This window comes from Perognathus longimembris, chromosome 6, assembly GCF_023159225.1.
Source record: "Perognathus longimembris pacificus isolate PPM17 chromosome 6, ASM2315922v1, whole genome shotgun sequence".
NCBI lineage: Eukaryota > Metazoa > Chordata > Mammalia > Rodentia > Heteromyidae > Perognathus > Perognathus longimembris.
The window spans coordinates 67,792,978-67,895,847 of record NC_063166.1 but is presented as its reverse complement, the minus strand read 5'-3'; the positions used below and the strand labels follow the sequence as shown (position 1 = coordinate 67,895,847).

Here is a 102,870-nt window from a genome sequence, read left to right as displayed (position 1 = left end):
TGCTGGAGTGTGATGACTCTAATTGTAACAAGACCTCTCATGACCCATTTCCAGACCACAGAACACAACTGGGACTATTTACTAATTATGCATCCCTCTCCCTCTATCCCTAGTTCTTCCTCTAATTTAAACCTGAAGCGAATGTCTGGGGAAGTGGGTTAAAATGCTCCCCACTTTCTCTTCCACTGGTACAGGCCACATAATAAACCCCTTTTCTCTGCCCTTCCCACCTCTTGACTTTTTATTTGATTGTATCGGGGTAACTGGCCAGATTTGACCTAGGAAACCCAGGAGCCAGAGCTGAGGAGCTAAAATCTCCTGTAATAGAGTTAATGACCACATAAAAATGCACCCTTTCTATGCATTAGCTACTCATAGCTAGCTGAGGCTGGATGGAGAGAAAAGATGGAATTGGTTCCCACAGTGCATGGAATTCCTGTTATGCCAGCGACTTGTTATCTTTCCACTTGGGCTGCTTTTGGCCATTGTTTGGTGAGAGAAATGAACATTTGGATTTTATGGACCCTGACCCTTGGGAGGTCCCCCCACTCAGGCCTGGTTCTTCTTTTTCCTCTGTGCTGCACCATTTGGGATCCAAGGGAACTATCTGAGCTTCTGTTGTTTGTCTGGCAGGGGAGCCTTTGGGTTCCTTATGGCTTGAAGGCTCTCCGGAGCCCCTTTGGGGTTCAGCAATTGGGCTGGCAGGGAACCGGGACTGTGCAATTGTCTTGGCAATTAGCAGGGAAGGGACAGAGAGCACCCAGAGAACCAGTGTGTTAGTAATCTCTGTTACATCAGTCTTTCAGAGGAGCAGCTTATCACTGGTGAAACAAACGTCTATTATTTTTAAGTGATTCAAACACATCTAGAGCTCCATACATCTATGCCAAAAAAGGTATGTAGATATATGTCTGAACTTTATTTAAAGGTTGTGCAAATGTTGACAGAGTTAAAAATGCATTCATGCACATAAAATGGCCAGAGAAGATTCTCTTTTATCTGAAGATATATTACATCTAAACTTCCTCCATATAAAAATGGACTGTGGGACTGGGAATGTGGCTTAGTGATAGAGTGCGTGCACGAAGCCCTGGGTTCAGTTCCTCAGTACCACATAACCAGAAGAAGCTGGAAGTGGTGCTATGGCTCAAGTGATAGAGTGCTAACCTTGAGCAAAAAAAAAAAAAAAAAAAAAAAGCTCAGGGACAGTGCCCAGGCTCTGATTTCAAGCCACAGGACCAACAGAAAAAAAAAAAAAAGAACTTTGAGGCATTTGGCATTTCTACTATTTGTGACCAGTCTTATTCAGATGCCAATAAAATCTTCCATTGGGGCATCTGAGCAATTTAAAACCTGACCTGTATCTGTTTGTCTTAAGTAATGAGTGTTGTGGTATATGCAAGATTCTCTTGAACATTAGGAAGTAGGCCTACTTGGGGGTCACTGGCACTGTCCCCCTAATTTGTAAAGAATAGAACCCTGCTTAGTCTTTGAGATTCTCCAGGGCTAGAAACATCTCACCTTGCACTTCCTTGCCTTTACCCACTATCTGGTAAATGAACAAATGAATGAATGAATGAATGAATGGCCAAGCTCTCTGAGTTTCTCTCCACTTCTCTGCGACCCAGGCTGCCACCTCCCTGCCTGCTTCTCATTCATGGGGCTCAGGGGACTCCTCAGAGGAAACCACAGCTCTGATGGGACAAAGTAGCAGCTATGTGATCACCAGTTCCCTCCATCCTCACCCTGCTGTCTCTGTCTTCCATTGAAGTGCCAGACTTTGAAGTCAGGTCCCACTTTACCACGTGAACCCCACTTTACCATGTGAACCTGAGATAAGCAGGCCCTGTGAGCAGACCCAGGATAAGTCCATTAGGGCCCAGTCGGTCTAGAACTCTAACTGCTGGGAATGCTTAACTCTGACCACCCCTGGGGTGCCTCGAACCCTGAGCCAATCAGATTTGTACCTGTGTCCTAATCTTGCTTGCTTGAACACCTGATGGTTGTAACTTTGTTTTTTGCCTTTATAAGCCCTGTGTAATCATAGCTTGAGGCTGCCTCCTAACCTCCGCTGTGTCAGTGGGTAGGACAAGGCCCGGGCCGTGGCACCACTTGAATAAAGTCTTGCCTTGCTATTGCATTTCGGAATGTCTGAGTCTCGGTGGTCTTCTTGGTGGTGGTCTTGCGACTTGGCACAACATTTGGGGGCTCGTCCGGGATAGCCCCAGAGACCCCTGAGACCCCAGACTCCGAAGGTAAAAAAACAGCCTCATTTGTCTTGTAATGTGTCTGTTTGTCTGTTTTGCTTTTGCTTATTTCTTGAAGGGGTTGTCGAAGCAGACATGCTTACTCTGCAATCCTGGGGAGACTGAGGGGTGCCCCAGACTCCCCATCTTTGAAGGGGGACCTCTGGAGCCCCGCTTTCAACTTGAGTTCACTCTTTCTGCACCCTTGCAGGAGGATGTGTGGGCCAACTTGGGAAATCTCCAGTTTTTCTTGTTCTTGTTCTTGCCTACGTGTTTTTCCTTTTGTATTAATTGTTTTGGTTTCTTTTATTTTGTAGCCTTTTGGACTAAACATCTGATCAAAGCTATGGGTAACATTCTATCTTGGGGACCTCCATCTAGCCCCCTAGATTTGACTCTAGCTCACTGGAGGGAGATCAAGGAGATAGCTCAAAACCGAGGTGTGGCCCTTAAGGAGGAAAAATGGATTACCCTGTGTAAGTCAGAATGGCCCACCCTTGAGAGAGCTAATTGGCTACCTGAGGGGAGCTTTGACATAATTAAGATCAGTACTTTACAAAGCCTAATCGAAGCCCCTCGTTCAGGCTATATAGACCAGATTCCTTATATAGACACCTGGAGGGAACTAGTTGACAGGAACACTCCAGCTTGGGTTCGGCCTTTCTTACCGACTCCCTCCTCCACTCCTTCCCCTACCCCAATATTCACTCAAAAGACACGAGGTGACAAGAGAGAAACTAAGAGGGGAGAGAAGAAATTATATCCACCTGTCCTTCAGGGAGGAAGCACGGAGGAGGAAATGCTTCCCCCTCCATACTCCCCACACCAGTTAACTCTCCAAGAGGAGGACTCTGAGGAAGATGTTTCAGCTGTGCCCTCTGCCCCGGAGGGCCCCGCTCAATCAACTCGCCGGCGCCAAAGAATTACATCTCTTCATAATTCTGTTGCCCTTCCCCTACGCCCTATAAGTCCTGTGGATGCAGATGGTCGGCAACAATTCCAATACTGGCCATTTGCTACTGGTGATCTTTACAATTGGCATGCCCAAAATGCTCCCTTTTCTGAGAAACCTCGGGACTTAATTCGTTTGTTTGAAACTATACTTTTCACTCACCAGCCCACTTGGGATGATTGTAGCCAGCTTTTACAGGTCCTTTTCACCACTGAGGAGAGAGGTCGTATCCAAGAAGCGGCCCGGAGACTTATCCTCGGCCCCAACGGAACACCCATCACGAATCCTGCCTTGATTGACACCTATTTTCCCGAGACCCGGCCAGCATGGGACTACAATACGGCTGAAGGTAGGGAGCGACTCCTTGTCTATCGCCAGGCTCTGCTGGCAGGTCTCAAGGCGGCGGCTTGCCGACCTACTAATATGGCCAAAGTTTATGATATTAGGCAGGGAAAAAGTGAAAGTCCAGCAGCATACTTTGAGCGGCTTGTGGAAGCTTTTAGTCAATACACCCCGTATGATCTTGAGACCCAGGAATCTGCTCAGATAATTATGTTTGCCTACGTAAATCAAGCCACACCGGACATAAAGCAAAAGTTGCAGGCTCTAGACAGGCTCGGTGAAAAATCTATTAGGGATCTAGTAGCAGTGGCGGAAAAGGTTTATAATAAGAGAGAAATAGGAGAACAAAGACAGGAAAGGAAGGACAAAGAATGTGGAATCGAGGAAGAAAAGAGGAACAGAGTTGAGGAAAGGAGTTTGGCTAGAATTTTGGAGCAACAATGCAAGGACCTCAGGGAAATCCTGACCTCTATGCAGGCAGGAAACTTTAGACAGTCCCCCTCTCCAAGTAAGGAGCAGGAGCCCAAACCCCAATCAAGAGTGGGGAAGAATCAGTGTGCCTATTGCAAGGAAGAGGGGCATTGGATAAAAACTGCCCAGAGCTAGCCAAGAAAAAGAAGGAAAAACAGAAAGTAGGATCAAGAGTGTTGGCAGCCTTAAAGTTGGCTGAGGACAGTGACTGAGGGAGTTGGGGCTCAGACCCCCTCCCTGAGCCCAGGATAACATTGAAAGTGGAGGGGAATCCAGTCATGTTCATGGTAGATATGGGAGCAGAAAATTCAGTATTACTAGCCCCGAGAGGGCCGATGTCCACTAAAACAACATGGGTTCAAGGTGTGACGGGCACTAAACCCTATAAATGGACTACTCGAAGAACAGTGGACTTGGGAGTCATCCCTGACTGCCCCTATCCATTGCTTGGACGTGATCTCTTAACAAAAATGAAAGCTCAGATACAGTTCACAGGCTGTGGGGCTTCTGTGATGAACTCAAGAGAAAAGCCTGTTAGTATACTAATAACTAGCAAGTTAGAAGAGGAGTTTAGGCTATACCAGCATCTCAAGCCTGAGTCTCCAGAAAATGAGTGGCTACGAGTGTTTCCCCAAGCATGGGAAGAAACTGGGGGAATGGGACTGGCAAAACATCATCCTCCAATCTTTGTGGAACTCAAAACCGGGGCCGACCCAGTAAGAGTTTGCCAGTACCCTATGTCACTAGAAGCAAAGAAGGGGATCACTCCTCACATCAGAAAATTGTTAGATTTAGGAGTTCTGAAGCCCATCCAGTCAGCCTGGAATACTCCTCCACTGTTGCCTGTAAAAAAGCCTAATTCTAATGATTACATACCAGTGCAAGACTTGAGAGAAATTAACAAGAGAGTAATGGACATTCATCCAACAGTCCCAAACCCATATACCCTGCTGAGCTCCCTGTCACCGAGCCATGTGTGGTATACTGTGTTGGATCTAAAGGATGCTTTCTTTAGCCTGCCCTTAGCCCCACAGAGCCAAAGCTACTTTGCATTTACTTGGCATGATCCTGAAATCGGGATAAGCGGTCAATTGACCTGGACCAGGCTGCCTCAAGGATTCAAGAATTCGCCTACCATCTTTGATGAGGCGTTACATGAAGACCTGAGTGAGTAACGCTCCCAAAATACTGGAATACGTCTATTGCAATATGTAGATGATTTGTTAATAGCTGCTCCAGACAAAAATAGCTGTCTAAAGGGAACAGCTAGGCTCTTAAAGACTTGGCAATTTGGGCTATAGGGCCTCCACTAGAAAGGCACAAATTTGTAAACCTGAAGTCACCTATCTGGGCTTCATATTAAAAGAGGGCATGTGTTGGCTGTCAGATGCACGTAAAGAGACTGTGCTGAAAATCCCTGTGCCTAAGTCAGCCAGACAAGTCAGAGAGTTCCTGGGAACAGCGGGCTTTTGCTGGCTGTGGATACCTGGGTTCGCTGAGATGGCCAAGCCTCTATATGAAGCCACCAAAAACCTCCCAGAATTTCACTGGACTGAGCAGATGCAAAAAGCCTTTGAGGCAATCAAGAAAAGCCTTCTAGAAGCCCCAGCCTTAGGCCTATCTGACGTGAATAAACCATTCACATTGTTCGTGGCTGAAAAGAAAGGAATAGCAAAAGGGGTGCTCACCCAGCCAATTGGGCCCTGGAGATAGATGGCCGGTCGCCTACTTGTCAAAGAAATTGGATCGTGTCGCTGCTGGGTGGCCTCCATGCTTAAGAATAATAGCTGCAGTAGCCCTCTTGGTAAAAGATGCAGATAAGTTGACTCTGGGACAGAACCTGACTGTGGCCACTATGCACTGTCCGGGCCATCAAAAGGGAGTTGATTCAGTGACTAGAGGGAATAATCTGGCTGACCAGGCAGCTAAGGAAGCAGCCCTCCAGCCCAGAGCAGAAGTATTGACTCTAGTAGACCCAGGACCATGAGCTTTGCCTCCTGTACCCCAGTATTCCCAAGAAGACTTGGAGTGGATAAAGAAAATTCCCATGGCCCACAAAACCCCGGACACAGAAGGAAACAATAACTGGTAGAAAACTGGTAAAGGGAAACTTATCTTGCCACAAGGGCTGGGTAAGGGGATCCTTAAGAGAATCTACTGAGCATCTCACATGGGAACCCGAAAAATGCAAGACTTGCTCCGACACTCCAAAGTGAAAATTAGACAAGGAGATCAACTTATTGACGATATTGTTAAAAATTGCAAGGCCTGTCAGCTTACCAATGCCCCCAATCAACAGATTACTAAAGGAGCTCGCCTCTGTGGGGATAGGCCAGGCGTGTATTGGGAAGTAGATTTAAACCTGGAAAATTTGGATACAAATATTTGCTAGTTTTTGTAGACACCTTTTCAGGATGGGTTGAAGCCTATCCAACAAAGCATGAGATCGCGAAGGTAGTGGCTAAGAAGATCCTGGAAGGAATCCTACCCATGTATGGCTTCCCATCCACCATTGGGTCGGACAACGGACTGGCCTTCATCTCAAAAGTAAGTCAGGGAATAGCCACTGCACTGGGGACGGATTGGAAATTGCATTGTGCTTATAGACACCAGAGTTCAGGACAGGTAGAGAGAATGAATCGAACTGTAAAAGAGACCCTAACTAAATTGGCCTTAGAGACTGGCGCAGACTGGGTGTCACTCCTTCCTTTTGCTCTGCTTAGAGGAAGAAATTCTCCCTATCAGCTTGGCTTTTACTCCTTTTGAAATAATGTACAGGTACCCCCCGCCCATTATCCCTAGCCTTCAGACTGAATTGCTTGCTGATTTGGATGATGCTGAATTTTTGTGTGAACTTGATTATTTGCAGCTCGTGCACAAGAATATGTGACCCCAACTTAAGGCATTATATGATTCTGCTTCTGTCCCTACCCCCCATTTATTCAGACTAGGGGACTGGGTGTTCGTCCGAAGGCATAACCCCAATCCTTAGAACCACAGTGGAAGGGACCCTAGACGGCATCGCCACTTGGGTTCATTGCTTCCACGCCAGGCCAGCTGACCCCTTTGCCCTGGACGACGACTACCGTGGTGGAACATGGGAGGTCTCCAAGCACCCGACTCAGCCGCTTTGCCTTCGCCTCAAGAAAAGAAAGTTAGACTGAATATTGTTATAATTTTCTTTTTGCCTTCTTTCCTTGCTACCCTGGCTAATGTTGACGCTAACCCTCACTAGCCTTTCCAATTATTTTGGCAGCTCACTCCAAAGTGGGGTGACCCCCTTATTTTAGCAACTAAGGAAGCCCCCTTAAGAACCTGGTGGCCAGACTTACTTAGGTGATCTGGCCACAAGCAACTGGGATGTGCCAGATCACTTGGACCTGAACCTGAATAAGCGACTTCCCGAATGTGATGAGCAGGAGTCCTGTCCAGTTTGATGTGTGCAGTCCCTTGGTAAAGTAGACTAAGGTTATAGGTTTCTGGCTAGGTAAGGTCAACGTCCCTCAGTCAGCCTGAAGAAGCTACAGAAGATGGATGATCTTCACCCATCAGCCCCCCTTTAAAACCGAGGGACCAGAGTTATTTTCGGATACTACTTTGGGCCCTACTGGCCCATCCCTTACCTCTATATCATCCCCTAGACATGCAAGCCATTGAAATGGACAGAATGGAGCCATGATTGGCTCCCAAGGTACCAAAAAGAAAAAGGGGGAAATGAAGTGCCAGACTTTGAAGTCAGGTCCCACTTTACCACGTGAACCCCACTTTACCACGTGAACCTGAGATAAGCAGGCCTTGTGAGCAGACCCAGGATAAGCCCATTAGGGCCCAGTTGGTCTAGAACTCTAACCGCTGGGAATGCTTAACTCTGACCACCCCTGGGGTACCTCGAACCCTGAGCCAATCAGATTTGTACCTGTGTCCTAATCTTGCTTGCTTGAACACCTGATTGTTGTAACTTTGTTTTTTGCCTTTATAAGCCCTGTGTAATCGTAGCTTGAGGCTGCCTCCTAACCTCCGCTGTGTCGGTGGGTAGGACAAGGCCCGGGCCGTGGCACCGCTTGAATAAAGTCTTGCCTTGCTATTGCATTTCAGAATGTCTGAGTCTCGGTGGTCTTCTTGGTGGTGGTCTTGCGACTTGGCACAACACCATCTTCCTTCAGAACAGCACTGGGCAGCTGCTTGGGTTTCCTCAGTGTCCAGTTTGAACAGTTTAGGGGGTGAATTCGGGCTGTCTCACACACACTCAGGAAAAAAAATGGGTGCAGCTGTCCCTACTTTGAGAGTTCATCTTCTTAGAACAATGGCTCACCACTGAAAACAATATGTGTATTTTGACCCTGACTCTGTGGGGTTTTTGTTCTTTTTACTGTTTGTTTGTTTGTTTGTTTTTTGTGGTACTGGAGATTGGCTTTAGGGCCTTACACTTTCTGGGCCAGGGCTTAATGACACAAGCCACACCCTCAGTCTTTTTGCTTTTTGTTTGTGCTTCACATAGGATCTTTTGTTCAGACTGGCCTTGGATCTCTCTCTCAATCCCTTACTTCTATTTCCTGAGAAGCTGGGATTATAGGCATGTGCCATCAGGCCCAGTTTCCCCCGTGTGGTGTGAGCCATGTCTCTTGAACCTAATTCTCCTTCACTTGTGAAATATACGTGTTTGCACTGTCTTCCCTTTAGTTTCTCACACAAAACAGAGCTTGTTCCTACCTCAGGATCTTTGTACATACTGTCACCTGTCACCTCATCCTGCAGGTCTTGGCTCTACTATCTTCTCTTTTGAGTCCTTCTAAATCAGATGGTCCCACCATCCATTCACTTAGTCATCTGGGCTCTGACAACCCTGTCACCACCACACTTATAACACAACACCTCTGGTGTTCATCTTTGTCTGCACACCACCCAGTTGTGTCTGGACTATGTGGGCTAGTCAGGATGGGGAAATGCGGACAAGGGCATTTGGGACCCTCCCCTACCATGGCATGGGTGTGTAGCCCTGCATCTGGAGGCCTGGAGCTCTGAGGGGTGGCTGTTCCACTGCCACCTGCCTTCACCCCTTCCCTCTGTACCTCCTGAACAGCTAGGGTTAGAGGCACGAACCACACTGGTGCCAGGCTCATTAAACTTATGGGCCAAACAATAAAAGCACACGTGCGTAGTATGTTCTTTGCTTTCAGCATCATATTCCTTCACTGATCTGTGACACTGATCTGTGACACAGGAGAGCAGCCTTCTCCCTGTCCTTGCTGGGCTGACATGTACCCTTGTCCCTGGAACTAGCAAGCTTGTCTGAGGAGGAAAGTACCTGTACAGTTCCTCCTTTGATCTGCACACTGACTGCCCATCAAAAATTATAGAAAGCCACCAGGTGTGGTGGCTCATGCAGTTATCCTAGCTAGTTGAGAGGCTGGGATTGGGAGGATTGTAGTTTGAAGCCAGCCTGAGCAGGAAAGTTCATAAGACTCTTTCTCAATGGAGAGTTGGGCTTGAGGCATGAGCTTGTTATCCTAGCTATGATGGCTCAAATGAGCACCCAGGCAGAAAGAGAGACCCTATCAAAAAATAACCAGGATTTCTGGGCAATGGTGGCTCATACCTATAATCCTAGCTGCTTGTGAGGCTGGAATCTGAGGATCCAGCCCAGGCTGGAAAGGCTGTGAGACCTATCTCCAATGAACCAGCAAAAAGCTGAAAATGGAGCTGTGGCTCAAGTGGTAGAGCTCTAACCTTGAGCAAAAGAAGCTCAAGGACAGCACCCAGGTGCTGAGTTCAAGCCCTAGGACTGGCACACACACGCACCAATAACCAGGGCTGGAAATATAGCTCAGTGGTAGAGTACCTGCTTTGCAAGCACAGGCCCTGAGTTTAATCCCCAGTACTGAAAAAAAAACACAATACGCACATATATGTTGCCTGGACTCTGATACAGAAAAACTGACCAAGATACTATCTCCAGCCCAAGTCAGTAATGTTAAAACATTGCAACATCAAGACTGACTGAAACATAGTCACTTAGTGATGGTTTAAGCTAACTTCTCTGCCCTACCTTCCCAGCATAAATACCCGGATATTACTGTGCTTGGCATGCCTCTTTGCAGCTGTGCCCACACCCAGCTGTGGCTGTGGTATGTCCTCTCCCTTGCTTTACTAAAATGCACCAGGCTTTTCCCTCAGCAGGTCCTGTCATTCTTTTTCTATGACAGTGTCATGAACCTGGTACCCGAGTGGCGTCTTCTTCCTCTGGGGACTTTCTCAGCTCATCTTGGGCCTAGTGACAAGAGCACCTTGCTGTGAGTCCCAGGGTAAACCAGAACTATGCAGAGGACGTCTTGTATTTCAACCCTTCAAGATAGAACCCTAGTGTGGTGGCTCAGTTACTCTCGAGGTGGAGATCAGGAGAATCACTGTTCAAGGGGGTGAGACCCTATCTCAACCAATAAACCAGATCTGGAATATGGCTCTGTCATCCAGGCTGTACAGGAGGCACGGGTAGGAGAATTGTGGTATGAGGCTGGGCCTGGGCAAACTGACTGGAAACATAACTAAAGCAAAAAAAGCCTGGGAACATAACCCAGTGGTAGAGCACCTGCCTACCCAGTGTGAGATCCTGAGTTCAAGTTCCAATATCACCAAAAAAAAAAGAAGTTCTGCAAGACAACTGACCACCCCACAAGGCCCCTTTACAAACTCAGAGCCAGATGCCATCTTGAGCAGGGAACGTGTTTATTATAGCTGAGGATTCCACCAGGACTGCAGCCATTCTTGGACTCGGGGCTCTGAGCATGTGTGGCTGAGGCCAGGCATCGGGCCATTGGTTGGAACCAGCTACTCAGGAACAGTCAGCAACATGTACTTCTGAGGACAGAGACAGAGGCGGCACCCCACTCCCCACCTGTCCTCCTTGTCCACAGAGCCTGCTCTCCCAGGACTACCCTTGACAGGCCTGTGCCCCCAAGAAGGAAGAGTCCAGAGCAGAGGGGAATGTATGTGAGCAGGACCAGACCCATCTTTGGGGGCTCTTCCTGAGACAGAGTGGCTGAGTGACTGAATGACAGGGAATGGATGATCTATAGTAAGGACTCAGCTCCCGCAGTGTTATTCTGGTTAAGGACAGTGGCAGTGGTGCCCTGTGGTTGTCTAGTGAGTTACCTTCACAACAGTGCAAGGCACCCTGGGGGTGGAGCTAGTGACCCGTGCAGCTTGCAGGTCTGGTTATGAGATGGTGCTGCGGTTTGGTTCAGGGCTCTCACTCTGCCTTGGCTCTGCTTCTTTTTGTCTTTCAGAGCTATTAGAGGCCCCTGCCTGAATTGGGCAGCACCTGAGCTGCCAGGACCTGTGGCCTCCGTTTTAGGGTGGCCTCAGCCCCTGTACTACCTATAGGGGTGCCCCAAGCCCCACCCATATCTGAGTCTTCCCTTTTCTCCATCCCCTGGGGCTGGATCTATAGGAGTCCACAGGGTGGGTATATAGCAGTGGGGGGCACTGATGCCAGAAGTGGGTTCAATGTGCAACCTGTGCTGTACCTCCCTTCTTCTGTTCTAGAAATCAGGCTTCTCATGTCACCTGAGGCTAGGATTGGAGAAGGCGAGGGTGTCGACGGTGTACATTTGGGGTCCTGAAGCCCTTCTTTCCTTCTTCCCTCTCTTCTTTCCTTCATTCCTCCTCCCTCCTGTTCTCCCTTCATTTTTTCCTCCCCTTCCTTCCTCCTTCCCTTCCTCCCTTCTTTCCTTTCCTCCTTTCCTTACTCCCTCTCTCCTTTTCTTCTTTCCTCCCTCCGTTTCTTTCTTTTTTTTCTTCAAATTTTGATTATCAAACTGATGTACAGAGAGGTTACAGTTTCATCTCCCTCCGTTTCTTCCTCTATCCCTCTTCCCTTGCTTCCTGCCTCCCTTCCCCCCTCCTTTCCTTTCCATCTTTCTCTTCTTCCCTCCCTCTCTCTCTTTCCTTTTTTCAAAAGGGCCTTACTATGTGGCCAGGCCATCTTTCAGCTTGTCATCCTCCAGCCTCAACCTCTAAGCGCTGGCCTTACAGCTGGTTAGATGATTCTAGATGGGGCTAAGCCCTGCTCCTTCCCTGAGGGCCATCACCCCTAGGAAAGGAGGGGAGGGGAGAGGCGAGGCAGCTGTACAGGTGGAAGGGCCAGCTAGCTACCGGGCAGCTCCTGGGTGGTTCTTTCACCTATGGTGATGGCTGCCCCTCCGTCCCAGAGGTTCACCAAGGACCCAGGACTAGCCCTGGCTCCTCCATTCTGGCTGCTTGCAGATCGCAGGCAGCAGAGGCAACAGCTCTGTTTGGGGGATCAGAACATCTGAGTTCTTGGGCTCTGAGGTCAGAGGGCTCTGGCTCTGCGGCCCTGGGCAGGTTTCTTTGCCTCTCTGAGCCTTAGCTCCCTCTGCTATGGGAGAGGGGACAGCAGCATTGGCGTCATGTGTGTAAGGCCGGGATGCTTTCCGTGAGCCCTGAGGTCTGGTTCCCTGAGAGATCCTTGTTGGCCTTTGGAGCCCCGGTCTCCTCATGTGGAAGGGGGGCGCCCACCCAGAACGGCTGCGAGGAGGAGGTAAGATGGGGGAGCAAAGGGCTTGCCTGGGGGAGGTCTCTCCCTCCCTCCACAAACATAGGAGCCGCTGTTCCCATCTCCAGGCACCTACCTGGGAGAACTCCATCTGGGCTTGATTAAAGGAGACACCCTTGATGTGCGGCAGGGGGAGGCCGCACTCCCTGAGCCATTCTGCGGGAAGGAGGTGGGGGAGAGGCGCTCAGAGCCCTGGTGGGCAGGGCCGTCTGCCAGGGCCACACCCATGGAGTCCTGGCTGTCCCACTGCCTTAAACAGGATGGGCCTGAGTGGGCTCCTCTCTCCCCCAGGCAGTCCTGGCCAAAAAGCAGTTTCTAACTACAGCCTTCCCCCACTTCCCTGAAGCCCCATCTGAGGACTGTTCTCCATTGCATCCAAGAGCTGTGAACACACTCTTAGCAGAGTGGAGAGACTTCCATTGGTTGAATCTCATTGCTGAACTACATCCTTCTTAAGAGAAGTGCCTGCAAAGTGCTCCTGAACCGAGGTACAGTGGCCAGGTGCTGGTAGCCTTTGCCAATCATCCTCGGCTGAGATCTGAAGACTGTGGTTCCAAGCCAGCCCAGGAATATAAATCTGAGAGGTGCTTATCTCCTAGTAATTAGAGAAAAAATCTGGAACTGGAGGAATGGCTCAAGTGGTGGAGTGCTGGCCTTGAGTAGAAAAGTGGAGGACGGCTGGTGCTGGTGGCTCATGCCTGGAATCCTAGAGCTACTCGGGAGGCTGAGATCTGAGGATCACAGTTCAAAGCCAGCCCAGGTGGGAAAGTCTGTGAGACTCCTCTTTCCAATGAACCACCAAAAAGCTAGAAGTGGAGCTGTGGCTCAAGTGGCTAAGTACCAGCCTTGGGCAAAAGAGAGCCCCCATGCCCTGAGTTCAAGCCCCAGTACTGGCACATACATTTGTTACCAAAATCTTGCTTTAAAGGACTAATTTTCATGTATTTGGTAAATAAGTGTTTTGTGAATATTTTTTCTTTGATCTAGTCATGGATAGAGGAAATTTCCTAATGTTTTAAGGTTATTTTCAGTCTCTCTCTCTCTCTCTCTCTCTCTTTCTCTTTGTCAGTCCTGGGGCTTGTTAAGTTCAGGGCCTGGGCATGGTCCCTGAGCTTCTTTTGCTCAAGGGTGGTTGGCACTCTACCTCTTGAGCCACAGCGCCACTTCCCGCTTTTTCTGTTTATGTGGTATTGAGGAATCGAACCCAGGGATTTATGCATATGAGGCAAGCACTCTACCACTAAGCCACATTCCTATCCCTCTAGTCCTTTTTTTTGAGATACTTTGTTTCCACCAACATTTTAGCACTCTTTCTTTATATATATGCATGCATGCACATGCACACGTGTGTGTGTGCAAGAGTGCGTGTGTGATTACTGGGGCTGGACTCCAGGTTCAAGGCCTCAGTTTCATTCCCTTCCCTTCCCTTTTCTTTCCTTTCCTTTCTTGCAGGTCATGGGGCTTGAACTCAGGGCCTGGGCACTGTCCCTTAGCTCTTTTGCTCAAGGATGGTGCTCTACCACTTGAGCCATACCTTCACTTCCAGCTGTGTGTGTGTGTGTGTGTGTCCCTTCATTTTCCTGAGATCACTTCCCAAACTGTTGTGGCTCCCTCCTCTCCTGGGCAGCCCCCCGGGAAGCCCAGAGTAAGTGGCAGGTGCCAAGGAGGAGGGGGCTTGCTATCTAGAGATGGGGTGATATTTCTCAATATTCAGCCTTCCAACATCTCTCAACCCCACACACAGCTGCCCTGCTGGTGACGTCCACTGAGCTGAGTATGAGCTGCTCATGTTAGGTTGTCATGTTTGCCACAGGCCCACTGGGACTGCATCCTGACCTGCAGGGGGTGCAAGGTGGTAGGGAGCCCCTCATCTGAGGCCCTTTCCCTTATATCTCTGAACATTGCTAACCAGAACCCTTTCCCACCCCCTGGGGGGGGGTCATGCTCCAGGCTTCCTGCTGGGAGCCTTCCTCAACCCTGGCAGAGGGCAGCTGCACATGGAGACCAGCAGGCCTGGTGGGCACTGCTCTGTGCTAGGGACCATGTGGCCAGGGTGAGGGGAGGTGGCTCACTGTTGTGCTGGGGCAGGAATCTCCTCTTCAGCAAGGCCAACAGCAAGCCCTTCAGGCCTTCTTCCTGCATGGGAGGGAGAAAGAAGGTCACTTCCGCTGAGCGGGCAGAGTCAGCCTGAGGGATGGAGGATCACAGGGCCCGCAGGGGCCAACCCAAGGGAAGACCACTTTGAAAGGCTTTTGGAACCAAGTGGTCAGACTAGCAAAGGGACTGGGGAAAACTAGGGGGGATGGGGTAGAGATACTGTGGCCCAGGTGGCTCCTCTATAGGGCTGGGTCTAGGGCTGAGAGCTGCCAATCATAGGGCAGACACATGACGGTAGCGAGCCTGCCATTACCGGGAGTAATCAAGGTGGGGGTATTCGGAGGGGTCTTGATTGGGATTGTTCCTTCCTCCTGATTTAAACAGAATGCTGTCCTTGCCCATCTTTTGGGGACTGTCCCCCAAGGTGGGTGGCTTGTATGGCTGAGGTGGAGGATGGTCTCAGGTGATAGGGAAGGTGGTTTGATAGTGCTGGGCTAGGGGTGTGGCTCGCTGGCGGAGCGCTTGCTCAGCACGCCTGATGCCCTGGGTTCCACACCCTCCCCCGCCAGCACTTCTTGGTTCATAGTCTGCTTTACCGTAACACTTGTTTCTGCTTTGACCAGTGCCACCTAGTACCTACTCTACGGCCTGCTTTCTTTTGCTTTTCCTATGTCTGACCTCATCTGTGAACACAGAAGGTCCCCAAAGGCAGGAACTTTTTGCATTGTGTGCCCTGCCCCACCTCAAGGCGCAAAGTACATGCTCAGTTAAGCTTTGGCTGCACCAGTGGCTTAGGCCTTCAGGACACATTGGAGATCATGGCTGAGGAACTCACCTGTTCCTTGAGGCCAGCTGGGTAAGGGCCCAGGGTAACCTTGGCCCTGCCAGAGGAGAAAGGCCAGATATAAGTCAGGACATCAGTTTGGGGGTGCAGGGCTCAGGGAGCTGCAGTTCAGAGCCCCCTACCCTCCCTCCCACCTAACAGCTTCCCATCCTGAGGGCAGCCGGCATGGAGCCTGTCCTCCCTCCCTCTCCCCTTACGTCTTCTGAACATTCCAAATCAAAAGCCATTGTTACCTGTGGGCAGTGAACTGGAGCTCTAGTTTCTGATTTTTTGAGAAAAATACAGCTTTCGAGAGGAGTTGCTGTGAGGGGTTGAAGTGAAGTCAGAACCAAGCTAGAGACACCCTGACGGTCAGTCCTCAGGAGCAGGTGCTCAGGGCTGGGCCCTCTACCCGGGCCAGGGGCTGCTGCTTTACCTACTGTGTGCAGACCAGGCCTTGCCACAGGAGGGGGCACTGGGGCTCCCAGTGGCCGAGGAAGCTCAGCCTGGAGGACTCAGAGCCTTTGGCAAGACACTTGGTGCTGGGATCACAGCTACTGGCCACAGAACCCTTGTTCTCTCTCTCTCTCTCTCTCTCTCTCTCTCTCTCTCTCTCTCTCTCTCTCTCTCTCTGTGTGTGTGTGTGTGTGTGTGTGTGTGTGTGTGTGTGTGTGTGTATACTGGGGCTTGACCTCAGGGCCTGGGTACTGTTTCTTAGCTTACTGTTTCTTAACTCTTTAGTTGTCACTCTATCTACCACTTGAGCCACAGCTCTATTTCTAGGGGCGGGGGGTGGTGGTGGTGACTAATTGGAGAGAAGAGTCTCTTGGATTTTCCTGCCTGGGCTGGCTTCCAATTGTGATGCTCAGATCTCAGCCTCCTGAGTGAGTAGCTAGGACAATGGGTGTGAGCCACTGGCACCCAGCTATAAATATTATTTGGATTATTATTAGTATTGTTAGTGATGGGGCTTGAACTCAGGGCCTGGGCGCTGTCTCTGAGCTCTTTTGTTCAAGGCTAGTGCTCTGCCACTTTGAGCCATGGCTTCACTTCCTGAATTGGGAGATATCCCAGCATACAGCGCACAGCCCTCCGCACCAGCAGCAACAGCATGAGGGGTGCTGGTGAGGCCCTGTGGGTGCTGAGTAGTCTTTGGGGGAGCCCCAGGGGTTTTTGGTGGTGTCAACAGAGGTTAGCAGAGGGCACGGAGGTGACACTGTCCCCCCTGACCCAGAGGGACCCTCCCTGCAGGAGGGCCCTTTGACCCCTGTGGAACAAAAGCCTCCCTGTGCCACTTACCCAGGAAATGGAGCTGGAGGAGGTGGCGTTGGGCCCCAGCAGAAGCAGCGAGCCTTGCTGGGTCACGGTGGCTCTGCTGCCATCCAGGTGGACTATGGGAGGATCCTGGGTGCGGATGGCCAGGCCCAAGCTCTGCACGGACTGGTTAGAAGCCTGGTGTGGTGGAAGCAGAGGAGGAGGGAGTGGGGATGGAGGAGGGGGGCTGGTCTTCTTCCAGCTCTGCGGCCTGCTGGCTGTGTGACTTTGGGGTGGTCGCTTACCCTCCCTGAACTGCTTTAAGGCGAGACCCCAGGCTCCTTCTCCTGGGCACGTAGGTGTTTGGAACTAGAGTCCCAGTTCTACCACTTGGAAGTTGTATGGCTTGCAAAAGGTTCTTATCCTCTCTGTGCCTTAATTTCCCCTGGTTTACAGGGATAAGCGGTGTGTCTATCCCTGGAAGGTCAGAGGATAAACTGAGCCAGCAGCACTTAGGAATGAATCCAGCACCCAGCGACACTACATACAGATTAGCTGGAGTGCTATTGTTCTCCTGCAGCGGTGCTGTATATTAAAAGCCTTTGGAGCAGGTATGGAGCTCCAACTTTAGAGTCAGGTCCTGGGTTCAAATCCTTACTCACTCTATCACTTCATATGAGATTGGGCAAACCATGTCATCTGATTGAGTCTTAGTTGGCTCACCCTATACAAGGGGTGGCAGGGTAGGTTACCAGGAGAGAGGCTGGCCCACCTGCCCAGCCCTGCCCTGCCCTGCCCTGTGGGCTACGTGTGCCTTGGCAGGTGGGGAGTCTTGTTCAATGGTGAACCATGGTCTCGGTGAGTCGGGCTGCGTGCTGTGTCAGCCTTAGGTGCTTTCCCACACTGCCACTCAGATGCAGTGGGAGGAAAGCAGAGCACAGCCATGGGACTCCCCCATGCCCCCAGGCTGATCCAGTGGCCTAGGGGGTTGGGAGGGACTGGCCGCACACCCACCTTGAGCCCAGGCTCTTTCAGGGTCAGCAGCTTCATGAGGTCAGCGTCCTGGAAGAAGGCAAGGTGTGTGTTGGCCTTGAGAGGCTCAGGTCTGTTCTGGGCAGGTGGGGTGAGCCACAGTGGTGGAACTGTCTCCCTTGTCATGATTTGTGTGCAAAGGTTAATGTAATGATGAGGATGGTGGTCAGTATCATCATTAAATTAAATTAACATCATTATTGAATAATGATAATGATGATCGCCTGATGATCACCTCCCAATATTTCAGTGCAAAAATGGAAAAAAAAGTCTATAGAGAACGTTTATATACTCATCACCTAGAGTCTTCTATGAACAATTGTCCCTACTTATTTAATTGAATGTCTTTTGTTGGTCCTGGGGTTTGAACTCAGAGTCTGGGCACTGTCCCTAAGTTTCTTTTGCTCAAGGTTAGTGCTCTATCATTTGAGACACAGCACCACTTCCAGCTTTTTCTGAGTGGTTTTATTGGAAATAAGAGTCTCACAGGCTTTCCTGCCTTGAGGTTGGCTTCGAACCATGACCCTCAGATCTCAGCCTCCTGAGATTGTAGCTAGGATTGCAGGTATTGAATTTTTTTCATCTATTTGTGATCTAGGGATTAACTACTTTTCTTTTGGTGCTGGGGCTGGTACCCAGGGCTTCCCACATGTCAGGCTCATGCCTTATCCTGCTGTGCCCCACTCAGATCTCAGCCTCCTAAATTACAAGCGTGATCTACAGGCACCTGGTTCCCACTGGGTTTTTTTTTCTAGTCCTAGGGCTAGAACTCAGAGCCTGAGCACTGTCCCTAGCTTCTTTTTGCTCAAGGTTAGCATTCTACCACTTGAGCCACAGCACCACTTCCGGCTTTTTCTATATATGTGGTGCTGAGGAATCGAACCCAGGGCTTCGTGTATACAAGGCGAGCACTTTACCACTAGACCATATTCTCAGCCCCTGCACTGAGTTTTGAAAAGCACAAATAATTACAGAAATTACTATAGAAGTTTATGAAGTAAAAGGCAAAGTCTACCTCAACATCTCTATTTTAAAAAGGTGGGGGGGGGGGAACCTGGGAAGGTGGCTTAGCGGTAGAGGGTAAAGTGCTTGCCTAGCATGCACCAGGTCCTGGGTTCGATTCCTCAGCACCACATAAACAGAAAAAGCCAGAAGGGGCACTGTGGCTCAAGTGGCAGAGTGCTAGCCTTGAGCAAAGAGAAGCCAGGGACAGTGCTCAGGCCCTGAGTTCAAGCCCCAGGACTGGCAAAAAAAAAACAAAAACAAAAACAAAACGAGAACAAAAAACCCTATCTCAAAAATAACCAGAAAAAATAGGGCTGCAGGTGTGGCTCACGTGATGGAGCATCAACCAAGCAAGTGCCAGACCCTGAATTCAAACTCTAGTAAGGCAGATGTAAGGAAATAAATAAAGGAAGGGAGAGGGCTGGGAATATGGTCTAGTGGCAAGAGTGCTTGCCTCCTACACATGAAGCTCTCGGTTCAATTCCCTAGCACCACATATATGGAAAACGGCCAGAAGGGGCGCTGTGGCTCAAGTGGCAGAGTGCTAGCCTTGAGCGGGAAGAAGCCAGGGATGGTGCTCAGGCCCTGAGTCCAAGGCCCCCCCCCCCCCAAAAAAAAAAAAAAAAAAGGAAGGGAGAAAGAAGCAAGCAAGCAGAAAGTGGTGAATAGCTCATGTGGGCCCAGGGGAGGAAAAGTACTGTTGCCTGCTGGGCCTGGCTTCCTGCTGTGACAAGCAGGGCAGGAGCACTATGTGTGTGTGTGTGTGTGTGTGTGTGTGTGTGTGTGTGTGTGTGTGTGTGTGTGTCCGTGTCCCCTCCCAAGCACTCACTGTTGTGTTCACTGAGTCCACGGGGGCCACATGGGTCCGGGTGCAGAGGCAGCGCAGGAGGTTATTGTAGACTTCCAGCCCAAACACCAGGTCTGCCATGCTGCCCTGGGCGAGTCGTGGGAGGGCCCTGGGCTGTGGGGATTCAGGCTTCCGGGCCGGCTGGTCTGGGCCACAGGGTGTCACGAGCTTCAGAGAAAGGAGGGAAGAGGTTCTGGTCATGGGTCACTGCAGCCAGGGCCCATCATGCATCAGACTTGGGCGGGGCGCGGCGGATGCCACCTCATCCAGCACCCGGCACCCGGAGATGCCTGCCACGCTGTCACCACTGGACAGATGAGCACAGGGAGGCCCAGGGAGCTGGAGCCATGCAGTCAGGATCCCACTTGTGGTAGGTAAGTAGAGCAGCTGGGCTTCGAACTTGTATCCCTTCCTCTCTGTACCCTGTCCCCACCTCCTGTCCTCCCACCGAATGACAGGGAGCATGGACAGGCCTCTACCTTCCCATCTGGAATTTTTCCCCCCATTGGATGGCCCAGCTGTTCCTGAGTGGCCTGCCTTGTCCTCTTGTCTAAACCCTCCCTCGCGGGCCCAGGGTGGACAGGCCTCCCTGTTCTCAGTCCTCCTTTGTCCACCACCTCCTTGGTCTGTTCCTCCTCCTGTCACCAGATACCCCAATCTTGGCCTCTCCCTGTCCTCCTCCAGCCTAGCGGCCATCCCAGAGTGCCTATGGCCAGCTCACCAGGACTCTCATCAGTATGGCCTCCTCCGTGAACTCGGTGCTGGTCACATAGTACTGGAAGTCATCGGGGCCCGGATAGATGGGTGCTACATGAAGAAATGAATTTGGGGGACTCCTGTGCAGCCTGTCCTGTGAACCCTAAATCCCCGTGCTCTGGGCTTCTGGGGCCAGGTTGATGGTAAGGTCCTCATAGTTCTCCCTGTGTGCTTATGACGAATCCCATTTCACATACAGAGAAACAGAGGCTCAGGGGAGTCCCAAACTATCGCGTTCCTTTTCCTCCTTGATTAGAAAACAGGCTCCTTGTGGGCCAAGGGAGTCTTGTTCCCCTGCCCTAATCCTGGACCTTGAAATAGCATCTGACATATGGCAGTGGGGTGACAGAGGAGCCCCCAGCTGCAGCAGTCACGTACGCAGAGAGATGTGTAGCAGGTCTTCCAGCAGTGAGTTGATGAGGGTTGTGACTGTGGGGCACACCTGGAGGAAGAGAGGGTGCCCTGCTGGAGTCCAGGGGAGCTTGAGCAATATTTCTGTGTGTGTGTGTGTGTGCCACACTTCTCCCTGGGGGGTGTGGGGGGTGGGGCAGGCAGCTCACCACTTCCTGGAGAAGGGAGGGCAGGACCTTGTCCAGGAGGTTGGACAGCAGCTGCAGAAGCCTATTCACAGGCAGGGAGTCTGTCCTGGGGAGGGGAAATTGGTGGAGGCTGACACACCTTGCACCTTGCAGGCACAGGCAGGAGGGGGCCCACACACGTGAGGTCTAGGTCAGAAAGCAGAGGGGGGAACAGGGCAGAGGAAAACCTGCCTTGGGCCTGGTCGGGGAGATGGGGGGGTGCTTTCTTCCTCACTCCTTTCCTTCTTCCCTCCCTCTCTTCCTTCTTCCCTCCTTCCTTCCTCACTTCCTCCCTCCATTCCTTCCTCCCTCTTTCCCTTCCTTTCTTCTTCTTTCCCCCCTGCCTTCCCTCTCTTTTCCCCCCCTTCCCATTTCTTCTCTTCTTCCCTCTTTCCTTTTTCTATCCTGGAGTTCATTTCTTCCTGATTCTTTTTTATAAATATATATTTTTTATTATCAAACTGAATTACAGAGAGGTTACAGTTTCATACATTAGGCATTGGATACATTTCTTGTACTGTTTGTTAACTCGTCCCTCATTCCCCCCTCCCCCTCCCTCTTTCCCTTCCCCTTAACCCCCATGAGTTGTTCAGTTGTTCAGTTCATTTTCACCAGTTTGTTCCTGATTCTTTTGATAACGCTGTCTCTTCATTTCTCTCTTTGATAAAAGGTTTTTAGGCCTTTAAAGCAGGAAGAAACCCCACCAGCATGGAGGGCTTGTGGAAGAGGTACCATACTGGGTGACTATAAGAACTGTTGACAGTGGTCCCCTTACATGGCCAGCTCAGTGCTATGCACTCTCTCTCTCTCTCTCTCTCTCTCTCTCACACACACACACACACACACACACACATTCATTTCTTCCCTGTGTCACCCCAGGCTGTCTGAGTGCCATCTCATTTTGCTGGCAAGGACATGGAGGCTCTGGAGGTTACATAGCCTGGGTAGGGTCCAATGGTTAGGAGGTGGCCAAGCAGAGGCGCAGAGGCTGGAGTGGGGGTTGGTGATGGCTGCAGCCATAACTTGCTCTGTGGAGCAGCATGCGTGGTTTGCAGCCTTGGAGGTGCCCTGGTCACTGTGGATCCCTGGGCTGGGCTGGGGAGAGGGGACCCCAACCCCTGCCCTGGCCAGTGGGGGTGGGGTGGGATAACTCACTGTTGTAGAATCTCAATATCCAGGAATCCGGGGGGCGTGTAGCACTCCTCAATGGCCACCTGGGTCTTGTTCCCTACCTGTTCCAGCCGTACCCCGATGAGGATGTTCTTAATGATTTTGAGCCACAGGATCCTGTGGGGACAGAGTGGCCATGGGCTCAAGCTTGTTGCCAGAAGCCACCGCTAGTGGCTTTTTCCTGAAGGGCTGGCATTCAAAACTAGGAAAGCTCCTTAAACCATAGCATGAGTACGTGGGAAGATCTGACAGCACTGGGGTACCTCCCTCACAGGTGGCCTTGAGATAGGCCACGTGACAGGCCCCAGGGGGGCAGAGACATTTCTAGTTCAGGTCTCTTTCAAAGACCAGTGATGTATAAGAAACAGAGGCCCAGTGATGCCCAGCCCAGGAAGAGCCAGGCTTCATGGGGGGCTCACCCTGCCCTGGCTCAGGCCATCCTGGCAGTGCCCATCTGCCTACTTGGCATGCAAGTGCCCCGCCCAGTATGGGCAACAGAAGGTTTTATCCCAGCTTTGCTATTCATTCAGTGAGGGATTGTGGGCAGGGCCCAATACCATTCCATGCCTCAGTTTCCCCAGCAGTAAAATAGCTCAGAAACATGCCCAAGTAGAGACGATTACTCTCATCCTTGTGGATTTTTTTTTTTAATTGATTCTGGGACTTGAACTCTGGGCCTGGGCACTATTCCTGAGCACTTCAGCTCAAGGCTAGCACTCTACCACTTGAGCCGCAGCACCATTTCTGGTTTTCTGGCAGTTAATTGGAAATAAGAGCCTCAGGGACTTTCTTGCCAGGGCTAGTTTTCAACCACGATCCTCAAACCTCAGCCTCCCGAGTAGTTAAGATTACAGGTGTGAGCCACCAGTGCCCCGCATTCTCATGGATTTTGACAGCCTTGCTTGGCTGTCTCTGGCCACATGGCAGTGAGAAACTGGGGTATCTGGAACCCCAGGGCATGGTGCCTGACCCCTGTGTACTTACTTCTGGAGTGACAGGTACAGCTTGCAGCGCAAGGTGACCTGCAGCAGGCTGTCACCTAGGATGTCCAGGGTGACCTTGGGTCCTTGGGCGTCTTCTATGACCAGCCTGGAAGAAGCGTGGGGTGTGTTGGCCTGGCAGGAGATTCCAGGCAAGGTGGGGCTGGCTCTGGGACAGCCTGTCTTTGTCCCCAGTCCAGCTGTGGCTCACTGGGCCAGTCTCCAAGCCTTGAAGACCCAGGCAGTCCCCTCCCTTCTGTGGGCTCTGGGGTCATTCTAAGACCAGAGGAGCCGCCCCACATTTCACCTGTCGGTTCTGGGCTACACCTCTGCAGTTGAGAATGTGGCTCAGTGGTAGAATAGTTGCCTAGCCCAAGCTCCAGTGAACATTATAAAAACAAAACAAAACAAAACAAACAAACCCCCAAGCCCCAAACCCAAACCCCACAAAGACCACCAATATCCGGCAGCAAGCAAGGTGGCTGGCGGTCACTCTGCCATCCTGGCAGGGCCTGTGGGTTCTGATGAGCATCTGGAACCTTCTTCTGTGGCCTCAGCTCCTGCATCTCCCTGAGCTCCAGGGAACCCGGAGGTCCATGTGCTTTGAGCGTGTTTGGTGCAAGCGCGCCATCCATCTGGCCCAGGCGTGGCACAAACTCTTAATACAGAGGAAATCCTACCTTCTAACATGGAACCTTCAGGAAGGTTCCATGACACCAGGCTGGAGGGGTTTTTAAGAGTGAGACTACCTGGGGCTTCCTTTTGTCCTTCCAAGCTATGGCCTGGGCTGGGAGTTGGCTTGCAGGAGGATCTGGGACATGACTGCTCAGGCCTGGGTGGCTATGGTCAGCTGGAGGTGACAGCATGGCCGGGGGGGCCCCCCCTTGAGTTTCTTTGGGCCACGCTCCCTTACCCCAGCACCCCGACTTTTCACCTCCTGCAGTGTACTGACTTGGATGGGACCGGCTCACCTTGCTTGGGCTAGGCCTCAAGGAGACGACCTTCCCCTGAGGGAGAATGGGGGGAGGCAGGGCAGGGGCTGGCTGGTCACTTACCCGCCGGCCCGGAGCAGCTTCTCCAGCACCTGGAGCTTCCTCCCTGAGATCAGGTCCCCCACCAATGTCAAGTCCAGTCCCCCTTTATTGCTGGAGAGGCCCTCATTGACGAAGGGCAGGTTGTCGATCATAGGCTTGCCCTTGCTTGTGAACCCCATCACTGGCATCTTCTTCATGCCACCCAGGACCTGGTTCTCTGTTAACAGGTCTGAAATGTCTGTGGACACAAGCCTTCCTCAGTGTGGGCTCTTAGCCTTCATTCAGTCACTCAACAAAACACCAACTAATGCTGGCTTCCAGTAAGCAATTAAAACAGCCATTCATCAAGAAGGACTTAGCTATTATTTATGTATTTATGTATTTATGTATGTATGTATGTATGTATGTATGTATTTATTTATTTATTTTGTCTGTTAGGGGGCTTGGATTCAGGGCCTGGGTTCTGTCCCTGAGCTTGTGTGCTTAAGGCTAGTGCTCTACCACTTTGAGCCACAGCTCTACTTCTGGTTTTCTGGGTGGTTAATAGTAGATGAGAGTCTCATGGACCTTCTTGCCTAGGCTGGCTTTGAACTGCAATCCTTAGATTTCAGCTTCCTGAGTAGCTAGGATTACAGGTGTGAACTACTGGCGCCTGGCCTTAGCTATTAATTTGAGAGCAGTATCTGATCACCCGCCAGAGCATGCTAAGTCCTTCTCTCTGTCTCTGTCTGTCTCTCTGTTTTGTAGTAATGGAGTTTAACCTCATAGCCTCACACTTGCTAGGCAAGCATTCTTGAGCCACACCTCCAGTCCTATTTGTGTTAGTTATTCCCACTTGATGCCTGGTCTGGGTGAGACTGTGACCCTCCTACTTGTGTTTCTTCCTGTCAATGCCATGACAGGTACCAGCCTCTGTGCTGAGCCATTGGCTGATTTTTTTCCTTTTTCTTTTTGGTCTGGGCTGGCCCTAAACCACGATCCCCCGCTCTCCCCCTCTCAGGCAGTTCCTACGTGCTAATTCTCTTGGACTTGGGGAACTCCAACAGTGTGGCTCCTGTCCTTACAGCGTCTACCTGGTAGCCAGAAAGTCAGCCTAGGACTGGGAAGTTGGCTTAGCAGTAGCGTGCTTGCTCAGCATGCATGAAGCCCCAGGTTTGATTCCTCAGTACCACATAGAAAAAGCCAGAAGTGGTGCTGTGGCTCAAGTGGTAGAGCACTAGCCTTGAGCACAGGGACAAAGCCCAGGGCCCAAGTTCAAGCTCCAGGACTGGCAAAAAAAAGAAAAGAAAAGAAAGAAAGTTAGCCTAGCACTCAGGTCAGCAAGCAAAGCAATTTTTGGCACTGATCAGTGTTACAAAGCAAGTAAAATGGAGCTGAGCGCCGCACACCAGGTAAGGAGGGTCTGTTTTAGTAGGGAGTTAGGAAGGGTCCCTTTTAGAAGGCTTCTGAATGAAGAGCTGAAGGAAGCGAGAGAACCCATTACTGAATGATTCCATGGTGGGGAACTCTGTAGGCAGAGGCGGTAGCACATGCAAAGGCCCTGAGGTGGTTATGAGCTTGGTGAGTTTGCAACATGCAAAGACAGTGAGGGCTGGGGTGTGGTAGATGACTCACAACCCTACGTGAGGGAGAGCGGCAAATGGCCAGACAAGACAATCAGACAGGATAACAGGTACATTGCACTTGTGTGGGGCCCTAGAACAGGCCTCACTAGGGGGCTGCGGAAGTCCTGCTGTCAGGGGAGGTGTGGGGACTTCCGGATGAACTTTGCCTTCCTGGATAAGCCACACCACACTGAGGAGAGTCTGTTCTGCAGAAGGAACAGCAGGAACAAGTCAGGAAGCAGGGAAGTCTTTGGAGGGTGAGGGGGGAGAAAGATGAAGGCCTAGGGGAGGAAAGAGATCAGAGATGCTGGCTTTGGGGGCGAGGAAAAAGAGCTTGGTGGTATTCCTGAGGACACTGGGAGCCACAACATTGTGAGATGTGTGTGTGTGTGTGTGTGTGTGTGTGTGTGCAGGTATGTATAAGTGTACACTGGTCTAGGGGCTTGAACTCAGAACACTGTCCCTTAGCTTTTTCCCTCAAGGCTAGTGCTCTACCACTTGAGTGGTAGAGCTCCACTTCTGGCTGTCGATAGTTCATTGGAGATAAGAGTCTCATGGACTTTCTTGCCCAGGCTGGCTTTGAAATTCCATCCTTAGATCTCAGCCTCCTGAGTAGCTGGGATTACAGGCTGAGCCATGAGCACCGGGTTCACATAATCAGGGAAAGAACGGGGTCAGCTTTGGCTGTGGGCAGATGAATTCTGTGGCTGGGAAGGCCCAGGTCGGAAGTGGCGAGGCCTTGATTGAACGGGAGGCTGTGCTGTTTCTTCTGACTTGCTCCTCGCAGCTTGCCCTTTAGCTAGACTGTGACTATAAATCTCCAAGTAATCACACTGGATAGCTAAAAAAATACACTAGAACATGACAAATTATACAGGTCTCTAGGTATTCGTACACAGTGAGACCATAAGAGGGTACTCTTAGTAGAGGAACACAAAGGTACAATGCCTATGTGCGTCTAATCATGCAAAATAATATTGAGCAAAATGAACTCCAGGAAATGAAAATAAGAGGTTTATTCTTCTTTGCTGTTTTTGCTTTATTTTCATTTTTAATTGTTTATTTGTTTACCTATCTTTGGGCCTGTAAGGGGAGGCACAGAAATGGAGGGACAAAGGGTGAACAAATGCAGCAGGGGTACTCATTTGACACTATGTTGAAAATGAGCCATACAACTTGTGGGTGGGGATGGGTGGGAAAAACTGGGAGAGAGCAAGGGAAGGGGAGACGTTGTCCAACAAGAAATGTACTCATTTATTTTTTTTTCTTGCTGGTTCTAGGGCCTGAACTCTGGGCCTGAGCACTGTCCCTGAGCTTCTTTTGCTCAAGACTAACTTCTACCACTTGAGCCACAACACTACTTCTGGCTTGTCTGAGTAGTTTATGGGAGATAAGAGTCTCATGGACTTTCCTGTCCAGGCTGGCTTCGAATAGCAATCCTCAGATCTCTGCCTCCTGAGTAACTAGGATTACAGGCATGAACCACCGGCTCCTGGTAAGAAAGGTACTCTTCACCTGACTTAAAAAACAGTAACCCCTCTGTACATCACATTTATAATAACAATAAAATGCATAAAAGGAAAAAAGAAACCCTTACTTGTCTTCAGCTGAGAGTTGTTGATCCGCAGGAAGAGGTTGCTGCGGGCTTCCCCTTGGGCTGAGGGCATCAGTGCCCAGCACAGCAGTGACCCCCAAAATGGCAGCATCTTCTTGTTTAGGTCTCAGGCCCTGGGATGCAGAGGTAAGCACCTGGATGGCCACATCCCCTGATCAGCCCTGCCCAGTGCCCGAGCTCAGCTGCCCTGCCTCTGCACTGCACATTTGTGCCCAGGCTCTCTCTTGGGCTGAAAGCTCCCTCCCCATCTCCCCTGCTCTGCCACTTCCGGTGTGGTCTCTCTAGGCCTCTGTTTTCCCCATATGTGAGACAGGGACAATCGCAGGGAACCATGTGCAAAGGACTCATCATACAGCATGCCAATGTGGCTGTCCTTGGGGGATGTCCAAAGGCATCTGGGGTGGCCCCCCCACCCACAAGGCTGGGGGCTTTCCCAAATAGCAGGGAGATATTTCAACCACTCCATCAGTACAGGCGCCTACCAGCAGGCCCTCAGCTCCGCCTAATGGCTGAGGAGGCACAGCTGCAGGCAGGGGCTCTGGGGCTGCTTTAGAATGAAGAAGGAACGTCCCAGTTCCAGGACCTGGTGACATGGGAGCACCCAATAGGGATCAAGAGCTGGGGGGTGGGGGGCGGGGCACCTCTGTGGGAAAGTGTTTGGGGGTCCTGGGTTCCACCCCCAGCCTATACAAAAACAAAAGAAAAAAACAAAAAAGAAGGACTCCAACAGTGATTAAATTAGGTACTAGAAAGCAACTTTGTAAATTCATTTTCACTTGCATAGGCAAATTTGGGGCTGTAAAACTTGCTATTCCTATTTTCTTTCTGGACTGCTCTGAAATTCCACTTCTGGTCCTACTCCCAGCCTAGGTAGGATTCTGTGCCAATATATTATGTTTTTCCCTGTGACTTCTCCTAGGTCAGGACCCCCGTGCGTGCCCTGGTGTGCTGCCCTCACATTTCCATCCTCAAGGGCACACATTCCTCTGACGTCCCAAAGTCCCAAAGTCCCCACTGTGTGTCAGGCACTGGGCAGCCACATCATTAAGTCCTCACTGCCATGGGCTTCTTGGAGTCCGAGCCCCACTTGGCAAATGAGGAAACAGCTCAGAAAGGAGAAATGATTTGCTCGCTGTGATAGAGAAAGTGGCAGCGCTAGGATTTGAACCCGGGATGGCTAGTGCTAAGAATCTAGGCAAGCTGGGCCGAATGTCCCTGTGGCTGCTCAAGAAGTAACTAAGAAATGCCCAAATGGGTCTCGTCGTCCTTACCTCTTCCCGTGCAGGGCCGTCTAGAATTTCTGCAGGCCTCTGTCTCAGGGGCCCAGAAGGCCAACTTTTATACCATGAGTTCTTTAGTATGTGGTGGCCACAAGGGCAGGAAGTCCACCCCTTTGTCAGGGTCTGCTGCCCATGGAGCCTTCAGAGGAAAGAGGCGGGGTCTCCTGGCACTGTGGCCAGGGGCCTTGTGCCAAAACAGATAGGACCCAGTGTTGAGGCCTAGGGGCACTGGCTCTGGGTCTCTAGCCAGGATCCTGAGGAGGAAGTGGGCTGGACCTGTAGCTTTGGGGACAGGTCCTTTCTCCTTTGCATACCATAGCTATATTGCCTGGGGCCTCTGGGTGCAAAAGGAGGCTGATAATACTCAAGTGGCAGTTGTGGGACCTCAAGGAGGGAGGATGGGGGACTGAGGAGGAGAAGCGCAGGGGAGAGGCAGAGAGGGACTGACCACTGTTTCCATGCCCTGCTGTTTGTTTGTTAGCTGGGATTACAGGTGGAAACTACCATAGTGAGATATTCTACTATCTCAGAGTCATCAAAGCAGGGATGTGTTGGGTTGGACTATAAGTTAAAGGTTGTGGATTCACCTGAATTCTGTTGGTTGTGTCTTAACCATGTAGTCTTTCTCTGTGTGGTACAGAGAAAGGTTCCGGGTTGGAGTGGTCACCTGCATCCCTGGGCAGGGGGCAGCACGTGAGGGGAGTGTGTAGGCCTTCCTTCCCTTCTGAAATCTGGCCTCTAAATGAAGAGAGGGGGAAGGGTTTGGCTGGAGCCTTGTGGAGCCTTCTGTTACCTCACTGAGTAACGAGTGGATGAGTGTCAGTTTGTTGATCTGTACAATGGGAATGATAATTGCACAGGGAGCCTGGAGCCCTGGGCAGGGAATGGTCAATCCTCCTTAGTCGTCCCGCTGTGGGTGGAATGGAGGCTGGCCCAGGGCCAGGTAGGTGAGGCCTGGGTCCCCATCATACCCAGGTCTCCTCTGGAGAGCAAGGTGCTCACCATCTCTGGGAGGCAGGATGCCATACAGGATGAGACACCAGAGATGTTTCTGTGTGCTGTTGCTGCTGAGCCCCAGAGAGAAGCGAGGTCTTTGTCCCCTCGTCCAGGAAGAACAAGGAGGCTCCTGGTCCCTCACCTCCATCAGAAGCAGGCCAGTGCAGAAGAGAACCCCACTCTTTGTGTGGGTACTGCCTGGGCTGCTTGGCAGTGAGTTGCTGAGCCTCTGTTCCTCTGTTGAGTAGGGGCGAGAGCAGAGCCTTGCCATGGGAGATGGGGAAATGGAATGAGAAGGGTCTGTCTGTTTGGAAGGATCTGCAAGAAGAGTCCCCATGTTTCTGCTTGGCTGGGGTGATGAGCTGCTGGCCTCCAAGCAGGAACAGGGACTCCATCATTGAGACCACGAGGTGCCAGGCCCAGAGATCTGCCCCATCCCCCATCCCCACCCCACCCCCACCCTCAGAAGACCTTGGGCAGCCAGCAGAGACCCTCGTGACAGGATGGAGACCGTGGGCTTTAAACCCAGGGCTCACAGGATGCAGAAAACTATTTGGATGCCATGTGTGGGGAGGAAAGTCTGACCCAGTGGTCAGACACCAGGGGAGACAGAGGCGGGCTGCACAGGCCCAGGCCTCCGCAGCTGCTGAGCAGGTCAGCCGGGATGCGGAAGCACTTGGAGCAGGCCCTCCCTGGCCTCTGGCCAGGCCCATCTCGTAGTAGATTGGAGAGGCTCCTTCGCTGCCTCCTTCCTCTGCCGCTGCCAGCGGTCCCCATACCTGCTTGTGCTCTGAAGTGGAATAGGGCCTTTTCCAGAATTGATTGCCTCCTCTCTGCCTGCAGGGGCCCTGCTGATGGAGGGTGATGAGGGCCTGGGGGAGCCCGGGTCTGTCTGGAGAACAGGGGCCCATTGTCTGCTCCCTACCTCCTGGCCTCAGGGAGGCCAGGGAGACAAGGCACTGTCTGAGTGGGAAGGGCCTTGGGTGACAAGCCCAGCACGCCCAAGAGGGCTAGGGGACACATGACCTGGCACTCCTCAGGGAGCACACCCCAACGACAACCTGCACTTCATCACCACAGCCATCCCAGCACAGCCAGGACTCTGTCTATTTTACAGAGAAGGAAACTGAGGTTCCCGGAAGCGGAAGCCATGCTGAAGGATCAGAGACGCCTTAGGTGCTAGCCTAGAACACAAAGCCTGGCTCACAGGTTCCCAAGGCCAGGCAGCTCAGGGAGAACCGTGTGCATCAGAGGTCATGCCGCCATAGCGGGTCCTGATGTTGCGTCCTTTGTTCCTGAAGTGCAAGGAGCCTGGGGCCTGGCCCAGCCACACACAGCTCAATGTAGCTCATGTTGCCACTGCTGTGCCCACACGCCACAGCCTCCAAGGGCTCCGAGTCCAGGCCCCAAGCCCGCCATGGCAGAGCGACCCCCTTGCTGGACAAAGCCACACACAGACCGCAGGGCCATGGGCAAGTGTTTATTGACTGCATGGAGGGACGGTCAGCAGGGCGGGCTCCCATACTCCATGCTGGGACCCCGCTGGTCCGTCCAGTCTTCACTGCGAGAGAGGATCCTAGACAGAGGCTGGGGTGAGCACGAGAGCACCCTGAAACAGAAGGAGAGTCCTGCCTTGTTACGGTTTATGTTCTTTCGTCCGCCACAAGGTGATGGCAGCCAGTGGCAGTCACTCAGGAAAGACTCTCAGCACAGGACATGGGGTCTGTGACACAGAGGGTCTACTGCAGGGGACAGAGCGGGGAAGACTGCTGCCCCCAAGCCCAGCCCACACCAAGATGTTTCATAAAATACAGATTTCCTGGCTGTCCCCCTGTGAGCTAGGGCCTGAGAAGCACACAAGATTCTGAGTTTTTCTTTTTTGAAACTAAGTACAATAGGAGGAATTTGTTAGATTCCCTCAATATTTTTATTATGACTATTGTCAAGATCCAGCAAAGGAGACTGAGCCACAGGCTCACGCCTCTCATTCAAGCTACTCAGGAGGCTGAGATCTGAGGACCATGGTTCAAAGCCAAGGCAGGAAAATCTGTGACTCTTATCTCCAATTAACCACCAAAAGGCTGGAAGTGGCACTGTGGTTCAAGTGATAGAGTGCTAGCCTTGAGCACAAAAGCTCAGGGACAGTGCCCAGGCCCTGAGTTCAAGCCCTGCTACTGGCATAAGAAGAAAAATGAAAAAAAGATTCAGCAAAGGAAAAGAACTATATAGTGAATTCCTGTCTTCTCAGAACCCAGATCCTGCCTCAGCTCTTATTCTGCCCAGACCAGCTATAGCCCATTTGTCCTTCATCCTTCTCAGTTTCCAAAGTCTAGATGTTATTTATTTGTTTTGTTTTTTGTTGCCAGTCCTAGGATGTGGACTCAGGGCCTGAGCACTGTCCCTGGCTTCTTTTTGCTCAAGGCTAGCACTCTACCTCTTGAGCCACAGCACCACTTCTGGCTTTTGTTCTATATATGTAGTGTTGAGGAATTGAACCCAGGGCTTCATGTATACGAGGCGAGCACTTTACCACTAGGCCATATTCCCAGCCCCCCAAAGTCTAGTTGTTATAAAGTTACAGAAAGGAGATCAAATCAGGCAGCTGGCATACACCTGTAATCTTAACGACTAGGGCTGAGATCTGATAGGTGGTTCAAAGCCAGACTGGGCAGGAAAGTCCCTGAGACTCCAATTTCCAATGAACCAAAAAGCCCAGCCGGAAGTAGAGCTGTGACTCAGGTGGTAGTGCTAACTTCTAGCAGAAAAGCTCAAAGCCAGTACTAAGGCCCTGGGTTCAAGCCCTAGGAATGGCAAACCAAAAAAAAAGGAGGAAGGAAGGAAATAAGGAAGGAAGGAGGGAAGGAAGGAAGGAAAAAAAGAAGGAAGGAAGGAAGGAGAAAGGAGATTAGTGTGCTGCTAGCTAAAACCAGATCAATAGAGCAAACTCGGAAATGGATTTGGAAATTGATCTAGAAAGAGATGAAGATGGTGGATTTCAATCTGTGGCCTTCTCCAGGATGGAATGGCTCAGAAATGTGGGGCTCTGAACAAAGCGTGCCTCAGAGGAGCCTCCCAGGTTCCTGGCTGACAGCTGGTCACGGGAGGTGGCAGGCCATGGGCGGTGGGGTTCCTTATCCACTTCTGCTTGTCTGCCACCTGTCTCCCTCCCCTGTGGTTTCTGCTTCGTGCCTTGGGAAGGCCACACTTGCACACAGCAGGTGCCTGTGTCCTCCCACCTTAGGTGCCAGCCAAATGTCACCTCTCCTGAGAAGCCTTCCTTGTCTACCCTTCTTTGCCAGTCTCCCTTCTGAGCTTGCTTTGCTCTTCTTCTCAGTCCTTAACTACTCCATGCTGGAATTCAGGCTCTGAAAGGACAGTGATGTCTTCCGTTGTTCATTTCTGGGGTCTCAAGCACTTGAGGCCATGCTTGGCTTATAGCAGGCCTTCAAACGAAGACTTACTGAATGAAGAGCAGTGAATGAATGAACGAGGACAGGCGGGGCAGAGCCTCTGTTACAGGTGAGGAAGGGATTTAGGAACTTGATCAAGTGTCTGGCAGGGCCAGGACTAGAACTCAGGCCACACCTTCCAGTCAAGGCAGGCTATTCAACCCCTCCCCCCTCCAGGCCCCAACTCACCTGGGCCACAGACCACGAGGCTACATTGTATCCCAAGGCCTTCAAGACTGACATGGGGATCCCATGTCTTAATTTGCCTGCAATAATAAATATGGTCAGAGACAGGAGGGCTAGGAGGGAGTGGGCAGGTTCATGGTTCCTGACACACAGCATTTGCCCCCGCCTTTCAGCTTCTGCTTGTCTGTTCTCTGCCCCAGCACCCACTCAGCCTCATCTGCCCACATCTTGCCTCTGGCTATCCACAATGTACCTCTCACATCCCTTACATTCCTGCTCGAGAACCCTCACTGGCTCCCAGCATCCATAACTGGTTACTTTTTCTTTTTGTTGATGGTGGGCCTTGAACTCAGGGCCTAGGCAATGATCCTGAGCTCTTTCACTCAGGCCAATGCTCTACCACTTTGAGCCACAATGCCACTTCTGATTTCTCTTGTGGTTAATTGGAGATAAGAATCTCACAGAGGGACTGGGAATGTGGCTTAGAGGTAGAGTGCTTGCCTAGCATGCTTGAAGCCCTGGGTTTGATTCCTCAGTACCACATACACAGAAAAAGACAGAAGAGGTGCTGTGGCTCAAGTGGTAGAGTGCTAGCCTTGAGCAAAAAGAAGCCAGGGACAGTGCTCAGGCTCTGAGTTCAAGCCCCAGGACTGGCAAAAAAAAGAAAAAAAGATAAAAGAGAGAGTCTCATGTACTTTCTTGCATGGGCAGGCTTTGAACCTCTATCCTTAGAGCTCAACTACCTGGATAGTTAGAATTACAGGCACAAGACACTGGTGCCTGGCTACAGCCAATTTCTATACTTGGAGATTTCCTACTTTCATCAAACAAGACTATGAAAAGTGCTGCTGGTCTAGCTTCCCCCTCTTCCCACCCCATTGCCCATGTGCCTTCTGTCACATGTCTGAGGAAGAAGGACTTATTTCCCCACATCACAGATGGAGAAACTGAGGCTCAGGAGGGGTGGGCCGCTTGTCCAAGGTCAGGCAAGAGGGGCCAGGAACTTGAACCCAGGCTGCCTGAGCCTCTTCTAGGGTCTGTCTGCCCCTGGACCTGCTCTGCTGGGCTCCCTGCTGCAGAGCAGGAGCTGGGGGGGGGGGGTTGGGGAGGGCACTTCCTGCTGGTGATGTTCCCTGGAGCCGGGGCAGGGGGTTGAAAAATGATGAGCTGCAGGCACAAGAGGCAGCCCAGAGCCTAGGGATGGCTGGTGGCTGGCACTGGCACCCACCATTCTCATTGGGCAGCAGCGTATCCCTGAGGATCTTGGTGAGGACACTCTTCAGGACATCCGGCTGTGAGAGAGAAGGGGATCATTGCCTGAGCAAGTGCCAGGGCCACGCAGCCATCATGGGCCTGGCGCAGAACTACTGGGGGTTCCGGGGACCAGATGCCTGGGGAGAGGCAGGAGCTCAGGTGCCCTGGGATACACTGGAGGTCACCCCCACCCCCAAGGGCTGCCCTCTGTTCCAGCCCTCCAGTGTGCCTGCCTGGAGAGGCCTCTGCCCTGTGCCCCCCACCCCTGAGCTGTTCACACCAAGCCACGGGTCCTGGTTTTGGAAACCATCTTGTGTCCCAATATGCATTTACAAACCCCCAGAAAGACCAAAGAAAACATGGCGGAAGATGGGATTCAGGCCGGGGGCTGGGGAAACTGAGGATCAGGGGCCGAGGCCGGCTGCCCAGGCTCACTGAGGCAGCCCTGCACAAGCAAATGCATAGCAAATAGGACTTTTGCCTTTCTCCCCACCCCCCTGTCAGTCCTGGGGCTTGAACTCGTGACCTGGGTGCTGTCCCTGAGCTCTTTTGCTTAAGGCTAGTGCTTTACCACTTTGAGCCACAGCTCTACTTCCGGTTTTCTGGGGGTTAATTGGAGGAGATAAGAGTCTCATGGGGACTTTTCAGCCTGGCTTTGAGCCTTGATCTTCAGACCTCAGCCTCTTGAGTTGCTAGGATTACAGGTGTGAGCCACCAGTGCCTAGCCTGCCTTTGTCTTCTTAGAACAGAAGCTTGCCAGTGCATGCTATGTGTTTTCAACCATGTCTGTAGTTAGCAGGTGCTCAGGAAACATCTGAGCCAGGAGGCTGGACTTTGTGGGCATCTTGATGGAAGCAGATCCTGGCCTGTGGCGCTTTGTAGAAGGACTATTCCAGCTGTGCCCCTCTCCCCCAAGTTAGGGGACACTTACGTTGAACAAACTGATATCGGAGATCATCAGGCGTATCCGCTCAAAACTGTAACAGAAGATGGCATGGGAATGGCCACTTGACATCCAGTCTTTCATCTGACCACTATCAAGCACCTACTGTATACCAGGCACAGCACAAGCCCGTGCTGTCTTGGAAGTGTCTAGAATGGGCTGCCCAAAGCCCTGGCAATGGTGGTGACTAGGCCATTCCTGTGGCTGGGGCTGCCCTGCCCTGAGACTGCCTTAGGCCCCTTCATTCTCCTTCCCCATCTCTTGCAGGACAGCCCAGGCATCTGCCTGACCCGGATCAACCCTTACCCAGGCTCACAGGCCAGCATGCTATTGCTTGTAGACTTGTCACAATGATCCACGTGTTACCTGATGTCATTAAAGTTGAGCATAAGTCGGTCATCTTCGGCATAAAACTGAATTTCTGAACTGGCTTCCTGCAACAAGAGAAGCTGGGTTCCATTTCTTTTGGGAGAGAAGGCATTGGGTGTGAAAAGAGATGCTGGGATCAGGGGGTACCTGGCGTGACCTCATCTCCTGGCTCTGTGCTCTTGGGGACAGCTTTGACCTTTCTGGGCCTCACTTTTGGCATTTAGTAAGTGAGTGATGCTTGGCTCCCACTCCCACCCGATGTAAACAGAGGAAATGCCTAGGGGCCGGCGCCCTGCAGCCTGGGGAGGAGGGAGGGCAGGACTGGCAAGCCCTGGCCGGACAGCAGTCATGGTGGGTGTTACAGGAAATCCAAAAGCTAAGCCAGGTGCCCCATGCAGCCCAAGACCTGCATCAACCTGACTCCTGGGCTGGGCGACCTCAGGGCAGTGTGCACAGAGCCCCGGATCCTGGGGGACAGTTTGTCCTGCAGTGCCTGCCACTGGCCATGGAGGGGTCATGGGCCTCCATGGAAGGAGGCCAGGGAAGAGGCCCAGTGCCTCCAAGGGGGCTCCATTGCCCCTGTCACCTGAGGGAGGCGTGCAGTGGAGTTGTGCAGCGGGCCACCTGCACAGCTGTCTGCAGAGAGCCAGCTGTAAGGCAGTAGCTACCTGCACCTCCTACTCTGTGGTGATTCCTGTATGGTTTACTTGGTGCCTCATCTCCAGTTAATTTTCACCCTCCGTAGTGGATGCCTTGGTCCCCTTGGAGGTACTTTGTGTTGCCACCAACAGTTCACAGCCACCCTTCTCCGGGGTGGAATGGTCTGACCCAGAGGGGTTTGTTCCCCTGACCCCTAGGGGCTCTTGGTGGCTGTGACTGACTTAGGAAGGGTACAGAGGGCTGGCCTCCGCATACTGCAATGCAGGCTCTTGCCCCAGACCAATCAAGTCACAAGGTCAAAGCTGGGCCCCCAAAGCTCCTGGCTCTGGTGGGGCTTCCCCTTCCCTGTGCTCAGGAGGCCCCGAGGCAGGTGCCACGGAACTCACAATGCCCAGGGTGAAGAAGGGCCGGACGTCTTTATTGGTGGCAAACACTTCCAGCTTGATCAGCTGGGCCATCTTGGCACCGGCCTGGCTCAGGAAGAGCTGGGGGTTGTCGCTCATGACTATCTTCACAATCTGGGTAGGGCCCAGCTTATTCGCGGCCTGGAAAAAGACAAGGGACCGGGCCTGCTCACTGTGGCCCTGAGCCAGGCTTCCTCTCTGAAGATCTAAAGATCCCTTCTTGTGCACATCTCTCTCTCTCTCTCTCTCTCTCTCTCTCTCTCTCTCTCTCTCTCTCACACACACACACACACACACACACACACACAACAAACGGCAGCTGTGTTCCCCCCCCCCCCCCCAGGTCTGGAGTACCCTCTCCTTCACAGATGTGCCCCTCTGACCACCACACCAAAGGCAGGCTCCCAGGAACGCCCTGGTCACCCCCAGCTCCTGTCCTTGATCACCATACTTGTAATGAAACACTGGGCACATGTGGGTTCCCTTTGCACACAGCTCAGCTTGTGCCCAGCCCCATTGCGTTGGCCAGCCTAGGCCCCACCCTGAAACCATACCCCACCCTGCCCATAAGCCTGCCCATGCCCCGCCCATGTTTAATTCATGCCCCGCCCTCCATCCCACATGCCCCGCCCCATGCCCCGCCCAGAGCTTGCCCACCGTTTTGTTGATGGCCTCGATGCTCATCTTCAGCTCACGGGCCAGTTCAGGAAGCTGAGGGTGGGAAGAATCCAGAGCCAGTCAGCTGGATAGGGCACAGGAAGGTCATCTCCTGGCCCCACCACCAGGATCCTAGAAACAATGGTGGGCCCTACAGTCCAGGCCATGTGTGTTACAGGTGGAAAAACAGCCTGGGGCCCACAGCTTCTGCTGTGAATGAGAAGGGGGTGTCTGCAGCCACTCTGTTCCCAGAGAACATCTAGCAGTGACTGCAGGTAGGACTGTGGCTGCTCTGACCACTCCCCCTCTCCCTCATCCCAGCTCCAGAGCCCCGATTCAAACCCTCAAGGTCTCAGTCCCTAAAGTCCTACCACCTCCAGTGACTTCCAGCCAGCCTTTCCCCTTCACGACCTCCAGCTCGGAAGGAAGGAGACTGATTCACTTGTGATGCCTGCCTGGGGTCACAGTGTGGTGAGCAGAGGCCTCATCATGCCACCTGGACTACTCCCGAGCTAAGACAGAGGCTCTTGGCTCGATGGGCTCTTTCATAGAGGAAAGGGTGGGTGTGGTTCTGCCGGGCAGAACTGGGCCAGAGCTGAGGTCACTGGGCTGTTTCCAGCCTTCCAGCAGAAGGGAGGGTGCAGGGGCTGTCAGGGGAAGGGGAGGGGGTGTCACCTGAAGGAAGCAGGAAACTCCTGCCAGAGACCTGGCAGCCTTGGATTTTCCCCTGGACTCCCCCTGGGTTACAGCCTCCATCCCTCCATCCTCCATCCTCCATCCCTTGATAAGGCTTACCACGAAGTCCAGCAGGATCACAAGCTCTTCCGGAGAGATTATGGCAGCCACCATGTCGCTCACCACATTCTGCCTGATGATGAGGCTGACGGGGGCCCTGTGCTGGGTGGGCAGAGCCAGGGAGGTATCGGAGTCATTGAACCACTTGGTCACCTGGGCCTTGGAGTCCAGCAACTTGGCCTGAGGAGACAGAGCAGGGTGTGGCTTCGGAGTTCTTACCCCACCACCATGTACCCAGCAACCCCCTAGCAGGGAGCCACAACATGGAGGTGTAACCATGTCCAGGAGAGTTCCTGTGTTGGAAACTTAATCCCCACTGCCAGTGGCTGGAGAGCTAGGACCTTCAGGAGGCCATTAGCTAGAGATGAGTAGATGGATGTTGTGACAGCAAGAACAGTGAGTTACTGCTGGAGTGGGTTTTTATCAAAGTGAGTTCAGAGTCAGGCACGGGTGGCTCACACCTATAATCCTACTTAGGAATCTGAGATTGAGAGGATCACAGTTCTGCATGGGTGAAAATTTTACCAGACACTAAATAGCCAGCAGAAAAACAGATGATGTAGGCAGAGCTTGGCAGTAAGAGGGCTTGCTTAGCAGGCACTCAATGGAGTTCAGGCCTCTGTTGGCCTGCTCTTGCCTGTTCTTGCTCTTGCATCTTCTGCCATGGAGTGAGGCAGTTAGAAAACTCTATGAGTTGTTTATATGTCATTCAGTCTCAGGTACTTTGGTGTAGTGGTACGAAATGGATGAAGACAGACACCATTCAACCTGTTTCCCTTTTTTGCATTCATTGCCAGGAAGCTTAGCTTGGGATCCAGGCAAATGACTTTGCTTGAATCTCAGGTTGCATCTGCTGGCTTTTCTCCCTCCAGATGGCTTGCATGGGATATTGCTGGGTCCGCGTGTGCCCCGGTTTTGGGGGGCCAGGAGTTTTCTCTGCATGTGTCTGAGTCTAGGAGGTTGGAGGAGTGCAGCCATTTCTCTACTTTGCTCTGAGGTTCTGGGCTACTCACCTGCAGGTTGAGCTGGATGCTACTGCCCTTGATGGCAGGAGACAGAAGATCAAATTTCAGCAATCCAGGACTGAGGAAAATAGGCTCTGCTCCCAGGGGAGGGAGGCAAGAAGAAAAGTTCTGTGAGGAGGGCAGCTAGTGCTGGGGGTGTGGTATCATTGGGGGGCGGGGGCGGGCGGTAGGGCGGCGAGGATGGTGATGAGACTGGTGCCCTGCGCTAAGCCTTTCACTCTTAGACTCTCTATTCCCGGGAAAGGGCCTTTCCAAAGTCTTACTGTGAAATCTTAACCTATCTCATGTCATTTGTATCTGTCTCTCCCTCACTGGGCAGGCGTGGGCTTGAACACCCAGTTTGCACACATCGGGCTACACACTTGTGTTGGCCTGGTGATTCCCCACATGGCCACTAGGTGGCGATGGCTCCTCATCTGCCTGCTATATATATAGACCTAAGAGCAGGGTGGGGTGGGTTAACCCTGACCTTGACTTTTGGGAATAGAGAATAGACCTGGCACAGGTTCAAGTCCCAGTGACATTGGCTGGTCCCTTCCTGCCTCCAAATGCAGTTCTTTCCTTCCCTCCACCTGCCCTCCCTCCCCCCTGTTTTCTTTCTGTGTTAGATGCTCATCTATGCCGCTCAAGTGAGCTCCGCCCTCAGCCCCAGCCTCCTTAGCTGAACACAGGTGTAATAGCCAGTCCTGGCCCAGGCGGAGGACAGGGTGCTGGCAATGGGAAAATCGGAATCAAGCCCCCTTGAACTGGAAGAAACGATTTCCCACCTTCCTCACCATGAATTTCCTCTGTGGGTTCTGACAAAGGACTTAACTGTTCTGAGCCCCAGCTGTCTCGTGTGTGAGGCTGGACAATGAGCACCTTATGTGGACGGAGGAGTCAGTGAGATGGAGGCCATGTGGACCCAGCCCAAGGCCTTGGACTCTGCACCAGCTTGGGGCTCAGTGAGCATTCATCCACCTTCTTCCTCCCCTCTCTGACTGCCCTGTGAGCGGCCTTTTCAGTGCCTAAATCAGCAGATGGTAGAATTTCCATCTTCCCTGTCAATTCCCATTCTAAAGGCGCCAGGCATGGATGACTGACCAGGTGGGAGCAGAAGCTGCTGTCCTCCTGTCTCTTCCTTCCTGGAAATAGATCCCATCGCTGTCCTGTTCTCTCTCCTCTCATAGTGCAGAGGTTGCCTCCCATGTCATCCATCCATCCATCCATCCATCCATCCATCATCCATCCACTCAGCCTCATGGGTAAACTTTCCTCAGCCTGGCAGGATATCTGCTGCGTGCCTGGAACTTTCTCAAAAACTTTTCATCCTCTTACAATCCTTTGGGTTAGGGATGTATAAACTCTCTTTTACAGCCAAGGCAATGGAGACTAGGAGGTGGCCTTCTGCATGGAGCAATGCAGTAGCAGAGCTGGGCTTTGAACTTGCCCCTGCTGGCCTCATCTAGAACCTCGCATGATGCCGCCGTCATGGTGGATGACTGCCTGTCCTCGGAAGGGGTATCAGCCCATGCTCATCCGCCTGCTGCTGGGTCAGTTGCTCAGGCTTGAGTGGGGTCCTCCAGGTGGAGGCAGGGTCTGAAGGCTGGACTCTGCAGCTAAAGAAAAGGGGTGAGGGTGCGTGCCTGGGGGAGGCAGTGCACTTACCCTTCACCAGCTTCAGGACATCTGCGTACATGCCATCGAAAGCTGCCTGGATCACAGGGCACAGCTGCAATGCACAGACCCAGGGCTTCATTAGCGAGGCCCCAGCCCCAGCCTTACACTGACTTGTGCCTGGCTTCCTGTGCCCAGGGCCAACCAGGTGTTCATTCATGGGGGTTGGGTGTGGACAGGTGTGTCCACCCCCTCAGCCAGCCAACACCATAGCTCAGTTTGTCCCTTGCCCCATGCCCAGGGTGTGCCTGGCCTGCCAGCTGCCCTCGCCATCTTGCCCCTCCTCTTGCTCACAGGAGCTTGTGTTTTCCATATGGGAAGTGGAGACCTCACTTCTTCATGCCATGAATCACTGCTGCAACAGAGGCCAGCCAGCCAGCCCCCTCCTGTAGGCGCCAGACTGGCTGTTTGTGTCCTAGGGGAGAGTCGAGCCGCCCCAATACTCCTCCTGCCTCCCCACCCCCCACAAACTTCCTCTCCCCAATATTGCTGGTGTGTCTCAGCAGGGGAGAAATTTTTCGAGACAAGTTATGATGACTTGAGGGGGGTCGTGAAGCCCAGTAGAGAGAGGGCAGGGGGGCCATTAAACACCCCACACCACATTGGCAGAGGAACCCTGGCCTCACCCACTCTGCGGGGAGAGAGGATGAATGCTTGCCTTGCCTTTTCAGGGGAACCCACAGGCCTCATTCTCTGCTCCAAGGCAGCCTGTTGGTCCAGGCCCAGTGCCCAGATCATTGAGGTATCGGGTCTTCGTGGGAGAATCTTCTGGGGACCCCAATGCTTCCTATCCACCACAATGCTCCATTCCCACCTGCTTTCTGAACCCAGAACTCAGGAAGGATGGAGGATGGAGGATGGAGTATCAGGGACTCCCAGCATGCACTGCGGGTGGGGGACTACCTCCTCCCCCCACAACTCCTCATTCTTCATCTCTCACCCGACTCCCACGGGAGCCCCCCTGGACATCCAGGTCCTGCCAGGCCCCTTCCCTGCACCAAACAGAATGGCCAACACCTTCAGAGGGTCCCCAGGGTTGACCCATTGCTTTCCACAGCAAAGAACGATTGCATTTTCCAGAGGAGTTCCTGCTGGATGCCAACTCCACTCCTGCACTGTGCCCTGCAGTTCCCTTCCCGCCAAACAAAATACTCCTATGACCATGAACCTAGCACAGAGAGCCATGGCCAGACCATGAGGGCAAGGGAACGCGTGGCCTCCGTCCTCTCATTGAACACAGAGACTATGAAGGGTTCCCCCACATCCCCCTGCCCCGTCATCACCTTAGTGGTAACTTAGAAAAATAACTACAGCAGGACTCAGGGAGTTGGCAGGCCTAGAACCCACACCCAGATGGGAGCGAAACAGTGGCTTGCTGACGCTAGTTTGTTGAGCCAGTTTGTAGGGATAAATCGTTTAATTTTTTTTTTCTTTTAGGCATTTCTGAGCTGGGTGCTAAACCTAGACATTACTACGAGTTAAATTTACAATATGATTTAGATAGATAAACTTACATTTAAAAGGACTTATATTATAGATGAATTTAGTACCAATCAAACACGTATCGCTAACGTTATTTTGCTGTATTTTACTATTAGATCTGTTGGAGTGCCCACCCCGTGGTGGCTTTCCTCCTTCTCAGCCCCTGCAGAGACAATTGTTGAATTTATCAGGACATCACTGACCCAGGCCTCCGGCCTGGCTTTTGGCAGTTTCATCACCTTGACCCGCAACCATCTAACTGGCTCAGTGGTACAGTCCCCGGCTCTGGCTCTGGGCTCTGCTGCAGGAATTAGTCCCAAATATCCCACCCCAGCCTTCAGCACCAGCTTGCAGTTTCGCTGCCGCTCGGCAGAGGGCAGTGCAGCCTCCACAGGCCTGAGGCCCAATTCCACTCACCTTCTCTTTCACCATCTGGGGCAGGGCTGGCACCAGGAGGTTTATGACGTTGTCCGCTAGGGAGTTGACCAGGAAGGATAGCCTGTGGGAGAGGAGAAGGGGGAGACAGGAGCGGTCAGAGAGGGTCACCCCACACCGGCTTGGCAGAAGCTGAAACTTGGGGAAGGAGGAACTTGTCCTCTAAACCCGGGGTACACAGTGTTGGGGGCCTGGAGAGCAAGAGCTGGGTAAAGAGCAGTGTTGGCCAGATTCTAAAGCCTTTGGTTTTCTTTTTTTCATTAAAATTTTTTTTTATCAGTATAAAAGTGATGTCCAAAGGAGTTACAGTTACACAGGTCAGGTAAAGGGTCAGTTTGCTTTTGGACACTGTCATCCTGCAGCCTTTGTTTCTAGCTTGGTCCCCACCACCTGCCTGCCCAGGGCCTCCGGAGGGCAGAGCCCGGCACTCACTTGTTCAGCAGGCTGACGCGCAGGCTGCCCTGACTGCTGAGGCAATCTCTGAGGACCAGGCGGTCAGGGCCACTGGGGCTGCTCTCCACCCCGATGAAGGCCTGGGCCTCCGTCTCCATGTGGAGCTCCACGATGGTCTTCACCAGCGGCCTGTGGGAAGAGGAATGGGGCATCGTCCACGCCCAGGCGGGAGCCAACCCGCTGGGCATGCGTCCTCCCGCTCCTCCTGCCTGGCAGGCTCCTTCCTGCCTCCCCTCCGTGCCCCACTACCGGCCTCCTCTCCTGGTTTAACTCCTTTCCGCGCACTGACAGCTTCTGAACTTGGACCCTGCTGGCTACTACAATGTCCTGCGAGCTCGTCTTATTGAAGCTGACAGCACTGAAACCCGAGTCTCCAAACTTGGGGCTCTAATGGCCTTGCTTGCCGGTCCTTTGGGTTGGTTGCAGGCACAAGCCTTGGAACTATCGTTCATATTCTCTCTCTCATGTGTGCTCTCTCTCTCTCTTTCTGTTCACATTCAGTTCATCAGGAAATCCATGCTGGGTGCTTATGCTTACGCCTGTAATCCCAGCAGCTCAGAAGGCTGAGATCGTGGTTTGAAGCCAGCTGGGGCAGGAAAAGCCCATGAGGCTTTTCTTTCCAACTAATCAACAACAACAAGAAAAAGCCAGAAATGAATTGTGACTCAAGTGGTAGAGCACTGGCCTTGAGTAAAATGTCTAAAGCACTGGTGGCTCATGCCTGTAATCCTAGCAACTCAGGAAGCTGAGATTGAGGATCGCAGTTCAAAGCCAGCCCAGGCAGGAAAGTCCTCATGAGACTTTTATCTCCAATTAACCACTCAAAAACCAGAAATGGTATTGTGGCTCAAGTGGCAGAGCCCTAGCCTTGAGCAAAAGAAGCTCAGGGACAGCGCCCAGGACCCAGTGTTCAAGCCCCACAACCAGCAAAAAGAAAAAAAGATAAATAAAAAATAAAGAAAGTAATTAAAATGTCTAAGGGACAAGTGCCTCGGCCCCGAGTTCAAGATCCCGTACACACACACACACACACACACACACACACACTCACTCACACACACACATTCCAGTGATCTCTATCTGCTTCCAAAATCCATGCAGACTCCGGCCTCTTCTCCCCACCTCCCTGCCTCAAACCTTGCTATCTAGACCATCATTTCTCCCCAGCTGCACACCTCCCGCGAGGGCTTGATGGCCTCCCTGCCTTCACACCACTGTTCCCGTCAAGTTGGTTTCCCCCAGTGGATAGTGGGATTCTTGGAAAAGGCTGATCCACACCCTGCCCTCCTCTCACTCAGACTTGCACCTTCCTTTGTAAAGGCCAATTCCTCACCTGGCCTGCACGGCCTTGCCTAAACTGGCCACAGCTGCCTTCTGACGTTCTCTCCCAGTACACCCTCTCTTCCTTTCTCTTTGCCATTCTCTTTTCTTTTCTTTTTTCTTTTTTTTTTTTTTTTTTTGCCAGTCCTGGGCCTTGGACTCAGGGCCTGAGCACTGTCCCTGGCTTCCATTTGCTCAAGGCTAGCACTGTGCCACTTGAGCCACAGCGCCACTTCTGGCCGTTTTCTATATATGTGGTGCTGGGGAATCAAACCCAGGGTTTCATGTATATGAGGCAAGCTCTCTTGCCACTAGGCCATATTCCCAGACCCCTCTTTGTCATTCTTTAAACTAGGCAAGGGTACTCATGCCCTAGGACCTTTGCACTTGTTCATCTCTCTGCTTAGGATCCTCGATTCCCTCCAGATACCTCTAGGGAGGTACCTGACTGAGGGGACTCACGTGTTGAACCCGGCCACCATGTCCAGGGGAACCCTGACCACCAGCTCCTGGTCTTTGACTGCGGCCTGCACTTGCAGCTGGAGGATGTTTGCAGAGGTGACTCTCAGCCTGGGTAGGATTCGGGGAAGATGAGAGTCATACATCCAGTTCGGCCTGCTCCCACTCTGTCTTTCCTGTCTGTTTTAGCATGGCCCTGCCCCCATCCCTCCTCTCCACCCCCAGCTGACAAACGCTGCCAGTTCTGTGGTTTTAATGGGGTGAACTGAGCCCCTTGGGCTGACTGTAAGACCCTCCTTCTCCGAGGCAGGCCTCTCTGCCTGGAGTACACTTTCTTCCTCTCTGTTTGGCTGAGCCACCCTTCCTTCTCTTCCCCTTCCCTTCTGGTGACCTTCCTGGGTGGCTACCCTCCTAGGGCTTGGGAGAATGAGCTTCTCAGGGGAGGGACTTAGTCCCGTCTGTTTGATCAGGGACTGACGTTGGCTGACTGACCGGCCAATCGTATGCAAGGGGACTGGGCAGGGGGTGGGCGTGGCGCTGAGGCCCAGGCCACTCACCAGATGATGTGCCTCAGGATGGATCCAAACAGGCTGGTGATCAGGGGGATGCCCCCCGTGGTCTTCTGCCTTATGGCGCTCAGCAGCGGTAGCTGATGGAGGAGGGCGGTGGCATCATGCTCCTTCAGTTCCTGGGTCAGCACTGGACACAGATCCAGGAATTAGAGGCCGGGGGGGGAGGGGGGGCTCTGGGCAGGGAAGGACCCCTCCAGGGCGTAAGTGAGGCCCCTGCTGGACTGGGAGCATTGGCCACGGCTCAGTCTCGGTGCTACCGGGAGGCTCAGGGCATGGCCAGGGTCACGGCGATGGTGAAGGACAAAGCTGTGTGAGACCAAGGCCGGCAGGTTTCCTGGTCTGAACCTTTGCCCTGGGGATGGGTGCACTGGTGGCCTAACTGGGGAGGGGGGGTCCATGCTGCAGGCCGCAGGTGGGTGTGGGGGCTTGTGGGATTTCGTAGGGGTCATGGCATCATGGGCTCCGAGGTCATTGCCTCATGCCCCACCCGAGTCCTGGGACCCCAGCCCTGCTTGGCACCGCCCCCGTGTTGGGGTCTCCCTCTTTTTCTGAGGGCCTCGGTGACGGTGGTGATGCCTGGGGCCCAGACTTACTGCTATTGATGACTTCTGGGCCCAGGGTGAATACCGCAGGGGGGGTTGGGGTGGCTGGGGCCAAATTGGCTCCCACAAAGGCACTGAGGCAGGCGAAGACCCACAGGCTGGTCATCTTCTGGGTGTTGGTGAGCAGCTGGTGGCAGGTGGTCGAGCCTAGAGTGAGCACAGACAGTTTGGTTAGCTGGGCATGGAGGCTCAGGGCAGGCCCACCAAGCCGGCTGCCTGGGTGTGGCATTCAGAAGGGGGCATTTTGTGCAGGGTTGGGGAGCAGGACCTGGTCCTGTGGCCTCAGCTCCCCAGCTCAGCCTCTCTATGCCTCCGTGTTCTCTGACTGCTGGGCAGAGTAATGAATGCCACATCATGGACGGCCGCTGGCAGGGAGTTGGTATCTAGAAGGCATTTTAGCATGGCACCTTTTAGATGTACCTCTCGCTATCTCCCCCATCAGCCTGGCACTTGAAAAGCCTCTCCTGCCAGCCACAGGAGGCTCATACCTGTAATCCTGGCTACTCCAGCGCCTGAGATCCAAGGAGTAAAGTTCAAAGCCAGCCCAGGCAGGAAAGTCCATGAGATGCTTATCTCCAATTAATCATCAAAAAGCCGGAGAAGGGCTGGGAATGTGGCTTAGTGGCAGAGTGCCTGCCTAGCATGCATGAAGCCCTGGGTCCATTCCTCAGCACCACATACGCAGAAAAAAAAAAAAGCTGGAAGTGGCCCTGTGGCTCAAGTAGTAGAGTGCTAGCCTTGAGCACAATGAAACTCAGGGACAGTGCTCAGACCCTGAGTTTAAGCTCTAAGACTGGCACACACACAAAAAAGCTGGAGATATGGCTCAACTGCCAGTCTTGTGTGACAAAGCTAAGGGACAATGTCCAGGGCCTGAGTCATACTCTAGTAGCCACACAAAACAAAACAAAAGTCTCCCTTTCAGCTTCAGACCCTTTCTCCTTCTTTGTCCCTTTCTGCTCTATCAAATTCCAGCTGCATGAACAATTCTGGTTTCTCTCAAAGCCAGGCCTTTGCCCTGGTCCTCCCTGCTTCCTCCATCCTCCCGTGCTGTTCTTCTGTGACGCTCCTATCCATCCTTTCAAGCCCCACCCACACTTTCACAGCCCCTAGAGCTGCCCCTCTCCTGCAGCCATCTCTAGAGCTCAGTGGGAGGCACGCAGGAAGGTTGGACTTAGGGGAGGGAGAACGTCAGTGAGACTCAACAGTGTGGAGTGGTCACTCGATCGGCAATAGTAAGGGGCCTGGGGAGGGAACAGTGGGTTTGGGATCAGGGAACAGAGAATGAGAGAGAGGGAGGGAGAGGGAGAGAGGATGATGATGAAGAAAGAGGAGGAGGGGGGAGAGAGACAGAGACACAGAGAGACAGAAAGACAGAGACAGAGAGAGAGAGAGATGAGGGGAGAGGAAGGGAGGAGAGGAGAGAAAAGGAGAGGAGATTCCTGTCCTATGCTCTGGTCCCCCCTGTGGGCCGGGGGGACCCCGCCTGGCCCTTCCTGAGCTGGTCAGCTTACACTTGCTCTGCCTTCTGCCCCCACAGAGAGCTTCTGCCCGTGGAAGGGAGGTAAGACACTGGCCCAGACATGGAGCCCCTGCCTGTGGGTTTCTTGTTGCCAAGGCCACAAATGCCTTGTGTCACTCTGTCTTCCGGACCACCCCGTGCCTCAGACGACCCTTCAAATCTCAGCCTGGGTCCATCTGCAACATGGCACCAGCTCCCCTCCCTCTTACACCCAATGCCTCGAGCTCTTCCTTTCCCAGCATCTTCTATCCAGACTTAAAAAAAAATTAAACGCTTTAATCAATGACACATTACTGTTCTTGTTTGTCTATGTCATACCAAGGAATCGAACTTGTGCATGCTAGTCAAGCACTCTACCACAAAGCCACATTCCCAGTCCCTTCTATTCAGCTTTGCAGCCTCTATGTCATCTCCTCCAGGAAGCTGCCTCTGCCTGCCTTTCCCCTTCCAAACTTCTTTTTCCTCTTTTTGTCAGCTGCAGGGCTTGAACTCGGAGCCTAGGAGCTGTCCCTGAGCCTCTTTGTGCTCCAGGCTAGTGCTCTACCACTTGAGCTCAAGTCCTTTCCCCTTCCAGTCCTGAACCTTCTTCAGCACAGCAAGCTGCACATGGAGCCACCTGGGGACTTTGTTAAGCGCCCTTGCTCAAGCAATCGCTGTCTGCAGAGTGAGGGATGAGTCTAGAAAAGACCACCAGCCTCCCCCATCCTCATCATCACTCTTCCGGGTGAGGAAAGCGCTGACTCTGAAAGGTTCCAGGTACCCAAGAGCCCTTGCTGGGCCTCCCTGACAGCCCCCGTCCTGGCCCTTCCCCCACATTTACCTGGACACCCTGGAGCCCTGGGCCCACCTGACTCCTCTCCTGGTCTGCAAACCCCAGCCTTATATCCCACGCACCCCAGCCCAGCGGGCATCCTGCGGGTGGGGGCTGAGGCCCCAGGCTGGGCCTAGGTCTCCAAGGTAAATATTTGCAGCTCTTGGTGATCCAGAGCCCTTCCGGGAGGCAGTGAGACTCCAGCTTCCTGGGGCTTAGAGAAAGGAGGGTCGGGGCTGGCACGAGAGGTGGGGAGGTGCTAGGGCACCAGGGCAGGGAGCTGGCTCAGGCAGTACTGCAGGGGATGCCATCTTGGTTATAGCAGGAACCAGGCCAGGCTTGCATGTGAGGGTCAGCAGTCATTCTGTCTTTCCCAGGGAAGGACCAGCCTGCGTGGTCAGCCAAGGGCTGAGCCAGTATCTGAGGCAGAAATCTGACTGCAAAACCCATGGGGGGCTGTCTCACAAGCTTGAAGGACACAGAGGTGGCACAGGACAAACTTAGTTCAAGTCCTGGCTCCATTGTTCTGCCATGTGTGACTCTGGGCTTGGAGCATAAGCTCCCTGAGCCTCAGCGTTCCATCTGTGAAATGGGCGCACTGCCAACCCTTCTCCCACAGGGCTGAGCCCAGCACCTTGCATGCAGAAGATAGCTCAGTAGCTGGGTGTGGTTCTGCCGGTGTCATGGTTACTGCTGCTGGTGGGGAAGCCTGTGGAGAGGCTACACTAGCCTCCCCCCCCCCTTATTTATTGTCAAAGTGATGGCCAGAGAGGTTACAGTTTCATATGTTTAGGCCTTGGATACATGTCTTGGGTACATGTACTGTTTGTTACCTCCTCCCTCATTTCCTCCCCCTTTCCCTCTCCCCTCATGAGTTGTTCAGTTGGTTTGCACCAAATGGTTTTGCAAGTATTGCTTTTGGAGTCGTTTGTCTTTTTATCCTTTGTCTCTTGATTTTGGTATTCCCTTTCACTTCCCTAGTTCTAATACCAGTATATACAGTTTCCAATGTATTCAGATGAGATACAGTGATAATGCGGGTACAACCACAGGAAGGGGATACGAGAGGATCATCAACAATAGAAGCTACGATATCACATGGCATGTTGAAAGTAATTACAACAATGATATAACACTCGTGTCCATAACATGGAGTTCATTTCACTTAGCATCATCTTATGCATTCATAAGGGCATATCTATTGGGCTGTTGTGATCCTCTGCTGTGACTAGCCTAAACCTGTGCTAATTATTCCCTATGAGGGAAACCATGGAGTCCATGTTTCTTTGGGTCTGGCTCACTTCCCTTAATATAATTTTTTCCAAGTCCTTCCATTTCTTTACAAATGGGGCAATGTCATTCTTTCTGATAGAGGCATAAAATTCCATTGTATATATGTACCACATTTTCCTGATCCATTCGTCTACTGAGGGGCATCTGGGTTGGTTCCATATTTTATCTATGACAAATTGTGCTGCGATGAACATTGTTGTGCTGGTGGCTTTAGTGTGTTCTTGTCACACTAGCCTTTTTTCTTTTCTTTTTCTTTCTGGTCATGGGACTTGAATTCAGGGCTTGGATGCTGATCCTGTGGGTTTTTTTTTTTCTTTTTGCTCAAGGCTAGGGCTTCTACTACTTTGAGCCTCAGCTCTATTTCTGGTTCTCTGATGATTAATTGGAGATAAAAGTCTCCAATTAATGGAGACTCCAATTAATGGCTTTGAACTGTGATCCTTAGATCTGAGCCTCCTGAGTGGCTAGGATTACAGGTGTGAGCCACCAGTGCCTGGCCCTAACTTTTCAGTCCCCATGATAACACTAACTTTTTAGTCCCTATAGTCAAGTTGGGAAAAAGAAGGCATGGCCCTGTCCACCCACTTTTCCCCCACTCAGCTCCATGAGTTAATTCCCTTCAGAGAACAGATTTGAATTTCCATTGCTGCCACTTCACTGTGTGTCTCGGGTCCCAGGGCTTTGCCTCTCTGCACCTCTTTGAGCTCCTCTGCAGAATGGGATGGTGGCAGCCCCTCCTCCCAGGCCACTGAGCACCTGATGGGGGATGCAGGACCCTCACTGGGACCCTGCCTTCCATTCTCTCCTTCCATGGCGCCATGTCACCTCGTCCGTCCCAGGACAGATGTCGTGGTACTTGTAGGGTGAAAGAGTAATGAGCCTGATTGTGAGCCCAGGGGACTGGTGTAACACCCAGCAGGAGCCCCATCACCCCTGCCTGGGCACAGGCCTGGGCTTACTTAGCCACACACAGCCCAGCTTTACCAGGCACCTGAGTCTCAGCGAGGGGCCAAGATCATGGGATTGGGGTCTAGGGGGCCTTGAGTGGAGTCTAGTGCAGGTCACTCACCTGTCAATCTCTGCCCCCGCCCCCCAGGTTAGCGCTAGGGCTGGCAGGGAACCGAAACCCTGTGCGGCCTTTGGGCATAGGTCAGTGAATTGTTCTGGTTGCCCAACTTCAGTCTGCCAGCCAAGATCAGAGCACTGGGGCTGGGAGAACCATGGGGGAGAGTCCTGTCCACCGGGCAGGAGGGCAGGAGAGGGGCAGCTGGCGGCCTGAGGTCACACAGGCTCTAGCTGGCCTCCTCTTCCTGCTGCTGTGGGGGGCAGGGGGCCCAGAGAAGGGCGCTTGCCACCTTGCCATGTGTACAGATGCCCCAACCCCCAAGGGAGATGCTTGGAGCCAGGAGGACTCTGCGAAGGACCCTGCCAGTGGCCAGCGCCCGGGGCACACAGCCCGAGAGACACTTGCCATGTGTGTCTTCCCAGCCTGCCATGCCCACTGCCCGTGCACAATGTCCCTCTGTGGGGAGCCAGGGTCTGTGCCAGGGACCCACGTCAGCCCCCGTGTCCTGCCTGACCCCTTCCTGACCCCTCCCCCAAGCTCACTGAGGACAGAAGAGGCCAGAGGAGGCCCCTGGAATCTGGAGACACAGCTCAGGTCCTGTCCCCAGGCCCTGTCCCCCCACGGTGCACAGGACCAGCAGCCAACTGCTACTATACAGAGTAATGCATTCCCTCCCTCCCTTCCTCCCTTCCTCGTTGTTTCTTTTTGTGCCAGCCCTGAGGCTTGAACTCGAGGCTGGGGCACTATCCTGAGCTTTTGTGCTCAAAGATAGTGCTCTCCCACTTGAGCCACAGTGTCACTTAGCCACCACACAGCCCAACATAGAGGTGTGAGGCAAAAATGCTAAATGAGAGCATGAGGCCCTAAATTCAAGCCCTAGTACCAGCATGGACACACACACACACACACACACACACACACACACACACACACACACACTTACCCAGACTGTGCCTCTCTCCAGCCTATGAAAACCCTTCACTACTCATGTATAATCAAGCCTTACACGACCTGGCCTGCCCGGCTGCTTTCGTTCTTTCATTCTCACGTCAGGGCCTTTGCGCATGCTGCTTCCCACTTGCCTAGTCTCAGCTCCAGATCCCTTCTTGGCCATTCCTGACCAGGCTGCAGCAGTGCGCGTTACAGCACGGCTGAGGCTTCCGGCTAGCATGTGCTGGAAGTGGACCTCAAAGCTCGCGTGTATTCAGGACTCTGGCCACCAGGAGATCGCGTAGCCAGTGTAGGCAAGAGGTCAAGACCAGATGCACAGCTTGAGTCCCTTTAGCGGGGTGGGGTGGGGGGCTGAGATGATAAGGGGTGGGAGGGGAAGGGAAGAATGTCTACAAAGGCATTTTTGAGTCTCACTTTGTTGCCCATGCTGACCCTAAACTCACAATCCTGCTGCCTCAACCTCCCTAGTGCTAGGATTACAGGCATGAGCCACCATGCCCAGGCAGGGTGGGGGGACTGCCCAGTGTGGGGTGTAGCACAGGAAACCCAGTGTGGTGGAAGTTGGAGCATGTCTCCATGAGCCAGTGAGGCTCAGTTTAGAGCACGAGCATTTCCTGGTCCCCAGAGAGCTGGGGAAACTCCCCTGCTCCCTTCCTCCTCCTCCTCCTTCCTCCTGCCTGGCTTGGGCTCCCTCCAGGAGGGAGAGGAAGAGGGGGAGGGAGAACGGTGGAGAGGTAGCAAGCAAGAAGGTGAGGGAGCCCCCTCTCATGCCTTCCCCCACACAGACCCCTTCTTCCGTGGAAGCCGGATGGGGGGTGCAGACAGTGTCATTGTGAGGTCAAAGCGGGGAGCAGAGTGGAACCCCTATTTTACAGATCACCTAACTGGGTCCCAGAGAGGAGGAAATGGGGGGGTCATCACCCCCTTCCCCCTTTCCAGATGAGTTGGGGTCCTGGAGAGGGCAGTGGCTTCCTAGAGCAGGGGTCAGGGTGTGGCCCCAGCACTGTCTGACCTCCGGATAGGTACTGCCTGTCTGCCTAGCCTCTCCTGGGAAGACGATGGCCACACAGAAACCTGGAGGGTGTGCCAGGAGGGCAGGGTTGGACAGTTGCCACCATTTCCTAAAAAGAAAAGAGGAAGAATTCAGGCCACCCCTCAGCAGGCTCAAGAGCCCATGGTGTAATGGTTTTCCTGGGTCCCAAATATGCTGCATGACGCAGCAGACACATGTCACACTTGGACTGCCTCCGGTCCTCTGGCAATGGCTGTCAAAGTCCTCAAGAATCTGGGGCTCAGCAGGAGGGAGTGTGGGAATCGGTTAGCAATGTCTGCCCTAAGCAGCACAGGGGCCTCACCACCCTGTCTCCCTTCTGCCTCCTTGTTAAAGACCAAGTAGTCTCTTCCAAAACTCTGAAAGGGCAATGAACTAGGAGGAGAGTAGGGGGATACAGAGTTTTCCACTGCCTTATCTCTGGCCTCTGTTTCCCCAGCCATAAAATAGGGATGTAGGGCTCCCCCCAGGCTGAGGTCAAGCTGGCTGGGAAAAGTTGAGCTTATTGTGGAGAGAGCTCAGCCAGTGTGCAGCAAAGATGGCCCTTCTCTACATCCAAGTGTTCTTCCGAGGCTCAGCCCCATCCACTTGACATGCATGGGCTCTGCCAGGACAGCTGCTAGAATATTCTCTGCAGCTTTATGGGCTGAGGAACCCAAAGAGTGGCCTGCAACAGGGGGCTTCTTCAATAAATCCTGGCTCCTACCTGTCATCCTAGCTACTCAGGACGGGGAGATCTTGAGGATCTTGGTTAGAAGTCAGCCTGGCCAGGAAGGTCCATGGGACTCTTACCCCCAGTTAACTGCCCAAAAGATGGACTCAAGAGGTAGAACGCAGCCTTGAGTGAAAAAAGTTAAGAGACAGCTCTGGGGCCCCGAGTTCAAGCCCAGTACTGGCATTGAACAAACAAATCCCGAGCCGCCAGGCAGCCATCAAAGCAGCACGGAGATCAACTTAAGTGGCTGAAAAGGGAAATGATTCCTCTTTAAATTTTAAATACAGAGATTCTTTGAGGAGGAAATAACTCCACAGGAAACATTTAAGTGTGTGTGTGTGTGTGTGTGTGTGTGTGTGTGTGTGTGTGTGTGCTTGTGTGCTGGTCCTGGGGCTTGAACTTGAGGCCTGGGTGCCGTCTGTAGGCTAGTTAGTGCTCTACCATTTGAGCCACCTTCTGGGAGATTTTTTGTTTTGCCAGTCCTGGGGCTTGAACTCAGGGCCTGAGCACTGTCCCTGGCTTCTTCCCGCTCAAGGCTAGCACTCTGCCACTTGAGCCACAGCGCCGCTTCTGGCCGTTTTCTGTATATGTGGTGCTGGGGAATCGAACCTAGGGCCTCGTGTATCCGAGGCAGGCACTCTTGCCACTAGGCTATATCCCCAGCCCTTAAAATTTCTTTTTTAAAAAAGTCTTACACCAAACAGCTTCTTCTTCTTCTTTTTTTTTTTTTGGTTAGCCAACAAGCTCAGTTCCTGTTTGCGAAGGACGCACAGAGGCCTGGAGGATGGAGGCCAGGAGAGGGGAGCAGCCCCGTGCCCTCCCAGCTCCTGGCTTGGGGCCGCCCCGCCGACCCCACCCCCTATTTCAGGGAAACGCTGGGTGACTGCTGATAACAGCCACAAAAGCACAGTCACGTCATCAGCCCGGAATGGCTGGGAAAGAAGTAAAGAAATGGGTTCTGGAACGTTCCAGGCCTAATCCTTCTTTTGTGGGACAGGAATAGATTAAATTCAGGGCAAACAAACTGTGGCTAAGTGTGTGGGGACGGAGGAGCAGGTGCGAGGCGACCTCTGCAGGGGTCACCGCAGGCAGGGGACCAGGGCTGCCCTTTCCCCCACCCCTGCGCAGGTGACCCGGAGGCTCACTGGCACTCTAGGTGCAGGAGCTGGACGGCGTGACACGTGTCTGCCTCAGCCAGCTCTGACCAAGCAGGTGGCCGGCTAGTGTGGCGATGGACGCCAACCTGTGTTGGGGACCACAGCTGTGCGTATCAGCTGGTAGTGCACAGGCCACAGCACCCCAATGGGAGCCAGCACCTGTTTTGAGTGGGCCTCTGGCCAGATTTAGGGGAGCAGAATGGTTCAGAAAAGGCTTCACAGAAGATACAACATTGCCCTGGGCTTCAGGGAGGGCAGTGGAGACCAGGGGTGACTAGAAAGGGGGAGGATAGGAGGGCTTCCAGGAGGAGGCCTCACAGGGGGAGAGAGGGAGGAAGGGTTGGGAGAGTCTGGCAGTTTCTCTGGGCCATGTGAAAGGGGGTGACAGGGAAGGCAGGCTGGGAAAGAGAACTGAGATCTCCAGCAGGTCCCCACACATTTCTGAATATCCCAGGCCAAAGCAGAGTCTTTGGGGTTCACCCTGAGCCCCTTGACTGTTTGGTTTAGAAATTCAGGATGGGTAGGACAGATTTACAGTCAGCCAGCAGGTCAAGTAGTCAGTCCACAACTGGGGCCACTGTGTGGACACTGTTTTGGGTGCCTGGGGCATAGCAGGAGCAAACAGAGCAGCCTCTGTTCTCTGGGACTCACATCTCCCAGAGAGAGAGGGGGAGGGAGAGAGAGAGGGAGAGAGAGAGAGAGAGAAGGAGAAGAGAGGAGAGGAGAGAAGAGAAGAGAAGAGAAGAGGGAGAGAGGGAGAGGAAGAGAGAAAGGGAGAGGGAGAGGGAGAGGCAGAGGAGGAGGGAGGGAGGGAGAGGGAGGGAGAGAGAGAAAGAGAGAGACAGAGACAGACGGAGAGCATGTAGGAACTAGAAAGTGATGAACTAATGTTAAGCCTCCACTCTTTGTGGGCTCTGTCAGGGGACCCTGAACAAGCAAAGAGGCCGGCAGGCCACCGCAGAGATTTCTGCCCCCCTCTAGAATTTAATGCCACACACATACACACGCACCTCTACGCGAGTCTTTAACTTTCAGGCACATGGATTTGCACACAATTTGGAGTTCTGTGCATAAAGGGAAGGGGCTGTGGCAAGACAGGGCAGACTGGTTCTGCCATGTTGAATGGCCTGTCAGCAAGTTCACTGTTCCACCTTGGACTTGCTCAAGGTCACAGGTACTGGACAAGAAGCCAGGATTTGAACTTGGCTCCTGTCTCTTCCTTTTCGGTGGTATTCGGGGAACCCCAGCTCCTTCCATCCCACCCTTACCAGCTGCCACCCTCCCCCCAAGTTACATTCTCTCACCTGCACAATGCCACCCACTCAGAAAGCATTCAGTAATAGAAAGGAACTGTGACTCAAGCTCCAGTAACAGAAAGGGCCGGTGGGACCACAGCGCCATGACAGTCATGGTGACTAGCGTGCCGGGTGCTGGTCGACTCCTTGGTTGCATTGATTTACCTGATCTCACGCCAGCGACTGGCTGTGGGTGCAATGTGGGCTCAGAGGAGGCCTGGGGGAGCTCCCGGCAGAGAAAGGTGAAAGGTCATTTCCAAAATCTCTGACGGACGCAGGTGTGGAGCTGACACTGGCAAATACTGCTGCTCTGTTGGTACTTTTAGTGGTGCTGGGATTGTACCAGGACCTCATGCCATGCATGTGAGACGGCTACCACCAGCTGTCCCCCAACCCTTGTCCTCTCCTTTTATTTGTTTATTTAATTAATTTTATCTTTTTTGTTTGTTTGTTTGTTTTTGGTCAGTCTTTTGTGGGCCTTGAACTCAGGGCCTGGGCACTGCCCATGAGGTTTCCTGCTCAAAGCTAGTGCTCTGCCACTTTGAGCCACAGCTCCACCTTCCATATTCTGGTGGTTAATTGGAAACAAGAGTCTCATGGACTCTGCTGCCCAGGCTGGTTTTGAACCACAATCTTCAGATCTCAGCCTCCTGAATAGCTAAGATTACAGGTAGGAGCCACCAGCCCTTGGCTGCCCACTCATTTCAAAGGCAACTGTGTGTGTGTGTGTGTGTGTGTGTGTGTGTGTGTGTGTGTGTGTGTTAGCAAATGGCTGGAGAGCAATGGAGTCCCAGTGAGATTACCAGAAGGACTGGGAGATGCCAGGAAAGGAGATTGCTTGCTCCCCACAGCGGATGATGGGGCAGGTAGCGAAGGTTCTAGAAAGGCCCGTTCCCAGCTATCCAGGGAGAGTCACGCAGTGCTCTGGGGGCATCCTGCGCAAGGGAGAGCCAGGGTGGAGGCCTCTTACCTCGGGGGCAGCTGTGTCCGCCGGCGGAGCCTCCAGATCCACACGGAGCACACACGCTCTGCAGCCTCCTGCGCCTGTCTGGAGCCCACGTCTGCCCAGGACTGCGAACTCCTGCTCTTTGCTCGTCCTGACCTGGGCACAAGGAGGGGGCCCAGGGGAAGCATGGGGCGCCTCCTTGGGGTTGGGTTTCTGTGCTAACATTTACTCACCTGGTCGCCAGGTCATCCGAGAGGTAATGCGGGATCCAGCAAGGACACGGCTGACAGGTGGGGCCCTCCCAGCAGCTCCTTCGTGGCTTTCTTCTAGAACCTTCTACTTCCCTTCTCCCCAAGGGGCCTCTGCACTTCAGCTCTGCTGCCTCTGAGAGGCCAGGGTTTCCCCTCCCCCAGGGTGGGCCTGACTTCCGCTCACCCCTCACCTGTCTCTGGTCCCCAGATTGTCCCATAGGCTGTGTCTGTAGTGAGCTCTTCTCTCTGTCTGCACCATGCAGATCTCCCTCCATCATCCATCCCTTCCCCTCCGCCCTCCCCCACTCCCAGCTGTCCTGTCAAGTTACCTCTTTCCCCTGGGGTCAGCGCCCTGTTGCCTCCCCTGCACCCCCTCACGGTACCAGCCTTGTCCCCGTCTGTACGCCATCCACCTTCCTGCTCCCATGCTTTTTCAAGGGCATTGCAGGCACCTGGGCCGGTCTCTTTGGGACCCCCACACCCACACCAGTACTGGAGTTCAATATTTGTTTTCGGTCTGGGGTGTTCAGAGGAGGACAAGGGGCATCTTCCTTTGCATGTCCAACACCCAGGTTCATCAGGCACCAGCCACTACGGCCACACTGCCCAAATTCAACTCCAAGGAGCTAACGCCCCAGCTGCCTCCTTCCAAGATGGCGCCCACGTCTGTTCCTACACCCGTTAGTGATGACATCTCCAAAGCAGCTGGGGACTGGGAAGTCCAAGTGGTGAAAAAGGAAGATGCCTTCTGCCTTAGTCCTGATCACCAAAGCTATCATGAGGCAACCAGAGGACAGAAGAAGCAGAGACACAAAACACCGGGGAGGGGGTAGGGGAAGGGTGTCACTTTTGATGAGCTTGCTGACTGATCTTTGAGAGAGAACATTCTGAGGACACGAAAGAAATCCAGGGTTTTCCCAGCCAATCCTTCTTGCCCCGGCCCCCTTCAGAGGATGGCTTCTAATTGCTTTCTGCAGAGCTGTAGAGACCAGGAGATGTGCTTTGCTAGCAGGTGGCACTGGTCCCTCCAGGCCCTCTCCTTCACGTGCCTGCCTTTCCCTCAAGGCACTGTGTGTTTTGGGGACAGTGGTGCATCTGCACAGGCACAGTGCCCAGTGTCCATTGCACAAATGTGCCCCGTGCTCATTCACTCACTTTCTTTCCTGTGCAAGACCCCTTTCTTATTGTTAGTCGTGGGACTTGAACTCAGGAGGCCCCGGGTGCTTGCTGTTCCTGAGCTCTTTTGCTCAAGGTGAGCACTCTACCTTTTTTGTCACAGCACCACTTCTCATTTTCTGGTGATGAGTTGGAAATAAGAGTCTCATGGGCTTTCCTGCCCAGGCTGGCTTTGAACCCAGATTCTCAGATCTCAGCCTCCTGAGGAGCTAGGATTACAGTCATGAACCACCAGCACCTGGCCTACAAACTTTTTCTTTATTTAGAGAATACTTTATTAGTTTCTGTAATCAAACCTGTTGGAGGCAAGCCTGGCCTTGGAGTGTATGCTGCTGGCCTAAGGGACATGGCGTGATAGCACACTGAGCCCCCAAGACCACGCAGAACACTGTGTGTTGTTTGCTCCGGGTCACGAGCTCCTCCACGTCAGGTACCACTGCACCTTCCTCATTCTTGAGAACTGAGCAAAAGAAAAGGTTAGGTCGGCCTAACCTTTAAGGTAATAAGTTACATTGGGTTGCTAGAGTGAGTAGGGTATTATAATTAGTTAAAAAATGTATATAGGCTGCTGTGCTTTTGCAATAAAGTAGACTTGTCCCTTGAGACCCGTCTCTGGGTCATATGTTTTCATCTCCCTTTGGGTACAACTACTGGTCAAAGGAGAGGCTTATGATTAGTTTTAGATGAAACATCCAGAAAGTTTTGCAGACACATTGCACTGTGTAGAAGAAACCTGAAGCACCCAGGAAGTGGTCGAGGGTGGGCCAATGCCACCTGCCCACACCCATGTCTTCAGCTCCCAATGACTCTCAGGAAGAAGACAAGATGGTCTACCTGTTGATCTAGTGTCATGGAAAGCAAAAGCCACCCAAGAACAGCTGTAACTTGAGTTTAGCGAGGTCCTTACTGTGACCCCAGAGAAGCGCCGAGGCTGAAAGGTGGAAAGTTCCTCATGTGGGGTCTTGGGGATGGGGCCACTGCTACTTGATCTCCAGACCATTGCATCTATAGACTGAGTCCCTAGTCCTCTGAAGTGGTGAATGGCTCAGGGTGCAGCCCAGGCCCTAACACTAACTCCCGTGGCAGCCAATCTTCAAGCTGACCTCAGGTTTCTGACCTCCTACCTCCAACTGCCTCTCACATTGCACCAGCGTTGGTCTGTGTGATGAGATACTTAGGTTATAAAGGACTACTCTTGGGCTGGGAATGTGGCTTAGTGGTAGAGTGCTTGCCTAGAAAGCATGAAGCCCTGGGGTCAGTTCCTCAGTACCACTTAAACAGAAAAAGCCGGAAGTGGCGCTGTGGCTCAAGGGGTAGAGCGCTAGCCTTAAGCAGAAACAGCTCAGGGACAGTGCCCAGGCCCTGAGTTCAAGCCCCAGGACTGTCACACACACACACACACACACACACACACACACACACACACAGATTTGTTGAACTACAGACAGGGAGATGATGCAGAGAAATAGTAAGTAAAAAAAAAAAGCAAAAATTAAAAAAAAAGGATTATTCTTTTGTCTTAAGTGCCTGCTGTTGTCTCTGGGGGAAGGCAGCTATGGTGTAATGGGACAACTCAGCCCTGTGGAGGCTCTCGTTGTGAGGATCCTGGACCTGAGCCTTCTCATGAAACACCAGCTGAAAACTTGACCACAGTCCTATGAGAAACTCTGAGTGAGAATCACCTAGACCAACCGCTCACAAATTTCTACTCCAAAGAAGTCTTAAGATAACAGATATATATTTTGTGTCAGTCTTGGGACTTGAATGCAGGGCTTGGGTGCTGTCCTTGAGGGTTGTCGTCCAAGGCTATTATTCTATGGATTGAGCCACAGCCTCACTTCTAGCTTTTTTGGTATTTAATTGGAGATAAGAGTCTCACAGACTTTTCTGCTCGGAGTGGCTTCGAACTGTGATCCTCAGATCTCAGCCTCCTGAGTAGCTAGGGTTACAGGTGTGAGCAGCAGCTCCCCTTGCATTGCCTTGTATTTTTTGACGGTTGTGGGACTTGAACTGTGGGCATGGGCACTGTCCCTGAGTTCCTCAGCTCAAGGCTCTACCACTTGAGCCACCAAGCCACTTCCTGCCCTTGTATTTTTGTTGCTTCGTCTACAACCTTACTTTCAGGACTAAACAGTTGGTGTGGTGTGTTGATGGGCTGTGTGGAAAAATGACGAGTGCACTTAGGACCCCAGGGGAGAATACTTTCTTCCAAAGTAAAATTAAAAAAAAAAAAGGCATAACACTCAGAGTTCAGGCATCTTCAACTTGGAATGAATAGCCTCAGCTCTGGGCTCTGAGACTGCTGGGTTCTGGATGCCGCATTCACCAGCTGGGAGCTCTGTGGAGTCTGCATGTCTGGGTTGATGAGATGCATCCCAGCCTTCACGGCTACACCCACAGCAGCGCAACTGGCAAGGACATTTGTACCATGCCTGCTAGTGGTTGCCCTCTAGTGGTCACAGGAAAGCTGTGCACACTAGTGCCAAGCTAAGGGATGGAGATGTTGGCTTCTGGAGTTTCAGTAGCCAGGCTGCTGATCTGCCTCCCAAGCTCACTGACTTCCAGTCCTTCGTGGATCAGCCTCGTGGCTTGTGCCACACACCAGCCACCCTTACCCTTATTTACTTACTATTTCTCTGCATCATCTCCCTGTCTGTAGTTCAACAAATCTGTGTGTGTGTGTGTGTGTGTGTGTGTGTGTGTGTGTGTGTGTGTGTGTATGACAGTCCTGGGGCTTGAACTCAGGGCCTGGGCACTGTCCCTGAGCTTCTTTTGCTCAAGGCTAACACTCTACCTCTTGAGCCACAGCACCACTTCTGCCTTTTTCTGTTTGTGTGGTACTGAGAAATTGAACCGAGGGCTTCGTGCATTTTAATCAAGCACTAAGCCACATTCCCAGCCTCCCCCCTATTTCTTTTTTTTTTTGGCCAGTCCTGGGGCTTGGACTCAGGGCCTGAGCACTGTCCCTGGCTTCTTCCCGCTCAAGGCTAGCACTCTGCCACTTGAGCCACAGCGCCACTTCTGGCCATTTTCTGTATATGTGGTGCTGGGGAATCGAACCTAGGGCCTCATGTATACGAGGCAAGCACTCTTGCCACTAGGCCAGCCCCTCCCTATTTCTCCCCCCTATTTCTATCTGTCTTTTGCTTGGAGCACCGAAGAGACAACACAATGACAGGATCCAAGTAAGCAAATGACCTTGAGCTTCCTCAGGTCTCCTTCAGGGCCTCTCAGGTACGGTAAAGCCACAACTCAGCATGTCCTTCCAGCTCAGATCCACTGTTCTTCCTGGTCACCCCCCTCTCCCTAGTGTGGATGGTGCCTCACCTGCTCCCTCCCCACACCTTCCAGACCCACTTCTAGCTCAGCTGTCATAGCTACAGCTCCCGTTCTCCATGGCAACCCTGTATGTTGCTCCCTGTGTCTGAACCTCCTCATGCATCCTTCCTAAGGAGAGCCAGACAGTCAGCTGAAATCCCACATACCCGAACACTCCCTCCCTTAACTGTTCATCCCACGAAGATCGACCATGAGCCATCTAGGCTCTAGTATGGCAGCAGTGACCACCCTGCAGGGTTCTTTCTAGCCCCTGAGCCCTCAAGGGAGGGTGAAGAACAACAAGATCCCTAGTGCAGAGGAAGAGTGATTTTATTCAGTGAGAATCACATGACACTGGGTGTCTGGGGTTGGGGGGGGGAGTAGAGAGCAGGTTCCCTGGGGGAGAAGGAGGCTCAGCCGTTTCCAACATGCACCAGCCTCTGTGAGCCCTGGGAGGCTGAGGAGAGAGAACACTGAGTGGCAAGGAACCATTCTGTTGGGAGAAGAGCCTAGTCAGAAGGCTGAATCAAGGTCAACTTTGACTCAAGGTCACTGGCTCTTACCAGTACTGGCCCATCATCCAACCTTTCTTCTAAGGCCCAAGAGGAGGCTGAGACCCTGAGGCTGGAGATCTGGTATCTGCCATCAGGCCAGCCTGGGCCTGGGGCCAGGGAGCTCCTTGTCTTTGTGTCTCCATGTGTATCTGTGTCCTCACGTGGACTTGTATATAGCCAGTCTGCATTGGTGTGCACATGTGTGTGAGCGTGCATGCATGTGTATCTGGTGTTTGTGTATGTGTATGGCGCGTCTGTGTCTTTGACCTTTTGTTGCTGTAGTACCTATGTCTCTCCACCTCAGTCAACTTTTCTCTGGACGAATCTGCATCCCTGTGTGTGTCTATGTGGATGTTTTGTCTTTTTTTGGCTACAATCTGGATATTAAATGAGTTACATGCTCAGTCTCCAGGGTGGGACTCTTGAGAGATGGTGTGAGCTTTGGGTGGTGTGAGCTTTGGGAGGTGTGAGCTTTGGGAGATATGAGCTTTGGGAGGGGGTGTGAGCTTTTGGGGGAGTAGGAGCTTTGGGAGGTGGGAGCTTCAGGAGGTAGGAGCTCTGGAGAGGCCTTTAGGTTATTGGGCTCTGCCTTTTGTTAGGTCCTCTCCCTGAGGGCTCCATGTAGATGCCCCCACCTCATTAAGTCTCCACCCAGTTACCTGGGTAACCTGCAGACCTGGAGGCAGTTACCTCCCCTTTCCCTGAGGTCACATCCTAATCCACCTGGCCACACCCCTTGGCCCTGCCCTAGATATAAGGGAGGGCTGGGTGGGGGGGGGGGGTCTCTCTCTCTCTCCCTTCTCTCCCCACTCTCTTCATCCTCTTCTCTCTCCCTTCTCTCTGGCCATGGATCACCTCGGCCATAGGTCAGCAGTTCGGTAATAAACTTTCTCTCCTGCCTGAATACCCCGTGGCATTCTCCTTCACTGGCTACCTACTTAAAAACCTAACACCTTTCAAGGAAACCGTGGGATCTGGCCCCTTCCACTTTCTCTCTTGCTCCATGGAGAATGAGGTGAGCAGCTTTGTCCCTCCCCCCATGCATGTTCCTACTGTGACATGCTGCCTCACCAGAGCCTTAAAGCAGTGGGGCCCATTGGTCATGAGCTGGGGACCCCCAAAATGGGAACCAAGTAGCCCTTTGTCTCAGCTATTTCATTATAGGGATGGAAAGCTGACTAACACAGATATCATCTCCCAGGGGAAACCAGCCAGTCCTGAACTGTGGGACAAGGGAGTGGCACTTACCACTCAGCAGAGGCCCAATCCCTTCCGGGGAGGCCTACACCTTGAGGACAAAGTCTTCTGTACCGGTCAGCATTTCTGGGAAATGAAAAGGGCCAGGCCAGGGTTATGATCTGGAGGTGAAAGAGTCTAGGGAGAGCCCACATCCCTCCTCCCCAATGGGGGGACAGTGAATGGCAGCTTTGGAGCCCAGTCATGCTCAGGCAGTCATGGGTTACATCTCCTTCCTCCTGCCCGCCAGGTGTCTGGGCTGAGCACAAGGTGGGCTCTTTAGCTCAAAGTTATCTGGCTAAGTCAAGAAAGCAGAGAAACCCCCATATGGGGTAAATTGGAGGTCATCCCTAGCTTCCCTTCCCTAGGATGTGCAAGAATAAGACTCCTTGGTCCCGGGGAGAAAGGTGGGGGTCGGGGGGAGGATCTTTGTTTCTCTGGTGGTGGGGAGGGCTTGGAAGCAGGACTTACCAACAATGTCATGCACCAAGGTGACATCCAATTGGCTGAGAACCTCATTGACCAGAGGGCACACCTGACACAGGGCAGAGAGGGAAGTTAGGCAGATGGGTACCTTCGGGAAGGCTGGGAACAGCAGCCCCGGGAAGGGTTCTCTGGGGAGGATTTCCTCTCATTGTTCTGTGCCTGAAGGTGGCTCTAAGTTGATCACACAGGTGAGTGGTCACACAGCTACGTTAGGCAGAAGGAGACACTGAAGGCATGAAGGGCCTGGTGAAGAGACCCAAGTCAGCCTGCCATTCATGTGTAACACAGAAGGCAAGGGTGGGGCAGCTCAGGGTGGGGGCCCAGCGGTTTCAGCTATCATGTGGACCTGCCTGGGGCCTGGCCCACAGGCAAAGCCAACCAATGCATTGAGTGGGATGGAAAAAAGGAACTTGGATGGATGGATCCAAGGACAGACAGACTGCTGGACTGGGTTTACTACTCCAGTGAAAGGGCTCAGACAAGCTTTCAACTGAGAAGTGATAGGGCCCTTGGGCTAGGGGACAACCACATCTTCCCTCTTACCTTTCCCTGCACCAGGTCAGGAAGGGCTTCATTCAAGATTCCCGTGAGGGGGTCCAGAAGGCCTTGAAGGGGGAGGGAAGCATCCCTGGGAGAGAAAAGCCACAAGGGTGATGTGGAGGCCTAGGGTGATCTAGACAAGTCTTCAGGGACCACTCTTTACCCTTAGTCTCGGCACTTAGTAATCAAAACTGGGCCTTTCTACTCCTACCTGGGTGGGCAGCAAGGATCCTAGAGGAACACACACTCAGTTCTGAGACACAGCAGATATCCTACAAGACTGTGTTACTCATCAACAGTGCTCAGTATATCCTAGTGGCTACAAGGATTCAGTGACATGACACACATGAAGTTCAGTCAACATTAGCCATGGTGTGGACAACTTTCATGTGTGATGGGTATCTTGGTCTCCTGAGGTGACAGGTAACTGAAATAAACAACCCAGCTAGGCTCTGTTTTGAACGTAATCCATATGGGAAAAAGCACGGTCATGCCTATTACCTGGATGTATTCTCTTAGTCACCCAACATATTACACATCACAGATAAGTATGCTGAGGCCCAAATTAGAGACATACTATTCAGGGTCTTGGGGCTCAAAAATCAGAGTGAGAACTCTTTATCTAACACATTTTTTTGCCAGTCCTGGGCCTTGGACTCAGGGCCTGAGCACTGTCCCTGGTTTCTTTTTGCTCAAGGCTAGCACTCTGCCACTTCAGCCACAGCGCCACTTCTGGCTGTTTTCTATATATGTGGTGCTGGGGAATTGAACCCAGGGCTTCATGTATATAAGGCAGGCGCTCTTGCCACTAGGCCATATTCCCAGCCCCTATCTAACACAAAATTGGTCATCCTGGCTTAACACAAAGCATAAGTGAATATTCACAACCCATTTATTTATCCATCTGTCCATACATCTACCTATCCATGTTCTTTCTACTCATGTGACCAACCATTGCCCATCCATCCATCCATCCACCCATCTACCCCCCCATCAACCCATCCACCCATCCATCCATCCACCCACCTACCTACCTATCCACCCATCCATCCACCCACCCACCCATTCATCCACCCATCCATCCATCCATCCATCCATCCATCCATCCATCCATCTATCCACCCACCGACCCATTCATCCACCCACCCATCCATCCATCCACCCATCCACCCACCCATCCATCATCTATCTGCCTGTCATCCCACCCTACTGTCTCTGGGGCCAGTCTCTGGCCTTACCCATTAAGCAGGGTTATATGCAGGCTGCCAGGTGAGTGGGTGCAATCACCAAGAACCAGGTGTCTTTTCCCCTGACTGTCTTTCACAGCTAGGATTTCTGCAGTGATGTTCAACTTCAAGTCCAGCTCCAGTACATTGCCAACCACGGGCCTGCAGAGGAGACATTCTAACCGGTGTCTGGCTTTACCACATTCCAAGATGGAGGAATTTTTCTCCTTGCCAAGAATGCCAGCATCACTTCCTTCCATCTTACCAGCCATGCTATTCATCTCAGTCTCCAGCAGGTGACGCTAAGGCGCAGGGAAGTGGAGTGAGCTTCCTGGTGATGCCAGCATGCTCAGCATAAAGCAAATGAGCTCAGATTGGAGGCCTGGGCCTGTGGCACTCCAGCACTTCCTGTTTGGCTGCCCCTGGCGTCAGGGTCTCCCTTGGTGAGCCATCCTTTCATCCTCCCTTGGGAGATACTCACGTTTTCACGTTGAGCTTCAAGCCCAGAGGGATGGTGACATAGAGACGGTGGCCAGCAGGGCTCTTCACAAAGCCCAGTTCCAGCAGCTGGGGGTCAGTGATTTCAATGCTATTCAGAGGGCAACATCAGAGGGAGAAACATTAGCTTCTTGAGCCTCAAATCCAGAAACCACTTTGAATCCACATTTATCCATCTCTCAGGAGGAGTCAGTCACCTAGCATGAGGAGGGAAAAATGAAAGTCTTGTATCAGAGCCACCTGGTTTTTGAGCCATACACGTGGATGCCTGGATTAGGTCCTGAAGAGCCAGAAGGGCCTGTGTCTGGGTTGTGTGCATGCCAGATAAAGGAGTTACAAAGAGAGTGGGTGGCTTTGTGGGTTGGCGGGAAGACGGGTATCTGGGTGTGTGTGTGAGAGAAAGTGGTTGATGGAAGACAGGGTGGAAGAAGAATGATGAATGGATTGAGGGAACGTGTGATGGGTGAATGAATGATGTGTGAATGACTGTGGGCAAATCCTGCGCAGACAATGATGGGTGGATGTCACTCATTCTACCATGGCTTTCAGTGACACATCAAATTCCCAATGATTAACACTGGGGCTGAGGAGCAGGGTGAATGCAGAAAGGGGTGAGGGGTGGAAAGCTAGGCGATTTACACCTGTCCTGGTCCTGCCAACAATCTTTCTCTGTAGTGTTAGACTCTCTATTTTACAGAGGGGGAAACCAAAGAGAATGGGTGTCTTGTGTCTATCCTGTCATTCCTCCAGAAGAGCACACTTAGAAATCAAACTCAAGTCTTTCTGTTTCCAAGTCAGGAAGGAAGCACCTGGGTGGACGGGAATCACGGAAGTGGCTCTGAGCTGTGGCAGCTCCCTGGCACCAAGCTTCTCACTGCTTATTTGTGCTGTCAGGTGTCTCATAGAAATCACCCTCGCTGGTCTTTCCATGGGCATGAGCGACACTGATGATGAAATTTGAGGGCAGCTAACACCTTCTTGCTTATTCCGAAGCCAGCTGTGTACTAAGGGATTCCCCATGTGGAGAGACAGATTGACCTCAGCGTCGAGGAAAAAAGGTTTTGGCGTTGGACTTCCACAAGAACCTTTCTTCTGCAACAGTCTAGTTGTATGAGGACAAGGCACACGCCTGTGCCTCAGTTTATTCTTTGGGAATAATGAAGTTGGTCTTGAAAGTTGTATATGAGGATTGTAAGTGCTGCTGGGCAGAACTTGGGGGTAAGGGGGATGATCATGGACACAAAAGGGCTGGCATTCCTTCCCAGGCTGGGGAAGGTCTCAGGATGGGCCCCAGCTCCATGCTCAGGGTACACCCCTCCCTCTACGTGGCTGCTGCCTGGGGCACTGATCTTCAATAGCTGGCGAGGACCAAGGCAAACTTACTCAATGATGCCATTCAGAAGAGGGATGGATGATGTCAGTTTTTCAAGCAGACCCCCCAGCAGGCCCCCAGAGTTGCCGTTTCCAGGCTTAAGGATGTCCAGGAGTGGGAGTTTTCCCAGAATGTCCAGCAGACCCTTGGAGAGCAGGCCATTGGTGAGGTCTAGGAATGGTAGAAAGGTTCCCATGTCCAGATCTGACCACTCCAGGCCCTCTCTCCCCTTCCTCCTTTCCCCTCCTCTTCCTGGCAGCTCTAGACACACAGGTATGCACACAAACACACATGTGCACACACGGTCACACACATGAGAGAGGTTGTCCCGGACTTACCACTCTTCAAGTTTCCAACCAGGTTTGTGGGATTTGATGGCAGAGCTGGAGCCCCAGGCAAGGGTAGGCTCTGGCCCAGGGGCAAAGGGGCACCCCCACCCAGAGGCAAGGGCACGCCCTGGCCCAGAGGCAAAGGGGCGCCCCCACCCAGAGGCAAGGGCACGCCCTGGCCCAGAGGCAAAGGGGCGCCCCCACCCAGAGGCAAGGGCAGGCCTTGAAGCAGGGATGAGGTCTGGGCCAGCAGCCCGCAGAAGATGGCGAGGCTCCCAATTTGAAACATTCTCCCTTTCAGTATCTGTGGACAGAAGCATGAGTAGGATCTACCCACTGCCTGCCTCTGTTTTCTGGGAGTGCCACTTATATCTCCTCCTCAGAACGCTAGAGAATTACTAGTAATCAGAGCTGACACTCCTGCAACTTTCTCTGTGCTCACAATAGGCTGATGATTTTCTACTCAATGAGCAATTTGATTTTCACCACCTCCCAAGAGGTGGGCACTCCCTGCTTGCCCAGCTCAGGGGGCGATGGAGAGGGAACGAGGGTTTAGTGACTTGGAGGTGCATTCTCCCCCCCACCCCCTGGCTTGCAAGCACACAGGTGGTGAGGAAAGCTTTACTCTGGATAACTAACTGAGTGACTATCAGCGCTTCTCTCTGGGGGGAGACTAATTGCTTCTCCTTGCTGGCCCTTCAAAGTGGATGGAGAAGCTTAAACAAGCCTGTGGCTGAAGTCCTGCGCTGCTATGCCACTATCCCTGCCCCAGGGCTGTTTTTTCAGGTCTGGATGGCTTGTGGCTCTCTTCCCAAGTCCCACCGAGTCAGAGACCAGAGTCACAATTCAAACTGGCAACTTATGCTACAAATTCCTTGGAGACCCTGAACTGAGGTAGGACTAGCACTCCTTCTCCATTGGCTCAGGGATGTTGAGGGAGTTGTCTGTCCCCTGGCTCCTCTTATAAGGCCGCCAATGGGTGACCCTGCGTGCATTGGTCAAAGTCTGCCCAGGGATAGGAGCCATGGAACTGTAGAAGGGGCGGGCCTCACCTGGCTTCTCACCGTGTCCACGGCCGCCCTGGTCCCTCTGCTCGCCTCCTCGCTTCTGCCCACGGAGGCGGGCTCTTTTATAGCATGAGGATCAGGAAACATGAGATGAGGCGATGGGTTTCTAGATAATTCAGAAATCCACGACCTGGTGGTGTCTTTCAGGCCTCTCCAAAGTAAATAATTGCCAATCATATTAGCAGGTGAGTCAGTTAGGGGATTTGGTCCCCAAGTTAAACAGGGAAAAAAACTTGAGATGGGATGTTACTCAAGACTTCATGGTTTCCCACAGGCTGGGATCGGGGACCCATGCTCAGGTTTGGAGAGACTGTTTGGGAGACTGGAAAGGCAGCCCGGGGGGAGCCCAGGAAGGGACCTGTCTTATTTTTTGGTTTTTCCTGGGCCAATTCTTTCTGTCCAGCTGGAGAACACTTGCTCTCACAATGTCGAGTCCAACTGCAAGAGATGTCTTCATTTCTGGGGTGTTCCTCGATTCCCAGATAGGGGTCTTCCATGGCAATCATGGGGGTATGCACCTCACAAGGATCCTGGCAGGGGAGCACTCTCCCTACAGAAGCCACTGAGTCCCAATGGGGACAAGAGACCCAGAGAGGGAGCAAGAAAAGAGTGCCAACAGCCTGCCCGGCTCTTGCGCCATACCTTGGTTTCTCACAGCCCTATAAGGTAGGGAATGAGTTCTACTTGGGGAATAGCAGGTTCTGCGTGTGAGTTGAAATGTCCAGAGTGGGACAGCTGGCATGGGGCAGGATCTCACATTCAGTCTTTTCTCTTAGTCACTGGGCTGAGAGATGGAGGCGCCTTCCCTACCCTTGCTGGCCATTTTTGATTTCCTGCCTCGGGAAGTACATGCTTTCATGCTTACCACTTTCAGGTTCTGGAAAAGTCTCTCTAGGTTTGTATGCCTGAGGGATCCTGAGGCTTCCTGGTTCTCTCCTCTTACTTTTTCTTCTGTTCTTTCCTCAGACAAAGTTGTGAGGCTTGGGCCTCACTTGGGCCTTTGGAGATAATTTTACAGATGAGAAAACAGTATGAAGAGATTAAGGCCTTTCTACACCTTACAAGCAGAATGAGAGGGAGGAGACCTGTATACTTACAAAGTGTATACAATGTACTGGGGGCTGTACAGGGAAGAACAAAACTTCATCAAGAGTGAATGGAGCTGGGAATGTGGCCTAGTGGTGGAGTACTTGCCTAGCGTGCATGAAGCCCGGGTTCGATTCCTTAGCACCACATAAACAGAAAAAAGCTGTGGTTCAAGTGGTAGAGTGCTCGCTGAAGTAGAGTGGGGGTTCACTACAATGAAACGGGGTCCCCCCCCACGGGAGGGGATTCCTGGTTCCCCCAAGAGTCCACCACACAGTCTCCAGCTACAAGATGACAAAAAGACAGATTTATTGGGGAAGTAAAAAGTGAACAAAAAGTGAACCGACCGGCCTTGGTCGCAGCCCAGACTCGGGAGTCGAAACTGCCGACCACGTGTGCAGGATCAGGGCCCAGACTCGGGAGCTGGGACCGCTCGCATGTGTGCAGCCCAGACTCAGGAGCTGGGACCGCGTGTCCGTGTGGCCTTCCAGCCTGGTTATAAGGCAAACATCACAGACAAACTTGCCACACACAGGTGACCAATGAGGATACAACACTTACAGAGCATGCTAGGCCGCACGCAGGTGGCCAATAGAGTTACAGTCCGTCTCATAGTATCTATTTGACCCAACCTATCATTCGAGTTAGAATAGGCGCATGGATTTGGCGGAGCTCACATGATGCAGGTGGATACGCCTACTCATAGGAGGGCACGGGTTTAACCTTGAACGTTCCTTAAACTTCCCATGCTTCACGTGGCCAAGCAGTTTACACAATCTTATCACAGCAAAGGGGAACTTCCCTGGATAGGCTGGGGGAGATCTTAGTGAAGATGGAGTGGGCTTCTGCTCTAATCTGAGCTGGAGTCAACTTGAAGTTCCTCCACAGCTAATGATGGCACTGGCCAGATCTGACCTCCCTATTACACTCGCCTTGAGCAAAAAGAAGCCAGGGACAGTGCTCAGGCCCTGAGTTCAAGCCCCAGGACTGGCAAAAATTAAAATAAAAAAGAATGGGATTTTTGCTTTGTTATCACCATCAGAGTGGGTGACGTCTTCCCAGACACACACAGCACGTGCATCCATTCAGTCCCCACCCCCGTGTCTGTCTGACACTCTGGAGATCCGTGCTCCACTCTGTTCTCCTCATACCAGGCCTTCACTGGGCCTGCTCTATGACCCGTCAGAGCCCAGCCAGCACCTCCAGGGGGCCAGGGCGGAGGATTCCTCCTCAGTGTTCCATTCAAGGCCCTGGCTGGACTCGTCCCACACATCTGTCAGTCATCCCACATTGTAGCATCTTCCAACAACTCTTGTGATCGGGGCAGGTCGCTTCTATCCTCATGAGGAAACTGAGGCAGGTAAGGCAAGGACCCTGTGTGGTCTGGGTACAGAAAGCACACACCATCTGCCTGGAAGTCAGAAGGCTGCACATGGGACCTGGCAGGACACAGGAGTCAGGCACTAGTTCAAACCCTGTGGTCTTGGGCCCATTGCTGCAGACCCTGAGGCTCAGGGCCCTGTCTGTCAAGGATAGAGAGTGGGGTCATGCAGGGGGAGCTGGAACAAACTTTCCTTCACAGACTAAATTTTCCATCTTATGTTTATACTGATACTGGGGCTGGAACGCAGGGCCTGGGCACTGTTCCTGAGCTCTTTTGCTCAAGGCAGGCACTCTATCACATTGAGCCATGATTCTATGTCTGGCTTTTTTTGGTGGCTAATTGGAGATGTGTCCCACGGACTTTCCTACCCAATGCTGGCTTTGAACTGCGATCCTCAGATCTCAGCATGCTAAGCTTACAGGTGTGAACCACTGGTATCTGGCATTAAAACAATGTTCTGCTGGGTGCTGGTGGTTCACAGTGGTTCAAAGCCAGCCTGGTCAGGAATGCCAGGGAGACTCTTATCTCCAGTTAACCACCAGAAAACTGTAAGTGGTGCTGTGGCTCAAAGTGGTAGAGTGCTCGCCTTGAGTGAAAGAGCTCAGAGAAAGTGCCTAGGTCTCGAGATCAAGCGCTGTGACTGACAAAAAAAAAAACATGTTCTTAAACCAAATTTATTTCAGGCAAGCTTTCTTTGCTTTGGAGGTTGAATTTTAGAGTAAATATAAAATAATAATTTTTCTGAGATGCTAGAGCTTTGTACCACCTGTACTAATCCTTTGGGGAAATTGAGGCTCAGAGAGTTCAGTGACCTGCTGGGGGTCCTTTCGGCGGGCAAGGGGTAAAGTCAGATGGCCATTTGGGGTTGTCCAGCTTTGATGGTCCATGAGGGCATGTTTGCATGTCAGTCTTCAGTTCAGAGAACACCTGCTGCTGCTCTCTGGAGCTTGCCCACAGGCCACGAGGCAGCCACATGACTCTGAGTTCCAAACCTGTGGGTTCCATTGCCAGCTCTGGGAAAGTTCCTCCCCTCCTCCTCCTCCTCCCCTCCTCCTCCCCTCCTCCTCCTCCTTTTCCTCTTCCTCCTCCTCCGTTTTTAAATACCACATTGTGGTGAGAACTCTGAACATGAGATCTACCCCATTAGCAGATTTGTGGTGCACACAGCAACCAGTGCTGACTCTCGAGCATTCTGCTCCTTCACTACAGCGGCGACCACCACTGCCTGGGGACTGTGTGTAGATTTAGAGCCACTAATGACACCTTAGCCGGCTGGGGCATGCGTTCCCTGTAACGGAAGGGTGTGGAGGCGCAGGGTGACGGGGCTTAGACAAAGATCCTGAACACTGGGGGCTGAATGTCTGCTGACACCACCCCACCCTCACAAGGGGTCCATCATTGGCAAAACACTTCCAGGAGAAAGGGGTTCTGTGAACCTTTAAATGAAAACAACATTCTAGAAACCCGAGGAGGCAGCTCCAGCATGCCTGGAGCGCAGGCCCAGGAGTGGCCAAGGGGAACGTAGACAAAAGCTGCCCTCCTTGGCCAGAGACCAGGCCCACCCCACTGGCCCAGCCCTCCATGTTTGTTCTTTGCCTCCTGAGCAGGAAGAAGGCTGTGGGCTCAGCGTGGAGGGGAAGGCAGACGCGCGTTTAAGGTTGCAGATCCTCTGTGAGGCATTTCGGATGAGGGAATTGGAATGGACAGTTGGAGCCCGCTGGCCCCGTTCTCACCCCTGAGCTGTTGACACCCAGCTGAGCTTGGGTTTCGTAGTCTCCCCTGGGTGCACTGGGGGGGGAGGGGAGGAAGATGAGAGTCGGGAGTTCACAGTGCTAAAGAGGGTGAGCTTTAGAATCCGCTGTCTTGGCTGTGTGACCCGTGGCCGGAGACTTTCTACCTCTGCACTTCCGCATTCTCTGGGGACACTAAACTACCTCCATGAGGAACAGAGCTGTGGTGAAGGTATTTGAAGGTCACACCAGACCCCGAATGTAAACTGAGCCCTAAGCTTAGCACCTACCTAGCACTTAGTGTATGTGTGTTGCTCTTTTTAACATGGCTGTGAGATTTCTCAGTTCTTTTTTTTTGGGGGGGGGGGCTTGAACTCAGGGCCTGGGCGTGGCTCTGAGCTCTTCAGCTCAAGGCTAGTGCTCTAGCACTTTGAGCCACAGTGCCACTTCCACTTTTCTGGTAGATAATTGTTCTAATTTCTCTCCCACTGTCCATACTCAGGCTTCCAGGGCTTCTGCTTCCTGAAAGATTTTTTTTTTTCCTTTCTGCAAGTCATTGGCCTTGAACTCAGGGCCAGGGAGCTGTCCCTGAGCTTTTGTGTTCAAGGCTGGTACTCTACCACTTTGAGCCACAGCTCTACTTCTGGTTTTCTGTTGGTTAATTGGAGATTAAGAGTCTCACAGACTTTTCTGCCCAGTTTGGCTTCGAACATTGGTCCTCAGATCTCATCCTGAGTAGCCTAAGTAGCTAGGATTACAGGTGTTTTAAGCTAATGGTGACTGGCTAGGAGATGTGTGTGTGTGTGTGTGTGTGTGTGTGTGTGTGTGTGTGTGTGTGTGTTCATTATGGGGCTTGAACTCGGGGCCTGAGTTCCTGCGCTGTCCCTGAGCTCTTTTGCTCAAGGCTGGTGCTCTACCCCTTTGGCCCACAGCATCACTTCCCCTGTGAGTATTTTTCATCTGTTTTCTAGATGATGAGGACTGGAAGGTATCATGGCTTTGTCCCAAACACAGCACGTATCCTCAGCCCAGAATTCACCCTGGCTTCACCCCACATGTTTCGCTGAGCCCACCGTCGGTGCCAGCTCTGCGGAGGCCGGGGGTTGGGAGCCCACCAGAACCCATGTGGCATGGGGTCCGGCCCTACCTCCCTTGGGCAGAATCTAATTTGTACTCCGGTGTGCTTTCGCATTTTGGCTCTGTTGCTCTTTCTCTGCCCATCCTGGGAACTCTGCAAGTGTCAGCATCTAGTGGGTGCTCAGTAAGGGTGAGAGCTCAGTCCCTTCTCAGCAGCCATGAGCCCAGTCTGAGGAGTGGAACGGAAAGACATGCCCAGAGGGCTTTCTCTGGTATCTGAGGGCCGGTGTAAATGCAGGGGTGTCTGTTCTCAGAGCCCAGGCAGGGGCAGGGAGACAGTGTACCCTTCAAATGCATTTATGATAGAAGAGGACAGGTGGGTCACAGGGCAGATGCTCCCTGGTACAGGGCACAAGTCCCTGGCTGAGAAGAAGTGAGCCAGTGGCCTCTTCCCTGCTTCCCAGCAACCGCCGAGCTGAGGCCCGGGGCCTGGATGGACTCAAGGTTGCTCAAGTTCACCAGCAGCAACCTGTTCTGAAAGCAGAAGCAGTTTCAGGCCCCAGCTGACCCATCAGCCCCGAGCATGGCCGCCAAGGCCTGGAGGAAGATGAGCTCCACGAGGGCTGGGTCTGTGACTGCCACCCCGCCCCCTGCCAGTCCCTGGGGCAGGGCTGGACCCCGAGACCCCCCTTCTGGATTGAGTAGAACTCTTGGAGAAGCTGGGACCTCTGGCTTGGTGGCTTGGCAGGTGTCCCTTTATTGTCTCAGCTCAATCATGGTCACGATGAAAGGGACACTTCTCCCGGCATGAGTGGCTGCCTGCTCCCTGCCCCGCCACCCCAAACTGGCCTCTCAGGGACCAGGGGGTGCTGGCTTTTCCAGGAGAAGGGGCATCCTCATTTCAGCACTTGCCAATCCCCAGGAGTCCGCTCTGGCTGGGCCAGGTGCTCACCCATGAGTCCTTTCAACAACTTCACATCCAGCTGCCCGAGGATCTTGCTGACCAGGGGGCACACCTAGGCCACCAGCACAGGACACAGGGTCAGCCCAGGGGCTGGGATGGGAACGCGGGCGTGGGTGAGGCTGGGGACGCCCAGGCCACTAGGTTTCCAGGGCAAGAGATGCTCCACACTGAGCCCCCTGCACACGAGGTGCCAGGTCCCTGTGCTGCCTCCCTGAATCCCCATGCTCTGGTCACCAGGGACTGCCATGGCTCCTCTGCCACAGAGGGGAGGACGGAGGCTCAGGGAGCACCCTCCAAGGAAACACCACTGACGGCAAAACAAAACCATAGTGGGGCTCCTCAGGGGTCTAAAGCTCTGAGGCTTGAAGTCCTCCGCTCAGTTGCCTGTATATATGTCCTGTCTCTATGGTCCTCAGACTCAAGGATGCCTACGGGGCAGTGTGTGTGTGTGTGTGTGTGTGTGTGTGTGTGTGTGTGTGTGTGTGTGTTCCCTCAAATGTACCTGATTTTCCACCAGATTTGGTATGATTTTTGCCAGCTTCTCTTTGAGGTTGTAGAGAGCTTGTTTCATCTTCGATGTGATGGTCCTAGAGTGAGAGAAAGGCGTACAGGAACAGAATGGGTTGAGTCCAGGCAGTGCTAAGGCCCAGTGGGTGCTGAGTGCAATTTTTACACTCCCAATCCGCCTGGCCCTGTGCGAGAGGCCTTGCAGTCAGCCGCCACCAAAAGGGAGCTCAGATGGGCTGGGGATATAGCCTAGTGGCAAGAGTGCCTGCCTCGGATACACGAGGCCCTAGGTTCGATTCCCCAGCACCACATATACAGAAAACGGCCTGAAGCGGCGCTGTGGCTCAAGTGGCAGAGTGCTAGCCTTGAGCGGGAAGAAGCCAGGGACAGTGCTCAGGCCCTGAGTCCAAGGCCCAGGACTGGCCAAAAAAAAAAAAAACAAAAACAAAACAAAAGGGAGCTCAGAGAGGTCATGCGGCATGCCCAAAGTCACACAGCAAGGAGGAGGGCTTTAGAGAGGACAGGAAGAACATTCCTGGCAGAAGGCAACCAGGCATGTGCAAAGGCCCTGGGAGTGTAAACACTCGTGGCCCATTGTGAAGGAGTGGGTTGTTCCAAGAGCCTGAAGCTGCCAGGAGCCGCTGGATGAGCAGTGGGGAGCACCAGCAGGGGCTTGAGTGGCATTCTCGAGCTTGCCCTTCACACCCAGAGACAGTGGATGGAGTGAGATCTGAGTGGACACAGCAGGGAGGAAGAGCCCAGGAGGTGGCAACGCTGTGTCGGCCATGGGGGACACGGGAAGGGGGCGTGGGAGGGTGCGGTCTGCGTGGGAGGAGGTGGAGATTGGAGGCTGCAGCCTCACAGGGCAGTGGGGGGCTTACTCGGTGAGACTGGTTGTGCTTATACTGCCCGGCTCCACACGGCACTTGCCCATCACCAGATCCCTCCTGCCAAACTGGTCTTTCTTCAGCCAGGACTCCACCAAGAGGTCCATGTGCACGCGCACCTTGAAGACGTCGATGTTGAAGGGCCTGGAAGAGGCAGGAAACGGGGTGTGTGGGGGGGGGAGACAGAAAGGGCGTGTGGACAAAATGGCCGCTCTTCTCTAAGTTTCCTTTGGTGCTGGGGAGGAACCGGGAGCCTTGGCCTGTGCCCCCATCATGGAGCCTCACCAGCCCCGGAGTGACTTGAAACCCTTCATGTAGGTCGGCAGCCTTGGGAAATTGTGTCTGCTTTTAAATCTTTCCCCATCTTTTTACTCATGGAGTCCAGGATAGGTCCCATAATTCCTCTTCCCTTGCCATTCCCACTGGTCATCCCTCTCTCTCAGGGAGAGAAGAAGAAAGCTCGGAGATGTGAAGTTAGTTTCCCAAGGTCACACAGCCAGTGAGTTCAGAAACCAGAATTTGATAAAGACAGGAGTTGAAAGATCTAGATTTCCCAGGCCCCCAGCAAGGAGGAGCTATGTCATGCCCACTACTTCAGTAGAACTCACAGTCTCAATTCCATGTCGAAATCAAGCGAGATGTTTGCCAAAATCCACTCCTTCGGGCCAGACATCTGGATCCCTCCACAATCCAGCTGCACATTGCTAATGTTGACACTACACAGGGAGAAAACAGGCTGTTGGGAGTGACTAGTGCAGAACAGGCAAGGCCTTGTGCTGAGAAACCAAGCTGGCCTGTCTGCACAGAGGGCTGGCCTCTCTCTCTCTCTCTCTCTCTTTCACACACACACACACACACACACACACACACACACACACACACACCTCACAGCCTCATCTCCTGGGCCTTCTGCTTTATCTCCTTTCAATTTCCCCTCCCCCTTCCTTCCCTCTTTACCAGCCTTTCACTGGCTTCCTATCAGATTTGTCCTCTGACCCTGAGCTCTACTGAGAGCCTGGTGCTAAGGGAAGGGCTTAGGGTCTCACCTGATCTCTTGCTGCCGGAAGTTCATGCTACCAATTAGCCAGCCCACCATCCCGGGGACTACCTGCCCTGAGATATTCACACTGTCCACGTGGTGGATGCTCTGGATCCGGCCTTCTGCATTGTGCTCCAGGAGGCCTTGGGCAATGACTGGAAATGGAGAAGGCACGATGACTTGTGCATCATTGTGGAAAAGGTCATAGGGGTAGGAGAGGTAGGAGGCCTGGGATGTAGACCAGTGCACTCTCTTCTTGCTAAGACTGGTCAAGTCACCGTGTCTACCACCCCCACCAGGACATGGCCTGGGAGGAAGACCACCGTGCACTGCACACATGTATCCAGAGTACAGGGTTAACGTATGAGATAGAAGTCACAAGAAAGGTTGATTGACAATAGAAAGAGGTTGGTATATATGGCGAGAATACAAATCATCACATCTCATGCTTGGGAGAAATTGTAGAACTGATTGATTAGAAATTCCAACAAAAAAGACTAAGTCTCAAAAGGAAGGGAATTTTCAAAGTGATGGATACACTAATTCCTAACTCTCCAGGCTCCTGATTCCTGTTCTTTCCTTTACTCTTTTTTCCTTTCCTTTTCTCTTTCCTTTCCTTTCCTTCTATCCTTTCCTTCCATCTTTTCCATGAATACATGCATCCATCCTTCCCTCATTCCAATCTGATGCTGACTTGACTTAAATGGTCTTGGGATTCCTGATCTAGGTGAGGGTATTACCTAGGCCATCACTGTGTGGCTCACTGCTGGGAAACCCTTCAGGTTCAATACCATCATGTGACCCTATCAGATTAAACGGCAGATTTTGGTTCTGTGTTGGAGGGAGAAGGCTTTTCCTCTTTCTTAGGTAGGAAAAGGACAACATGTAGTTAGTTACCATGGCCACTGGCTACCACTTTCCTAACACACTTAGTATCAACCTGAAGATGACAAAGTTGATCTTAGCAGAGCTGGGAAAGGAACAACCTCCAGGCCAGATGAAGCTCTGAGCTTCCCTCTGGGTTGAGTCATACCTTGTATCTGTCCTCTCTGTGGCTTTTGGTCTTGTAAGATGTTCATTTTTTTATTGTTCAAGCTAAGTTAACTGGACTTTCTGGGACTTGCTGCTAATACTGTAGCTGATCATGAGAGGTGATTTTAGTAATACACATTGACAGCCCACATGCACTGTGCACATGTTTCCCGTTAAGCCCCTTGAAAGCCCATCCACTAACACGCCAACTGCACCCTTGAGCAGTGGAGGATGCGTGGGCCACAGCCACACACTAACATGTCTAATGGCCCAGGAGAAACAGATGTGTTGATGGTAAACTTAAAATGTTGAGTTTTGGTGAGGGAAAATGGAAACCATCTGTAATCTAAGAAATTGAAAGGTGTCTTAGTTTCTGAAGAAATAAAAGCTGCTTACCTGGGCAGACACATGGAAACTTTGTGTTTGTTTTTATAAAAACTAAATTTCTTTTTTTTTTTTTTTTTGCCAGTCCTGGGCCTTGGACTCAGGGCATGAGCACTGTCCCTGGCTTCTTTTTGCTCAAGGCTAGCACTCTGCCACTTGAGCCACATTGCCATTTGTGGCCGTTTTCTATATATGTGGTGCTGGGGAATCGAACCCAGGGCTTCATGTGTACAAGGCAAGCACTCTTGCCACTAGGCTATGTTCCCAGCCCCTAAAAACTAAATTTCTGTAAAGAAGAATTGGAAAGAAAATAGAAAAAAAGATATTCTAGGTCCATCTCTTGAGGCTTGTATAACTTGCCTGGTCTCAAAGACAATAGAGATTCAGATTCAGGGGCATGAGGTGTGGGGGATAGAAAGAAGTTAAGGAAGGAGCATCAAAACACAGGAGGGGGGCTGGGGATATAGCCTAGTGGCAATAGTGCCTGCCTCGGATACACGAGGCCCTAGGTTCGATTCCCCAGCACCACATATACAGAAAACGGCCAGAAGCGCCGCTGTGGCTCAAGTGGCAGAGTGCTAGCCTTGAGTGGGAAGAAGCCAGGGACAATGCTCAGGCCCTGAGTCCAAGGCCCAGGACTGGCCAAAAATAAAAAAATAAATAAAAAAATAAACACAGGAGGAATTGAGTCTGCTTCCCTATAGCACACTAGGGGAATTACTAGTTATAACAACCTATAATTTATTTTAAAATAACTAGAAAAGTACAAAATTTCCCCCTACACAGAAATTATTAATGTAATATTTAAGGAAGTGGATATGCTAGTTCACTGATTTGATAGTTACACATTGTATACATATATCAAATTATTGCACCATATCCCATAAATATGTATAAATATTCTGTCTTAAAATAATAATGTAAAACATTTTTAATCAATGGCTTTCAATGCTCAAGGAAAGAACAAAGAAAAAACTTCTAATGCTCTAATTTATTAGCTTAAACTTTTTTATACAACACTGTCATTTATTACAGAAATGCATGGATGGTCCAATAGCAGAAATTCTGTCAGCACAATTCATCATTTAAAGCATTAGGGAAAAAGTATTGACTAGCTCTTCAATGCAGAAAAATATTTGTCAAAGGCCAATATTTGTTTGTGATTAAGAAAAATATACAAAGCTAGGAATATAAAAAACTGTCTTGACCCAGGTATGGTGGCTCATGCCTGTAATCTCAGCACTTGGGAGGTTGGGAAAGGAGGATTGTGAGTTCAAGGTTAGCCTGAGCAACATAATGAGTTCCAGAGTAGTCTAGGCTACACATAATGAGGCCTTCTCTGAAAATAAACAGGCAGACAAATAACAAAAACCCCTAAGCTACCATATGCAATAAAAACCATACTCTCAAAACCTAAAAAAAAATTCCTACTTAGAGGAGGATTCTAGGTACACTTCCATTCCTGTAGAATGTCGTAGCTATAATGCAAGATAGGAAAGGCACCAGAAGCCTATGGGAGCAAGAGGAAGTATGACAGGAAAGATAAAGAGGAAGGGAAAAGGGGGTGAAGAAGAGGGGGAGGGAAAGAAAGTAATAGAGGCGCTAATTATGATAAAGTACATTCTGTGCATGTATGGAAATGTGGCAATTAAACCCTGAACTATTTGCTATATAATATCTCCCAAGAGAAATACATTAACATTTATCAAAGCCAAAGAACATTGAACAAATGAATATGTAAAAGAAAAAGGAACCAAAAATAAGAACTGGGAATTCAAAGAAGTCATGACAGTTTACAAAATTAGGATGACATGCTTTTATTTTCCACCTATCTGATAAAGACATTAAAACAATGAGGCATTCCTCAACTACACACCAACCTAGCAGAAAATGAGGAAGATGGTGATATAACTGAACTCCCTTTCTCTCTCCAATGTGACTGTATTTGGAGATAGCCCTTCAGAATGGTAAATAAGTGTGATCATAGGGTTTCAGTCCTAATCTGCTAGGACTTGTGGCCTTAGAGGAAGAGATGGCTTTCTCTCAAAGCCACATGCACAGCAAAGGTGACCATCTACAAACCAGCAACACAGGATTCACCAGGAAACAACCCTGCCACCTTGAACATGAACTTCCAGCCTCCACAACAATGAGAGGATAAATGACTGTTGTTTATTCCCCCTTGTCCTGTCTGGGGTCTTGTTATAAGGCAGCCCAGGCAGAAAGATACACGTGGACAGCCTCCAGGGGCAGGAACATGGGAAGACAAGAGTGCTCATGCATTTCTGCCATTCTGGAGAGGAGTCCAGCAATTTGTTTCAAATTGGGCCTGCATCTCCTCTAGAAAGACCGCTTTAGCAGCTGTCTTCCCTCTGGTACATCCCAGAATGGTTATTCCACACATCACAACAAGGATATATCCAGACATGCTCATCTTGGTACAGGCTACAGCAGTAGGACCCCTTAGGGGTCTATCCTTAGGGTGACGAGATCAAGCAAGCAAAGGCAGATAAACCTACGGACCTCTCTGCACCAACCAAAGCAACATGATGTCAATGACATGATGTGGAGAGAAGTAAAACGTAGAATGAGTGACATATATCAGTACATTAGTGTAAGTTCCATCGCTTCCTGTAATGGGTGCAGGCATAGTCAGATACACACTAAGCCCAGGACAGTGCCTACAATAACCATGGAGGCAAGGGAGTGAGGATAAGGGAGAGAAAAAAAAAACTTTGAAAAGAAAGGGAGGACCTTGTGGGCTTATGAGTGATGATCTGTGAATTGGCATATGATCAACTCACTCTCGATTTCCTGGAAGAAGGTTGTAAGAGGGTCTAAGGAAACAAGTCAAAAGTAAAGGAAAGGACTGAGCAGAGGTCACTCAGCACTTAGAGAGGGATCCCAGGCTGTACCTCCCCTCCACCCTGGGACATCAGGCCAAGCAGTAGGGCTGAGCTTACTTCTTGCCAGGATGGACTTGCTGCCTGTGTGAGCTGTAGCCAAGCCAGGCCAAGGCTGCTTGTGCAATGCCAAGGGCAAGGCCAGAAATCCGAGCAGAAAAAGAAGGCTCCAGAGTGGATGCATGTCAGGGTCTGGGGCCTGCAGGTGTCAAGAAGCGTAGATGGGGCCTAGAAAGCAGACTGTCAGGGTGGCCACCTGAACAGATGGGCTCATGGTTTTCTGTAAGCAAGAGACACCGGAGCTTTCCCCAGCATGCTGTGGGAGATGGTGCAATGAGCTCTGGCAGCTGCTCCTAGGGGGAGGTCAGGCTCAGTAGAGAGGCCTGGTTGCTTGGAGACCTTCACCAAAGCCCACTATTGGGTCATCCAGCAGGAGTCCTCTCCCAGACCCTGTCACAGGCAGTGGGTTGGGGCTCTTCACTGAATGAGTAAAGAAGGAAATGATGGAATGAGGATGGCTAAACCCTACTCTGTACAATATTACCAGAGGGTTATGTAGGTGTGGGTTTTTTTTTTGCCAAAGATGATGTGCAGATGAAATTAAAGAGTAATGAATGCTTTTGAGTGACTAAATTACTGAAAAAAATGAATGAAGATGACTGTGTGAGCCAACTTTGCGTTGCTGTGACAAAAAGCCAGAGATAAACACGTACAGGAAAGAGCTGCTCATTTCATGGCAGCCAGGAAATACAGACCACTTAAAAAACAATTTAAAAAATCCCTTTCCTGAAAGCCAATAATTATGACTCCATAAAAGGCTTATTCCATTGATGAGGTCAAAGCCCATGTGACCCGGTCACCTCTCAATCACATTGCAGCATTGAGAACTGACATAGTGACCTCCCAATCACGTTATAGCCTTGAAGACTGTCTCTTCGGCATAGGAGGCTTAGGGGGACATGGAAGATCCAAACCACAACAATGGCTCTGAATCATCTCTGGATCCTCACCAAAATGCAGGTCTGTAGAAAGAGTGTATGCAACCTTCATATCTGTGGCGCCTCCTGTGTTCACATCATGAGAACACTAACGTGCTTGTTAACTGATACAAGTGAGTGTGTGATTGGATGGCTGAATGGATGGGTGGGTGGACAGCTGGATCTCATCTTTCTAGATAAGCTACAGGAGGGAACAGAGCCTTAAAGCCAAGCTATCAAGTTTTCTTTGGAGCCCTGGGGTAGGAGGTGAGCAGAGAGTTCCTTTCAAATTTCCTGTCCTCATTTCAGGAAATGTCACCACACTCTACCCAAATGTTCTGATTCTGGCCCTTGGAGGTGTCCTGGACTTGTCTCCCACCACTCATATGTCAGATGATGCTGTTCACATATCCATAAACTGACCACATCTAATAGTAACTCCTCATCTAGCACCTCCATGGCCTGACTCCTGCAAAGGATCCTAAGTGGCTCCCACATTTTCCCCTTCTCTGCCTAGAGCATCTTTCTCTATATTGCTGCCTGAGTAACCACCTGAACACATAGCTCAGACCATGCTAGTCCTCTGCTCAAAGCTCTCCATGGCTTCCTGTTATATACAAAGTACCAAACTCCTTGCATGGCCTCCCAGGCCAGGAGGACCTCTGAGCCCTCTCTGATTCTCTCCCACCCCTCCACCGCCCCACAGGCCTGGAGGCTACAATTCCACAGCCATGAGCAATCAAGGTGAAAGCACGTGTCACTAACTCTGTGTTCTCCCTTCATGCCCAGGGGATGGGCAAGATGCCACCCAGATAAGGGAGGGAAACCTGTCCTTCGCAAATCTCCCTGAAGCCCTGGACCCACCCTTGGATCACACATTGGTTTTGTAAGAGGACCACACCAAGAGAGCTTCGTTCTGGTGTTGGTTTTCCACTATTTGAGGTCCTTTCTCAGTGTTTACACTCCCCCTGGGGCTGTTTGTAGAATATCAGTTACTTCCGAGTGTACTTTTCTAGTCTTCCGGGTCTTGTGTAACCTGTCAGGGATTTTGTTATTCTTGTGAAGAGAATTGGAAAAGCACAGACACCACTGATGGGAGCAAACCTGGTGTCTGAGCCACGGGAGTTGGGGTGGGGGCACTGCTGGCCCAGCCTCCTCTCCTTTGTGCTTCCCAGAGCTGCAGAGCCTCAACCTGAGGCTGTGTGTGTGTGTGTGTGTGTGTGTGTGTGTGTGTGTGTAAGGGGTGTGTGTGTGCAGCCTCAGACCTTGCAGCATAACCAGGGGGCAAAACTTGAGGGATGAGTTTGAGGCCAGCCTGGGCTACACAGGGAGACTCCATAGAAAGAAATATTGGCAAGAGTGAGCAATGTGAGGTATATAACGTGCATAGGTGCACACCAGGTATGGCTGGAGCAGTTGTTCCAGGTGGTGAGGAGGAGAAGGAAGAGCAGGTCGGGAGGGCTATGCTATCATCATCAAGGGTGGCGAGCGTTATCAGTGTTGGGGAGCATGAGCGCTGAGTCGGGGTTCCCTGGCACTGTGCAGTGGGAGTCATGTATGACATAGAGTGAGTTATTTTAAGGAATTGGAGGGAAATAAGAACAGTTTATGAAAGCCTTGAGAAGCAGATGATGAGAGGGAATGTAGACAGTACATAGAAACATATTTGGGGGAAATTTTAGTGACCAAAAAGGGGAGCTTCCAAGGCCCCGATAAGCCTTCCCTAACAAGAGGTTGTAGACTGTCAGAGGGTGCTGGAGGATGGGGTCCAGCCCTCAGGGCTGGATGAGGGCAGTGTGGCTAGGATGGTCCCAGAGCCATGGACTCAGGTCTGGGAACATTCCAGACCAGACAGGAGGCTGTGTTCCTGAGCTTGCAGAACTGCATGTCAGGATGCAACAGCTTCTTCTGAGACAAAGGAAGAAACAACCCAGGCATCGCCTTCCACTTTCCAGCGCTGTCTCTGCCTCCTGCTCTCCTCTTCCCCACCTTGCAGCACTGTCTCCGCTGTCCCCAGCCAGAGGAGAATATGGAGGCAGGTCAGTGGGCAGCTCTGCCCACGGGCTGGTCAGGCATACAAATGACCTCCCAGAGAGGACATTAGCCAGTGGAGAACACTAGCCAGCAGGACCTGCTTCACAGCGGGGCAGTCCAGGTATTGAGCCCTATGCTGCCTCCCTTTGTTTTTGTCAGCCTTGAGGCTTGAACTCAAGGCCTGGGCTCTGTCCCTGAGCTTTTTTGCTCAAGGCTAGAGCTCTACCACTTTGAGCCACGGTACCACTTCTGGCTTTCTGGTGGTTGATTGGAGATAACAGTCTCATGGACTTTTTTGCCCAGGCTGGCTTCAAATGATGATCCTCAGATCACAGCCTCCATTTTAGGCAATATATGAGTCACAACTCAGTCTCTCCATTCTGCCCACAGTGTGTTGGTGCCACTGTCCACTGTCCACGGTGCTGAACCATGCTCCTACCCAGACACCCATTCACCACGTATTTGTTTTCTTCTCTGTTCCCTGGACTCCCTCTCACCCAATAAGACCAGTCTCCAGCTCACCTTGACCGAGTAAATGACACAAGGAGGCAAAAGATCTCCAGATCCTCTACGGATCCAAAGATACCTTTCTCATTCCTTTTTCTCTTGCTTTTTTGAGATGAGGTCTTGTTATGTAGACCAAGCTGGCCTCAAATTTGAGATCCTGCACTGCTTTTTCAAGAGTTGGGATTAAAGGTGTGCATTACCAAGCCTGGACATATTTCTTACTTTTTTTTTTTGCTAGTCCTGGGGCTTGAACTCAGGGCCTGGGCTCTATCCCTGAGCCTCTCTCTGCTCAAGGCTAGTACTCTACCGTTTGAGCCATAAGGCCATTTCTGGCGTTTTCTGTTTATGTGGTACTGAGTAATCAATCCAGGGTTTCGTGCATGCTAGGCAAGCACTCTATCGCTAAGCCACATTCCCAGTCCATCTTTCTTACTCTTGATAGTAAAAGTCATTCATGTTTATAAAATACTTTCTAGGCTAAACCAAACACTGGTGGGAAGGAACAAATTTGGGACGGCTGGCCTTAGGTGTGTTGATGAGGTAAACAAAACGCTCTTGATCTTTCAAAGCTTTTCTTTTCTTTTTGCCAGTCCTGAGGCTTGAACTCTGGACCTGGGCACCATCCATTGGCTCCTTTTGCTCAAGGCTAACACTCTACCACTTGAGCCATACCACCACTTCTGGCTTTTTCTGTGATTAACTGGAGATTAGTCTCACAGACTTTCCTGACCAGGCTGGCTTTGAACCATGATCCTTAGATCTCAGCCTTCTGGGTAGTTAGGATTACAAGCATGATCCACTGGCAGCTTTTCAACTGGAAGCAAATGAGCTTACTTAGAGTCACACTGGTCAGTGTGCCAGGCACTGACTGTTATCACCTCAAATGCAAAATCCCAAAAGGGAATGAGCTTTGAGGATAAGATAGATACCAGATAAAAACCTGAGAGTACAAATACAATGAATTTTTTTGTACCAGTCCTGGGTCTTGAACTCTCTAAGCTTCTTTTGCTCAAAGCCAGCACTCTATCATTTGAGCCATAGTTCCTCCTCCTCTTCCTCCTCCTCCTCCTCCTCCTCCTCCTCCTCCTCCTCCTCCTCCTCCTCCTCCTCCTCCTCTACTCCTCCTCCTCCTCCTCCTCCTCTTCCTCCTCCTCCTCCTCCTCCTCCTCCTCCTCTTCTTCTTCTTCTTCTTCTTCTTCTTCTTCTTCTTCTTCTTCTTCTTCCTCCCCCTCACCTTCACCCTCTTCCTCCTCCTCCTCCTCTTCTCTCTCTCTCCTTCCTTCCTTCCTTCCTTCCTTCCTTCCTTCCTTCCTTCCTTCCTTCCTTCCTTCCTTCCTTCTTTCCTTCCTTCCTTTCCTTTTTTAGTAGTTTGTTGGAGATAAGAGTTTCATGGACTCTCTGAGCTGGCTTTGAACTGCTATCTTAAGGTCTCAGCTTCCTGAGCAGCTAGGGTTACACACCACACACAGGAACAGTGAATATTTTTGAGAGTAGTTTTACCTTGATTGCACATTGAAGGTAGAAGCCTTGGACCAATGGGCTAAATAAGATATATTGTTAAAAGTGGTATCACCTCTTTTTCCTTTTGGAAATAGATGTGCCTGAGAGTCAACAGACCTGCATTTATCATTTTCCCTTTCAATTGGGCAGTACTGATGGGGGAAATTACATAGCTAAGCTATTCAACATGATGATATGAGCTGGGCACCAGTGGCTCACACCTGTAATCCTAGCTACTCAGGAGGCTGAGATCTGAGGATCACAGTTCAAAGCCAGCCCAGGCAGGAAAGTCCATGAGACTTTTTATCTCTTAACCACCAGGAAACCGGAAGTGGTGCTGTGGCTCAAGTGGTAGAGCACTAGCGTTGAGCTGAAGAGCTCAGGGACAGCCCGGGCCCACAGTTCAAGCCCTACAACCATCAACCCCTATAACTGACCAAAAAAAATGGTGATGTGGATTCAGTGATGGAGTGGCCCACCTATTCTTATATTCCTTGTCATGGGCTGTCCCTTCTTCTTAAGGGCTCACTGACTGTCATGTGCCCTCAAAGGGTAGGGATCCTCACTCCTCAAAGAGGGCTGTCTCACCTTCCAGGACTCCTACACGGAGCATCTCTCTGTTGTCCAGACCGTAGGATTGTTGTCCAGACCGTAGGATTGCTCCTTTCTCCTTGGAAATTGTACCTCTCGTATTCTCTGCTGGCAAGGCCCTTCCCCACAAAGAAACTCTTAATTATCCTTCAGAACCCAGTTCAAGTCCAGTCTGCTCTGTGAAGCTGTCTGGGTAGGCAAGTGAGCCTTTCCCTGATCCCACCAGAGTCCTGAGGGCCCACAGAGTCCTTGCAAGACACACAGCTTCCCGGAGACAGAAAGGAGACTGAAAAACACTGCTCATGAGGCAATGCTTGTGCCAATGACAGCAAGGAATGCAGTTGATAGACACAATCACTGGAAGGGGCCTTGCCCCATCTCATAGTTAAGGGGCTAGACCAGATGGGTTTGCTTCTGGCAGCTCTGGTAACAGACCCAAGAGTACATTCCAAAAGGCAGTTAACAGGACACCATGAAGCAGGGGGAGGACAAGTCTGCTCCGCTACTCATCCTGGCTTTTGACAGGATCACTGCAGACTAGGACACACAATCACATTTAAGCAGTTTTCTGCTGGGGGTGGGGTGGGGGGGCATTCTCCATGTATACAGTCTACCCAGATTTCCTGTCAGGATTCTAGGGGCTCCATTTCCTGCATCCTGCAGAGCTATAGGGTTCTCGCGGGGGACATCTGGGAGCCAAGCACTACGAGATGACACAAATTCCCAGCCACAGCCCTAGCTTACCTGACGATGCAAACACCCATTACCTCGAGGGAGGGGGAGGTCATTAAAGGGGAAGGGAGCTCTGCCTGGCCCTCAGACCTGGGTGTAGGCACACCTGGCAGCAGGTGCTGTGAGTGCTCTAATGTCATGGATCTTTATGGTTGGGGTTTGGCTCCAATCCACCTTAGAACGAGTGTTCCCTGTGACCAACACCTGGGGCTCTCAGTCATTCGCTTTTCTTTTTCTTTTCTTTTTTTTTTTTTTTTTTTGGCCAGTCCTGGGGCTTGGACTCAGGGCCTGAGCACTGTCCCTGGCTTCTTTTTGCTCAAGGCTAGCACTCTGCCACTTGAACCACAGTGCCACCTCTGGCCGTTTTCTGTCTATGTGGTGCTGGGGAATCGAACCCAGGGCCTCATGTATATGAGGCAGGCACTCTTGCCACTATCCCCAGCCCCTCAGTCATTCTCAATGCTACACTGTGATATCACTTAGGCCCAGAGGTCTCAAAGTTGGTCTGCTTATTAGGTTGGGGATATGGCCACACAGATACATGAGCATCCTTTAATTTAAACAAAGGGTGGGCTCTGCACAGGGTCCCTTCAGGACAGCTTTCTATCCTTGCCATTTGTTTTCCTTTGCAAACACATAGCAATTGTTTCCCCAAGGTTTCCATGCACCCCCCCCCCTTTTTTTTTTGCCAGTCCTGGGGCTTAGACTCAGGGCCTGAGCACTGTCCCTGGCTTCTTTTTGCTCAAGGCTAGCACTCTATCTCTTGGGCCACAGTGCCACTTCCGGCCTTTTCTGTTTATATGGTACTGAGGAATCGAACCCAGGGTCTCATGCATGCTAGGCAAGCACCTTACCGTTAAGCCACATTCTCAGCCACCAAGGTTTCCTTTCTTTCTCCCCCCTGCCCAATAAGTATCTTTAAGATATCCTTGCATGGCCACTCATGCCTATAATACTACCTATTCAGGAGGCTGAGCTCTGAGGATTGTGGTTTGAAGCCAGCCCCGGCAGGAAAGTCAGTGAGACTTTTATCTCCAATTAACCAGCAAAAAAGCTGGAAGTGGAGCTGTGGCTCAAGTGGTAGGGCATCAGGCTTGAGTGAAAGAGCTAAGGGGTCTATGCCTAGACCCTGAGTTCAAACCCCAGTGCAAGAAGTGCACATGCACACTCACAAGAAAGGGGAGGGGAAGAAGTATCTTTGCTCCATTCCCAGAGAGCACTAGTTACTTGCTCTCTTACTCTCATTTTGTTCTTTTTTACTAAATGTTGAAGCCACACCTATGTACTTGAATCAAGCCATTCCTGAGTTCCTGGTCCTTGTTCCCCAGCCTTGTTTCTTTGCCTCACTAGGAGACAAACACTGAGGGCATTGTTTTTAAGAGGAGGAAGGACACGGCCACATGGAAAATGAGGGCTGGGGCCCACTTCTCTCCTGCTTCACCTAATCCTTGTGTTTTGAGGGCAGATGAACTGGGGAAAGAAGTGATCTCCCCCAACCTCCTTTGTAGCCATGGGCTGTAAATGCAAGGAGTGAGTAGGTTGGGATTGCTCAGAAAGTTTCTTTGAGTACTTGATCCAGCTGGGAAGTGGTGGTTTATTTTCTTTCTTTCCATTTTTCTGTCCTGTTTTGGACTGATTAGGTTCAAGCCACGAAGGCTTGCTCTCGGCAGTTATTTTGTCACTGGGAAGATGAAAGGCATTGACCTGGGTAGGAGCTAGCAAAGAAAAAGCTAGCAGACTCTTTCTGCCTATGTGTGGACTTCTCATTGTTGAAGCCAGGATTCATATTGTAGGCTAGTTATTCCTGAGTCAGGTTTAGGCAATGTTTTCTTCAGGTGGGGCATCTCATGAGAAGATAAATGAGGAGAGCCTGGCTAGGTCACCTGGTTTTATTTATTTATCTATCTATTTATTTTTGGCTAACTGGTCCTGTGGGTTGATTTCCAATGGGCTCTGTGGTGGGCTGGGCTTTGTAGTGAGGGACTCTCTCCCTTCCCCCTGAGTGACATGGTCCTGGATGATGGACAACCAGGAAATGGTGGGAGGTCCTGTGCTTTCCCACATCCTTCCAAGTCCTCCAAAGCAAACTTTCCTGGGGGAGATGAGGAGGGCAGGGCTCTCCCTCAAGCCCGCCCCCACCTGAGGCGAAGGGCTGGGCAGTGTCTATACTGGAGAGGACAGGAATCTGAACATCAGAGGTGCTGTGTCCTAGAGAGGTGTGGAGGGGGAAAACCCAGGTGGGTGGGGGGGGGGGCGGGGGGAGGTGGAGGGGGATGGCAGGAGTCCTGCTTCGGGCTGGCTTCCTTCCAGTCTCTCAAGGAAGAGGATCTGTGGACTAGGCCATCCACTCGGCCTGCATGGAGAGGAAAGGGTACCTAGACTCAGGTTACTGGGGTCTATGAGCCTGGTGCCTTGCGTTTTGGACTGGGTCAGGGCATTCTGTGCTGTGTTACACTGCGCAACCCTGCTCCTTTTATTTTTTGGGGGGTCTCAGCTTCTCCATTTATAGTAATAGTCGCCACCCTTGGCACATAACCAGTACAGATATTTTAAGCCTCCATGCAGATCCTACTTTTCAGAAGTGGAAACTAAGGCGTAAGGGAGCCCTGATCTTGGGCCAAGGTCATACAGTAAGGTGGGGATTGGAACTGCTTCTACTTAGGACAACACTGTTACACAATAATTGTGTGTGTGTGTGTGTGTGTGTGTGTGTGTGTGTGTGTGTACTGGTAGTGGGCCTGAACTCAATACCTCCTGCTCTTGGTTTAACTATTTTATTGTTGTTGGTCATGGGGCTTGAACTTAGGTCCTGGACACTGTCCTGGAAATTTTTTTTTTAAATTAAGGCTAGTGCTGTACCACTTTGAGTCATAGCTCTATGTCAGGTTTTCAGGTGGTTAATTGGAGATAAGAGTCTCAGAAACTTTCCTGCCTAGGCTGGCTCCAAACCATAATCCTCAGATCTCAGCCTTCTGAGTAGTTAGGATTATAGGAGTGAGCCACCATTACTTAGCTTGTGTAACTTTTTACACTCAAAGTTGGTGCACTCTACCACTTGAGCCATTCCTTCTGGCATTTTCTGGCTCATGGTATCTATCTGTCCAGGTTGGCTTTGAACACACAGATTACAGCCTGCTAAATAGCTAGGGTGACAGGCATGAACCATCAGGACCTGACATGAAGAAACTATGAAAAATGCAAAAGGGCTGGGAATATGGCCTGGTGGCAAGAGTGCTTGCCTTGAATACATGAAGCCCTGGGTTCGATTCCCCAGCACCACATATATAGGAAAGGCCAGAAGTGGCGCTGTGGCTCAAGTGGCAGAGTGCTAGCCTTGAGCAAAAAGAACCCAGGGACAGTGCTCAGGCCCTGAGTTCAAGCCCCAGGACTGGCAAAAAAAAAAAAAAACCCAAATTAAAAAAAAGAAACATACAAAAGACTCATTCTTCTTCTTCTTCTTCTTCTTCTTCTTCTTCTTCTTCTTCTTCTTCTTCTTCTTCTTCTTCTTCTTCTTTGTAGTTTTAGTTGTTTTTTGGATTGGGCATCTTACATTTATGCCTGGAACTGGCAGTATACCATGATCCTCCTACTCTGCCTCTTGATAACCCTAGTCTTTTTTTTTTTCCAGTCCTGGGCCTTGAACTCAGGGCCTGAGCACTGTCTCTGGCTTTTTTTTTTTTTTTTGTCAGTTCTGGGGCTTAGACTCAGGGCCTGAGCACTGTCCCTGGCTTCTTTTTGCTCAAGGCTAACACTCTACCACTTGAGCTACAGCGCCACTTCTGGCCTTTTTGTATACTTGTGGTGCTGGGAAATCGAACCCAAGGCTTCATGTATATGAGGCAATCACTCTTGCCACTAGGCCATATTCCCAGCCCCTCACTCTTCTTCTTAATGATGGGAAGATCTCTCTCTCTCTCTCTCTCTCTCTCTCTCTCTCTCTCTCTCTCTCTCTCTGCCATTTTGTTAGAGTTTAGTGATTATTCTCAGATGAACTAATAAGTAAATGTAAACGTTAAGACACTGTGGCAGTGCTGATCGTTACCAGAGAGCATGGGGAAACGTGACACACCTGAGCCAAAGCTGCCTGACATCTTGGGCCTCACAGTGCTGGGAACTAACAGCCCTGGAGCCTTGGGCTCCAAGAACTAGACATACTCGCCTCATCTGGCAATGAAGGCTCTGAGCTGCACCTTTACCCCCCGGCCTCCGGGACTCTCACATGTACCTGCCGGCCTGGGACTGTCTTCCCAGTTCTGCTGCGTCCTCCCCTCCATTCTCACTCGCCCCTCCCTGTCTTCCAGAAATGCATGTGACTCCTTACACAAACTCTAACACAGAAATGGCACCCCAACAAATACTTCCATATTGGCCCAGGGCTCCCAGATCCCCTGCAGGCAAAGGCTTCGTGAACATGGTAGGGATGTGGGAAGCAGCACACTCTTCCTTGCTTCGCAAAGGGAAACTGAGAGCCACCATGGGGAAAGAGGGAGCAGAGTGAGGCCTGCTCAGGGCTGTGAAATCACCTCCCTGATTCACGGTTACTGTATCCGGGGATCCCACAACAGTGGGTTTGAGTCTTCAATGTTGCTTACTGGATGAGTTGCTTTGCTGGTGAGCCTCAGTTTCCCCCTCATGCCGCAGAAGTACAGTGGGACACAGGAAGCATGGTAAGGTAGCCCTCTACTGTGATACGGTGCTGTCCTGGGACCTCCAAGAGGGCACAGCTGATCTCCAGGGGACAAATGCGTGCCCTGAGCCTCCTGTGGTCTGAGAGGTTAGAGTCCAGGACCTGAGGGTTGGCAATGGAGGGTCCCGATTGACCCTATGAGTGAGAGGATCGATCCCAGCTCAGGGAGTCTCCTCGCCCTGGGGGGTGGGGCATAGGGAGGTCATAGCCCCCTGCCTGCCCTCCCTGCCTCTGCCGTGTGCAGAGCCCCTGGGGAGGAGGAGAAAGTCCCTGGAATTTGAATGTCCTGTTTCTACTGCCTGCCTGGCTCAAATCAAGTGCTCACCAAATACCGGTTAGATGCGTGGCTGGATGGGCCTGGGCTCTGCCACAGTCGCAGCCGACCAGTTTCTTGCTCTCTCTCTGCTTCAGTGCCTCCATTTGTATGAGGACTTGAGGACACCCCAGCCCTATCCCTCCACCAGGAAATCCCTAACCATCCAGCAGGAAATCCCACGGAAGGACAGAGGAGAGCCACACAGGTATGGAAATGCAGTTTTATTGGGGGGGGGGGGATAATGGTATCCAGGCCACTGTCCTACTGTGAAGATATTTCCAAGGGGTCCATGGAGTTGGACTTGGGCCTTCCTCTCTCATGGATCCATAGCAGCATTTTCCAGAAGGAGAAGGCCCAGGACTCAAGGGGAACCTCGGGTCATCGTCCTGGAATGAGATCACAGGGTGTCTAGATGTTGGAAGTCATAATCCAGTGGGAGCTGCCATTCTCTGGACCCTGTGGGACCCCTGATGGCCTGAGCCCATTGTCCCAGCCCTCCCTCAGTACCCCTGGAACCTGAAGTTTGAGGTCTTTATCTGACACCTGCCCCCCATGCTTCCTCATTTCTCTCCCCGTCTCTGGAACAATGGAGGATAGGAAAAGACTGTAAAGCAGTCAGAACTTGAGCCAAGGTCAAGGTAAAATCATGATCAGGACTATAGATCAGCCTGAGATCAAGGTCGAGGTTCAGTCTATAACCAAAGCTGGGGCTCAGCCAATAGCAGACCTTAAGCTCAGTCTGTGACTAGGATTTGGACTCAGTCTAGGTGTGTGATCAAGGTTCAGGTTGATTGTAGCCAGAATCAGGGGCTCTGCCTGGGCCCAGGATTGGGCCTTAGTCTATGACTGAGATTAGGGCTCAGTCTTTGCTGGAAAAAGCAGCAAAGCCCAGCCCGGATCTTGCTTGCTTTGCCCTAGGTTCTGCGCGTGGCAGTGTAGAGCCGGCCCTCACCAGCAGGTGGCAGCAGGGCAGTCCTCCTCGTGCTTCCTCTTCAGAGGGCGACTGGCAGGTCAGCAGGGAGAGCTGAAGGATGAAATCAGGAGCAGGCCTCAGCCATGCAAAGCTGCGCAGGCCAGAGACCACTAGCCACCACCCTCCAGGATCAGTGGCAGCTGTGGGACCTCGGTGGGGGTGGGGGGGTCCTAGCTGCCCTGTGGTGTATGGGTTACAAGGACAGTCTCTGCTGTACAGGGCAGGGCTGTTGACAGTGTGTGCGGGACCCCAGGTGGCTGCCTAAAGCCAATTTCATAAAGTGACCTGCAGGGCCCTGGGGCCGTCAGTGCCCCCTTCCTATTTCCTCACATTCCTGCCCCCCCCCCCCCCCCGCCGTGCATGGTCACCTGAAGGTTATGGAGCATCCCCGAGTAGCAGGAGAACAGTACCCCATCCCCATCTTGTCCCGGACCATGGACTTCCTTCCCAGGCCTGAGTGGGCCTGGTGCAGGGCTATGCGCGTGCGTGCAGGCGCCCTTCCCCAGGCTGTGACTCACCGCTCAGAATGTCAGAACCGAGAGACACGTTCAGAGTGTTGACCAAGGTCTGGAGCAGTGGGCACAGCTAACAGACAGAAAGGGGGAGAGGGCAAGGAATGGGAAGATGGTTCCCAGCAGGAAATGGGTGCCTGCCACCCCGCAGCAGCTGGCTTCCTCATCTGAGAAACTTTCACCCTCGGGATCTGTGAACAATGGAACCACCCAACCCTCCAAGTCTAAAACCTCAGATTGCTAGAATTCTAGAATCTTAAGCGTGTTCACATTCTCAGACTCTCAGAAGCCTTCCACTTGGAAATGCCGTGATCTCTGAAGGCTCCCATATTGTCCTAGGGACCATCCAGCCCTGCTTTTAGGGCATGCCTTCATCCCATACCTGCAGAGGCTTGTCAGCAAACTGGGCAGGGCCTGAGAGTGGATTCTCCTCCCTCTTTTCCTGCTATCTCTCTTCTACCTGTCTATCAAACTATCTATCTCTATCAGCTATCTACTATCTATCTATCATCTGTCTATCATCTCTCTTTCTCTCTTTTTTTTTCTCTCTCTCATCTATCTGGAGGTTGGCCTCCGGCTGGAGATCTTGTGGCCTCATCCTCCTAATTGCTGGAACTACAGGCATGCACCATCAGTCCTCTCTAGAGTCTGTTTTTCTAAAGCACACCCAGGTGAGCTGGGGCTGGTCTGAGGAACATGTGGAAGATGGGAGTCTCAGGTAGGGTGACTTGCAAAGCCACCTGGGCTTCTGGGCTCTTTTCCACAGTGACTAATTTAGAATCTGACCATGGGGACTCAGGAATCCCATATCTGTTCTTTTCACTTTGAATGACACACAGGTGAAAAGAAGAAAGCTACTATTTCATAGGTCTGTGTTTGTGTCTTCAATTAATTGTAAGGCGTAAGAAGTCATATCAGGGGACTGGGAATATGAACTAGTGGCAAAAGTGCTTGCCTCGTATACATGAAGCCCTGGGTTCAATTCCTCAGCACCACATATACAGAAAACGGCCAGAAGTGGCGTTGTGGCTCAAGTGGCAGAGTGCTAGCCTTGAGCAGAAAGAAGCCAGGGACAGTGCTCAGGCCCTGAGTTCAAGCCCCAGGACTGGCCAAAAAACAAAACAAAAGAAGTCATATCAGTTTCCTACTTAATAATAAGAATACAGTTTCCTTTTAAAACTGTACTTGTCTGAATACAATTGTGCTGATTAAAAGAAAAGGTTAGGGGCTGGGGATATGGCCTAGTGGTGAGAGAGCTTGCCTTGTATACATGAGGCCCTGGGTTCAATTCCCCAGCACCACATATACAGAAAACGGCCAGAAGTGGCGCTGTGGCTCAAGTGGCAAAGTGCTAGCCTTGAGCAAAAGGAAGCCAGGGACAGTGCTCAGGCCCTGAGTCCAAGGCCCAGGACTGGCCAAAAAAAAAAAAAATAAGAAAAGAAAAGAAAAGAAAAGGTTAGCTAAAAAGACAATGGGCAAGCTGGGTGCTGGTGGCTCACACTTTTAATCCTAGCTACTCAGGAGGTGTGGAGATGGTGGTTCAATGCCATCCCTGGCAGGAAAATCCATGAGATTCTTATCTCCAATTAACCACCCAAAAAGCCAGAAGCAGAGATGTGAGCTCAAGGGGTAGAGTACTAGCTTTTAGCGTCAAAGCTCAAGGTCGGTGCTGAGTTCAAGGCCCAGGACAGGCACAAAAAAAAAACAAAACAAACAACAAAAGCCCCCACAAAGGCAATGGGACACACAGCTGCCCGAGGTGAGGACCCTGTGATGTGAGCAGCGCCAGGCCCCGGCAGGCTGCGATACTGAGGAGGGGCCCAGCGGAGCCAGAGAGAAGTTTGTACCTAGAAAGGTCAAGCCTGTGAAAGCCAGTTGGGCTCCCACCCCAAGGCCTGGCCCTGGGTATAAGGGCGGGGGTGGGGGGAGGTAGGGGGAGACTCACGTGATGCTGCAGCAGGAAGGACACTCCCGTCCTCAGGACATTGGAAGTCACATCCAGAAGGCTGTTGAGCAGCCCGAATTTTCTGAAAAAGACAAGGAACCAATAGAACCTGGTTGAGTGGGCAGACTGGCAGAGCAGAACACCTGGAAGACAGGTGTGCCCCAGACTCTGAGTGCCCTCCTAGCCACAGAGGAGGCGTTCATTGGGAAAGACGGTCACCTATCATCCACCTCCGCAGCTCCTGACCCAGGGCATCTGGAGCGTCCCCCCACCAACGCTGAGACCTCATCATTCCTTCATCCCTTCTACCCATGCTATCAGCAATGCATGCCAGGCATCCGGTCAGCCTGGCCAACGCCATGTCACCCATCTTCAATGATCAGTACAGTTGTCCCTTCCTCCAGGCAGCCCCTCCTGACTGCTCATCTAAAGCAGAGCTGGCTCTCACCAGACCCTGTTAAGTGTGAACCCGGATGCCTCTCTGCTTGCCTTGCGTGAACTCCAGGATGGACTATGTCTGTCCTCAATTCTCCAAAGCTTAGGGTGGTGATTCATTTGCATAGAGCAGATAGGACACATATTTGAGGCTAAAAGAATGAGCAAAGTAAATATGCCATCAAACATAACAAGCTGTGATGTGGACTCTGAAGAGCCAGAGCAGATGCTAAGAGACAGGCTAGAGGAACTTTGCTAAGAACTTGGAGGCTGACAGGGTTCATGGAGTTGGCATGAGGAGAAAGGTACTTTGGGTATCTAGAACATGCCACGTAAAGGTCCTGTGGTAGGAATAAAACTTGTGTGAGTCATGGAACTAAAGACGAGTGTGTCAGGAAGAGGGTGATGGTGGTCTACACAGTTAGGGAGAGGCCTTGGGATTGGACCCAAAGTGAGGAAAGAAGCTCTGAGAGGATTTGGAGCCCATTTCACAGATAGAGACACACATCCAACATGGCAGCAGGAAGTCCCAGAGACTCACTGGCAAGGCAGGGTCTGATGGGCTCAGGGCTCTAGATTTCTATCTCAAGATCGTAGATCCATCCTTTTGGTTTTAAGAGGTTCCTGGCCCACTGTGACCCCATGCAACATGGCAGCAGGAAGTCCCAGAGACTCACTGGCAAGGCAGGGTCTGATGGGCTCAGGGCTCTAGATTTCAATCTCAAGATCGTGGATCCATCCTTTTGGTTTTAAGAGGTTCCTGGCCCACTGTGACCCCATGCTGCGGTAGGGAGAGGACGGAGGGGCCTCTGGCCATGATCATTGGGGTTGACCCAGGTCCAGGCCTTAGCTGGACCAATTTTATTCTCGCAGTCAGGGGCCAGGGCCTCCCTCTCTCCCTCCACCTTCTTTTCTGAGCCAAACCGGCTTTTTCAAACAAGATGTAGATTTTGTGGATTAACAGGGATCAGTGGTTTCAATGGAGAAGGGTTAGGTTTTCACGCTCTTATTGTAGGAATCTTCTAGTGGGTGGAGAAGGATTTGAAATGAGAGCTGTTGCTGGGTATTGCCTTCCCAGCGGTTCCCTCACACTCAAGCCAGGCAAGAAAGTAGGTGCAATTGTAATATCATGCTGCCCATCCACCCTTCTGTAAGGACAGATGGATTTTAATTCTCCAAGAAGATGTAATGCGCATGCACCTAACAAGAGAGCTTCAAAGGCATAAGGCCATACGCAAATTGACAGAGTTGAGATTCATGATTCGGGTTAACTTTACCTACCTCAGTGATGGAGCCAACCCTTCATCAAGTCAGCCTGGAAGTGACAGTTGCTGAGAGCTTGAAATAGCCCATGCAAACCAAGAGTTCAAGTGGTTCAGATGGTTATAGAGTTATAAGTCAGTGGGGAAGCGGACCTCTTGAGTACTAGGATAGGAGTGGAATTTCAGGTCCCCAAGCCCCTGAACGTCGGCTCTGCAGAGATGGACGACGGTCTCACCTGTTCAGCAGGGAGATTGAGAGGCTGTCTAAGTCACTGGAGCACTTCCCAATGGTTATCTTCAGCTGTTGGGTCTGGGGATCCTTTTCAATTTTGAGTCCACCCACGAGATCCATAGTGGCTGACAGGTCGATCACCTGTCTAAGGAGAGGCCTGCAGGAAGTAAGAGCCACAGTGATCAGAGATGGAGACTATGTCCACATTGTTCCCTTGTGTTCCTCTTCCTGGATGGTCAACATCAACATTGTTGGGGTCAAGAGTCAACATGGACCATGTTACATAATCAGGGCTACTCCTCTGGGCCATGAGGGTTTAACTCGCGGGAAAATTTTATTCAATGTCACACTAATAAGGAATAGTTAGCATTTTTGAGTATATATTCTTTTGTCTGTCATGGCCTTGAACTCAAGGGCTGACCACTGTCCCTGAGCTCTTTTGCTCAAGGATAGTACTCTACCACTCTGGTTTCTGAGTGGTGAATAGGAGATAAGAGTCTCATGGGGACTTTTCTGCCTGGGCTGGCTTCGCACCATGATCCTCAGACCTCAGCCTTTGATTAGCTAGGATTATAGGCATGAGCCACCAGCTCCTGGCTTGAGTGTAATTTATCTGTAGACATGTAGAGGGTTTTGCCTAGATTGTTCCATTTGGTTATTACATTGTTATGAGGGGGAGGTTTTTTTTCTTTCTATTTTTTCCCCAGTGCTGATGATTGAATCCAAATCTTCCTAAATGCTAAGTAAATGCTTTACCTCTATCTTCACCCCTAATACACAAAAAGTCTTTTGTACCTTCTCTCCCTGCTCCCCCAGTCATTTCCTTATATAGCTCTTTTTAAGTCAAAATTATATTTTACATATAGGCTCTTATGGATATATGTACTTTATAATAGGCATTTGCTTGTAATGGTCACTGCTATTTAGAGAGACTACAGAGGTATAAAATAATGCTGGGAGAAATTTGCCAGAGAATGTTCTCATTTTTCTGATTAGATCTTCCTTCCTTCCTTCCTTCCTTCCTTCCTTCCTTCCTTCCTTCCTTCCTTCCTTCTTTTCTTCCTTTTTTTTTTTTTTTTGCCAGTCCTGGTGCTTGGACTCAGGGCCTGAGCACTGTCCCTGGCTTTTTTTGCTCAAGGCTAGCACTCTACCACTTGAGCCACAGCACCACTTCTGGCCTTTTCTATATATGTGGTGCTGAGGAATCAAACCCAGGGCTTCCTGTATACAAGATAAGCCCTCTACCACTGGGCCATATTCCCAGCCCCCCTCCCTTTTCTTTCTTTTTTTGAGTCAGTACTGGCGTCTGAACTCAAGACCTCCTGGCCTTGCTTGGATTTTTCTATGTGTTTCACAAAACTGGAACTCTATCACTTGAGCCATAACTTTTTGCTGGTTTACTGGAAATAAGAATCTCACAGATCTCTTAGGAGAGGAACACAGAGATACAATGCCTATGTGCATCTGATCCCATAGAATAATATTTATCAGTGGGAAAAAAAAGTGTGTCAAGACTTTTCTGCCCAGGCTAATTTTGAACCTCAATCTCAGCTTCCTGAGTAGCTAGGATTACAGGTGTGAGCCATAAAGAGCACCCAGCCCAATTAGATCAGTGTCATAATTTCAAAAGCATATTGAATGGAGCATTCAGAGAGACCTGTCAAAGTTTACTAGACTTTTTAAAGGTTGGGAGTTTGGATCTGGGAAAGTTCCCCTCATTTACAGATTGGAAAACTAAGGTTGAAGGCCATCTCTCAGCTCACGTTCCCAACGGGCCCACCCAGGTCCAAGTTACTGACCGGTACTTACAGGGTCACAGACACTTTGGCGCCAACTGGGACTCGCAGCTGGAGGTCTTTGCCGTTGACAGACAGCTCAGGTTTAACACCCAGTGTGACGATATCGGTGATTTTCAGCCTGATCAAAACCCACAATAACATTTATTGTTTATCTCCTGGGGCAGTTATTTGCTGAATCACTCTCTAGCCTGTGATTTGTGGACACTTTGGGCCTCCTAACCCCCTCCTCTCAGGCCTCACTATGCCTGTCTCAGAAAGGCTACTATCTGCATCCCAGGGCAGACTGAGGTTCAGAAAGATGTGATGCTGCCCTAGGAATTTGGAACCCAGAACTTCATGTCTCCAAACGTCCATGCATTCATGGAGCTGACTACCTGAAAGAGGTGTGGACTCCTGTTTCTTTCCTCTGTGGGTTTCAAATTTTTGCCTCTAGCAGTATTTAGGGAAGAATGGTCATATTATTTGAGAAATTCTATAGGTAGCAAACAGGTGGAGGTGAGGGTGAACAAAAACCCTTGACCCTGAAAAACTCAACGCCGCGAGATGCTGAGACAGGTCCTTGAGTGCTGAGCGATCTACTCGAGCTCTGGGAGCCTGGCCTCAGACCGCTGTGGTGACCCTGGGGAGAACAAGGCTTGTCCCTAGGCTTTGATCTTACTCTCCCCCCTCCAAACACATAGTTTAAAAAGCATTTTTGGCATGGGGAGAGAACATAAAGCAGCAACATACTGAAGACCATTGGCTGTGAACAAAGACAAGGGATTTTTGACCAAGTTTGTGGCATCCAGAAGCTGACTCTTGACCTGTTGGAAAGGCTCAGATAGCTGGACCTCTTGCAGTTTGTCGGTGATTTTTTGGATGTCACCTGCCAAGACAGTCACCATGCAGTCATCACTCACTGATAAAACAGACAGGCTTACCAGGGAAGACAGTTGTTTCTATGACAACCCAAGGAGATACATGTTGGCATTACATTCATTTGACAGATGAAGGTTAAACATTGTGTCTCGTCACATAGCTAGGGAGCCTTTCTTCCTCGTGTGCTCCCCTCTTATTAACACGCACCGATCATTTACCAATAAAGCAATCAATCCTTGGTCATTGATATTGTATGTTCTTCAGTCTAGGGTGACTGAGGTCTATGGCTCTAAGGGAGATACACCAGTTTGGAAAAAGAAAACCAAGTCAAGCAAAATGAGAGAATATACTAAAAGGGTGGAAATTTAGAATTGGGAGGAAATTATGGCTCCAATCCACAGGAGTACAAAATGGGGTCTGGAATAACAGTTTTGAGGCAGCTGAGAAGACAGTAATTTCCTATAGTAGTAGGGAGATGATATCCTATTGTGAGGCCCTGGGAACCCAGGGAGGAAATGGAAAAAAAGTTGTGGCAGATGTTGGATATTGTCAGTGAAAGAATGAAAGATGCATAGAAAATAAAGTGAGAAACAACAACGCAGTTACTAATACAAGGTAAAACAAAACATTGGAGAGCGGGAAGGGGAGTAGAGAAAGAGAAAGAGAGAGTAGAATGGGAAGGAGGGAGGAGAGAGAGGCAGAGAAAGAGAGGCGGAGAGAGACAGACGGGGGGGGGGGGCATAACCATAATACTGCATAGCCTAGATCTGCGACAGACAGTATAAAACAAGTTTAAAGACAGAATATAACTACATCTGGTCATAGAACCAACTAAGTGACCTTTGTTCAGACACTTTTATCTCTAGGCTTCAGTTTTCAGCTGTGAAATTCCAGAACAGGCCCTGTCTTTATTTTTAAGGTAGGTGGGTAGGTTTATAGAGAGGCAGGACTCCTTTAATTCCCGCAAATTAATACAGCTGAACAAGAAAGAGTCAATGACCAACAGGAGAGTAAAGACAAAATGCTTTCATTGAAGCATGTAAAGGTACAGCAAATACAATGAAAAACAACCAAGAAAGTTTTCACAATTAAAGACATGCAAAGAGAAATGATTTTCAATTCATGTACAAGACTGGCAAAACATTTAAAGATGTCCAGACTGGGGAGTAGAGAGAGGGAAGAAAGTTTGAGAAAAGCAACTCTCACAGACAGCTGAAGAAAATGTTAATATAGGAATTATTTGCCAATATTTCCTGTAATTGAAAAATATGCATGCTTTGTG

The 102,870-nt window shown here is 51.5% G+C and overlaps 4 protein-coding genes across 4 annotated transcripts; all 4 read right to left on the bottom strand.

The window, feature by feature from the left end:
* Nucleotides 1-10,836: 10,836 nt before the first annotated feature.
* On the bottom strand, nt 10,837-27,469 carry LOC125353737. The gene is made up of 15 exons (XM_048349394.1): nt 27,361-27,469; nt 24,181-24,397; nt 23,130-23,234; nt 22,131-22,262; nt 20,958-21,042; nt 20,776-20,839; nt 20,363-20,448; nt 19,624-19,809; nt 17,772-17,819; nt 16,803-16,955; nt 15,758-15,825; nt 15,516-15,561; nt 14,656-14,719; nt 12,660-12,739; nt 10,837-10,866 (listed from the first exon to the last, which is right to left on the bottom strand). The coding sequence occupies exons 1-15, from the start codon at nt 27,467-27,469 to the stop codon at nt 10,837-10,839; spliced, it is 1,473 nt and encodes a 490-aa protein (XP_048205351.1).
* Nucleotides 27,470-31,160: 3,691 nt separating this feature from the next.
* Bpifb1 (BPI fold containing family B member 1) lies at nt 31,161-57,431 on the bottom strand. The gene is made up of 18 exons (XM_048349393.1): nt 57,416-57,431; nt 57,207-57,338; nt 55,028-55,117; nt 46,367-46,522; nt 45,759-45,900; nt 45,205-45,312; nt 43,402-43,551; nt 42,952-43,033; nt 41,044-41,107; nt 39,385-39,470; nt 38,372-38,551; nt 37,577-37,630; nt 36,902-37,060; nt 35,853-35,920; nt 35,475-35,520; nt 34,518-34,581; nt 33,293-33,369; nt 31,161-31,263 (listed from the first exon to the last, which is right to left on the bottom strand). Exons 1-18 carry the CDS (start codon nt 57,429-57,431, stop codon nt 31,231-31,233), a joined length of 1,707 nt encoding a protein of 568 aa, XP_048205350.1. The 3' UTR covers nt 31,161-31,230.
* A 6,332-nt stretch (nt 57,432-63,763) lies between these two features.
* On the bottom strand, nt 63,764-68,457 carry Bpifa1 (BPI fold containing family A member 1). Its single transcript, XM_048349391.1, has 8 exons — nt 68,271-68,457; nt 68,178-68,222; nt 67,851-68,010; nt 66,451-66,558; nt 65,982-66,131; nt 64,747-64,831; nt 64,189-64,252; nt 63,764-63,804 (listed from the first exon to the last, which is right to left on the bottom strand). The coding sequence occupies exons 1-8, from the start codon at nt 68,455-68,457 to the stop codon at nt 63,764-63,766; spliced, it is 840 nt and encodes a 279-aa protein (XP_048205348.1).
* A 6,951-nt stretch (nt 68,458-75,408) lies between these two features.
* Nucleotides 75,409-82,412, bottom strand: Bpifa3 (BPI fold containing family A member 3). Its single transcript, XM_048349390.1, has 6 exons — nt 82,289-82,412; nt 77,917-78,064; nt 77,479-77,586; nt 76,865-77,014; nt 75,979-76,063; nt 75,409-75,528 (listed from the first exon to the last, which is right to left on the bottom strand). The coding sequence occupies exons 1-6, from the start codon at nt 82,410-82,412 to the stop codon at nt 75,409-75,411; spliced, it is 735 nt and encodes a 244-aa protein (XP_048205347.1).
* Nucleotides 82,413-102,870: the final 20,458 nt, after the last annotated feature.

Excerpts from the sequence above, each read along its gene's own strand:
- Bpifa3 (XM_048349390.1), bottom strand. The coding sequence starts at position 82,412 with ATGCATCCACTCTGGAGCCTTCTTTTTCTGCTCGGATTTCTGGCCTTG. Across the intron at positions 77,587-77,916 it reads TTCCGGCAGCAAGAGATCAG|TGTCAACATTAGCAATGTGC; the intron begins GTGAGACCCTAA and ends CTCCCTGTGTAG. Across the intron at positions 76,064-76,864 it reads AGCACAACCAGTCTCACCGA|GACCATCACATCGAAGATGA; the intron begins GTAAGCCCCCCA and ends CTCTCACTCTAG.
- Bpifa1 (XM_048349391.1), bottom strand. The coding sequence starts at position 68,457 with ATGTTTCAAATTGGGAGCCTCGCCATCTTCTGCGGGCTGCTGGCCCAG. Across the intron at positions 66,132-66,450 it reads TTGAAGCTCAACGTGAAAAC|GCCCGTGGTTGGCAATGTAC; the intron begins GTGAGTATCTCC and ends TCTCCTCTGCAG. Across the intron at positions 64,832-65,981 it reads CATATAACCCTGCTTAATGG|GGATGCTTCCCTCCCCCTTC; the intron begins GTAAGGCCAGAG and ends TTTCTCTCCCAG.
- Bpifb1 (XM_048349393.1), bottom strand. Across the intron at positions 46,523-55,027 it reads AGCTGTGGTCCCCAACACAG|GCTCGACCACCTGCCACCAG; the intron begins GTTGGCGTCCAT and ends TGCTCACTCTAG. Across the intron at positions 35,521-35,852 it reads CTCAACTTTAATGACATCAG|TTTTGAGCGGATACGCCTGA; the intron begins GTAACACGTGGA and ends CTTCTGTTACAG.
- LOC125353737 (XM_048349394.1), bottom strand. The coding sequence starts at position 27,469 with ATGCTGCCATTTTGGGGGTCACTGCTGTGCTGGGCACTGATGCCCTCA. Across the intron at positions 20,449-20,775 it reads CCTGCTACACATCTCTCTGC|CACCCATCTATCCGGGCCCC; the intron begins GTACGTGACTGC and ends TTCTTCATGTAG. Across the intron at positions 10,867-12,659 it reads CCCAGATGGAGTTCTCCCAG|AAGTACATGTTGCTGACTGT; the intron begins GTAGGTGCCTGG and ends CTCTGTCCTCAG.